This window comes from Buteo buteo, chromosome 17 (assembly GCF_964188355.1).
Source record: "Buteo buteo chromosome 17, bButBut1.hap1.1, whole genome shotgun sequence".
NCBI lineage: Eukaryota > Metazoa > Chordata > Aves > Accipitriformes > Accipitridae > Buteo > Buteo buteo.
In genome coordinates, this window is record NC_134187.1 from 6,950,755 (window position 1) to 7,094,933 (window position 144,179).

Below are 144,179 nucleotides of genomic sequence, written 5' to 3' on the forward strand. Positions count from 1 at the left end.
TTGGCATCAAGTTTTAAGAACTATTAAGAGTTACTCCAGGGAAGTGCCACTGCTGGGAAGCCCCTGAGACCAACTTCAGGAGCTTTCACAGAGCACAGAGGAAAAGCTGCTGTAAGGTGTGATACAGGGCTGATTGCAAGAAGCAACGACTGCGTTGTGAGACTGAGCTCCTCCGCTTGCTCCTTCAGCTCAAGGGGTCTGAAGACTTTCCACACCACATCAGTGATTAAGATCCTAAAATGCCATTGTTTTGGAAATGGAGGAGAAATGATGCGAAGAATATGTGGCCTTGGCTCCTTCCTTCCAGCCCCTCAGTACTCTGGTATCCAGTTCTCCAGTATCCAGTTCTCCCAAATCACACAAAGCAAGATCATTTATAGGATGAAGGTAAAGGGCTTGTGCCCTGGATCTTGAACTCAGTGTTTTTGTGTTCCTCTGTCAGGAATCAGATGGGTTTCCAATCTCTTCAGCTGAAGAGTAGAAGAGATTGCAATGGTTCTGAATGAAAATGTAGCAGATGCCCAATATCAGCACAAACTTACAGAGTTGATAACATCCAGAATAGAGATGACCTCCTTATCTGTCATAGTTCAAGAAGCGTCATGGGATTCCAATTTAATGTGATAAAATGTCATCCCAAACATGAAATTCTAAAGCCATCACTCAATGATTATAATTAGCCCATGGCAAACCGCTCTGAATACTAAAGCAACTATAAAAGGTGAAATTTCTCTTAATCAGCAAAGATGCAGAAAATGTGTGAGACTGACTCAGGGCTGGAAAGGCTCCAATTAACCTGGCCCAGATTGAGATGATTAGGAGGGCAGCTCCAATTGTGTAAAGGATGTAAAAACTGCTAGTGTGGTATTAGGTCTTGTAGTTTTCCATCCCTGGGACTGTTCTTCAGTGCTACCTTCAGGCACATCATCTGTTAACATAAAATAATTTCCTGAACTGGCTGCTGAAAACCAGACCTAAATCCATCAGACCCTGATGATACTCTGCAAACCTTTTTGGATATCAACTCTTTCAGTGAGTATGATCTGTACAGCAGTTTTTCTGCCTGGATATCACACGGTCCTGTTCAAGCTCTTGTTCAATACTATTGCAGGCAAGTCTAGACCAAAAAGATTGGTAAAATTACCACCACAGACTAATAAAAAGCAAGAAACCATTTCTTTCCATATAGTGGCACCTTGTGGACACACCACCTCACACTGGGTCTCTGATCATTGCGTTGTAGTTGCAAAGCTGCTTAGCCTGGACTGATCTTACCCCTAACAAATTCAGTGGCTGCTTCTCATTGACTTCAGCAAGGGAAGATCATGCCACCTCCTTCAGATTCACACCACAGGACTACTGACCTGTCCTGTCCTGCCAATCTCTATACAAAACCAGAGTGCTGCAATGTGTGTGAGAGCCACAGTTTAATTTAGTTTTAACAGCAATAGCATAGTTACTACTGATAACCGGGGCAACGGGGATTTCTGCACAAGCCAGTCACGCAGGCACTTACTCAGCTTCTCAGAAATGTTTTGTTTGTGTCCCATACTCTAAAACTCAGGAACGTCTGTATGAGCTGAAGTCATATCTCTGAAATGCATCTGAGGAAAGAGCAGTAAGTAGTTGAATTCCTTTAGAGCAGAAATGGAGAAATATCCATCAGCACAATTGCAGCATTCCCAAGTAAAATGTACATAACAGCTAAAAATCCAAAAGTGATCATGAATGAGATGGGCAGAGTAAAATATGCTAAGTTTTTTTCTAATCTCTAATGCTTCTACATGCACCCACAAACAGCCGGGATATAGGTCTGCTCATTGCAGATGATGGGTTCTTGTAGCAGCACCACCAATAATGGTTCTGAAACATTTCATTTGCTGTAAGAAACTATGCCAAACCTTTGAGTTTCAGGACCATATACATGTTTTTGTTGCATAATGTGATGAGCTCATAGAAACTTCAAATGCTAACAACCACTGCATGATTTCTCTGTATGCTGCCATGAAGATCCCACCTGTCTTTCACACTACAGACTGATTGCTGAGGTGTGTGGGAGAGAACCAACTTCTCATGTCAAATCTAAGGTCCATCAATCAACACACCACCAAAATCCATACGGATCCAATGTTGAGAGTACAGGGGAGTTATTTTTGGGAATAACAACAATGAAAATGGACATTTTTTTGGCAGAACTAAACCTAAAAAGTCAATCTGAATAAAAAAAAGGAATTAATTGAAAATCTCATTAATTGGTGATAGTTTAACTTCAGCAGGTCCAAAATTATGTATTTATGTTTTTTTCATATTCATATCTGTGTTTCATTTTATTTCTCACAGTAAATTGATCTGCACTTACTTTTAGTTTTTCAAAAATTACAAATAAAAATAACTGGAACTATATTATAATTATTATTTTTAGACAAGAACTGGCTAAAATTCTGGAATGAGAACTGTAGTTTTCAGTACAAATTGAGCAAAGACTAGAAACAAGCTGCTACAAATGACTAGAATACAGATTGGAACAACTGTGTTTATCACTGGAGGGCAGTATAAGTACCAATATAAGCTAAAATAGCAAAACCCCAGTATCCTCAACTAAATGACTTTATCTACCAGAACAGTAATTGCTGCTTCTTTATAGTGGCCAGCTACAAACAAGAGATCCTGCAGACAGCAGGTCAGACCTGCCACTGAAAGACAGAAAGACAGTTTTCTTGTCATCAATTTTTCTTTATCATTAAAATTTCCCAGACCAAACCTGGGTTGAGAGGGAGAAAAACTTTCCATGGCCAGACAGCTTCTGGAAGTGAAATTTGTTTGCAAAATTCATATTGAGCTTTTCTCTAATTTTAATAGCAAATTTAGAAGCCCTCATCATGTTATGGCTACTACCAAATCTGAATGCAGTCCCAAGCTTTTGGGGTATCTCTCTTGTAGCCAGGCATACATCACCCTTGTTTCTTGGAGCTCAGCAGAGTTTAAAGGCTCAGTGGTTGAAATGAGACTCTAATTGTTTCGTCTGCAACATGCACAGAAAGCTTTGTCAAACTTTTCTATTCTTGGCAATGAAGAGGAGAATTTCATGCCACAGTTCTGGGTTATCTTTTCTTAATCATAGCAATCTATGAAGTTTCTGGACTAGGCTTTCCTTAGAAAAGAGTGAAAAAAGCACTTTAATTTTCTGGGGTACCTCTGCTTGGGTCAAATTTGCATCCTTCCTCATGAAAGCGAAACTAGCACAGAATCAACACAAGTAGAAATGGCAGCACCTAGTTCAGGCCAGGAGAAATAAGGTTGACTTCCTCTGGTATCATGCAAAGCCAGAGCCTCTGAGGCAACAGTAGCTCTCTGTTTAATTCATCTTGGCTGATGTGAATGTCTAGTCCCAGGTAAGACTGTATAAGTAGATATGATATAATCAAGGAAAATTCTTTTCTGTTTCCCCTTCAAATAAATCTGTCAGAAGAAGAAGATTGTGTACTTTACACCTAATCAATTAAATCAAATGAAAAGAGAAAATGGAAGAAAAAGAAAGAAACTCTTATGGCAATATTAGTAAATTGGTTGGTTAAACATTTCTGGTACGACAGCCTTAAATCAGACACAGAAACTTGAGGACATAGTCCTCGGTAGGTAAGGAAGTGTGCTTCACTTGCAGCTATACGATTCAGGCTGACATACCAGCTGAGATTCTTGGCTGTATGTGCAGGAACCGTTCTGATAAGATAATTATCCTGATTTCCAGAAGAGCCTGTGCAATGGATTGACAAGAGGGTATCTGAGATGGGATCAGCACAGATACACTGCTACAGCTGTCTATTGTGTAGGTTGCAGTATTTGGTAGTCCTGAATTTCTAGGCAGTAACTTGGTAAATTGCTGTAGTATGACTAGTGATTTGCAACATGAGCTGTCCAATTTTGATGACAAATAATATTTCAACTGAAGTAATTTCGTGACTCTTGCAGTTCAGCTGAACATCCTCAATATTATTCCACTACCATGTTTTTTGCAGCTGATATTACTCATGTTTGGCAGTGGAGATATTTTGCAGCTCAAAGACACAATAGAGTCACCACTTCACCACGTGTGATGACAACTAGCCACTTTCTTTTCACCAAGAAAAGTTTCTCCAGCAACTAGCAGAGGCAGTTTTCTAGCAGCGTCCTTTTTCAGTGCCTTTTGGGGCCACTGGCTGGAAAACTCACCTGGGGAAATGGTGATTGTTTTAGAAACGGAAAATAAGTGTATCGGTGGGATATAGGCTGACAAAGATGGACAAGTCTAGATCCTGGGTCAGGTGCCCTCTCCAATATGACCGACAAGGTCATGTCCTCTGATCCTGCACCATCCCCTCCTTTTCATCTGAAGCAAAAACAACTCCATGGGTAAGGACAGAGGCTTAGTCCAGTAGGTTCCCTCTAGACAGGGTACCAAGGACCAGGACTTCAGGCTACAGCCAGGAATTTCAAGGCAAAACCCAAAGGTTACCACTTCCGCTTGATGGGGGAAATGTGAACGAATGTGCAATATATTATTAAATGTGTCCTTCTAAGCTCAGTCGTTACTGAGAGATGCTCATGCTGGTACCTCCGTTATCAAGAGCAAGAGAAGCGATAGGACGGAGGCAGCGGCAGATCTCGTAGCCGTGGGGCAGCACTGAGCACAGTGTGGGCAGGTTCCCTCAGGCTTCCCAGAGATGGTCCCACAAAACTGGAGAAAACCGTGCCCCATGCCTTCGCGCTGGGAGGGCTTGAACTCCCAACTTCAGCTGCGGGAAGAGGAGCTGAGAGCTACGAGGGTTGCGGAGGAGAGGGGAGAAACCTGAATGCGAAAAGGCGAGAGGACTTGGTGAGAAAGGAGCTGTTGGCATGAGCAGCTGGTGAAGAAAGGAACTGCATTACGTCCTGTAAAGACCATTATCTAGTCAGCTCTGTCTGGGAAACTGAAACATTTGGTTGCATTCAGCATAGCTTCAGGGCAACTGTAAATTGTCTAGCTGAGGATAATCTGTGAGGGACCATATGCCAGCACAGGGTTGCCAGTTGCCTGACTCTGACCCACTCTTCCCAAGCCCTGGAATGCCCTGTACCTCTTGTGAGGACAAGGGACCAGTTCCCGGTGCTGCCCAAGGTCTTAGCTCCACGTTTGCTCTTAAAAATAAACCTGTTCCTTTCCTCTAAAAAGAAATGTAAAGGAACAGGCACCTGACAAAATAGTCCTGTAATATGCATTAATACTGAATATCTTTCTACTAAAGAAAGGGAAAATTCTAATATTTAACAGTAATATATTTTATTGAAGATTTCAGTCTTTCAAAGACATAAGTATTTGGTATAGAATTTCAAGCTCAGTAAAAGGATGTTATACAAATACGGTCATGGTATAATCTTGAAAATTATTAACAGTTTTCAGCAACAGGGGAGGTTTACGAGGGAGGAAAATCAATATTGACTTATCGTGTTTATTCGTAGCATAGTAAAGTTGCCTACACCTGAGAAATTCCAGTAATTAAACACCTAATGCTAAATTAATACAAAAAAAGGTTAAGCAAATTCTGCAGCTTAAAGGGAGATAGAAAAGCTGACCATTACGAGCTAAAAAAAAAAAAAAAAAAAGAGGCATTACATTAAAATAGGGTGCAAATGAACATAAATAACAGTTAGAAAAAATGACCTTCATCTTCCCTACAGTACTTGCTTAATTCAGGCCTTTTTATAGTGACTCTTGGCTGTTCACAACTGCGTTGTTTGTAACGCTTCAGTCACTCAGCTGCCATCCTGGAGCCCTAATCACTCACCTTAACCCCCCAACAAACAAAGTGAACAAACTGATTATTGCCTATCACCTGAAAATTATATCTCAACGTTTTCATTGCCATTACAATGAACAGAGATGCGTCAGAGGGATTAGTGTGACCCCACTTTAGACACGTGCTTTCAAGAATATGAGCTAGTTATTTATTCTAGGCTGTTCACCAGCTCTGGTAGCTGCCGTCAGATGGTGCAAGGGCCCTCATCCTAAAGTAGCTGTCTATCCCAGCTAGATGAATTGCGGTACCCATTTCTCTCCTTTGACTATAGCCTAGGAGGGGACGTCTTTGATATCTGATTTTTACATGGCCCTTTCCATCTGGTCATGTGCTTCTGTAAAGTATTGGCTACAGACGTTACAGGGGAAGACTTATTTAATGAAAAACACTGTTTGTCATTTGACTCTTAAGTGCTCATAGTGCCTGTGTTTCTACCGAGCTTATGTTTTAGGGCAAAGTTTTTAAAAAAGCATTGTTCTTGTAACAGAGATCAGTTACACCAAACCTTTTTAAGGGTGTTGAGGAAATGTCTGATTTAACACCCTCTGTCTCCTTTTCAGATTAGAATATCTGCTTATCCCAGTCCTCAGACTGGCAAAGACTTATGGACGTATCTTTATATACATCCTGATGGCTCCACTGAAGCCAGAGGGATTATTCACAATGTTTACAGCTTGGCAGTTCCATCTCTTTTTTTGCAGGAGTGGGGACTTGATTTCTTTTCCTGGTGTACATCAGTGTTCCTCACCATATGCAGCCCAAGGACATGTATAGCATGATTCTCCACTTCTGCCCCGTTCATGTCACCATTCACATTTAATTTAATTAAAAAGCAATAGATGATGCCATGTCAAGTTTTACACTAGGCCCAAAGCCAGCTTTTCTTTTCTTTTCTTTTTTAATTGGCAAAGCTGAATTTAACTTCATCAAGCAATTCCTCTTTTATCCATAATAGAAGCATATCGAGAACTTCAGAGTATCACTTGAAAGAAATAATGAATTATGTTAAATAAAAAGTTTCTTTTTTTCTTTTAGAAATGAGCTTTAACATCATAAAATACTGTATTCTCATTTTGAGTCAAATATCTTGTTATTTTTCCAGGAAAAGTGCTCAGCAAGGCTTTGTTCTTGCCTGAGTGTTGCATGATAGTAACAAATCACTAAAATGTCCCTGAGATGTCTCACATCAGGGAAACTGAAACCCTGAAAAATATATGTGCTTGGCACGGTCTTTCTACATATTGTGAAATTGCTACTATAATTGTAGGATTTAGTATGTTATGGGGAAAAGGCCCTTTCTTTTAAGGCCTCTTTTTCTGCAAAGCTCATATTTAACTTATAGCACAGAGATAAGTACATCCTTATTTAGCTCAGTACTTAAACACATGCTTAAATTTAAAGATGTCCCAGTCCATGAGACTTAAGAATTTGATTAAAGTAAATCATTTACTTGAATGCTTTGCCAGATTAAGATCTTCAGAAGCAAAATACCAAGTATGAAAATAGGCTGCATTGTTGTTTGAAGTTATAACTTTGCTAGTAAACCAAGCAATGTCAGGAGTTGCTCTGTGGCTCCGAAGGAGGCTGGCATGGCCCGTCAATGTCCGTACTATTAAACGTTCCTGTAGACTAAAAAAACGGGTAACTGTAAAGAAGCCATCTGGTGGGAATGGTCCCTGGGCCGTGCCAGCACCCAGACTGTGCCCAGGAATTGCTGGGGATAGAGTTGGTTTTCTGGACCAAAGCTGTGCCAGGGACTTCCCTAGATATTTAATAGTTTTGAAGATTAAATTCCAGTACCTGTGTCATTACAAAACCTGGAATCACCTCTAAAAGTAACTGCCTTGGTCTTAAGAGGTTGCACCCGAAGTTCTGTGCTTCAACTGACTTTATCATGCCCAGGACTTAGATCAGGTTTCATGGTGCTGTTTATTTTTACACGCGTGGCTCTCTGAGGTAGTGAGAAGAGAACAAATTCTTGTTCAGGGCTAGATACTGTCACTGTTTAGGCTTTCACAGCTAGATGAGCCCTCCCTGAAGTTCTCACACAGGTACAATAACTGCAGCTCGGCTGGCACCTTGGTCACTCTTTTCTTTTCCACCTCACGGTGGAAAGCTGACCTGGCTGCAGAACTGAATTTTGCGACTACCTCTTCTTTTTCTGGAGAGGCAAAATCACATATGCCATAAATCCTACATATTTAGTATTTGGGTCTACACACTGGGAATCAGGGCCTATGTCTGAATAGGTACATACTAACACTTCTGCTGTGACAGATGCTGCAAAATCTCCCTTGACATGGAGTTTAAACCAATGGGGTTTCCTCCAAAAGAAAGTCTGCTTCTGGCAGACAGGATGTTTTTGTAGGTCAGGGATTATCTTTGGTGTGATAAGTGTGAAAAAATTCAGTCCTTATTGATGAAAGGAAATAAGATCAGAGAAGCATCATAGCAGAATTGCAAGAGAAATAGAAAAAAAAAATGTTTTGGACCAAGATTTCTCTATTCATGTCGACTTTTACTCTCTATTCAATTGACATGTCTATTCAAATTCCCATGTAAAAAATTTCTATCCGTGACTAAATCTACAATATTTCATATCCTATTCTCAAGCGGCTTATTGAAAGAAAAGTGATGCTTTTTGTCCTTTACGGAGGAACTCAGTGCAACATCCAACATACAGCTGGGAAGCAGTCTTACAGCAGAGGGCTGCCACACTGCCTTACCTTGGGATATATCCCTTCTCCAGCAAAAGTTGTGCTAATCTGTTCATGATTTTAGCACATAAGCAGGGTAGACCCTGATGTGTGCTCAGGAGAACTCTGCAGCTGATATTGCCACAATAGTGGTGTTGCAAGGAATGGGGAGACCATTATCAATCTGTGTTCGAACTACTGCCCGGAGTATCCAGCAGGCTGAGGCAGAGGGGTTGAAGTTAAGCAGGACACTGTCGAGGTACCACTAATTTTTCTCTAGTTAAGGCTGTATCAGCATTTCTACTAGAATACTTGTTTCCAGAGGCTTGTATAATTCAGCCTGGAAAATGTGCTCTGAACAGAAACTTGGCACAAAATGTTCTAAGCAGGGGCAATATTTTCTTTTTGAGGGCATGAAGTAATGCCCATATTTTTTTGTTGCTGAGACAGAAGAGCGGCAAAAAAGTAGGCATTTCTATGATAAAAGCTGAAAAAAGAAATGCCTACAGTAAAAAGAACCAGAAAGAGTAGAAGTTTATGAGATAAAAAGTGCAGAAATATGGAAGCTCAAGCTTAATTATTTTCTGAGTTTTCCTACAGACACTTCTCTGCCTGAATAAAGTTTTTAGCTATTTGGGTGCTGTTATAAATTAGCTCGTTCTGTACCGGAGTCTGTACTTTGATGCATCCAAGCATCTTCCATTTATTTCAACAGGGTTATGCTTTCAGACTTTTCAAAAATAAATAGGAAAATTTTGAAGAGGTTGAGAGCACACAAAGAAGATTAAAGTACAAAGTAAGTTGAGCTGCAAAGGAAAGATAGCCTCAGGGAGCAGGAAAGAGAAACTTTATTTTCTTTAATGAGGAAGCAGGAAGAAAATGAGAATAGTGTTGTGGGCACATTGGTACGTCAGAGAGGAAACAAAGAAAGCGAGGAAAGATGAAGATCAGAACTGCTTCACATTTACTTGTTTTCAGCAGGATTTTGATTGTCTGTCTGGCCAAGAAGGCCAGATCCCTGTGTTTGGCCTGAAAACCCACAATCCACCTCAACCTTGTGGTTAAGCAATGACGTTTCACACCACTATGGGTAGGATGAACATCCAAATTTCTCATTGGATCCTTTAATTTTTAAGCCATGAAGGAGGTAGAAACAGTTGGGGAAAATAAAGCCTTGAGGATTAAAAGGAAAGGCTTCCAGAAAAATTTCTTCTGCCTGACAGACATGTCAGAAGAAGACGTTGCACCTCTCCAGTGTTTGGGAGATGAGGTGATGTGTGGGGCTCTGTAGTGAGAAATGGGGATCTCTCAAAGAACACCTCTAGAAAAGCTCCTAAAATCTTCTTGGTCAGAAGCATATGCCTGTGAGCTGCTGTGATCACAAATTCCAGATTACTCCTGGAGAAATGATGAATGCCAGCACTCCGTGCCAGGCAGGTACCTCTGCGTATCTCCAGGAGATTGTGGTGTTGCTGCTCATAAGAAGGCAGAGAGCAAACAACGGGGGCGTGAAACACCTGGGTGTGCAGCATGGTGTGCACCTTTCAGCTTTCATTCAGAGCTTCATCAGGTAAGGAAGCGGCTCTAAATTTCCTCCCCAAGGGTGTGAAACCCAAGATGGGATCCCTTCCTTGCTGTACATGGAGAACAGGTCATGGAGAGGCCCATGCTGAGGTGGGACAATCTGCACTCACTTGGTCTGTGACATTGCTTTATTGAAGACTATGGTGAAAAGAAGCATTTTAGATGATGGATGAGCTGCCTTCCACATTCAGTTTCCTTCCCTTTTCAAATTCATGATTCTTTGTGCAAGATGGTATGGAAGAAGAATCGAAGTTTTGACTGTCTAGAATTTGATTATGCTACCCTCCAGACAATGTTTCACTTGGTTTCCACTTGACCTGAATCTTCTCTGATAGCCTTAACATAGTTTTTTATTTAAAGCCTTGTTGGAGGATACGCTGCCTCTTTGTGAAGTATCCCTTTTCCCCAATGCTACAACATGTCTCTTGCTCACTAACTGCCTAACTTTGCTTCCTTTCAGTGTTTCCTAAGACATCAAATGAGAGCTTGAGGTACTCAAAAACCTAGTGTTGCAATGAAAAAGAACTTATTAAAGTTTATAATTACAGAAAAATTAATCAAAGAGACTTAGCATGGTACTTGCATAAAGACAATAAGCCAAGCTCTTGTCACAGTGAAATATGGAATAACTCCATTGAAATAAATCTTAATTATGCTAGAGTCACTACTCAGTGTGACTTAATTAAGAGTAGAGCAGTGAAAGCCTTTTGGGAAAAAAGAACACTGATTACACAACTACTTTACTTCATATTTCTTCCTTCCCCTCTGGTTCTTTTCCTTCCCACTGGAGAAAATTTCAAAACTAGACTTGTTCAAGTGAACTCGAATAAATATTAGCATGTGGCAGGTTACATCCTAAATAGGAATTGTTTGAAGTAAAAGGTTGAGAACAATAACCCTGAAGATAATCTCTTTAAATTATACATGCAAGGTGCCATGCATCCATACCTATCTTGGCCATAAAAAGTATGTTGCTTTGTTAGGCAATAAATTTATGAAACACCAAGTACTGGACTACAGAGGTGAAGTCTTAACTCTAATAAAAAAGACAGAAGAATAGATTAATTAAGGTTAAAGTAGCCTGCATGGGAAAGTGTAAAGAAAAAATTACAGAAAGAAAATATACCTTCACTGCAGCCTCCTGAATGCAGCATGCAACAATGGCTATAGAGTATAGACAGATATATTGTTCAACAAGCATATCAACAATGTAAGAGGTTCATTTGTCATGATTTCACTTTTTACCAAATAGAAAGCATGCAAAGCCAGATATATCACGGCAATAAATCTGTTGACTTCAAGAGAGTTATCTCAGCAATGAATTTAAACCAATAGACTTTGAGGGAATGAAACCAAAACAAGTAGGAAATGCACACAGGGTTCTTGGCAGCTTATGTAGACCATATATAAAACCAGACATTAAATGAATATGCACAATATCCCAGGGGACTTATGGTAACTGGGAAAAAAGTGTATAATGAAGATCCAATATGCGGCGTGTATCAGAGCGCCAAATTGTTTTGCATGTGTTATGTTCTTTCTTCACAGGTGCTTATGTAGCTCCAGTTGAGCTGAACAGGTGCTGCAGAAAAGGGCAGAATTTATTGAAAAGGACTGAAAGCAAAATAAGCAAAAAAAGGAGAAGAATTTAAAAAATATGGACTCTCCATCCCCAAATGATCCCAGTGTGAACTGGAAGGATCCACCTTTCTTGGTGGATCTGGAAAATGGTTGATGAATAAAGTAATAAAATGACATCCATGGAAGATCTCATTTTTTTTCTGCTCCACTCCTGCACTGACATAGAAATAAAAAACTTCTAGTCGCAGAGTGTAATCTATATATCTTGTGTCTGGTATACACAAGTGCTACTGCGCATGCATGATATTGAGAGAGAAGCTGGTTTGACATCTCATCAAACTCCGGCTCATTTGCGTGAGCCCACCTTCAATATTGACATCTTCTGATTTCTTAGCTCACCATTATCTGCTAGGGGAATTCCAGTGGCAATTTTTAAACTATCTGTTCTGCATAAAAACCTCATAAGCCAAACATAAAATTTCAGCTGAGTTACTCCTGGGATGTATCCCTAAATTAGGTGCTTGGGAGGCAAGTTGAAGGTTTTTTTCTTTTCTCTTTCACTTGATATTTGGTCATTTTAAGTGAGGTTAATCTTACCAAATCTGGATGAGTCTGCATTGCCAATGTCCGTGTCTGAACTAATTGTGCTGAGCTTCCTTTATCACCAATGGACAGAAATATGCATTTTTTTAAGGTGTGATTCATTTACACCTAATGCACAACTGTAAAATAGGTCAGAAGTGTCCGTCACTCTCCTATGGCCATAAAGGAAACTCAGGTATAAATATCTACATTGTCAACATCCAAAGTCAGCTGAGATGAATCTTGGCTTTGATGGCTTTGGAAAATGCTACTTTCTTCAACACAACGCATGACAGAGAGATCCCTGGGATACAACAGGGCAGCACAAGAAAAGACCAGCAACTTCTCCTGTGACACTTCCAGAAGTGATACCCAAGGGTCACAGTTGTGCTGCAACAATCCAGGTTTTGTATGGGCGGTGGAAGAAATGTAAGAAGAGGTATGGAAAACATTGACATTCATAACTGACTGTTCTAAAAAGGATGGATATTGCACAATGCCTTCAAGATGCAAATCAAGGTCAGTGAATACTTCCCAACTACAGACACATCTGAGCCATAACCCAACATTAAAGCATCCCCTGCTCCTAAACCTTACTAAAGTATTTAGATCTCAGTTTTGCAGCTGGCCCTTGGGTCAAACCAGTAACCTTGATCTAGCTACACCTGAAGTTTCGATCTGGATTCAAACTTTGGAAGCTTTGCCTATCTAGAAAGTTTATCTTTCTCTAAAACCTGTTGTACACTAAAGGTTCCTTGAACAATCAAGAGCTTTGACCACTCCTAAAACACAGAGGTCATTTTTGGCAAATGGTAATGGCAATGTACAGAAAGTATAGAGAAGAGGCAAAACTGCATTCCTTGGAAACAGAAGCAGCTAATGAACATTAGAACTGGCATTCAAATGGCTTTTTGTGCTGCAGGTGAATTTTCTCTGGCTTTCCTTAACCATGAAACAGTAGAAGGAGGTGAGACGTCACATAACAAAGAATCAACTTCTTGCAGAGAGGTTTTTAGTAAAACGTATGTACACACCCTCATCAGCAAACTCTGCAGGTTTGAGACTGAGTTAACCAGCCACAAATAGACATGTATACAGATTTTGGAAGGCAAACAGCTTCCAGACATCTTTTAAAGGTACCCACAAGTAAAACAAAGTAGACATAAACACTCCATATAGTGATATCTTTACATAGTGTCCTCATGGATACTATATATTCAGGAAGACATTGCTCATGTAGGTGATGCTATACAATATTCCAGAGAGTAGAAAGCAAGCCCTTTTAAAATACTGAAAGGGGAGATGGACATGGCAAGCTCCAGTGCAGAACTGGGCCAAGAGCAAACTGAAATGGCTAGATCTGTTTTCATCCCTTCTCTTGGGCTACTAAGCTGTATAGTTTACAAAGCAGAGAAAGTCATTCATAGTTCTTTACAGTACAATTTCTAGTGTCACATAGTAACTGCGGATTTACTGCACTCTCCTGTGAAATTTCAACTGCCATAACAAAGCTTTATGTTGCAGACATCAACACTCAAATATTTAGGAATAATAATAATAATAAAGACATTTCACCCTCCCCTCCCCTTCCCACAGGGGACCGATCTGTCTTCTTACAACTAGGGGTTAATTCAGCCCCGTGCAAACCTTAACAAGGTCTTTTTTGTGTGTGTGGCAAGTATTTGACTGACATTTTGCTTAAAGAAGGGGAAAATCCCACTTCCTGCAGCATATTGCAGGGACCAGCAAACCTATCCCTTCGCCCGTTGGACCAGATATATAATGATAATACTGTGCAGGTGCTCCAGAGCTGACTCAGCTGTTACACGATCCCATTATGCCCGTGATATGCAATCCATCATTACGTTTAAAGCGCCTGCTTGATTAATATTCAGTATTTAATGTCAACACAGAATTTAGAATTCAGAAGTGTTACACTGCAGGAACTGCAAATACTGCTGCAGTGGCAATGGCCTGGGTTAGTTTTGTGAGATCTGTTCGTTCAAGGGGAATTTCACAACTCAGAAATACCGAAATGTGTGTACGGTATTAACTACCAGCTGTGACCTCTTGGGATAAAGGTCATGTGTCACATTTAAAGAAACTAAATGTTAAATTTCCAAATGGCTATGATTATTTCTTCTCCTATATGAACAGTACATCTATCCCTTAGCCCCGTATAGCTTTGCCATCCATATTCACAATAAAACTCTAATTGTGGTGTTACAGATACACATGGTACACTAGAACTGGGAAGTACTTTGGCTTAGATTGTTTTTAACATCTACTTCCCAAGTGCATAAGTTTCATCTTAACCAACTTGCTCAAGAAAATGAGAAAAAAATACCATGGCATTTTTTTATCTCTCTTGGTCTTGTTCCCTTTTCTCATTTGAAATGCTGTTGTTCTTTTTCTTTTCCATGGACGATTTTACCAAACAAATCTGCCTTTTCCCCTACTGTTTACTTAATGGTAACTCTTTTTTTCACCTGGCTTCAGTCCTACATATGTCAGATCAGGCAATTCCCATCAGAGCTACAGTTTGAGATTCAGGAACACTTAATGGCCAACAGACTCTTCCCTGGTGGAGAATGAGGATTCAAAGGAAACATTTGAGGTTATTTTTACTTTCATTATTTTTGTTAAAAAAAGTTTGCACCTTGATGTGTCATGAATACCCCTTCTTGATCTTCCTTTGCCTTGTCAGACCTGGCCAGCACAAGCAGCTGAGATCTTTGCTCTATTTTCCCTGCATCTCTGTGCAACGCTTTTTTAAAAAGAGAATATACTATTTTTTCTAAGCCTTTCAGACTGCTGTAACATGATCAGGATTCTCCTGAATCTCTATGCATTCAATCTCTTCTCGTTCCTTCCTTTTGGCCCGTTTCTTTTTCTTGTGGTGCTTTTTGGAAGGTGGGAAAAAGGTTAGAAAGACAGGCAAAATAACAAAACAGTGCAGAAGTGTGCAACTGCCGGCAAGCAGCAAGCATTTGAACAGTGTGAAGGTCAAGTTTGAAGGCACAAAGAGAAGGGGGACCAACCCAATAAGAAAAGAAGAAACGTTCTGCAAAATGGCTGTCCCATGCTCTTGGAGGGAGTTCTTTATACACTGAGTTCGGGTGTGCTCTGTAGCTAGTACAAATGTATAAAGCAGGGGTGCACAGTGATCTATGGCAAAATTCAAAGTGTAGATAAGGCACAGTATAGAAATGCAATCCATGTCTACATTCCATAAGGTCATCAAGCCAAGGACACCCAGCTCTATTGAGGTGACACTGAGAATTAACCAGAAATTTCCCAGAGGATGAATAACCAGGAAAAAGGTCAGTATTAACACCAGCAGGATGCCAAAACCAGAAATCAGGACAGGCATAGTTACTGATAAACCATAGTGGTCCATGAAGACAAATGTAGGATTGAACACAATGAACTTGATGCTCTGTATAAGAGAGAGTGGCCTCAGCTTCTCCAACAATTCCACCGCCTCCCTCTGTGTGTTTTCACTAGTCCTGGCCACCAGGTACAAACGAGAAGCAATTATGTTGTTCTCATCTCCAGCTTTGGAGAAAATGATGTCATTTTTGAAGTGCTGGAATTCTGGCTTTTTTAAAAAGGAGCTCTGGAGGATGCTGATAAAGTCACTTTTGTTGGTTGCACTGATGTTACCCACTCGAAGGTACTGGTAATATTGTTCAATCCAGGAAACCGTATTGAACCCCTGGCTTAGTGTTTTTAGGTCTTCTTGCACAGTACCATTCCAGTACTCCAGAGGCTCGTAAATGTAGAAGCCTATCACTGGGCTGTAGTTGCTGAAATACTTTTGCTGTATGAGGGCATAGGAGACGCTTGGAGACTCGCTGGCAAGAAGGTTGATAATGTTGGCTCCGTCATTAATCTGTAAGCACCCCATAAAGGAGAAAGAGGCATAGATGAGATAGAGTATCACCACAAATGGCTTGACATAGATGTTGGTAATCCACTCATTGTAATGCTCTCGGAGGAAATGCTGGATAAAGTGATGCTGGTACGGGTTGGTCTCATGATGAGAAGTATGCTGATGGCCATCGTTCATCATGGTCTGGAACCACACAGGTTTCCGGTCCAGGTACTCGGCTGAAGGGATTTTACAGCAGAAGATGCTGTGATAACGGTTCTGCTCCAACTGGCCAGCAAAGACCAGGCAGGAGCCAAAGAAGGAGAAGATATAGAAGTAGTTCAACAGGATGGAGACACACATGTTCTGGCAAAAGACTTTTACAGCTTCGATGTTGGTGAAAGGGCTTGCACCCATGCCGAAGGCTATGAAATACAAGGAGCTTGTCATTGTGTAGGAGACCATGACATCTGAATAGGCATCTGCTACTCTGTCCTTGAATGGCAGATTCTCTCTGGTTCGACGCCATCCTGAAAGAAGTTCAAACACTCCTTTGGTTCCATGACCTGAAATGAGAAAACAAAGTGTATACATGTGCATAAATAAAGGGGGTCCCATCATCCTCCGGGTTTTTCATCCTCCAGTAGTCAAAAATTTTGCCAGCTAAGTTTTGTTATGATTTTTTCACCAGTTGAGCAAATGTAAAATTGCGAAGTATCTGCCTAAAGCTAGATACCAGAATTCATATGCAGGTGCTTAAATTAACAGCCTGATATTCTGAGACTCTCCATGTTCAGAAGTGAAATGATGAAATACTCTTTAAAAGACACTCATTGAATTTAATGGGCATTGAATTAGTTCCCAAATGGACTGCAGATGTAGAGCAAAGGAGATCATGAAGTTTAGTTCAAGTCTGGGGTTCATTCTTGAAGTTCTTTGTGGCATCCTACTACATCTTTCAGGGTGTAAGGGATTCAGTTTGAAACACTTAAAAATGCAAGTAACAACATTTTCTTCCACAGAGTATAAATTAAAGGCTTTATTTGAGAAATGGGTGTGACCAAGAAAGGGACATCTTGGTTCTTCATGCTGAACAAAGGAAAAAATACGCTGCTATTAAGTACAAATAACCAGAATAATTTGTATGATGGTTCTCTACTTACTGAGTGAAACTGGAACCTCTCAGTGATAGTACATGAATTTCCACACTATGTGAAATTTGACATGCTGGTGCTAATGATGGAGAGTACAGTAATGGCTAAATCATTGGTCCACATTAATTGTCTAGAAAATGTATGGGTTTTTTTTTCATGATTATGTCTCCCTATGTCCCTCTTTCTCTCTCTCAGCTATCCAGAGTTCCTCCTGGTGAGAAGGAACTCCCTCAGCTCATCTGAGAGGACATTCAGAAAAGAGTCAGACGTGGTCAGTGCTCCATGACAGGTTCTTACTTTGTATTCCGTCCTGAGAAGTATTTTAGGGGTATAATTTTTTAAGAAATTTAAGCTTGATACAGACTTACTTTCATTTTACTCATCACAGTCACAGTCCAGGAGGTCTCCAGCTATTAAACTTTGGGACAAAATGGTAAAGTTGAAGCTAATCTTACTGGAGAAGGTTTAACTAGTAAAAGTTATTCCTTACATATACATTTTCATATAATTTATATGTTGAATATGTATCTGTATATACACCCCATATTCTTTTATTTCCCATTAGAGAATTTCAGTTTGGGGGGAAATATAAAAACTAACATTAAAAAAACACAGCCAAAAGGGTTTGGCTTTCAAATAAAAATTTTGGTCAAAAATTAAAACCACATATTTAGGTTTGGATGAGAAAGTGGAAAGTTCTGTGCACTTTATATCAAGCCCTGACAAAATTCTGAACAGTGTAAGGAAACACACTGCTGAGCAGAGAAAGAAGTAGAAGCAGATTGCAGATGCTTCTGCCTCTGTTTGTGTGCCTTCACTCTCTGCAGCAGCAGAATTGCATGCAACAAAGCATACACAAAGGTAATTTTCTTGTAACAAAACCAGAAATATGACAACAGGACATTTGCAAATAATCAAGTGTGTAATAGGGAACAAAAAGTCTGTTGAGTTTGTCTTTTGATTTAAATTGTTTAGGTTCATATGTTGCCCAAAGCAGACTCCTGACAACCATTCTAGAGAGGGAAAATTACAGCATAAACTGTCAAATTCTGTGAATGTTACCTGTTTTAGTGCAAATCTGCGTCCCCAGTGAAAGATAAATACACAGTATTACAGAAGTCTTGCAGTGAGCAAAAAGCCTGTATGGAAATGCTGCTCTCTTGTGAATCAGCATCTTGGTTCAGGAGGGACCTTGAATTCCCTGGTAAGTTTAGGGTGAGTCTGTTCAAATTCTCAAGGCTCAGCTGTCTTGCAGACTGTCACTTTTGGACCATCAAGCAGAAAGAATTGGCTCCTTGGGCTCAGTAGAGCTGCAGAATCCCATGACTCAGATGAAATTTTATATTATGCTTGAAACAAGCGTGTAAAGTACCCTGCAGGGTGTGGACCAGGCTGGCTGGTTACCACTTCCAGTGCCCGTGTCCTGGCATGGCTTAATTTAATGTTATGGGAATCATAGAAACGTTTAGGTTGGAAAAGACCCTTAAGATCATCAAGTCCAACCGTTAACCTAGCACTGCCAAGGCCACCACTAAACCATGGCCCTAAGCACCACATCTACGTGTCTTTTAAATACCTCTAGGGATGGTGACTCCACCACTTCCCTGGGCAGCCTGTTCCAGTGCTTGACAACCCTTTTCGGTGAAGAAAGTTTTCCTAATGTCTAGTCTAAACCTTCCCTGGTGCAACTTGAGGCCATTTCCTCTTGTCCTATTGCTTGTTACTTGGGAGAAGGGACCGATCCCCACCTCACTACACCCTCCTTTCAGGCAGTTGTAGAGAGCGATCAGGTCTCCCCTCAGCCTCCTTTTCTCCAGGCTGAACAACCCCAGTTCCCTCAGCCACTCCTCATACGACTTGTGCTCTGGACCCTTCACCAGCTTCGTTGACCTTCTCTGGACACTCTCCAGCACCTCAGTGAGTGGGTTTCATTCTCTCTGGGGAGAGTAGAGCACAATGATCTCCCTCAGATATCTGTGCTCACCCCTTCCCCATCTACCGACTGATTTTGGATGGTTCTTTTCCAGACATTTCTGACAAAAGTCTCTTTAATGTATGACTTTACCACTTAAAACTTGTTCATATCCCATATGTCCATAACACGTCTCTTTCTAAACCAGCTCCTCACCTCATTCTTGCCCCTTCTCTTCCAGCTTTAGGCACCCCTCTTCTTTCTCTCTCTCTCTTTTTGTTTTCTTCTCTTATGGGAAGGCTGAAGGGATAAGTAATAGCACAGGATTTCTGCTCCTATTGCTGGTGTCATTCCTTCCATCTCCCCATCCCACCAAGACTCTTCCACTGAGGACAGAGTGATCACACTGAGTGGAGATGCTGTTTTCTACCTCAGTTTCCTCTCTTCCCCCCACTCTCCCAGGTACCCTCCTGTGATCTAAGACAAAGGGAATCCTTGGTCTACAGACCTCACATTGGAAACACTAATTTAGAGTCTAGATGGGACTTCGAGAACATCTTTCCTCTCTAACTTCTCTCTTCTGCCTTTAACAACATGACAGTAGCCACATTGGGTCAAACCAAGGATTGCTCTATCTCTAGTTGACTGGACAAAGTGCAGGGATAGATTTTCAAGAAAAGGATGTTGGAAACAGGACACACAGGGTAATTCTTTCCTATTTCAGCCTCTGAGATTCTTGCATTCAGCCAAGAGGCCTGCCAAAACGAGAGGCTACATTTGCAACGTCATGTTTGGAGGCATTGAGGGACCTTTATTCATTTGTCTAATCCATTTCTAAATGGATGCATCCTTTTGGCCACCACAGCCTCCTGCTACCAGAATCTTTATAACTTCATACTTGCTGAAAGAAGGAAGGACTTGCCTTTGTTTGTTTCAAACTCTCAGCCAGTAAAACTTTATGGCTGAACTAAGCAAAATGTAAACCTGTTGGTCCATGAACAGCATCTTTAATAAAACTTTTTCTATGCATGTGTCCTTTGTTCCTGGGATCTCCCATCTGAATACTCCCAGCATCCCTCACCCTTCTAACACATCTCATCGACCACATGTCCACAGCTGGGTCTGTGCTCCTTGCTGGCTGTCCAAGATGAATGTGCTAATTTGCCATCTGGATGTTACCAATAAAATATAAAATAGCTGAATTCTGCCTTCTACCTCCTCTAGGAAGTACTAATCTGGGATTTTTTCCTCTTTCTAGACATCAATTTTCACAAAGCTTCTAGGATTCCAGTAGTCTCTGAGATCTCTATCCCTCTTCTAGATGTGACTGAAATGGGCCCATTATTTGCAGTGTGTTATACATGCAAATGTATGGAAAGAATAAATGTGGGACTCTCTTGTTAGGATCAGAGCTAAATGTGATTGGCAAAATCAAACAAAAAATAAAAGATTTTGAAAATGTTAAAACAATAGTCCGGATCATTGTAATGTAGTTAAATTGGAAATTTATTAAAGAAGTCCTTTCACAGAAACGGTTTAAGTTGTGATGGATTATCACTTTCCAAAGAAGCCTTAGGTGAAGCAATGCTCTACCAGCTCTATCAACAATTTACAGTAATATTGACTTTTCTCTACTTATTCCAAAATGTCACTTATCTGCCCACCTGCAATGTTATGTTCACAGTTGCATATTTGCCATGTTTTTTTGTTATTAATTTATAAATTTTAGTGTATCACATTCTCAGTGACGAGTACCTGGGTGCATCTAATCTTAGGGTAGGTAGGTAATGACTAATAGAAAGGGGGTTTATTGTGAAACATATGTGTATGCAAAGACTACCCAAGAGTATAAACTAATATGTATGCACAAACTTGTGTTAATACTGAAAATTAAAATACTGTAATTAAGGTCTAGGCTTTTTTTTTTTTTTGTAATAGAACAAGTAGCATCTTAAGGTAATAAAATACTGACATTTGTAACTTCTTTGAGGATGAAAATTGGCACTGATTTTCTTAAGTTGATTATTATTACACAAAGGTAAAATTTCCATTTATCCCCCTTTTACAGATAACTTCAGCTCTATCACATAAATACAGGAACCGGGGAATACAGTGCAGTAATTCCCTTGCTGCCACAAGAATAAATCTTTGCCTGACTGGTTTTCCCACATCATTACTCTGATAACAAGTTTTCCAGTCAGCCTCTGTTGTTGTCCCCAAATAAGCAGGTCTATTCCCCTTTCCCAAGAAGGATACAAATCCATTTTTTTTTCTGTACGTTTTCTGACATTTCTGATGATTCAGGCACCACAGTCATTCTGTAAAATTCTGTTCCTTCAGCTTCATCGCTAATGTCACTGACAACGTTGAGCGTGGAGTTGAGTTCACTGAGCAGTTCTAGGAAGGTTCACAGGGTCTTTAGCTCTGGGTCAAAACTGCCAAGTTTCTCAGGTACTAACATGACATGAATGAAGTACAGCAACTTTTTATTTGCCAGACAGGCAATGTCCTATGACTACTTAAGCAGAAAGGAGACAACAGAAATTTTTATTCCATTACATGTTAGGTCAGGAGAGCAAATAAGGGAGGCTGCAGAGAAGGTGGAAATATATAATGCTTTTTCTTCCTCAAATTTCAAAATAATAGTTTAATTATGAGAAGATATTTAAAATAAGTTAGAAGAGGGTAGGGATAGAAATGAGAATAGTGAAATAACAGATTAAAGACCACTTGATTCAGTTAAATTTATTCAAGCTGGAAGAGCCTGGAGAAATGAATCAATTAAAAGCTAAGCCAAAGCAATTTCTGAACTATTAGCAGTCACCTTAGAGAATGAATGTAGATGGAATGGTCCAAGAAGAACAGAGAGAACAAGCATAGTATCTATCTTCAAAAAGGAGAAGGAAGATGACCTGCAGAACTTAACGCCCATCAGCTTAGTTCATATCTCAAAAGATCATAGAATAAGCAATTGCAAACCAATTTACCATCACTGAGAGGATAGGAAGGTGATCAGAAAAACCTGATACAGATTTATCAAAACCAAATAATCTCAAGTCAACCTAATTTCTTGCTTTGAAAAGTAACTAGCCTAATGGAAAGAAGGAGAAGGAGACAGGCTGTCTTTCTCAGTAAGGCTTTTAACATCTTTCTACTGGACTTAGCAAGTTTTTAAATACTATTGTATCTAGTATTCTGACAAGCAATTTAAGGGAATACTGTCTAGAGGAAAACAATGGGAAATATGTATGCAACTGATTGAAAGTGTGCACATATAGAGTTGTTTCCAATTGCATCAGAGGGATTGCATCGAAGATCCATCTTGGGCCTGGTTCTTTCTGATTTTTTCCATTAATGATATGGACGCTTATGGAATTTGTGTGTGAGGCTAAACTATGGAGGAGTTCAAACCCTTTGTAGAGCAAGACTTTAAACTTGGAGAAGTGGTAAGAAATCAGTAAGATGAAATTTAATGAAGATAGATGCAAGGCACTTTGTGTTAGGAAATCAAATGAAAGAAATGCCTAATAAGGAATAACAGGTGAAGGAGAAGTGAGACAGAAGATTGTTTAGAAGATATGGGGAATTTCAAAGAGAAAAAGTAAAAAATATTATGTTACAACACATAAAAATCTGAATTAACAGTAATAATAAACATTTGGAGGCAATAATTTTGCTTACTCTAGTATGATGGAGTCATAAACTGGACCACTGTTTTGAAATGGGGCATGATATTTTCAGAGAGTCATAGAATGGTTGGGGTTGGAAGGGACTTTTAAGATCATCTAGTTCTAGCCCCTCTGCAGGCAAGGACATTTAAATAAAATTTGGAAAAATTAAGGTGAATGCCTTGGGGAGTAAAACTAGCAAAGAATAACCTGTTTGTGAAATATGAAGAGCACAAAGAGAAACTCAATCTGTTGGCTTTTTTGCTCCTATAGACTGGAATGTCAATGGGGACCCAATAACATTCAACATGAAAAAAGTTATTATGAAGAGGACAGCAATCAATTCTTTCTTATTTCTACTGGCGGGTCCAAGGAATCATTGGTTTCATTTGCAGAAAAAAACATTTATGTTACAAAAAACAAAGCTTTCTTCCTCTAAGGTTCATTAAACACTGGAACACACTATCTAAGGAGGTCATAAAGTCTTCTTCATTGCAAGTCTAAAGGTTAGATTAATAAAAGTTAATGGAGGTGCTAGGTACATCCTGCCTTAGTGCTGTGAGGTGGATTCTATACAGATTCCTGAGGTAGCTTACTTTTGTACCATCATACCTAACTTTGACTTAAGATGCTTAGGAATACTTAAGCATGGCAACCAGTCTGCCTTCTGTGTTGTCTTAACCAACGCATGCCTCTTCAGCATTTATCTGTTGCTTCTGCCACGACCCATCAACTTCTTGGGATAGGAATTTGAGCTGCATTTGTCACTCAGCATAATATCCACTGAGACCCCAGTCTGAAATCACTAGGCACTGCTGGAGGGAGGGGCTGGGTACCGCCAGGGTACTTTCTAAGAAGACCAACATGACTGTACTTTTTGGGGTCAAGATATAAAGAAGAGGGTTTGCTGCTATAGGTGATAGCAGTCAATGTGGTGCTATCGATTTTGTCTATGCTATATTTCAAATAAAAAAAAGTCTTAGAAGTAAGTGCCATAGCACAGCTTTACCCACCGTTTCTGCACTAAGAAACCCAAGTATTATATTCAATTTTCATTAACAGCCACACCTGTAATCTTGCCATGTATACGCTGGATGCAAGGACAGCTTTGTTTTAAATCATAGTGGTGGACACTAAGTATATTTTTACATTAAAATACCTTGCTGTGAGTCTACGGGAAATAACCTTTCCATTATTTTATCTAGAAAAACAACCTATAACTTCTTGAGGGGGGAATCACAGTTTTTTCCCCTGGGAATAGACAAAAAGGGCACATAGAGGTTTTTTTTTCTTCTTTAGCACTAGAGAGGCTAATTCATCTCCTGGAAAAACTGGGGTTTTTTTAATCTGATCAATGTCCCATGATAGCAGGGGCCATGGCTATTAGTAGCATATTGACATGACCTATTCTCTGTGTAATTAAATATTTTAAGACAGTATAGTTTATTTAGGTGAAACTTAACAGTGTGTGGTACTCAGAAAGTGAGGCTGTGATCTAATATTCTCTTCTGACCTTAAAATTTATGAAACTATGAACTTATCCGGGTCTATTGGTTTGAAAATACACCCCCATTTTAGATAGTTTAGGCTCACACAATCGTTTTTTTACAGAGGAAGAAATTTGCATCTCAACACAGTGCAATGTAGGATGCATTTGTTCTTCTGCTTAATCACTAATATTAGTATCCCCACTTACATTTAGAAAACTAAAGCACAGAGATTAAGCAAATTAATCACAGTCACTAAGGACCATCCCCATTTCAGAAGGGAAGAAGGAATAGAAAGAATGATTAAACTACTTCTTTATGAAGAGTCAGTAAATCCTTGGGGTCCTTAATGCAGAAGGCAAAGAGGATTTGAAGCTTGGTGATACCTTAGGTAGCATTAGGATATACGAGGAAATGTGTACCTTAATGGAGATCCTGTTCCAAAAAGCTAAATCTCAGCACAATGCGTCCGGGCAAGAGGTGGACCTTGACCACAAGGCTGAGCATACAACTTCCCAGCTTGATTAAGGATAAAGAGAAGATAGAGTATTTTTTTTAAAACTAATCTAAAATATAGGTAGGAAAAGAATGGTTTTAATTTTATATCTCTCTAGGTACCTTTAAAATGATTGTAGTTGAATTGTTCATATAGTTGGATTGTGGACCTTTTCTTCTTTATTTAGTTTTCCCTTAGCTATTGTGCTGTTTTAGTGGTAGCTAGAGTAACCAAGGCAGTCTGAAGAGGCAGATGAGGGACTAAATCACTCTCAATGTGGTTAGTGGTTTACTCTTTCTCCAGAACCAGTACAAGAAGTGAAGAAGGACCTCATCCTGCCAGTAGGATGCCTGGGACGGTTCAGATTTTGGGGACAGAGGGTCTACGGTGGAAGCGATACGCTGCTGACTAGCATTATCCAAAGGGAGGAATTTCCTTGAGCTATAGGGATTATCAGTGATATTACAGTATTTACATCTTCTGAATGTCACTGAGCTTACAGCAACAAATACATAAAGTCCGGCCAAGATCTGCTGGTGAATCACCTGCAGAATTTTTGTTTTCACAGAACTTATGATTCTTTATCTCATTTGATACATGGCATTTTGTGATATTAAAAAGCATCTAAACAGAGAAATTAAATCATTTCTAGGTGCATTCTCCTTGTGATGCCATGGCATACACATTTTTTCCTCTAATCGGATTTATGCAGACATGCTGACAGAGAGGTTTACATCCTGCTGTGCCTTTCCATCTTGAAAAGTATGCAGGGCAGAATTGTTCTTTTAAGTAACAGGTCCCTCTCATAATAAATTGGCTAATATACAGAGGTAGGTTTTATAGCAGGTGTGTTTAACCAAGTGCAATGAAACCTCAGCCAGTTGAACCATGTACCTTTAGCGACAAGGACCTCAGGGAAATCTCGAGTACTACACAAGGGACTTCGGTATTGCCAGATTTTAGCACTTTCCACAAACACAGCAAATACACTTGAAGCTATCACAAATATCATAAATGAAGTCAGTTATGCTTAATAGCTATTTCAATTTCCTTAAAAATCTTTCTGCCAGCCTATGACCAATTTGCAGGCCTGAACACATCAGTGACTTCCAGCTCCCAAGTTTTGGTGTATCCCCATTACAATGTGAACCCCATTAAAAAAGTAACAGTGCATCATGGGGCACTTCTGTTAAACATACGGACTATGACTGATGCCTTCATGTGTGCTCCAAGTGATTGCATTTATTTCTGCTCACATAAGCACTTCTGAAAGCCTTTTAAATAATTCTGAGAATTGCTGATGAGACCAAAATATAAAAGAGTTAGTCTCCTCATGGGTATTTCAGTGAAGCCTGGCAGATAGCAACCCTGCGAGTGTCTGAGGCTGAAAAGCAGTGAGGAGAGAGGCAAACATTTGATTCTGTCTGTTGTTTGCTGTATAATGGCATTTCAGAAGAGCTCAGAATAGCCTAACACTGCTCCCATAAAATATTGCCAACTTCTCAACCACAGCCATAGCTGATCTCCCTGCAGTGACTGCAGCAGGAGATATTGACTGTTTTAGCCTAAGGTTACCTGTCTGCACGACTCTCCCGATGAAATGTCACTCTCTTTTCACCTGTTAGAAAGGGAGCTGAGACTTTTAGCCTAGGAGCCTGACTTTTAAAATGCTAAAATTACATGAGAATAATCATATCTTCTGTCTCCATCCTGTTTTCTTAAATCTTTCAGTTGCAGAAGGAATTCTATATAGAAACATATGCCTGGAGAGGAAGAAAATGATGTAATGATGTAGTGGTCATAGCAGAGTCCCTCTGTTAAATTGCCTTCCCAGATCCTAAGGAACATCAATCTGTAAATTACATTAATGCAAATCTGTTGGAAAGACAGATGAAAAGTGATGGTTCACTTGCTCTTTTGGTCTCCTTTCTTTTACGTACTCTCTTCAGCTAATCAGCTCCACAGACCTTGACAGCCCCCCTCACTCTCTCTACCCTTTCCCATCCACCTCAAAACAAATGTTGTCTCAGACAACATCAAGAAGCCCAGACATGAGCAAGCAACTATGGGAACTGGCCTAAATCACATGGTGATCATTTACTTACATGTCACATCCCTTCGGCACATCCTCAATTTTTCATCGGTTTCTGTTTCTCATTTCGCAGACTCTCCAAGGCAAACACTGTTATCCCTGTTTGCACAGAGACCAGCATAATGGGACCTTGATCTTGATTTGAATTAAGAATAATTAATGCTAACATGAATTTGGCAGCCCTGATTTTGAATCTTATCCAGTTTTGGATCTTTCCTATTGACAAGGCTTTTCCAGAGCTTCACCATAAGCATCCCTGGGTAGCAGCCCAGGGCTGAGCGCTGGAGATGAGCCAAAGACCTGCTAGTCCAGATGCAAACATGTTTCTAACTGAACTGTAGTGACACCACTTTGTATTCAAGGTTTGTTTGCTACAGTTCATTTTAAGGTCAAATTTTACAGTTTTTCATGCCTAGAAGCTCCTCTTCTTCTTGTTAAGAAGGAACTGAAATATTAAATAACAACCTCCCCCCGCCCCCCATGCATTGAAACAGAGCTGAACAAGGAGAATGTTCCAATGGATGTGATTAGTCATCAGGCTGCACACCTCATTATGTGAGATTTACATTTCAGCTAATGTATACGGCTTGCAATTTGTATATAAAGTTGGAATCCTGCTTAGTTTTCTGCTGTGCTTAGCAATGAATTAAAATGCTTTTTGCTGTTTCTCATCTAAGCCTTTTAATGAACATTGTAAACAAGGACTGCACATATGGAAATTGCTATTCATTGATAAGAATTTAAGTGACATAGAAGACAAGGGAATGAATTTAGATCAAGCTATTAATGAATTTATTATATAGACATTTATGCTAAAAGTATAGGATGGATTTGGGACACTGATCAGAATGCTTTGTTTGTCACCTGAATTTGATAAGCCAGTAACGTCCAAAAGAAAATCAGATGAATAAGGTACTAGTAAGTCTCAAGAAATGAAAATGCTTTGATCGAGTGTGGATTCTGGCATCCAGAAAAAATAATATATACTTGAGTCATTATAGAAACAATGAGTTTGGTCATTTGCTACTTTCTGGCAGAAAGCGAGCAATTGTGGATTCTTCAAAGAAAAGCAACAAAATGGTGAAATAGTTGGAGAAGCAAATAAAAGATGTGAAAGAATATGTGTCTGAAAAATGACTGGTGCATTTGTAAGTTTGAGCCAATGAAGGGAATGCACGAGTGTTTGAGGAGAGTGGGACAAGTTTCTGGAGTTATCCATGAGGGAAGTGTATAATGTTTTCAGTGGTGGGACCCAGTTATGAAAGGCGAAAACTTTTACCTTTTGGTGACAGGACGCATTTGTCTGCACAATCTGAATTTCTGAACTGCAGGATGCCAGAGTATAACAAGCAATAAGCAGGAAAAAGTGCACCCTTCACTTTCCCCAGTGAAATTAGTCATCTGACCGAGTGACATCCCCTTGCTTGAACAGTTGGAAACCCTCCTGGACAAAGCTTTGTGGGGATTTATTTCCCTTTGAAAGGGATATAGTCTGTCTGTTCTCAGACATTTCTCATACATCCCCAAAGCCTAATGGGGCACCATCTTTTCACACTGGCTGAAGATCTGGTTCTGTGGTGAGCTTGTGTCTTTGGTTTCAGCTGGGATAGAGTCAGTTTTCTTTCTAGTAGCTGGCATAGTGTTATGGTTTGGATTCGGTATGAGAAGAATGTTGATAACACACTGATGTTTTAGCTGTTGCTGAGCAGTGTTTATACCAAGTCAAGGACTTTTCAGCTTCTCATGCCCAGCCAGCAAGAAGGCTTGGGGTACACAAGAAGCTGGGAGGGGACACAGCTGGAACAGCTGACCCAAACTGGCAAAAGGATATTCCATACTGTATGATGTCATGCCCAGTATATAAACTGGGGGAAGTTGGCCGGGGCAGGGATCGCTGTTCAGGAACTAACTGGGCATTGATTGGCAAGTGGTGAGCAATTGCATTGTGAATCATTTGTTTTGTATGTTCCAATTATTTCGTCATTGTTATTATTATCATTATTATCTTCTTCCTTTCTGTCCTGTTAAACTGTCTTTCTCTCAACCCATGAGTTATACAGCTTTTTTTTATTTTCCCCAATTGTCTCCTCTGTCCCACTGGGTGGGGGGTAGTGAGCAAGCAGCTGTGTGGTGCTTAGTTGCCGCCTGGGGTTAAACCATGACAGCTTGGTTTGTGGGGTTTGTAATATGCTAAAGAGCGTGAGTACTGCATCTTGGCTGAAGTAGCTCATTTTCAATTGTTAGCCCAGGGCCAGGTTCCAGCTGAGAAAATCAGGGCTAACTTCTATCTCGATAGTTAAGGCAGGTCAAATCCATTCCTTCTCTAATAATTTCTATTTGGAAATTACTCCAGCCGGTGACACCGTGGTGCAGAGCATAGCACGCCTGCTTTTTACTCAGCCACTGAGCTTTCCATCTAAACTACTTATCTTGATGTAAACCCACACCTTTTCTGCAATGAAGAGAGAGCTCCAGACCAAAGAGAACGAACCCATCTGCTGACAGGGTGATATTTTTAACAGTGCTGTTAGTGCAGGATTTGCTGACATTTGTTTACTTCAGAAAAGGGATGGGAAGTCAGAGTGGGAGGCAATGTTAGCCTTTCGCTTCTGTTTGCTGGGAATGAAGGAAATACGGGCGACTGACTCAGCAACTTGAAAAAGAGGTATCAAATCTCCCCTTTTCCTTTCCCAAAAGCTCAGGTTCTGCATTGCACAAGAAGATGGAGGAAGGCTGCTCTGCTGCCCTTCCCAAGCCTGAGACGGCGCTCGGGAAGGCGACGTTGGGTGCAGCGCAGATGCCCTGTTACAGCATCCCGGCTCTGGCTCGGGTCGTCCCACCGGTGGGACTGCTCAGGCGGGGAACCATCCTCCCATGAGGCTGCCAGACCCAGGCAGCCGGTGCGGCGATGTGGCTGCTGCCCCAACGTCGAGATACACAAACTGTGCTGCTCACACAGGAACGCCGTGGGGGAGCAACAGCCCTCTCCCATATTCCCAGCTCATCCCTCTAAATGTAGCCTGGGGATCACAGGTTGCAGATCCAGGATGTGTAGGTTGCGTATATACTTATATTTATCGTACATCCATATATTTATCAAACAGCAGTGCCAGGGAATGCTGTAGATGCAAGAATTTATTCAGCTGAGCTGCCAAATGGTTATAACGGTCCTCAGCATGCCTCTGCATAGGCAAAAGCCTATCCTTGGATGTAAGAGTTTCCTCTCATTAGACAAAGAGTGAAAAGCAAAATGAACCAAAGAGAGAAGAAATGACTTATCCAAATGACTGGAATAAAACCCTATTCCTTACGTTTCATTACGAAGCTCTACTGAAAAATTACAACTGCAACATATTGATGCTATGCCTGCCGCTCCACGACTCTCAGCTAGACTGATATCAAAACCGTTCAAAAACCTGTAACACTGATACGGATCATTCAGGAGGTTAAGAGGACTTGCGTATGTTCATGGAGGAAAACCGCATAGAAAGGGTCATTAAAATCAGAGACAACACATTTGGACGTGGAAGCCAGTGAGCCAAGAAGCAGCTGGAGCCTGAGGGAGTGTTTTGGGAAAGTATGACTTTACGTCTGACCTGTTGGAAGTCTCATTTTTAAAGCGCTTGCCATTGGCTGCTATCAGAGATAGGATGCTGAGCTGGATGGACCCTTTGGCCTGAATCAGTCTGAATGCTTTTATGTCCCTCTGTATTCATGGGGCTGACTGCATTAAAATCCATATGCACGTGAAGAATGAATGAACGCAGTGCAACTCCTTAAGCCCTTTATTCTGGCATTTAATTTTTTGACTTACCAATTTTAGCCTTATAATAATACCATTTAGAAACCTGTCTTTGAATTGATAAAATACTTGCCTTATTCACTGCATGGTCTCAGGTCCTATTTAACCTCACCATTTGTACACAGTACTGATTACAAATTGATTATTTTGCCATAGGTTGATATGGCAGTGCACGCATCAATTCCCACATGCACTACATACATTAATGAATATCATGACCTCTGTGAGATTGTTATGGATATTACACCAGTTTTATGGCAGGGAAATTGAGGAAAAAAGAAATCTAGTTTTAAAATATCACCAGGTTCCATCAATGAGCACTTGGCATTGACTAGGCCTTGCTGTTCTCGTATAACACAGGAATTTTATTGCAATTTAGATGCTTAAAACCTGATATCAGCCAATACACGCATGTCATACTTTGGAGATTCGTACCTTGGGTGTTAGACCAAGATACAGAAAAGCAAAGCGTGCAAACTAATAGGGATCTGTTAAAATATGTTGCTTTCCCAATTTTGAAGATAGCACATGACTGCTGCTTTTTCTGCAAGCCCTAGACTCCTGCCCTTGTTGCTTTTCAGCCTTTTCAAGAGGCAGGGCTGCCACCGGCAAAGGCGTCCTTCCCTGCATGGCTCTGATTCACCCCGCGAATCACTGGCCAGAGGACCCTGCGAAGAGCTGGAATTAGACCAACAAGCTCTTTCCCAGTTTTGTGGTGCATGGCCTCATCTTCAAGCTGCTTCTCATAAAACCCGGTGAAATGGTTGTAAATAAAGCACAAGATGAGCTTTTTTTCTCATGGCAAAACTCCCACAGACATCTGATATGCCCAGTGTTGGCATTAAAAATATGAGTGGGCTGGCTTGTGCGGGACTTAAAAAAAAGCCTTTCCCAGCAGCATTTAGCAGCTCATTAATGTATCTGAAATCTGACCTTTAGCAGTCTGTCTCAGGGGGGTATAATTAAACTTTCACTTAATTATTATGCTGCCTAAACTCACTGTAGCCTTAAAAGAATATATGAGAAACACTTCTGGTTTGGGGGGGGTCCTTTTTGCTAGGAATACCGGGAGGAGTAAGCCAGCTGGCTGCCCACCTTTTTCCCAGTATTATTTTGAATATCCATAATTTCAGATGTGAATAATTTTGAACATGAGATTAGTTTGAATGTGTACTTTCTTAATACCTCCAGGAGGAAGAGACTAGGAAGAGAACTGGAGAGGGAGTGCTTTCTCTGATTAATCTTTTGTTGTGCATAGGTCCCTACAGAGGTCATTGGAAATTCCTAACTCACATCCATTCTAATGAATTAAATTATTTCTAGGGTTAATGTTCTGCCATGGAGGCCAGTTAGTGCATTCTAAGCATCACTACGCTATTTTACTTCTTTATCCTCCAAAATAGAATGGCCACATCCAAACCCTAATTTGTACCTGGGAATTATTTGGGAAAGTCCCGTGAGAAGGGCAATATCATACCAGGGAGAGTGCAAACAATTTTATACTGTATGGACAGTCACAGCCCTGGCCCTGTTCTATTTTCTAGAAAAAGCTTTAGCCAAAGGGTGATGCAGCTCTGCGACTGTGCATATGCAAGAACCAAATAGATGCTTAATTTTCTGGTTCTAGTGAGGTACCTGACTTTCATGTTTATATCTATAAACATGGGTGGGGAGTCTTAATTTCTTTGTGGACATGGGAGAAAGCACAATATGTTAATTCAGTTTATCATTCTTTTATAGAGATGGCTACACTGGTTGAAAGTACTTAGAGCTGTAGTGGTGGGAGGAAGGGGGACTGCTTTACTTCATAGGGTAACTGACACAACAGTATATCACAAGTACCAGCTTTAGGACCAAACCTTCGGCTGTTCTGAGCTCATCACTCCCATCTGACTTTACTGTGTGCATTCATTAATTTCTCCAACCATTAAGAAACAGCAGAGTTTTTCATGGTAATAGGAATTGGGGAGGTGATCTCTGCCTCTCTTTTTATCTGATGTGCCGATTCAGCTATCTTTCTTCTCTAAAAAGCCTAATAAATAGGAGATTAGCCCTTATAAGAAGCCCAGTGCTGTGAAAGAAAAAGGAGGAATGAGGAAACTGCTAGATCCAACTCCTCCAAACCCTCTGGTTTTAGTGCTTTTCATACACTTTAAAATGTTGCATTGTCAGTCATTGCAATGGGCGTAAGGCAGAGAGAACGTGACCCCACACTGCAGACCACATTTGATTGCTTGGTAGATGTAACTGAGACATGTAAAAAGTCTGGAAAGAAGCAGCCTGTTAGTCTCTTACCAAAGGAGGGTTTTGCTTGCTAAGCTCAGGAGAAAGAAAATTACAATCTACACCAGAAGCAAGGTGCTGACTGTTCTCAATGAATCACTGATCTCACGGCATACTTCTTTTTATTACTTCTATGTCAGCAAAGCTTTGTGAGTAGCACTTCACAATGTGCTCTCAGTACATTGAATTTACTCAGAAAGGCAGATAACAATAAACATAAAATGAACAAACTATATATATAAATCACTGCAATTTAAATGTGGGACAGAATGCAAAGTTATGCTTTGTTTTAGAAAGAGATTTTAAGATTGTTTGCCTCCTACAGGAACCAATATATCAGATTATTTTAGATGATTGCTTCTGAGAACGTTGCTCATTCATCCAAACTATGACATTGCAAATTGCTCTTTCCTTTCAGTTTTAAAGAACAAAAAGTGATTTTAGATATTGTCATGAGTTATCATTGTAAGACTGAACCAGAAATTTGTACAGTTTCAGCCTATATCTCTCAAGCTGATAAATGATTGTTGTAATGGTGTTTTCATTCATAAGGCTCCAACTGCACTGTACAAACTTAAAAGATTGCTAAATACAAACCAGAGCACTAGGGGAAAAGTTAAAAATGTAACAGCAAGGAGTATTAAAATTCATTTTCTTACAACAACATTATCCGGGGTCTGTAAGATGTACCCTGTGTCTTCCAAAGTGTATTTTTCAAGAGAAGCAGTAAGTTACTGAAACAATTGTTTACCCATAAAAAAATTACTACATAATCTGCATTTTGGAACCCCTTTTTAGATATAATCTTATGTTTACATATGTAATATTAATATTAAATATCTTTTCCTTTTAAATGGGAAGGTGAAAGCTTCACGTAGCCGTGCTCTCACTATACACGGAGATCTGCCACTCTAGCACCAGATTATTGCAGCCCCATACTGTTTTCTTAGGATTTGCAGTGGCACCCAGGATTCCTCTAACAGCTCCAGTTTCTGGTGTGCAAGAATCCTGACGCTCAGCTGAGCAAAATGAAGTTTTCTACACTCTTAGTTTGCAAAGAAAGCCCCCAAATTCTGACACCAGACTACCAGGAGAGCAGATGTTGAAGTCCAACTACGCCTGGGCAGTTCCCCAGCAGGACAAGAACCAAAGAGTACGATGGGTCTTGTAGCTGGAGTAAGAAGACTTCATCAATAGGCTCCCCTTGATCAGGCAGCCTGTAGTAGATGCCAACCACAAGGTTCCCTTTGTTGCCTCAGTCTATAATTCTTATGCATAAGCTTTCGTCCTGCTCGTGGCTATTCTTCAGAGACAGCTCTTCACGATCTACCCATTTCTTGACATAGAGGGCAACCCCTCCACCCCTCCTTCCTCACCTGTCCCTTCCGAAGAGCCTGCAGCCATCGATAGCTGCACTCCAGTCATGGGATTTGTCCTATCAAGTTTCAGTAGTGGCAACTAGGTCGTAGCTTTCTATCAGCATGGTGGCTTCCAGCTGCTCCTGTTTGTTGCCCATGCTGTGTGCATCGGTGTAGAGGCACTTCAGCTGGGCTGTCAGCCGTGTCACCTTCTCAGAGGAACACACCTTAATTCCTTTGGGGTATTTCACCAGTGTTTCTCTGTTGGCTCCTGTTACCTCAGGAGCCCTTGGCTCATCTCCATAAGACTTCAAGTGTGCTGCACTGTACCCAGCATGTCTCAGAGCAACGAGCTGAGTGCCCTCACTAGCACCCCGTCCCTCCAGCCTTGGCTTGTCATCCCACAGCTTGTCACGGGCAGGCCTGATATTATCCCCCTCCTCCTTCAAGTCTAGGACAACATAGCATGTCTATCTGGAGGCAGGTGTCTGTCTCCTTCCTTTGACTTAGAGGGAGCTCAAGACAGAGCTTCAGATGTAGACAACTCAGTTATGTCAGCTGGGATGAGTCCAGGTGTGTGTAAATAAAGACTAAGATTATCTCTTATGAATTGGCTCATTTGGCGAGGTAGGGATTTGTAGTGAAGCTATGGAGGTGGCTGGCAAAGCTGGATTTCCACACCATGAAGTGATCAGGTAGATTGTCACAGTTTGGTTGTTATGTGTTGGGGTTGTTTCCGTGGAGTATTCTGAGACTTTATAAAAATATGTGCCTGTATGAACTGAAAGTTGTTGTGGACTTGAGTTATTACTGCTAGGAGGTCTGCCTTCTCCATGCCAACAATAGCGAGAAGAGATGCCCTTGCACAGTAAAGAGAGCAATATCTGATTAGCAGGGAATAAAACCATGGCATCAGCAGATCATACAAATGTTATGGTTGCAAACTGCCAAGAAGCCTGTCATCAATTAATTTTCTCACAAACCATTCTGCAGAAAACTCTTCTTTGCCTTTGGCACTAACAGAACGATGATGGCAGATTTTATTGCTTCTGGAACAGCAGAATGGGAGGTGGTGTGTCCAAGCAGATTTGCCAGCAGCCCAGATGAAGGCAGGGTGTGCTCATATATCTCCTCTCTGTCTGCTCCCTGGGCTTTCAGGTATGAACTAAGTAGAACAGAAAACAAAATGTTCATTCTCATATTGGCCCTTTTATCTCTTTTTCTTTTTCTCTTTCTTTTAGCATAGGCAATTGAGAGACCTTTCCCAATTGCTTTTCACACATTTGTTTGTTCAGGTGTAGCTTTCTTCTTCTCCAGTGTCTACTCGCTGGTAGTAGGGTGCTCAGTGTCCCCTGGCACTTGGTGACTCCCACTGCAGTGATTCTTGCAGCTTGGCAGGAAACCCAGTCCCAGCCTTGCCGTGAATGATTGCGCTTCCTCCGTGACACCCATTTTTGTCCGCAAATGCAAAAAGCTTAATGCTAGTCAGTTAGACCTGAGCTTGCCTTAAACAGAAGACAAACTTCTGATGGAAATCACAGGTTTTTGTTCAAAGGAAGTAACGATTTTAAGTTCTTATGCTACAAGGCTGAAGAACCTAAATTAAAAATACAAGTATAGAAGTTACTTAAGGCAAGGGTCCTGTTTTGACTATTATTTCAGGTGTGTTAGCTAGGAAACACAGTAATTTACCCCACAAACACTATCCCTTGAAGGAGGACCTTGGAGACATATTCTAACCTGCACAGGCATAGATGGACTTGAACATCTACTCAAAGATGCAGCTAATCAAAATGAGCTAGCTGCAAACCTTTTTACTGTGGTTATACTTAACAATTTTTATCACTGCTGTTGAAGTACCCCATCATGTCTCAATAATCCTTCCCATCCACCTCTTATTTTCAACTAAAGAAGAGGAATTACTTTAGCCTTATTGGCAAGTATTCAGCATCCATAGGAGTGTTTTAGGCTTATTTGAGAGTAGATTTAGAACAATGAGGAAACTTGGTGGGAAGTTTTTTCTATCCTTATTCTTTCAGGACTGAATTGTTGCCATTATATCTCACTCTATTTGCTGTCTTGTACCATAAAGTTTGGCTTTGGTTTGCTATAAATTTACAGAGTACAAATGTAACCAGCTAATTTTTTTTTGTAAAAACACATAATTCTTTCCTCTCCTGTTCTTAGGAGTTGGCTTTAAAAGTGTCTTTTAAATGCATAAACCAAGTGAGATGAGACAAAGTGAGAGAACAGAGAATGACTGTCCTGTTTGTCACTCATCTGGGACTGAATCCAGTGACATCTCAATTCAATCACTGATTCAACAAATATTGTCAAGGCAGACTAATGGTGCCTAGATGGGCACTGTCTCACCCCCAGTGCTCCCATTGCGTGGTGATGCAGAGACTGTGCCGGACGGTGAACCAAGTGGGCGCTGATGCTCTCAGGCAGACATGGGAATTAACCCTGGATCTGGATCTAAGCAAGTGTAGGCAGTCTTTCCATTGATCTACTGACAGGACAGGGATACTTTTCATCATTTGTTAATACAGAGGTTTTTTTGCCTTTGCTTTGCTTTATTTCCCAAGGGTCTAAAAAAGTGCTTTGATTCAGGCCAAATTGAACATTTTATGTCAAAGTAATTTTTTTCGAGCATTTTGGCAAGAAAAGGATGGGGAGTTAGATGCAAGTTTTTCAGACTGAGACTCTCCCCCTTGAACCTGAATTTTACAAATCCATGAAGAAGTTGTCCTATAGAAAATCCTTAGGTGCTTAAATGTAAGTTGATAGACTTCAAAGAAACTTTGAAAAGAACTTCAAAGAAATATTTAGAGGACTGTAAGAAGAACGTAGACATTTCTCTGTCAGAGAACAGCCTCAGTAAACACTAACTTTCACATGAATTTTAGATGCTTTAATACATGCAGTCCTACTTTAGCATCTTACATGCTCATTTTGTTCACGTTAATTTTTCAGTCCATAATTAAGTAAAACAGGAAACCACCAGCCCAATGCTCTCTCAGTTCCCACCCCCAGCTGTTTTCTCTGCAAGATTGTACATCATGTGCCCTGATATTTCTTCTTTACTTTTCAAAGACACCAAGCCAAAGATAGGCACCTGAGCTTCCTCTGTAGACAAAAAAAAATGATTAATTGGATCTTAAAATAAGTGGGATGGATTGTCATCTGGGAATGCCTGCTTCACATCACTGACTATTGAGGGAGTCTAGAAATCTAATTTTCAGACTGCTAACTGTAGGTGAGATAACATCGAGATTTTAGGCACTCATAACATTAAAAAGGCAATTAAAAATGTATGTAGACATCTAAACTGGTTGATAGACATCTAAGTCATTTCTCCATCTACCTCAAAGGCATTTTTTAAAATCCTGCTTGTATACATGTGTAGACATATTAACATTTGTCAGTTTTCCCCTAGACACTTTTGAAATTTGAATTATGCTCAACTTCACAATTGTCACCCTACCAATTTTCCTGAGAACTATTTTAATCTAAAAAACCAGAAAGTATTGACAATCTATATACAGAGAAGATGAGTGCATCAAGCTTATTTAGTATTTTTATATCCTTCTAGCTGCTGAAATCTTTACTGGAAGCCAACTCATAATTCAGTGCAGGTTTCATGTAATGAAATGTTATTAGAAGTCCATATTGAAAAGTCCACCATGATAGTACTGGGGGAAAAAAAACCAAAAAAGTTGAACACTTGTCATTTACCTTATAACACTTTTAGCAGAAAAGCATTAAGAGTGAAGCCTTGGGCTTTCAAAAATACTAGTCCATAATTTTCATATTAAATCCTAATTTTCATATTTAATCCTTGGATTTTCATAAGTCATTTTACTGAAAGCTTCCTTTTGCTCTAAAAGGGCTTTTGAATTTAGTGTTGTTTCTGTAAATCAAGAGCCTGATCCATAACTCTTTTACATCAGTGTAGTTTAATCATCACAGCATTCTGAGTACCACTGGAAGTGTTGGGGAAATCAGGTTGATAGCATCATTGCAGAATGGGATTAACTGAGAAATTCTGACCATGATAGAAACAGATGTAAAACTGTGATTCAAGAAGGGGAATCCCTCAAGGATGTGAGTAATTTCTCATGGTGGCAATACTTCCATCACAAATTCTGGTACATATGCCTCATCTTATTCTTGCCAAAGTATGGCAGTTACTGCAGAGTGTCAATTAACAATATGACATTTTCCTAGGAATGTACCACGCATTAAACAGAGGCATTTGCCACATGCAAGATATAAAAAGCATTTGAAGAGAGACTAATGATCTGGCTTCCTTTCTTTATGGGAAAATGAAAATAAATATGAAAATCACTAAAATAAATTGCTTTATATATCTTTACATTAAACTTTATGCTTCTACTCCATCATGGAAGGGCATCAGGTTGGTTGTATGTGACCTGTTCTTCACAAATACATGTTAGCTGTTTCTTATCACCTTATCATTCTGCCAGTGGTTGCAAAGTGGTTGTTCAACAATATTCTTCTCTATCTTTGTGACTTTCACAGTTATGTTGCCTGGTCTATAAGTTTCTGGATCCTTCCTTTTTTTGCTGCTATTTAAAGATGAGTGTCATGTTTGCCCTACTCCCATCCTCTGGGGCCTGTCCTGGCTTCCACAAGTTTTAAGGGAGTGATTGCTAAAGTTTACAAGATTATTTCAGATAGTCTCTTGAATGTTTGGAAATTAAATTTCATCAGACTCTGCTGGCTTGGAGACATTTATCTTACCTGACAATATATGGTTACTCAAAATCACTAGAGACTCCATTCAGATGCCTAAACATAGGTGTCCAGGACTTGAGTATTCAAGATATCCAGAAATGACTGACAGGATCCATACTCTTAGAAAATTGAACTAAGTCCTGAAAGTGGAAATTATTTGTTGATTCAGACACCCACAGAAAGGGGAAGGATTCAGCTGCACATTCAAGTATGTAAATTCAGTATCTGCAGTGTAGGTATGCACCTGGGAGGTAAGTATTCATGATCTCATCATAGTCAGTGGAAGCCCTTTCGATAGTCAGTGTACTCTATAAAAGTATTCAGCACATCCTGAAGCAGACAAATATATTTGATCAACTGAAAAGCTCTCTTGACTATATTTGTTTACTAGTGATGAAATCCACTTGTGGAAATGTAGACATCCACCGACATTTCAGATACTTTTGAGCATCTGACACACAGACAAAGGTAGGACAGAATGACACAGGGTCTCTTCATGTCCTTTTGATTTGGCAGCTGGAGGCCAGACAGAATACATCCCAGGGCTTCTTAAACAGCACAAGATGCCTGCATTTACGCAGCTGAATCCCACCATTGACCTCTGTTGATACAATGGGAACCAAAAAAGCCTTATCTTGATTCAGGTGCCCCTGGATAGGCATCTCATGCCATTAAAGATGTCCTAGAGTAGACAGCCTGGTGGGTTTCTACCTGTGATTCAAGAAAAACATGAGTTTCCCATAGGTCTCTAAAGTAATGTCCTTTAGCATGATTCAAGCAGCAGCAGAGCTCGTTGTTTAAGTAACTGAATCAACTTCTGTTGCACAAGACATGTAAATATCTACTACTCCTAATTAAAATTCTTTTCTCCTTTTTTTTTTCATTTTCAAATATCATTTCTACTGTAATACTATTCCTCCATAGAGAAAGTTTATCTTTTGCAATACTACTGTACCTCTTACTTAAAATAACGGTGATGCTAGGGAAAGCCTGGTAGTAACCATCCAGATCCTGTCTGTTGTTCCCCAAGAGCCCAAGCTGGCTTTTAATCATCTTGGCACTCTCTTTGAAAGTCTGTATTTTCAGATTGTTCTTGATATTTCTTTTAGTGTTATGGTTGGTGACATTCTTATTCCTACTGAGATCAAGTGTGAGTTGTCAGGACAGCCCCATTGTTAGACTGGACCACTCACTACTTATTTACTGATATGCAGTATTGTGGAACTCCAGATTTATCCTCTTCTTGACTTCAAAGATAAGCTGGATGCTTAATTCTATGTTGTTGTGATTGTTTCTTGTCACTATATAGTGATCAGAAATAAACCATGTAGTCATTTTCTGTTCTTTTGGTCTGCTTTGCCTTCAGTTATTTGCCAGTGATCACTTTAATGCCTGTTTTCCTTTGATTGTATCTCCTATATTCATATATACTTAGGTTACCCAGCATATATTCCCCTTTATCAGCACCAGCTGTCATTCATTCTTGCTATATTATCACCTTCTTTTGTAGCTTCCAAATCTCTTTTTTATATTTTATTGAAAAGGGAGACAAGATAACTCGAGCTGAATCCAACATGCTCTGAGGTGGTTTTTTGCCACTGTCTCTACTGAAGTGTGCTACAGGTTATTGAAGCTCAAATTCTTAAAGCTGTGCTATAAAGTAATTTTCAGTGGGTACCTCCATATCAGTAAGTTAAATAACACCCTAGAATGGGCACTGCAAATGTATTTGCTATATTTCTGATTGTCAGAGAGGTCCCTGGCCCAGGTTTGTTCTGGGCCAAGTAGCATTCTCACAAATAGTTCCCAGGCACAGTTTTGGATGTATTATAGGCCAGGAACCATTCCCAGTAAGAAAGTTGTATATGGCTCCTCTCTTTTGAAGGCTAGGAGAATTGGAACATATGGATGTTGTCAGAAAATGCCAGCTGGCCCTCAGGATAAAGATAAACAGTGGCACAGTCTTGGTAACTGGTATGGATACAGCCATTGCTTCCAGTGGCTATTAGATGCATAAATACTTAAGAGAATGGGAATCCAAGCTACAAATTATTACTTTTTTTTTCTTCCTTGCTATATATAGATTCTACTTAGAATCAAATAGATTCTATTTTCTTCCTTGGAATTTCACGCATTTATAAAACATCTGGAGTGGGGTTCATGTGAACACGTTAACTCTGAGCCAGATGTTCAGACACTCTTTTTAGTCCATGAAAGGGGAATGTTTTTAGGGGACAATTCACTCCAGTCTGAGAGGGCTTCTAAATCAGGACAGGTGAATTATGACCCAACAGTGCATATTTCATCCCATTGATTACAAAGGAAACATACGATGACTCGCTCAGAGAACCAGCTCAGACAGCTATACTGTGCATAGCTCATCCTTTATTGTTTCTGGCTTCTGTGAGTTTCAGGATTTCAATTTTGCCTTCTAATTTGGTTTATACAAAGCTTTTACTGCTCGATAAGAGTTAGTTGGCATCATAATACTGAAACCAAGAAACTTAAACCAAATAAAACAAGCTCAAGATCAGTCTGTTGTCTTTCTGGTTTTCTGTGATATTAAATGTTCTATGCTGTGTAATTCCTTTTTAGTCCTCATTTAAAAAAAAAAAAAAGTCCTTCCTCTAGTTACCTTATTTCTTTCCTGTTTGTCTAGTTTACACTTTGCATAGGAATGATGATCGATGTACATCTCATTTGTTCTCCTTCAGGATTTTCCCTCTAACTTTTTACTGTCTTAATGATTTTATGTTTCAGAGTCTGCCTAACAATTCTAAAGCCTTTCCAAATTATTCTTTTCTGTAGATGAAGACCAAAGAGCTATAACATACTAATAAACTTCTCCTTGGAGTAGTAAATTCAATCATGTGTATTAATAAACACTCACTCTCAATTCACTTCTTGCCTTTAAGCTGTTGAATATTTCTCCCCTATTAGTCAACAGAGACTCCCAAACTGTCTCAATTCAATTGCTTGTTCAGACTGTCAGAATAAATAATTAACACAGTTCAGTACTTCTATGCTTTTTCTCCCCGTAACTGATTGGTAGAGGTGTCTTATGAATAAAAAAGCCTCTGATCTTTCCTAAATCTTCTAAGCTGCACAGGAACATAACCGTCACCTTATCAGTGGGATAAGATATCCAAACAGTTTTGAGGTTCTGGGGTTTTGTCATATTCAATTATCTTTCCTGGGTTGAGTGACATTTTCTCTCTGACTTGAAGGCCTAGAGAAGATGTTTCTTTTATTCATGTGTTTTGCTTGCACGTTGCCGGATGGGCAAACAGTAAACACCTTTGCAAGCTTAGACACGGCCTCTTGGCAGAATTTAAAAAACAAGTGAACTTTTCCTCAAAGAGGCTGCAGTTTTCTGCAATGGATAAAGTTGTCAGTTATCCTTTAAAGTAGAGGGGGGAGATGCAAATCTCATCTAATAGCTGACTTTGCTTCCTCTGGTTAATTTTCCCCATTTTTTCACCACTTTCTCCTCCCTTGTTGGCCATGATTCTCCTTCAATGTCAAGAAATGGTCTTTGAGATTGCTCTCATACAGATACCATGGTCTGGCAATGAAATTCTATGTAACTCCCACACGGGGTGCCAGACAACACCACAGACCCTCTTCAGTTCTCCACCATCAGGCACTCCTCTATAGCAGAAACCCCGTATAAAGTTCTCTCCCTGTCAGATGAAACTTTCCAACTTACACATCGTGTATTCCAACATTTATCGGATTGACATTAAGAGTCCTGGAATGTTTTCAGTCCCAGACCTGGAACCAGACTGAATTGTTTCAACGATTGTTGAATTGTTGGGATTGTTTGGCCATCGGGAAGCATTCACAGAAATAAAAGCCTTCTTCCTGGAAGATCCCACTTGGAGTATGAGCTTCCTTATCAGGGCTGCCATGACAGACTTGACATTGGAGAGGGACTTACGGAATCTCCATGTGCAAATTTCATACTTAGGAAGAGAAAAATATGTAAGGTGAATATATGACTGTTGTGGTTTAACCCCAGCCAGCAACTAAGGACCAAGCAGCCGCTCACTCACTGGGAAGACAATTAACTCTACCCCAGCTGAAACCAGGACAGTGACAAAGACTAGAGAAAGTGCCAAGAGCAGAGGTTAGATAAAGTAGATAAGAAGTTAATATTGACAGCAGTAGTTGTCAAATAGGAAATACAGGTAAGTGTGGTTGTTTTTGTTAGCTTGTCATGCTCTGGTTTATGCCGTATTAAACAGCCGTGGAGGTAAGAACTAGATCTTTTGTTTTCAGAAGACTGGAACAATCCAAAGGCTCACTGGTTTATGGGGACTATCTGAACACGTTTGGAAGTCACTGTGAACAGCACTAGCAGGTACCAAGTTTCATAAGTGATTTTTCTTTAGCCTATCCACTCATAGGTAATGTTCCCCACTGCTACCTGCTTTTCTCTGCCACTGCAGCTCAGGGAAAATTAATACATTTGGCCTATTTTTTTCCTCAAAAGCTAAGAAAGAATGTCTTCCTCCACTTTTTTTCCCCTGGATCTTGCCCTTCAAATGCATAATTAATTTTCTTACTGCAATAGCTTTTTAGAGAAAATAGAATAAGGATAAGCTGTCAGGACAAGAATAAGTTCTTAGTGCAATATGACAATCTCCCTGCTAACTTTTTAAAAAAGTATTGTATACCTTATAATAAAACCAACATCCATCTTAACTAAGATGTCTGGAAGTCAAGTTTTTCAATCAGTGTTCAGCAAGCATTTTCTGTGAGGTCAGCAAACATTGGCAGAGTCTTGCACGCATCAAGAAGAACAAAAAGAGTAAATATAAATGGAAAAGTTTAATTCAGAAAACTCAGGCTTTGCTTGATTTGTAACTGTGGAAAAGAAGACATCAAAGAATGTTATTTTTCTCCTTCCTATCTTTCCAAAGATGAGGTGGAGATATGAAGGATATAATTTTTCACATCTTCTGCAAGCATTTACTTTGATCTAAACCTGTAGTTCAGCTTGGGGATAAATTTACAGCATCTTATAGTGGTTGTGTGCTTTAACAGGAGTTCAAATCACAAAAGGTCACAAATTTACTAGAGGGGTTGTTGTCTGAGAGAAGGAGGTGACAAAGGATGTCCTACCCGTACCATGGTACAGCCCACTGTATACGTTGTGTCACATGAGGCAGGCAAATCTTTGCAGCCTCTCTTGTGCTTTTCCCTTTTCCCACTTTATTGGATTAGATTGACAACATTTTTTTGAAAGAGGGGATAAGGAAGCCCCGAAGCATTTCTCTTTCAGATATAATGCCAGCTAAACATATTGCAAGCTTTAATAAAAATGGGTTTGGAGAACACAGTTTCTGGATTTAAACATCTTTTTATTTCACTGTGTGTTTCTCCTGCAAAACAGATCTAGTTGTACTGGGCAAGAAGATATAAATTGGAAACTAAAGCAGGATATCACTCATATAAATTCATTTTTCTTTCTGATGAGGTTACATTCTTGCATAGTGAAGTGCCCTAAATTCAGAAAGAACTCAAATTACCATGAGATACCATTTTTAACAATGGACCATTAACTTTGAAAAGCCATTTGGCAGTAAATACATTTTACTAAAATATTGTCCGGAGACATCTGTCAGGATTAGAAATGTATTCACATAGGTTCTTTATAGCTCAAAGGCTATAATATATGTTATTTGAAGACATTCAAGTGCGGGGGAAGGAAGAAGTTATCTTCTATGACATTAATCTAAACAAAAATCTAATTGCAAAAATAGCCAAGAGTATTCAGCTGCAGTGTTGTGGTAGTGGCACCAGTAATGCTATCAGTTCAGAAATGTGAGGGCGTACAGAACACGAAGAGCCTGAAGCGTGAAGAAATATCAGCCCACTTTCTTTTCTTATGCAAGATATCTAAACAGATGTAGGTGAACACGGTAGATATGTTTCCACAAAATTAGCTGCACACCCACAGCAAATCTCATTCAGAATAAGATTGCACACTATTTCAAGAAGCTGTGCTTATAAAGAACAGTTCAGAATATCAGTGAGAAAAAACAAGTTATTTCCTATCAGAAAGCTCATTTTTTTGTTACATTTTTCAAGGAATGTCTCAACTTTTTCACTGTTTTGAGTTTTAGGTAGCTGGAACTTTTAACCAGTTCCAGATAACTAGAAACCACCAGATGCCTAGCAGTCAAAATGTGTTGCTTTTTGCCTAAAAACAAGTGTTTGTTGAAAAGCAGAGACAATGTTTTTCTTTTGTTTTTGTCAAACAAGCATTACCCCAGGGGAAAAGCATGTGCTTTCATGTAGAAATTCAATGAGAATGCTTTCAACAAATTATTTTCTGATCAGCTATGCTTTAGAAAGAAAAAGTGAGGAAACAAATGCAAATCCCCAAACTGGCTTGCATAAATACCATAATGAAGCATGCCTTCATCTCACACTTCCTCAGCTACTGCCTTGTGGCCTCAGAGAACCTAGAAGTGTCTGGAAATAGAGATGCCTCTACTGCAGTGATGGATAAGTCCATAGCGAAGATGATAACGTTATGGACACCAAGGATGGTTGGGAGTCATCTTCCCTACCTTCAGCCAAGGGGAAGGGGGTCTAGTCCGAGATGATCACCTCTGCTCCCTTTTTGGTCACTGGAGAGAGAAAGGAGACCCTCCAGGTACCTGAGATAAGTACCTCTTTCTACTGAGAAATATTAAGAAGTGATTTGATGATAATAATTATGGCTTATTTATTTAAAAATAATATCCAAAGACTTAATCATGCTAGACAATACACAGGATATAAAGAGATTTTTTTTTTTCTCAAGCTCCCCATCCTTTTGCCTGTAATGCCTGATCTTCTTAAAGAGATCAATCTCTCAAAAGGATCTTTATGAAGATTGATGTGTGGGCAAGATCTGAAATTTTTAAGTATCACAAATCTTGCAGTTCAGAGTCTGAAAAAAATAAATAGATATGTGTTTCAAGAGAGGGCTTTGTAAATGGTTGGATGTGAAACAAAAGTGGTTAACTCAATAGTTAAAATCTTTGACTTCTCAAAGTATTCCAACAGAACTTTGAAATTCCATGTACGTTGTTGACCATGTAGCATATTAACACCTCATTTTCCTTACCATCTTTCATGGGGTTGTTCAGACCTACTGACTAAGAGTTCAAAACATAATGGTGAAGTAACTGAAGCTCTCTGGAAAAAAAATAAGGAATTTAAATAATTTTTTAGTAGAAAGAAGAAGTCAAAACGGCCTTAAACACAGCGCCACGAGCCAAGTCTGCATAATAAACGGTAAGGTTGTTCTAAAGCATCACTACCACTTTAAGTTTCCCATTCTGAGTGCCTGTGAAGTGTGACATTACCTAAATATACTGCACATCATAAAATGTGAACATCACTCTAGACTCTAGGCTGTGATTCAGGAAAGCATCCCATTCAGGAAAATACTTAAGCATGTACTTAAGTGATTGGATTTAAATGCATGAACAGAGATGGAGTTATGTCTGTGCTTAAATACTTTTCTGAATTGCCATCTCAATTATACTGTCTTAAACCCAAGTACATCTGCTAAAATTTCTTAAATTACTTTGGATTCACTCCTCTATAAATGAGCTCCATTGGTTCAGCTTCATTTTATTCAAAGCAGATCTCTAGTCATCTAAGATGTTATACCAAGGATGAGGCTGCCTTGATGGAAATTAGGGAAGGGGTGATTTTTTTTCTGTCACAGCCCTTAGGAAATAAAAATACACTGTCACTTTTAGTAATTTTCTACAGAATTCTTCAAGCACACTTATGATGGAAACCAGAAGTAAAACATTCATCAGAAACATCCTAGAGGAAACGAAAATGATTTTCAGCCACATTTAAAATGGTTGGCGTTTGTTTTGTTTTAAAGACCCCTGAGAATAAAAACATCCAGTATATAGTTTGGCTACTGGAAAAAACCTCTCCTTTTGTTTTTTTAAATATATTGGATTTAGCTTCCTTATAAAATGTTTGTTATATTCCCTGTTCTTCTTTTAGGCCCATAGGGATTTTTCAACCTCGTTAAAATGTGCCATCTGCTAGAGACATCCTTTATAAAATTACAACAACATAAATTTATGTGCCTGCTTTATTCTTAGGAGAAATACCAACACCTTGAAGTTTAAAGAAAGTAACATGCTTTTACAGACTGGCCTTCTTAAATTTTCTTTCCTCCATTAACACAATATACAAATAAGACAAGTTCTCGCTAGTAACTAGAGAGAAAATAATTTCCCTTGTGAGGCCAGCTAAGATTATATGATTATTCCCATCCCACTTTCTAGTCCAGAAAAAGTGAAATTTTTGCTTGGCCCCTCAAATTATCCAGTATGACATTAAAAAAAAAAAAAAAAGCAGGTATAAATATTCTCAGCTGCATAAAAGTTTGTACCTTTCCTAATACTGTTATTTGATTACATGATAGTCAAAGGCTTGAGCTATTTTGCACTAAGACATATTGCAGTAGCATGGTTCTTGCAAGACCACAGATGTGTCAAGGTATATTTTATTCCATTGCATTTATACATTCTTCCATGACAGATAAATAGCGCCGGAACCACCACAGGATGTTAGAGAACATAAGTCTACAGAGTTAACTGGAAGTATTCCTATTCACGTCTGTCAAATAGCTAATCCATAGATTTTTTTCCTTTTGGCAAAAACTGGCAACAAAGAAATAGATTAAAGTGATAAATCATGGAATATTCCTTGGTGGTGGTGAATGATGCTGGATGCAATTATCACAGAAGTCTACTGCAAAGCTTAGATGAGATTTTGCTGTCATATTTTAGCCTCCCAGGCTCCAGTTTTATTGTTCATAGTTGTACACATGATTCAGTAATTCAAAAATAGAGCGACTAAAATTCCGGAGAGACTGAAGAATAAGAGATCACCTTCAGTTTACCAGGAGTGGTGGGAGCTTGGTCTCTTTGTAAAGGAGATCATCTCTTTTCAGCCTGTTTTCTCTTAGCTTGAGCCGACTGCCTCTCAAAAATGCCATCAGCAGAACTCAGCAGAATTATTTTCATGGACAGAAGTTGTCACAGTGAAAACTGTTATGAAAATACCGATCTAATAACAAAAAGGAAGACAAGATCCAGAAACTCGTGTGAGTAGCGATGGAGTAACTAGTGATGGGTAATGCTGAAAAAGACCAGATCAAGCAGGTGGTTTTTGCATTGCGTGGTTTCAAAGAAAGGATCATCCCGTTTAGGTCAGCAATAGCCTAAGAGATGGGGAGGGTACAATGTCTGTGTGGCTTTTACATGGAATATAGCATTCAGTCTTACATGCTAGTTCCTGGCTTCATCCCACCTAGGTTTAGGCAATTAAGAGGTACCTGCACTAGTAGTTAGTTTCACCAGTCTTCTTCATGATCCCGGGGAAGAGCTAAGTTACTGAGACCAGAACCACCTGCTGGAGATCCCTCTTTCCATTTGGCTATAGAAAGCACCTTGGGGAAGCAGGCATCTCACATGAGTGTCTGAAGTCAGAAGAGAGCAGGGGGGGCCTCAGGGTGCGTCAGAGAAAGGTGTCGAATAGATGATATGACGCATTTCTAGGAAACTAACCATGAGTTGAAGAAAGGGGTCTAATTCAGAGGCAGTTCCTGACAAGTTTCTGTCTTCAAAACCCAGTCAAGGAGGAAGTTTCTATGTCATGCTTTGAGGAAAATAAAAAATGAGGCAAAAAGAACACAATAATAAATATCAGAAGAGTATGTACATCAGGGAAGGAACAATATCTGGTCATACCAACCTCACCTTGGAGAATAACCTCACATTTTTTTCCCTTTGCTATGATGGACTATTTTTTTTAAGCTGTGCTTTTCTGAGTAAGGGCTGTGTAATCATTAGAGTAGCAAGGTGTAATACTGTGCAAGTAGGAATGAATGAGAAATGCACTCACAACAGCAAAAAATGCACTTCCCAGCAATGACTAGGATGTCATGCAGCATCAGCCGTGCTCTCTACAGCCCAAGGACTGCAGAGGAGATGCTTGTACCAACAGGTGCTGGAAGTGAGGAAACATTCAAACAGTGATGACAACGGTGGTTGTTTTTTTTCAACATGTGGCTGTTGATTGTCAGTTTTACAGGCTATGAGGTGGCTGAGGAGCCTGGAACATGTATTCCCAGTTGTCATCACCTCCATCTCACTAAAAACTGTTTCCACCTCTATCTGTTCGAGCATCATGGCCAGCCCTTAAACAAACTCACTTTTCCTTTCCCTTTGGCCTAGTCCTTTTCCTCTTTATGCAAGTTCCTTCTCTATTTTGGTTTGGTTTGGGTTTTTTTCCCCTTTGCAAGAGGCAGGTTTCCTTTGGGCTGTCACTACTGACAAACTCACGGGAACTATACCTGCTGCCAAGGGCTTTTCCCTGCTCTTATACCCTCCTCATGAGTGTTTTTATTCCCCATGGTCATATTCCTTCCCAGCTACTCTCTGCCTATTGCCTGTTTTCTTTCTGTCTGACCCAGTGCAGTGGACTTGGGGAATAATAGGATTGCATCCTACATTTTCAGAAATGTTCACTCACCATCTTGAAAAAAATCTCCATCTGTGCTTTTCACAAGGGCCATGAATGTAGGGCTCACACCAAATTTGGTGGAGTTAAGGTAAGTAACAGCACAAGGAGGATGAAAGCTTCTTATCTTTCATTCTTTTCTTGCTTTATTCACTTGCTTCAGAAATGCAAGAATTTCTATTGTCAGTCCTGGAAGGGAGGTCACATCAGAAAATCTCAATGGTCTCTTGTTATTCTGTCCTACAAAGAATTTTACTTGAAAACTGCCACTGTCAGCTGCTTTTCCTCATGGAGGAAGGATCTTTTAGCACAGACCAATGCAATGTGGCAATAAACCCTTCATAAAATGCCCAGCCCTCAGCAGACCTGAAATAATACTCTCCCACCTCTTGGGAGTGGAGGATGCACCATTACTGTATCAGGAGACTTTCAACCCTCATCTGCAGAGGCTGTGAAATTCCCTTGGTTTAATCAGCCCAGAGAGCATGTTCCTACTTCGTCAGACCTCACATTCAGCTGCAGAAAAAAATTGCAAGACTCTCACAAATGAAACAAGACACTTTAATTCTATCCTCAGAAATACGAACATGTATTTATATACTTACTTGTATTTTAAGATAATTTTCCCATCTCATTGGATAGGGTAAGTAAATGCCAGCCTGATTAGGGAATTTAAAACTTTGACATCTAGTTGGACTGTGTGCTAAGTTTATGGCAATTAGAGAGGAATTACATTACTTTGCCCTCAAGCAGAGCTTAAGCTCAGGGATGCCTGGACTATTATTCCCAGAGGTGACTTTTACAGTGATTTTAAGATGCCAGAGGAAGATGTTCTTCTGAAAAAAAAAGAGAGAGGAGAGGAGAGGAGAGGAGAGGAGAGGAGAGGAGAGGAGAGGAGAGGAGAGGAGAGGAGAGGAGAGGAGAGGAGAGGAGAGGAGAGAGGAGAGGGGAGAGATGAATTTCTGTTCTTTTTTTGTTTTCATATATCTGTTTCATGAAAGTAAGTTTCTTTAGTCACCAGCTGATTCCTTATTAAATTCTGGAACCGACAGTTCTTCTGCTACCTGTTTTTTCTGTGTAATTTTCCAGCATTGTGGTTAGAAAACAGAGCCCAACAATACTTGGTAGTGATGCCATGCTGATACAAATGTGGACACAGTGCTGATTTACGTGCTTGTGTCTGTAAGCCTGTGCTGTGTGAAGCAATGTGCTCCATTGGTGCATCACCCAGGGCTGAAAATAACGCTCAGGGAAAAATGCTTGGGTAATGCAGCAGAGCTCAAGTCATTGTAAGCTTCACTGGACTGAGACTGATTTATGCTAGCTCTACCATGCATTTGTGTGCTACTTTGAGCTGGAAATTTTAGCCTAATCAAACTGGATTTTTTTTTATTGTTCCTCAAGAGCATCAGAATTTAAAATAGGAAGGAGAGTATGGAAACATTGCTGCAGAATTTCAGGTCCCAATGTTGTATTATGTTTTCTATGTTATGATAATAGTAGTTAGGTTGACACAAGCCCATTAGGTTACATTTTCCTTTTTGTCATGATCTAGTCCTATTTCATTGTCTCTCTGGTAACTAGGCAGTTCAGATCAAAATCTCAAAAGTGCCCACAGGCAATTATTGGACTAAGCTGAGGGAGGCATTTAGAAAACAGAGAAAGTTGGTGATTACCCTTAGAATTGAGCTGAGACTTTTATCATCTTGTTTTCTTTTTGTGTTATCAGATGGCATTTGTCCTCCCTTGCACAATGCAAGGGAAACCGAGGCTGCCAGGACATCTTTCAGTGAAGCCAAGTACTTTTCAAAGCCTGTATTTGGAAGTCTTTTCATTTCTTATGAATTACATGCCATCAGGTTTACATGGCATGCCATGAGAGGATTATCTCATGAGCATGAGATCTACATAGATCTTGCATTATTCTCAGTGAAGTTGCAGATGAACAATGACCAGGTACACACCAGGTTATTTAGCCCACACTCTGCCACAGTTAAACTCAGAAAAGATGGCCGGGCACAAATATTGAGGGAGGATATCTCCATCCAAACAGGAAAGCATGGTCACATGTTTATGATAGGGATGTTATCACAAGCACTTGGCACTGGAGGTGGCAGCCCTCTGCCCTCACAGATAACCCTGGGTGAGATGTCTAAGCTGAGGACAGTCGTCTTTGCAGCAAAGGATCAGCAGATGCTCTGTATCGTCTTGAGACCATATGAGGGATGATTGCCCTTTGTAGCTGCCTCTTTCTCTGTAAAAGCAAGTCTGCGTGAGCAGGAGCTCAGGCATATCCTTGGTACACTAGAACAGCTTTTCATGAGAATGATCATTTCATGGTTCTCTCCTCTGGTGTCATCCAAAATGCCTTAATTCAGCACAGCCATTAAGTATGTGTTGAATACATCTTCTTCAGGAGCGTTTAATTTTTGTCATACTTAACGTCAGTATTAAACACTTTCATAATCAGAGATGTTTCCTTGAATTATGGCTATCTTAATGCAAATATTAATTGAAGTTAATAGGATTTCTACTGGCTTCCATTGGTATTAAACTATATTTTTTGCAAGTTCTTTCAGGCAGGTATAAACTTTTAATGACATTTATGTTTAATGTCCAACAAGCTAGAAATTTCAATGTCTTGACAGTGATTTCATAACTGCCCCTTAATAATAGATCAAAAAAATCACAGCCCTCCACTTCACCCCCGAGGAGTGCTGTAGAATATCAGGGTAAAAATATATCCTTTGCCTGCTCTAAATGCAGTGCAGTTTTGAATTTAGGAGCACATGGAAGATCATCTGCTGCACAGATGGGATTCATCTCACTAATTTTAGAGGTCCAAAAGTTATGCATCTAGTCTAAACTAGCTGTCAGAGTCCATCTACAGTCAGTGGAGAGAGACAAGCACCTCACCATACGACTAAGTAGGTAAAATATGTAGGATTGATCACTTTCTAAGGTACCTGCTTGACATCAGCAATTATGAAAATTAGTCAAGATAACTAATTAGGATATAAGCCTAAGTTTTAAATAGCTAAGATACACAAGATGAGTTTTTATATAGGCTTCTATCTCTCTCCATTGGGTCCAGAGATAGTCACATTCTTTTTGCCCTGAATAATAAGGAGCTCAAATTGCCCTTTGAGCTTCAATATCATGTTAGTTGTTAAAATTCAACTTAGACACAAAGGTAAATCATCTGAATAAAAGTCCAAATGTATTAAAAAACCAGTGAATTAAAATCAAGCACAACTGCATTGATTAGATCAAAAGCCCATGTGGTTTTATTTATCTTATTCCCAATGATGGCTTTAAAACCAGAAAACACAGACTTCCCCAATTTTGTTTTATAGCAGAAACTTTTTCCTCAGCACTGTTGGTGACTCAGCACTCAAATTACCATATTTCAATATATGACCCAGTGTAATGAGGACAATATTTTTTTTTAGCTGGTTGTTACTTTTATACTGTTGCTGAGTCTCCAGACCTAGTAATTTATCTCCAGTGATGAGACTCTGCCCTCTTTTCAGTATTAAATGGCTCATACATTGTAGCTGTTACTTGAAGCAGCAGAGATTGGAAGACTATGGACTGTTCTTTGGAAAGCTCTTTCCTGCCAAATCCCTTCATTTCTGCAATGGCAGATGTTTGTATTTTAAGACCTAGTTTGTTTCGTGAGTTTTCATATTTAATGGCACTTTTCCTGTGCTTGCAGAGAGCGTACAGGAGTTTTTCAGAAGACCCTAAGGATTAAATTAATCTCTCCTAAATTTAGCCATGTAGAGTTTTGTGTATAATCTAAATTTGTTGTCCTTGGCTCCCTCTCTTATCAGCACAGAGAGAGGACAACTTCAACGGGGATTCAGACTTATTTCCAGCTCCCACTTCGGGATGGGAAGAAGCATTCCCTGGACGTACTGGTCTGTCTGGCCACCGCAGGCTCAGCCTGGACAACTAACTGGCTTAGACTGGATGCCTTGGTTTTAAATAGCTAATGTTAGGGAAGATGCATTCTTGTACAAATCATCTTTACATGGCAAATCAGACCCTCTACTGCACAGGGCTTGGGACGACCTCAGGGAAAATTGTATAAGTTTTTTTTCTTGAGGCAGTATCTCCTGACAGATAGATGGGGTGCAGAAACATCCAGCACACACTGACAGGAGGATAGGTAGGTTGAAAAAAAACATCCCGACACGAGGGGACAAAGGAGTGATAGACAAAAAGTGGGAAGAAACACCATGGAGCACAGAAGGTGTGTTGTAAAAAGGAGGCAAAAGCAGCAGTAGACCTACCACTTTCTGCCTTGATATTACTGACCTAGCTCTGGCTGGCAGCTTTCAAGGTTATATCCTGCCTCGGAGCGTTGGTGCAGTGGAGCAGGCAGGGAAGAAGGGAAGAGGTAGGAGGCTACAAGCTACAATATCGTCCACACTGCCTCCACTCAAGGTCACGGAACCACAACGTGGGACCTCCAGCAGGTTACTGATTTGCAGCTCCAGTACAGTAACAGGACCTTGGCAGTGGAGAAGGAAAGGTGTTGCCTTCTCCAGGTCACAAGCTTGTTTGATCTGTACCTTGATTTACAAGTTCTCAGTCCAACAGGAGAAAAGCATCCAGTGATTTGATCTGCAGATTCAGCCCAGCCAACTTCATTACCTTATTAAAAATGGATTGATGCAAAACCTCTCCCCAGTGCTCATCCCAGCATCTATGTGGATGCAAAATATTATGTAAATGAGGTAATTAACTAGGTTTTGCTTCATTAATAGATAAATCAGAGCAATAAGAGTCTTTCTAAATACGAGCTATGCATTTCTCTAAAAATAGGACATCTAATGCAATTATTTTTATTAGATCTTTTGTATTTGATCACAGAGCATAAAAAGGAATTAGAGTTCCATGTTTATTGTTATTAAAGAATCCCCCTAGCCTCTTTATTTCATTTGACTCAAAATAGAGAGCAATGTTACTATTGTAATTCATTAATTATCAGACTCACATTTTAATTCATAAGTCAAAGATTCCTACTTTCAGCTTGTTCCTAGTTATACTAGAGTTAAGGATGTGTTGGAAGGACAGAAAGATAAAGCTGAAATCGTATTAAAATACTCAGATGAGCTTAGAGGCCATATACTTATACTAAGCTGTATTTTTTAATATTCTATTTAAAACAAATAAGGATGAGTGAACAGCAGCTTTTGAGCATAGACCCTTCCATGGAGCTGATACACCAGCTGAAGGAAGACCCATGAATATATTTTAAAAGACATCTGACTTCGTTTTCCTACCAGATCTACCAGTATAGCATCTAATCACTTCAAAAGTTTTCAGTTATACATTCATGGTTGTACACTTCATTACATAAAACTGCTTGTAGAGGGTAATAGCATTTCAATTATGCTGTAATTTTGAAGTTGTTTCTGTATAATTATATTTTAGGTTAAAATACTTTTGACGTTACTACTTCTATGCCACAAACTATGCTTATTAAGCATAAAAGAAATAGAGAAAAAAATCAATAACTCCATCACGTAGATGAACTGTCAGTTATGTAAAAAATGGGCACAAAAACTGTCTCAAAGTTAACTGCAATGTAACTATGTTATCGTCTCATCATAACTACAGTGTAATTATAGTAGCTGTTCCTGAGGATATATCACTTATGCCTTTTCTTCTGTCAGAGTAGAAGTTTATTTTTATAGAAAGATATTAAAAATATTTTAACTAACACAAAGAAGAAACTTAAGTCATTAAAACTTCATCAGAACAGATAAAAGATTCAGGATGTGTGGTTGTTTCTTTTGGGGTGGTTTTTCCTTTCTTCTTCATTTTTTTTTTTTCTTCTCTCCTGAGCCTCATCTTGAATCTCATCACCCATCCAAGGACACCCTTTCATCTAATTTATTTCTCCCCACATTTTCTCCATATTAGATAGATGTTCCGTTTTTGTCCAAGAAGGTGTTACTGGTGGAAGAGCATAAAGGTGCTTATGGGTGCTTGTTCTGTTCCAGGCCCGGTTCTCAGACCAAAAACCTAGTCAGTAATTTGCCAAGTTTTAGCCTTCTTATCTACTCAATAAAACATGTGTAAAGGAGAAAATCTGGCTTTAATCCATATTTAAGTGGTAACTTTGGGGCTTTTGCTTACCTAAATACATTGCAACGCTGGAGGATGAAACAGGATAAAGCCTTATCAACAGCTTTGCAATGATTGTTGCTGTTTGCCTGTCCCAGATGGGCTGGCAGCCACTAAGACAAAAAATGAGTCTCCTTATAAAATCGCTACACAAGGCAGGAACAGCTGTGCAAAACTGCCTGCTGGTCTTTTCTGGGGAGGTAGTGTCTCCTCTGGTGTGAAAGCACATGACAACTGAACTGTGTACTAAGGAAGAATACACCAAATCAACAGTACTTTGATAACCACATTTAGTTATACAGTACACTAGTATTTTGGTAATAATGAAAGTATGGACCTGAGCCTCATCACGCTTGTGACTCTGGATGCACTTACTTCTGGGATGCAAAAAAAATTTCTCTTAAAAAGATTCAGACCTTATATCTCACCTTTAACATATTTCATTCCAATAAATGCTCCTATTTAGCTGTGAAATGCCATATACAAAATTTCTGGCAAGATTTTTTTATGATTTTCCTACTCACATATGTGACAGTATATATTCTTTCAGTGCAAGTCTCTTCAGGACATTGCTGATCTTATAGCCCAGCCAAGGTTAATTATGCTGTGACTTCAGCTAGATACTTGAACAGAAGGATGCTGATATCAGCAGGGATTATTAAAATTATTTGCCATTGCTGTTGCTGCTTCTCCGGTAAAGCTGGCACCTGTAGCAATTCTGCTGGCACCATGACTGATACTCTTGTTCATTTATCTTTTCATTGAGCAAGAGTTTTCCTCTTTTCTCCTTTATCAGCCAATGTCTAGTATCTCTGAGGTATTTCCAGCAAGGCTCTGACCTTCCCAATATCATTATGGGTCTCCTAAGAGGATATGGTTATCCTTACTTGCTTGTAGCTCTTCAGGTGGGTATGTCTGGGTGCAGACCAGCAGATAAGCAAGCTGCTTCCCTTCTTTACCCTCTTTCACCTTAAATGCTAATCTGCACTTACATGGAGGTCCCACAGTGCATAGCATAGGCATATATAGCATTAGAGCAGCTGTCTCAGTCCTTTTGACAGAGTTTTGGTGGTGGCTCATGGCCAAACATGAAGCAAACAGCTATACCCCAGTGGTGCAATGCACCTCCACCTCTGCAGCAATACCCTCCTTAGCCAAGCAACTGATGGCCTGATTCCAGCCCAGTTCAGTTGCATCCATCATGAATAAATGCTTTGCAGCGAGAGAAAACATTTCAATCACGAGTATCAAATTAGAAAGTAGTTTGAGTGGCTTGTTCTCCTCTCTTTTCATGCGGTGGTGGCAAGCCCTGGATACCTTCCCGAGCAGACATCTGGCCTCCTCCATGGCTACTCCCACCCTTGTTTTATAGCAGTTGGGTGGCACGGTCCAAAATCAGACCGTGACATTACATTTCTAAAGCCAGGTCTCCTCTGTGACATTGGTCAAATCTTTCTGGTTTCCCTTCTCTCATTTTCCGGAGTGAGTTTGTGTTGCGGGGTCCTCAGGGCTTGGAACGGATCTCACTTAACAGGGCCATGCTACAAGCACAGAAATAATAAAAGCAGAAGCCAACAGCACATCTGTTGCAAGCTATCCCAGACAAATTAATTTCTGAGGCAATTCCATTGACTTTGATGGACTCATCCTGTGAATTCAGCCATGACAATGAGAAGCCAGGGAGAGAAGGGCATGATTTCTGCCATTTCCACACTGATTTTTGAGAAGAGTTTTGGGAAGGGGGGAGATCAATGGAGGGTGAGGTAGAGAAGCCCCTTCCCTGACACACCACAGACATATTTTATCTCGCTACAAAGCCAACAATATTTGTTTTTTCTAACAGAAAAATATAGATACATCTTAGTCAAGCATTCTGAAGCATCTGGTACAAGGAGCTCTCCTGTCTCACGATGCTCCTGTTTCTCTGCTCATACCAGGACCAAACCAGCAAGTCCTTCCTGACACAGGCATTGCAGGGCTCTTCAGAGCTCCCTCTGTCCTTACTGTAGGCACCTGACTGCCTGTGATCAGATAAGATGGGGGTCTCTGAGACAAGTAAAACCTAAGAGCTGGACTTTGCCTGAAGGACCATGAACAGACCCCACTCAGGCAATTAGCAACACAACTCCTGCAGCCCATGGCAGATTTTCACCCATCAAAATCCCCAAAGTAAAGTGCAGATGAACAATGGAACTTAACTCATTCTACCAATACGTTTTCTGAAGAGCAACGAGATAATTTCAAAAGATGTAGGAAAAGGTGCCAGGATGCTGAGAGCCGAGTACCTTCTAGTCAGTCAGGTCCTCCAGTGCTCCTCACCGTGGTCCCAGTCCCAGCCCCCACAAGAAGCTGTGTTTTCCCAGATCCTGGGACCTGGTGTGGGGAGACACTACAAACCAGCACCTGGGTGAACAGGCAGCACATATTGCAAGGTTGCTGGGATGGGGCTGGAAGCAAATTCCCCTTCTAGCCTTACTTGCTGCTTGGATCCTCTGCCGCTCCATGCAGATAAGCTGAGGCCTTAGTTGTCACTTGGAAGATTATTGTGTTTGACTATTAAAGGAAGGGAGTTAACAAATATGAAGAGGCAACAAGGAGGCTATGGATTATGGTTCGACAATGTCACCTCATCTAGGGATTATCAGCACATACAGCATGCAGCTGGCACAGAGGGATTTATGAGGATGCTGCCTCTAAGAAGAAGATGTAGAGGGGAAACATTGTTATCCTGAATTCTTTAGGAACCAAAGAAGAGATTTGCAAAGTGGTTAGAGGAGGCTTATGGTCACATGTCATACATTTAATGCAAATAGGAATCATATGCTATAACTGGATACAGAGAAACAAGAAAGACCACAGTTTGATGCTGAAGAGCCAAGGGCATATAAGGTTGTGGAAAGAAAGGGTGAAGAAAGAACATTTGATGAACCGCATGGACCACAGGAAGCCTGGAGTACAGGAGGCATAGAGTGGAAGAAAAATGTCTGATTAGATGAATCTGTGGAAGCAGGGAAATGATATGGCAATACCTCTAGGAGACAGTCAGCAGCAAGTAAACCTGCCATAATGGGGTTAAAAAGGAAAAAGCAATAGAACTGCTTTATTTCCATTTCCCTTAAAAATTGCTCCCTTCTGCTAGTAATTTTAAACATAGATTGCATAAGGCAGCGGTTTCTGATTTCCAGAAAGTGCTAGGTTCCCAAATGATTTGGATATTGCCTTAATCTGTCATACTGGAAATTCAGCATCCAGCAGTGATCTGAGGAATGCAAGCAACGAAAAGAAAGTCATGAAAGGATAGCTGTGATGAAAGAAAACTTGAAGTAGTCTATTTCTGCCCTCTGTTACAATCTGAGACACTGCGTATGGGCTTTACGCTGTGAAATCCAGATTGTGATTATCACATAACTAGCGAGTGTGTTAAGAAGCAAGTGCTACAATTTGGAGCAAGAAGACCTTGAATTTCAGGTCTTACTGAGACTTCCTCCATCACTGCATTTCATAAAGCCAAAATACTCAGCCTTCTCATCTACTGTACCAGGGTGAAGGGAATGATGGTTGTGACCAGCTTCACAGAGTTGCTGCCAGTTTGTGTTGGAAAGACATAAAAAGGGGGTGTCAAAGGACTGAAGACGTGAAGAACTAATAATGATGTTGATCTTAAGAGAGTGCAGCAATTGCTAACCACTGAAACTAGCTTTCATGTCTAGGCAAAAGGAAAGGTAAATATTAAAGAGGAATACTGTTAACAAGGTACCAGATAAGAGAACTAGGGGAAATTAATCTCTGTGCTGAGAGGCAACACACAATTTAATAGATATATGAGCATTTCACTGGGTCTCTTCTGGGACTCTGCACTAGCCACAAGGTAGAAAGACTGGATGGGTTTATGGAAACACAATGTTGTTAAGACTAATGTGTAGCTGGAAGTAGTATGAAAACAGAAGCTAATGAAGGAATGCAGTATGTCTTTTAGAGAAAATCCTTGTGATGCAACATCTCACGCAGTCCTACTATTATATGAGTTCAAACAAAATGTAATCAAAAGCCAGGGAGCCATACAAACAATAATAGCTTTCCAGTATTTTTTTACATGCATTGGATTTATATGAGTAAAAAGACATGTAGGCCTGGAAGAGTTTGCCAGATGAGTCACGGCTGCTCTGAAGAGCCTAAAAGATAGATAATGTTCTAGAACAAATGAAGCAAAACAGCAAAACCTTTGTGTATTTTGGTTAGTGGAGCTTGGGCACTTATCAAAATGTACTAAGAAGAAAGTTTTTGGAAGTGATTTTGGATTTTTGATATGTTGGTTGTAACCTGACAGTCTTACAGAATACCATTAATTAATGGAGTGGTTTTTATTATCAAAGTCTTGCAAAATAAAAGATATGTAACATAGAGATATGAGCGTAAGATTATTCTGTAGGAATATCTGTAGGAGTCTGGTGAGTAAAGACAATTATCTGAAGTTCCCTAAAGGTGGGCATGAAATAGGAATAGTGGGATAAAGTTGAGAAGAAGAAAATTTAGGATGAGCAAGACAAAGCCTATTTGTCACACAGACAGAAGACAAAATTTCTGTTCTTCCATAACACAAACTTCATAGGTTTTTAGACTAGGGAAAACTATTAAGATCACATGCCAAAACCATTGTAACCTATCGTTTCTGCATAAAAATCACAGTTTTTGATGTATAGCCTGTATGCTATATAAATGCAGTCTTAGTCTGAAAGTTTTTAGTCATACAGAGTCCATCAAGCCCTGAAAAATTGTCCCAGTGGTTAATTGCTTTCAGTGTAAAAGAATTGCACCTTTATTCTGGTATGAAGTGGTTTAACTGTCATCTCCACCTGCCCTATACAACTGCCTGCTGTTAAAAACAAGAACATCGTATTCCTCCCAGTGAAGGACTCCAGTTTCGTAGTCTATTTTGAAACAAACTCTAGGAAAGGCTCAACAGTGCCCTAGAGATACTGCATACATGATAGACGTCTACATTTTGTCAGGTGAATCCCACTCAAAATGCTAATTAGCATCTTCCTAAAGTCATTCACCTAACTGATGTCACCTTCCTGTTCTTTCTCTAACACACATTTGCAATTTCATCCTCCCATGTTAACAACAGCAGTACACTAGGAATTCATATTCAATGCATTATCTACTGTGATCTCAACGTTTTTGCTTTCGGGGGATGTAATTGCTCATCTTGCAAATGTGAATACATTCTTTGTTTCTAGATGCATAATCTAGCACTTAACTGTGATGAAGCACATGTTGACAAAATGAGCCTGCCTGATGATGTGCTTGGGCTGCATTTTCATTATTTTTATCTGCCAAACCTTGCATTATCTGAGAATTTTACTACTATTGATTTCTTTTTCACTCCAGAACATGGGGAAAGGTGTTGAATAGCATAGAAGAAATTTTTTTGGCCTGATTATTTATATCTTCCCAGAAGGAAGAGTGCACATTTACAAATTAATATTTCATCATTACATTTAATATAAGCTACAGTGATTTAATGTAGTACAAATACATGCATGTACCAAAATGTTGTGCAGGTATAAATCAAATTACCATTACCTGATTATACTACACCAACATGGTTTCTTTTCTTGTGTAAACTTGGAGATTAATTTCAAAAAATCAGGTTTATCTAATAAGACCTATTTCCCATTATATAATGGGAATAATTATTGTACCATTTAAAAAGTTGTTTTATAGGATAATATTTACTGATATTTTTCCAGATAAATATTTGTTGTAGGGTGTTAAAACATCTGTTACCATCACATAAAACATTAAGCTTTTAGAAGATAAGGTTGTTGGAACTTTTGTACTTAAAGCTTCTATCTACTAAAATGTGTCCTTTTCTTTCCTGTGTGTTTACAATGTAAAAAGCAAAAGGAACTTCTGGATGTTTTCCTTTCTTTATTTCCTCACACCCTGATTTTTTTCTTCCCCTTTTTCTCTATTTCCCCTTTTCTCAGAAGAAAAATAAAAGGAGGTCTTAGAGTGGAAAATAAAGCACTTGAATGTTATAAATACTAGAAACAGTTATCACTTCTTTTTCCCAGGAAATAAAAGTTTCCTACATGACATTTCCTACAATGACAATTTTTTACAATTTCTTTCAAAAGGAATTTATGAGAAATAACTGTCTAACTCTGCTGACTTTTGGTGAAACTTGAATTGAAAACTTGAAGGTCCTTGAATGCGTTCAGAGGAAGGCAACAAAGCTGGTGAAAGGGCTGGGAGGAATGTCCTCTGAGAAGCAGCTAAGGACTTTGGGCTAGTCTAGTTTGGAGAAAAAGCGGCTGAGGGACAACTTCATTGCTCTCTGCAGCTTCCTGAGGAGGGGACGTGGAGACGGAGGTGCTGAGCTCTTCTCCCTGTGATCCAGTGATAGGACTGGTGGGAATGGTTCGAAGCTGCTCTAGGGGAGGTTTAGACTTGACATTAGGAATCATTTCTTTACTGAGAGGGTGGTCAAACACTGCAACAGGCTTCCTAGAGAGGTGGTCAATGCCCCAAGCCTGTCAGTGTTTAAGAGGCATTTGGACAATGCCCTTAATAACATGCTTTAACTTTTGGTCAGCCCTGATGTGGTCAGGCACTAGGACTCAATGATCATTGTAGGTCCCTTCCAACCAGTATTATTCTATTCTATTCTATTCTATTCTATTCTATTCTATTCTATTCTATTCTAATCTAATTCTCTGAGGACTCTTTGAAATGTAAACTCCAAATTCTTGGGAGAGTCACAAAATGATAGAAGAATATTTTTAATTGTTAGTTGTCTCCCCCCATCGATCTAGATGAGTGGGTAAAGTTCATGTAACCCTCAGTAACTTTGTATTAATCCAGATACTGACAAGGGTCAGATTGGGTTTTCTGACTACAGAAGTTAATCAGGGGCTACAAAATCTAACTAAGGTCTTTGAGATACTTGAGCAATTTCCTTTCATGATGCTCCATGATGCTTTTGGCTACCTAGATATTGGCAACCAAGTTTTAACTTGGCTATAAGAATTTAGTTCCAGCTACATTTCTAGATTACAGTGACCATTTAGCTCTTGTCCTGTGAACTTCCTTTACTTTTTAAGGAACTCTGAGAGAGAAATTGGTATTTCTCTGTACATTGTTGGATATCAAAACTTGCACATGAGCTGGGTGTTATGGCTTTGAGCAGATTTACCTTTCCCTAAACTATAAAGCCTGCAGGGTAGTAGTTTCTTTATGAACTTGATATTCTTGCAAGAATTTGGGTTTGGCTTTTCAAAGAGTTTTCAGAGAAATTGGGTTCCAGGTGTCATTAAAAGGGAATCTAGCATGGCCAAACCCATATAGAGTTGCTTCATATGACAGAAGCTTAAACAGATAGCACCTCATCAGCCTTATGGAGGAGGCAATTATAAAATCATGAATGATACGAGGAAGATCTCTGAGGAAGACACGTTCACTCTCTCTTCCTACACAAGAACTAAGGTCATCAGTGAAACTAATTAGTGATACAGTTATGACAGATCTCAGAGACGTAACTCTACACAACATGGAGTTAAGCTGCACTTGTGGATGCTACAAGTTCATATGGCAAAAAAGCAACTCAGCGAAATCCTAGAAGAGCTGCTAAGTGCAGAGAAATTATCCGTGACTCCCTGAACCAGAGGGATAGTTCAGGAACTGTGCACTTGCCGTGTCCTGCTGTTCTTTCCAGGTTGTCTGTTACCAGGCATTGCCAGAGATAGGGCATTCAGTTAGGTGAAACCTTGGCCTGATCTGGCAGAGTCATTCTCAGATTGTTTGTCCTAATGATACGGGAAATCACCCTAAAGTTTCAAACAGATGCCCAAATTGTAGAAGGTTAACGTTAGCTGAGATGATACTCATCTACTGAGCTTTAAAATTAAGGCATGCTAAGATGAAGATTTTGCAGTCACAAGGAGTTGGATTCAATGACCTAAAGCTTCCTTTTAATTTCACCCATTAGTCAATATACCAAAATCAGTAGAGGGGTACTAGGCTAAAATTTATCATCCTGAAACATGTCATTTTTGTTTTGTCATGTCAAGTTAAACCAATCCTCTCTATGAGAAAACAAAAATCATTCCTAATAACTTTGTTTTAAGTTTATTATTAAGGGACCTCCAATATGACCAGTGTACTCCATTTGCCTATTAAAGTTATCAGTGGATCAGTGACCCAGTTACACGCACGGTTAAGGGAAAATTCATGGAGGAACCTGATCTGTAGGTAAAAGAATTTCTCTATTTTTCAACAATTTCTGTGATGCTTTCACTTTTCCTTACTAATATCAGGTCAAACAATCCCCTCTAAGAGTTAGAAACCTTGCAAATGTTCCAGTAAAAGACATTAAAGGGGATATTTGTGTTACTGAATAATGAAACTAAAGATCTCCTCATCTTTTCTAATAAACATTGAATAAACTCCAAGGAAAATTATCAAAGCTAAAATAAAAAAAAAAATCATAAGGAATGCATTGTCTGATGTGTGTTTTGCAATACAGTGTCAGGTCCTAGGGAAGTGGTATGCAAACATGACAGGGTCGGGTAAAAGAGGTCACAAAAGACAAGCAAAGGTCTCCTGGAGCACTGACAATATTTTTGCAATTTAAAAGCTGACAAAGTATCTTTTCCAACTTGTGAGAAAAAACTCCCGAGTGGATGAGGTTTAATGATTTCATTGCTGTAAAAGCCAAGTCATGACTGTTTACCACATACACAGTTTTTTACTTTTTTTTTTTCCACACTATACCTAAGGAAAATGGATTGACATTTTTGTCTTGTTTTGCCCAGTGTTCTATGTTTGTGTATGCATTTGGGTTTTGTTTGTCTGTCCTTGACCACCAACTACTTTCATACCTCCTGACCAATTTCAAAAATTGCAGCAGAGCAGAGGAGGTTTCAATCATAATAAATTTCTGAACTTTTTTTTTGGAAATAGTCCGCAAAGAGATTCTATTACTTTCCCCTCAGGGAAATAATAAGTATATTAGAGGTCAAAATCCACGTAAGAGAGATCTTTTGAGACTTGCTTCATTAACTGCGTTGTTCAGAGCCTGACTTCAAATAACCTAAGAGAGTGGTAGAACATCTGTATCTATGATTAGCAAAGCCTTTTCTCCCTCAACATCCTACCAAGGTTATTCATTTAAAAGCAGGCTAACTGCATGATAAAGTCCTCCCTGTTTCTTAGCTCTGATGGGAGAGACATTGAAAGCCCACACAAGGGATTACAAAAGGCACTGAGCTGTACTTTTGCAGCGAGCCAAAGACTCGGCGAATCCAGCGGCTCTCACTCCTAAAAGTGGTGCCTTGAAGTTGACTGGAAGTGTGATGGGAGGGATATTTGCACTGTTTTTTTGCCTAATGTATTCAGCTCTTGTACAGCCCCAACATTGCACTTTCTGGTAATGCTTTCAATAGCGTAGTTAGCATCTCTCCTGTGGGGCTGTCTTCTCTTTCAGCTGCTCCCATGAGAAGATTGTGCATTAGAAGGGGTTTGGGTTTGCTCTTTGCACAGTTTCTTTTTGCTGTGGTATCTACTCTAAGCACAAACAGGCTTTTTGTTCCCAGGGCTCCCAGTCTAGTTTCAGAAGGTTTAAATTGCCTTAACTGAAAACTTCGTCCTAAACTGTTTTAAGTTACTGTGGGACAAAAGGTTTCATTGCTCTGCACTCAGTATGCAGAGCACCTCTCTGCCTTCAACTTCCACAACTGCGTCTCCCTGGAGGATAGTAATTTCTCAACAGTAATAGTGAAAATATCAACTAGAAACTTAAAGAAACACAGAAAATTTCACCCACTAGGGTCTCACCGGATGTGCAGTAATCTGCCATTTGTCCTCTTTATAAAGCAATGCAAGTGCTCCCTCTAGTAGATTATACCTGCAGTTTCTGAATTTATGTAAAGTTTGCAAAATGATATAGTGCTAATTGGTTTCATGGCTATGCTAGCAGAATAGTTTTCTTTATATGCAGGATATCAACAGCAATGGAGTTCATAACACCAGGAAAAGCTACAGCATTTAAAATTTCTGTGGCAAATTTGCATTTGAATATGGGTTAGGATGTATGGGTTGGGCAGGTCAAAGTGTCATATCAGGCTGCGAAGAAATGTTTTTCTTCCTTGGGCTTTAAGAATATAGAGTATGAGCAAAAAATTCTCTACTGCTGAAGTGCCAGATAATCGCAGGAAATTGCAATGACAACATGCCAAGACACAGCTACGTATTCTTAGGGAACGCAGAATGATTTTAGAGACTGCTGAGCCACATAATGTGGCCATTGCATTCACCAGTGAAATATAGCCTTGTCTGGGTAAAAACTAGCATCTGCTTAACAGAGCACCACCTGCACGTTGCTCTCAGCCAGGCGGTACTCACCAATGCTGTATCTAACCTGCACAGCAGGAGGAAGTTGAAGAAGATGGAAATGCAATTATCCACACTGAAATCCAGCCAAGACAGTGAGGACAGTATACCCAATCTTGCAGAACAAAAATTAAAGAGTATCTTTAGTGATCCGAAGCTGCAAAGGCCTGAGGTTTTCATCTCATTCGGTTGGTGGTACCACTTGCAGCCCCGTGCCTACGCCTCTTGCTGCTGCAGCTCTCGCGACCGCTTTGAGCATCCAAAAGAGCGAGCCCTTCTTCATCTCGCAGTCAGACAAGCGTGGATGAAACATGACCTGCTTCATCTCATCCAGCAGGACTAACACATGGAAAGTCATAGCTGTAATACCCGAGTATGCCTTTGTCTGAAGGCCAGTAACACAGGTGTATGCCAATGGCACGGAAGATACTTCTTGAATAATGTAGGTTGCTGCTATCATTTATTACCACTTGTGGAGCAACGAACCCTGAGCCAGTGCAGCTTCGGCGTGCTGTATGTTACTGCAGGCAGTTATCCTACCAGAGAGGAGAAGCCACTTCATGGAAAAGAAATGGAGTAAAAAAAAAAAAGGATCAGAAATGGAAGGATAAAACTGAATTATTAAAAGCTCAACCGGCTAGTGATTGCTCAAAAGAGGACATATAAATGATACAATATCCAGTAAGGCCTTTTTAGTTGGGTTTGTATTTGCAATAGACTCTTTAAGCCTTTAATTCTATGCAAAGTTTTTGACATTGCAGATGAATCTAGCAGATAAATATTGATTTAGAACATTTGGTAAATGGTCTATTGAGTTCTATATCTTTTTCCTAACTCTTTGGGGAAAACTATCACACTGAAAGAGGGCAGCTATGGGAAAATTTCTTCACAAGTCAAATGTCTTTGTACCTTTTTTTTGAACTGGGCTTTTGAACATGGTCATTAATTTTTGTATTTCTTCCTTACTATTATGTTTTAGTGTTGCAATGTTATTCAAAATAATGAAGATATTTTAGCTAGCTGTGTAAAAATCCAACCCTTTCTGAACCAGGCTGAATTTTGAGCCACAACCATAGCTCACAACAGTGAGTTCCAGGGGCTATTTGCACACAAAAGGTATTCCAGGAGAAAGCCAATGCCTTTTCTGCCTTTCATTTTTGCTTAAAAACCAGCGGCACAACTTTGGATTTCCCTACAGAGGAACACAGTACCTAAGGCAAGCAGACAGCATGCTTGACAGCGCATAGGATCATTCACTCTGTGCTCCCTCTGGTAGCAGAGCCCACCTCTCCTGCTCAGCAGAAAAGAAAGGACACTGCAAGATTGCGTTTTCCCACCACACAGCAAAGAGCACAGGACACATCCTCAGCCTATCCCACATCTGTGCTTTCCTGCAGATCCACAGGGCTCCAGCAGAGACCAGAAACCCCCATCAATCTTCCTCTATGGATGGAGCTCACAGAAAAATGTGAACTACAGTAAAATATCGGGGGAGAAAAGATCTGGTAGGAAATTATATCCAAGCTGAAGTAAGCACAGCCCTATGTATAAAATATCCTAAAAGTATTTGCAAGTACATAGATACTGTGAAAAATTACACTCCACAGTCAGGCCAGACAGACTCTGAAGTTATAGGCATAAGCTGTAGCAGTGAAAATATTAAGAAATACCTTTATAAATGTATGACTGTTTAAGCACTGGAACAAGCTGTCGAGGCAGGTTATGGAATTGCTAGCAATGGTGCTATTCAAGGCTGGATTTGTCATTGCCCTATTAGGGATGATATACATGGAGCTAAATCATTTCTGCCACGAGGCAGCTCCTTTCCAGCCCAAATGAGCCAAATGTAAATGTGATGTGCATCGATACATACTAAGTACAAGGAACGAAACTCCTGCTAAACGAGATCAACACGCAGAAAAGGTGCATCCAATAAAGAACCTTAAATAACCCAGTCATAGGAATGAGCATTGCCATGAAAGGGTAGAAAAATGAAAGCAAGTGGTGTTCAGACAAATGCGTGAGACATCTGGAAAGGAAATACCCTTTACTATCTGAACAGAATTTGTGTATTGATTAAGAGTACTAAACATACATTTTTAAGTGCAAAAGAAAACCATTCCCTTTAGCTTTTGACTTTTTAGCTCAAAACATGCTCTCTTCTCTTATCAAACCACTTTTTTTCAAAGGATGGTAGAAATGCTTGCAGCAAATTAGAAGCAGCTCAAATAACAGTTACCAGTCTGTTAGTTGCAGATGGAGACCAGAGGAAGCCGTTTTAATAATAATAATAAAAATAAAAGACAACAGTATTTGGAGACTTTACTATGGACAAATGGGTTAATTGGGTTCCCACTAGAGTCAGAAGGAGGAGGAAAAGTTTAGCTGACTGTTCTCAAGCAACAAACCTGGCCAATGTCTTTTGTATTTGCTCTGTCATTATGGAGGATCTGGTAGTGCTGGTCTGTCCTCGGGCAATGGTCCAAGGATGAACGCTACAACCTGAGACAAGCCTCAGAATCACTGACCAGCCACCTCCTGGCGTGGGGCAACTGCTCTAAGAGATGGTGACATTTGAGGTGATAAGAGACTTTCTGGTAAGTCTCTACAGAAAAAGAAGAGCTAGAATTCAATCTGTAAGGGATTCAAGTCAGTTTATGCATATGTGCACACATGTATATGTATCTTGGAGCTTATGTATAGACCTTAGGTGTTGAAGTCCAAGCAGTCACCCTAGCTTTTTCAGAGATGGATAGGACCCTCTACAGATTAGTGCCACTTATCCCACCCACATATGTACTAAGTGATCGTCCAAATGACTTTGGAATTACCTATTTCTCTCTATCAACTGCAAAGGAAATTTAGATTGTGTCATTTCAGCTAAGGGAGGAACATTTGGGACACCTGAAATTAGGTGCTAAAACCCCTGTTAGGACTGAAGCTGGCTGTGTTTCTTTTTGCATCCCTTTCTGCGGGGCATGAGAAGGCCCAAAGGACCCGGACAGAAATATCCTCATGTCGCTTGTGTTTGAGGAGAGAAGGACAGCCCCAGTCCTGTTGCCTCCCCCTAACCATGACAGCTCCAGGGCATAGCTGCAGGGCCAGACTGCGTGGTGCAAGTGTAGCAGATTATCCCAGAAAGGCTTTGGTCTTCTGCTCAAAATCCAGGAAAGACTGTTCTGGGGAGGTTAACCTTTCCTATAGAAATGAAAAAGACCCAACCCTCTGCAGTCAGGAATAGACTTGGTAGGGACTACACCAGGTTATGGGGAAATCAGCCTTACAAATACGGAGAATGTCTAAACCCATTCATATGAATTATTTATGTTATCTGCTCATCCAAATAGGTCATTTTAAACATTTTTATATATTTCCATTTTTTTTCTCCTGCTGCCCCATGGTTTTTTTTGTTATTCCCATTTCCCACAGTAGAAGTCAAGAGCCGACATTTTCTAATTAAGGACAAAGTATTTCCACGTCCTTAATGATCTGCTGAGTGGGTGGGGACATGAACTGCTGTAACAACTAAAATGACAGATTCACTGTATTTCTAAGGCATGGAGTGGTGGAGGTTTATGTCAGTAGGTCTCTTTGCTCTAAAGGGTCATTCTCTTGCTCCTCATACAGATAGGAGATGATCATATAACATGAGGTTCATATGGGATTTGCTTTACTGCTGCTTCAAAAGGACAAAACCAAAGTCAGGGTCACTCTTGAAATATTTCTAAGTTGCAGTTGTAATCAGAAAGTCCATTGCTTGAAGCAAAGGTTAGAAATAGTGTGATACTTCATGTACAGGTAAACTAGTGATAATGTGCACTCACATTTGTCTTCTGAGGTTTAAAAAAATAATTTCCTCACCTGCACTGGGACTTTTTTTTGTAATTTACCACAACTCTACCACTAATGGTAATACTGTGACATTTCAAATTTACTTAAAGGTGATCACCAGCCATTACTTTAACAATTGTCATCCAAAGAAGGTTAGATGGCTTCTGTCTGAAATGCTAATAACTGCCTGGAGTCTCGTCTGCTTTTACCTTGCTTCTTCCTTCCATTTGAACAGCTCAGGGGAAGGAATAACTGGGAATTTTAACAGAAAAGTCTTCACTGTAAGTACAATCTCTGCCATCTATCTTGCATTCTTACATAAGGTATGGAGTTACTGCTGGAAACAGGTAGCCTATTGCTTCCTAAAGTTTTTGTATCTCTTTACTACACCACTACTAACAGTGTTGTTATTGGTAGTGGTAGTAGTAATAATATTGCAATGTGTTGTAGGGCATTCACTGAGCTTAGTGGTCTCTAAAGACTCAACAAGAACTAGCCGTTCCCATGAAGATCCTAGGGTATTCATGGTCTGGACTTACAAAGGGCAAGAAATATTTCTTACATCCACTGTGAATAAGCCTCCTAAGAAACATATACTTTATAATCCAAAAAGCATAATTATACTATAATTATACTGTAGTTACCTTTTTAACATAAGATTTCCACTATTCCAAATAACGAGGTACTTCATGGACTGGCCAAAAATAATTACAGTGTAAAATGACATAATTAATATACCTGCATTTAAAAATATACAGTCGGATCCTCAGCTGAGTTAAATCATTATCTCTCTGATGATATCAGTCTGTTTCCTGTGCATTAAAAAGCAAATCATGGGAGCAATAATATCTCAATTATGTAGTTAACCTTCTGGTTATATTAATTAGTGATGATTAGGCATGGGAAACCATAATTATGTCACGTACATAACATCCCTTTGAAATTGCATCATGAATTCAAACACAAAAGGCAGATGTGAACACCTAACCAGGTCCATTTCTGACATCTAGAACAAATCTGAAACTCAGTGATTTGACCCTCTATCTCCTATCTGAAACACATCCAGTGGTGATAGCTCTGCTGGTGTCAAACTTGCAGAAGAAACTTCAGTTTGCATGTGTCCCAGAAGAGAAATGCAAGGTAGAACTGTCCCATATTCTGATTTCACATGGTGGTTACTAAAACCCAACTTTAAAAAAAAAAAAAAGAGACAAACAAAACACCTAGGTCCCCTTCAGTTCCTAAAGGAGGAAGCCCTGAAACTAAAGAAGCACCTCTTCTCTACCTCATCACATTTACCCATTTGTCTGGGGTATGAACAGCTAAGAATCAGCACCTCTTGCTCCTGTTTGCAGGAGATCCTGGCAGTCAGAGCATTATTTGCACAGGACCTTTCTGAAGACTTGCTCCTCACAGACTCAGAAACCACAGTGGTAGACACTGTACTGGGGAAACTGGTTTTCCTGAGGCAGCTGCGAAGGCCATGGTATTGTGGAGTCAGAGCAAGCAGGATTTTCCACCACTGTCGTCATGCCTAACTTAAGACTGAAGCTTTTCACCTTCAAGGATAAAGAGAAAAGCCAATTTGAGCTAACACACTTCCCCCAGTATATCAGAGAGATGCTTAATCCCAGCAGACCATTCCCTCACAGCAGGACTACAGCAAATAATTAATGTGTAGGTCATTCAGTCCAAATTTAGAAAAATATTAAACATTTTACTTTCATATAGGCTTCTACCATATATTGAAACCCACAGAAGCTCTGCACTGCAATAGGAATTATGGACCTAAACATTTGTACAAGTCCAGGGTTATTCCTGTCATTCAGATGGCTGAATCCTGCCATTTCTGCAGGCAAAAGGACAAGTGCAGAAGAACATCACCAAAGTTCCATTAAAATTAATCCTTTGAAAAGTGAATGTCAGAAGAAACTGTGTATTTTTGACCAAACAAATATACTTTAAATGGACAGTTTGCAAATGTCAGGTTGAAGCGTTCCAAAGTTAGGAACCGCCAAAATTAAGGTTGCCTGTGTGTTCTGTGTAGCATTGCACTTGCAGGCACTTTGTGGCTGTTATTACCTGTTTTGCCATTTATTTTTTTAATCTAAGTAACTTGACTTTGAAAGGCTGACTTGCAAATCTGGCATTTGTAATTCTGGGAAACCCCGCTTTACACACTGTTTCATCTATATTTACTCAATTATTACCTGATGTATTGTTTGCTTTCTGCTGTGCTAGCAGCAAAAGACACTGGTACAACATGGGCCAGAGTTATGTATTGACCCACAGAATCAAAAGTCTTGGGGTCTCCAGTGGATCTACTCTAAGGTGTCAGATCAGTTCACGGTAAACCAGGTTCAGTAGAAAACGCTGCCCTGTGAGGAGCCCAGGTCTGAGAGGTCCTGGGTATATCACAGGCAGAGCAAGGTCTCATTAGCTGGCACTGTCACTTAAGGGACTTTGCAGGATATAACCCAGTATGACTTTGGTAAGACATACTTCCTGCGGTTTACTTTACCAAACTGTAAAACTGTTGCCTAATATTTACCAGCAGCAGTTCCCAGGCATTGCAAGCTGTTCTCTAACGATATTTCCAATTCAGTCTGAGATTCCTGAATGAAATATCTGTAGAAGGATTACTTAATTGTTTTCTTTTTCAGCCTGAAGTTTGTTCAATATAATGTTATAGAAGCAATCCTTGCAAATATCTCACTTCAAGAGAGGTGGGTTTTTTTCTTTTCTTTTGCTCTTGGCAGTGGCTGTGGCAAGAATGACAGCGCAAAACACAACAGAAAGTTATAAACATTACTTTTCCTCAGATAGCAAACAAAATCCTGGATTACCAGCATCCTAGATGGGAAACTGAGCCACTCTGCTTTCAGAAACTCCCACCCTTGTCTCATCCTGGGGCTGCAGGGTCTGTATAAATTGAGCGCAATATTAATGCCATGTCAGTTGATTCTCTTGGCCTGTATGGATGCTGATGCTTTTGAGGTCAGCCCAAAGATGAGCTTCACCTACAGCCACTCTTTGGGGCTCCTTGGGAGTGACAAACTGGGGACCTGCCAATCAAAGAGTATGGGCCCATATCTACAGCTGCCTAAAAATGGACACTAGCAGAGGAATAAACAATTGAGGCCATTTGGCCCCACTCTTTCATATGCACCTCCTGACACCCAGCAAAAAGGTTGCCATAATCTGGTAACAGGCATGAGCCTCCTCTTCCCCACTGTCATCCTTTTCTCCATTCTGCCATGCAGATTTCTTTTTCTTAACCCCACACCACTCGCTTACATCAGGATCCATCCCTGTCACAACTGGGCACGTTCTCTGCTCCTCCTGCCAGTGTTCTTCCCTTCCCCCTCTCAGCACTTTCTTTCCACCAAGTCCTCTTACACTGCAGAGCTTTGCACAGCATCTTAAGAGCTGGCACAGGGCAGACCATGCCAGGGGCCATTGTCACGATTTAACAGCGCAGACGATTGAATTAGGCTTTGGCATGGCTTTTTTTATCACTATTAATGAGGTCGAGCCAATCATGCAATTCCTTGGGGTCTTTTGCCTCAGTCCTCCCTTTCCCTTCTGCAATCTTGACCATCCACTCCATCCCACTCCATCCCACCTCAGCCAGCTGCTCCAGAGATGCTGGGTGCAGGACTGAGGAGACCACGGCTCGTCCCCCTTGGTTAGAGACACAGATTCATTATCAGGGGACAGACAAAAATAGGAGGCAGGGGGTTGGGGGATGTACACCTACAAGACTCTTCTTGAGGGGAAGAGCAAGAAAATGTAGAGGTTTGGGAGCTGGAAGTTTTTAAGAAAAATATAAGACCCTTCTTCGAATCTTGACTCTAGCTTGTGGCTTTGCTTATTTAGTTATCTCTCACCATAGCATAGGACTTGGGCTTGAGTACTTGAAGCATGAATGGAATTTAAGAAATTAACTGTAAAGATACAGAGTTCTGTCCACACGTAAAGTTTCCTGCTATCAAAAAGCAAGCATGAAGGTTTTTGGGTCTGGGCTGCCACTGCTGAGATTTTGCATAGAGTCATTGCTGGGGTTCAGGCTCGTGATACGGTGAAACTCTGACAAACTTGGATGCGATTGCACCAAACAACGCTGCCTCAGCAAGCCGTTTTGGGCATGTTTCCCTCTTCCTTTCCAACGTACCTTTCCAGCAAACTCATTAACCACACAGATGCACTAAAAGTGCTTGGAACAGAAATGAGAACAGAAGGAACAAAAACAATACTTCTGCTAAAAGAGCTGGGTTTTACGTTTGTTCTTCGTCTGCACCTTCCCCTGCCTGGGTGCGACACAAAGGAAATCTCTGCAGCTGATCTGGGACTTTACAAACCGAGGGATTATGCGCTACAGATACTGACAGACCCCTTTGCTTACAGCCTGGCAAACACCACAACAGTAATCTCCTCTCTGAGATAAAGCCCGTCAATCTTATTCTTACACCAACCCGTTCCCCTCTGCCCCTCAGACAGAGCTGGAAGAGAAGCCCTTCTCGGGAAGGATGCTGAAATCTTCCCTTCCTCGGTGCCCTCCTATTTTAACTTACTCTTTCAGCTGGCCTCCCATCAAAGTCAGGTCAACACACATCCATTTTCTGTGCTGAGCTGACTAGTTTTCAATAACAATTTCTCCTTCGTTTTGTAACAGAGATCAATAAAACTGCCCCTTTCTCATATTGGCCGAGATTCCAGCAACGTCATTTGCTCTTTATTGTTGCTACTGCTTTGTTTTGTTTCCTTTTTCTTTTCTTTTCTTTTTTTTTTCTTTTTTTTTTGGCAAGGCACAGATCAATTTAACACGATGAAAATGACTTAGACTTTCACTCAAGGTAAAATCTGCACTTTATAACCCAGGATGTAATTTACAATCCTGTCATTAAGCTCTGTTAATCCTATTATTATGAAGATAAATAATTACCCATAGCGAAGAAAGGGATTCCCAACAGAGTAGAATTATATTTTCCATCAGTAATGAAAAATATCCCTGCCGCAGTGACACTGGAAATACAGATAGTGAGTACTCCCAAGAGTCCCAGGAAAGGTTTGCTACGCAGGCAGTCCTTCATGGAGCTCGAGAGGGTAGCAGTCAGGAGAATCAGCATCAGGCTCACCAAAATTTTGCCCCTGGCCAAGAGACTGGTCTGGTGGAAGTCCTTCCAGAGGCTAAAGGACGCTAGTGAGTAGAGCTGCAGATCTTGGTGATCCAGCTGCATCTTGTGCATCAGTTTACAGAATTCACTCTCCCACTTCTCCCCAATGAGGTCCTGGGTGACAGAGCCATACGTTTGGAGGTAGTAAGTGATTTGGATGGCTCTGGCTGATTTGACTCTCTGGTCCTTGCTGTTTGGCACTTCCATGACCCCTCCGAGCTGGTGGCCAATAAAACTGTTCCTTCCATCCTGGGAGAGAAAGTAAAAAAGATGAGCATGTGGTTATCCTGCGTAAGATGTGATACAGTGATACCGTTTGGCTCTACCTTCCTCTCACAGACATGCCGAGAGCTCCACTCAAAGGCCACTGCAGCCAACAGGAGTCGTGCCGTTCGCTTCAGTGGGCTTTGGGACGCATCCCTGTTCCCTGCCGCCACTCTGTTTCTTACTCATTTTAGGCTCATTTGCAATTCTGTGCTGCAGTTCAGGGACTGCTCTGACACTCATTGCGGTCCCAGATGTTCGGGGACTGAAACGTAGCATGCAAGCTCCTCACCCCGTGGGAGAGGATCGCTTTCCCACATTTTAACTCCGACAGACAACAAATCTCCAGTTACTGAAGTATGAAAGTTTGAGATGAAGATCAATTTCTGGAAGATTTGTGATTTCCTGACACTTTGGAAATGCTTTTAAAAAGTTGTAAATGTACAGAAAATGAGGCCTGGTTCCTCAGTATACAGATGTAAATCTAGACGTATCCACAAAGTTTAATAGCTACTCTGGCTCTAGAAAAATATAAGTAAAATCAGACTTCTTGGATTGTTTATTTGAGATTTCATGTATTTCTGTCAGTGGCACAGAGAAAAGAATCTACCTTACACCTCAATTTAGCCAGGATTTGGTGGCTTTGTATTTCAAGAATATGAACCTTACTCTGTTCTCACTTATTTCAGTATATGCTAGGACATAAAATGCTCCATGACACTCAGTAAAGGACACATCACATGCACTCAGGATCAGCCCCTGCCTATTTACAAGACCAGACCATTTTTTTGGTAGAGTTACCTGGTCACATTTAGATGATTTTTTTTTCTTTTTTGTAAGAAAGTTCCTGTGAGGAAAGTCCTTGCTTTTAAGCCCCTGGTTATTCTAGTTCTCTAGATTAACTGTGATGTGCCCCTTTCAAAACAGGGGAAGCTTGCGTGGATTTAGAAGATCAAACGCAGTTGCAAACTGAGGAAGAAGACTCAGTAGATATTGGATAAAAATGTCCTAGCACAAGTAATCTCTTTGATCAAAAAACTCTAAACCCAGGGATTAATGTCTGTTGCACACCGAATAACAACATTTTGTGCTTTTTTCCCTGTAAATGGAATGATAAGTTTTCAGATTTCTTTCCTCTTGTATTTAATAAAAACATAAAATTTTCAAACCAGTCAACGTATAAAACATCCTGCAGCAGCAAGTTCACATGAGATAATACTTTTTACCTAGATGGGCTATGGGAATGAGCTGACTGACAGCTTGAATTTGGGAGATGCTCTGCTCTACACACGCACATGGAAGCAGTCATCTGCAAAAGGCCAGAAGCATTTGGGGGAGACACATTTAACATCTATTACATCCAACATTAGCCATTTCTAGAAACACCTGTGCTGCACGCAGGTCATTATCTGAAATTGCCAGACCTGCTCGTCGTAATGATTCCCATCCTAAGGAAAAATCAATGAAGCAAGGTACCAGGCTTTATGGAACATAGATGTCTTCCGGCATGTCTGCTCATAGAGCAAATAAATATCAGAAATTGAGAGACAGTGTTGAAAATATTTTATATACTCACCTTGTCCTGTCTCTGGTACGTAAAGGAGGTAATCCTCCCACTGAGAAATTTTTGCCTATGCCTGCTTTCATGGCAGGAGCTCACACTGTTTTCAGCATTTGCCTGCCACAGCCCAGGGAACGTGACAAAGTGCTTTTCAGAAGTTCATTTTTTCCCTATTCCCAGTTGTTATTTCCCACAGAAATAACGGCTTCTGGCGAGGTATCCTGGCACGAGCTGACATAAAAGGTGATTTGCAGTCTAATGCCAGTTTCTCAAATCACCTGAAGCCTCATTGCAAATGTCAAATAAGCAGAGACAGCTAGCACAGAGGGGCAGCTGGTCCTGTTTGGACTCCAAAAAATCCTCTTCTCTGGCATTTTATGTTAGAATCCTGTTTTGATTCATTATTTCTATTTTTTTTTTTTCTAAGGAGGGGTCACACCTAACACTCACACACCCACAAAAGGTACATTTCCAAGCTGGTAATTAAGGTTTGAGCAATGCAGTCCCTGCTCACATCAGACGCAACTTCACAGTTAAAAATCCCCTTTGGCACTGCTTTGAAATTTTAGGGAGAAATGTCATATTTCCTCAGTATATATGCAGTGTTGACATTCAAATGTTTTCAGCCACTGCAGGATACTTTAGCAGCACAGCTCCAAACTCAGACAATGGACTGTAATTCAGGTTTCATTGATTCACTATGCAGCACGCACGGCAAGGTTACGGGAAACTTTGCGATGACCATCTGCCTTCCGCTGCGAAAGGTGCACCGAACGACAGCAACATTTCAAAAGAAGCAACAGAGCAGGCACAAATAAATCATGTTCTGCCATATCTTCCACGAAACAGAAGATAACGGCTATTTGTTACACTGATGTACAATAGGGCACTCAGCTCATATGTCAGCAAAATAGAGAGCGAGCTTTCAGATGGAATCCAGGAAATCACAGATGCTGAATTGCTTTGAGGTCATTTTGTCCGTCCCTTTCCTTCCAAAGGCAGATTGCTTCCTATCTATGCAAGGGTTTTTCCTCTGCTGCTTTTATAGCATGCAAACACGAACCTGCCACCATGGCATTTGGGAAAACGGGACCCTTTTCTAATACAGCTCATATGTTGTCTTTGCCAAATGCTCTAAGAGAAATAAAGGTCCTGTTGTGCTAGGCAGGGCTGTCACTGCAATGGTTACAATCTCAGCAAGGAAGACAGAAGAAAATGGGGAACAGCATCATCTCTCATCCCATTTTACAGATGGAGACTGAAGTGTGGGAAAATGAAGACCCAGTGCTGCCAACATGACCTTCAGCATTTCCCAGAGGCCTCCAAGCCAGGGACCTAACTACCTCTTGGTGTCTCACAGGCACTTCAGAGGAGTTATTCACCATCCCAAGTTCTCTGTTGTCCTCCAGGACCACGCTGGTGAAAGAAGGAGACATGAACGCCTAAGCTCCTGGGCTAAGCCTAAGTTCTGGGAAACAAAATGAGGTCACAGTGACTTGTATAAATGAGGCCTGAAGACCAGGCAGGTTTTGAACAAGATCCCTCATTCCACCTAGTTCCTCAGTGAAAAAAAAAGCACTTTCTGTTGTCAGCAAGTCCTTCCTGGTATATGCCTACATGATGCTCTTTTTAATTTCATAACAACAGTTGTATGTTTCAGACTACAGCTCTCTTACACATTTTACCTACATATGTTGCTACTCTCTGATCTTATATACAGAAAAGCAAACTCAAAAAATAGAGTAATAATAATTCTTATTGATGGTACCCCATTTTATACCCATGTATCTCCAGATGATAACTGTCTTTAGCAAGGTCACTAGCATGGCTGGAGCCTGAATTTCAGATTCCCAGGTATCCCAGTCCCAAATTCTATGTGTCTTTCTCTTTCTTTCTTTTTTTTTTTTTTTTTTTCATGTCTAACAAAAACTTCACAATGTATGTTCTCCCAAAGGACAAAAAGGGCCATCATCCATTCGGATTGCAGCTAATTCTCTCCAGATCTGAGCATCTTTAAAAATGGCATGAAACACAGATCACTTGCTGGGGCACGTAATATGTGATCTTAAACAGGAGGCAAGCAAAAATCTTTGCTTTGATGGATATTAGTAAATTGTTTTTTTGTGTACTCCCTTCTCTTTTTCTAGATGGCCCAAAGCCATTTGGTAAATTTAGATTGTAAAAGGGAGGAGGATGAGAACTAAGGACTCTCAGAGGAGTGACAGTTGCTAGACGTGGACAGCATCATCCTCCTTTTCCCCCAGCATGATGGACTTGGCCGCCTGCATATATGCAGACCTGGTCTTGCACGTTGCTGAAAATCCAAACTCCTTGTCCGTTCAGCAGTAAAAATCACTAATGGTGAATGGATGGATGCAGGATAAACCCCTACCATATTTAAGGCTAGAAACTTGTCTGTAAGGGATGCTTGGACCTTTAATATCCTAAAAAGATGTGTAAATGGCATGGGGATGTTTGGCTTGCTCCAGAGTTGTGCGCAGGACCTCTCAGGTTAAACAAAACCAGCTGCTCCTACTGAGCTAAATCTCTTTTGCTGGTGTTAACGGAGGCACAGATCCTCTCTGCGTGCAGCCCCGAGGGATACTGGCAATTCTCCCTTACTACAAAATAACCTGGGACCTTTTTTGTTTCCTTAATAATGTCAGTGCAGCTGCTGCAGCCCCAACTCCCATCCCCAGGTTTCTGTGTGGTCACCAGCCCTGGGCAGGTTGCCTTCTCCTCCCTGCTTTGAACGGCACCAACCTAGCAGTTTTCCTGCCCTCAGAGCTGTGTGGGTGCTCTCCCACACCCACCAGACTGCTTGTTGTACTTGTCCCTGAGCAGCTATTCTCAGCAATGGAGAGAGAGTCCGGGACAAGTGAGCCCCGAGGGCAACGCATTTGAGGGAAAACTGCACCTCGGCTGGCTGGGAACAGGGACACAGCAATGGCCATGTGGTCTGTTCACTCAGCAAATAAAAAAACGTATGAAAGTGGCCATGAGAAGCTGTCCAGGAAATAATGCTCTAGGTCTCTGCCGCAATAAAGAACAACTCGGTTATTTCCAGCTATCTGGCAATGATGAGGTTCAGCTCACCAGCTAGTCAAGCAAATTTGTTTTGTAGTCACTGGGAAGAGTCAGGCACATCCAAAGGATGATCCACCCCATCCTAAGGTACAGGTCAAAACCAGACTTGCCTTCTGCAGTTGCCTGTCTGTCTCCATTTACAGCAGAGGCACAAGATTACTTAAGATCCTAGCTTTTATCAGGCTAAAAAGCTAGGAGATATTAACCCACAGATGCAAACACAAAACTAGCTGACCTGCCTTGCCATTCCTGGCTCACACGGGCCCCTTCACAGGCAAGGTCAGCAAACATACAAACCTTGAGCCACCTCCCTGGGAAATCAAGGATTACTACTGTGATTTTTTAAGGGCAGGAGGTGTGTATACAGAACACCGAAAAGGCAACCAGAACCATCTGACACCTCTTTCTGATGAGTCTGGGCTCATGATAAAGCCCAGACCCTCACTGGTTTGGGTTTCTCGTTTTAGATCAGGTAATTTGAAAAAAGACAAGAGCAGAAGAAAAGTATTTCAAGACATTTATATACTCTAGGATCAATAACAGGGAATAAGAGAAGTATTCCTAACACAGATCTATTCCTTCCAAGTAAATCAAATTATGGAGGAATTCATAAGGGTGCAATAGCAAAGTGTGATTGCTATTAGAGAACTCTTCTCTGTGGAGGAGTTTCTGGTGCTGGATTTCTGAGCGGTCCTCCCCACTTTGTTCCTTCTGTATCACCCTGTCAGGTTTTCAGCTGTCAAGAGAGGGAAAGGCCAGAGGGAAAGCAGAAAAGGCTGTCCCCTCCACCTACTGCTTCCCCTGCACATCCCTCAGGAATAAAAATACAAGATAAGCCCTCTCACTCCCAGGCCGGCTCCATTCCACACCAAACCTTCCCTCCTAGACTGTATTTCACTTTTACATTCTTCTTAAGCCTCCTGTATTTTTTGCCCTGCTGTCAAGTTCCTCATCATTCAAGTAACTCCTTCACTCCCAAGGTCAGGCTCCTGTTTGGTCCAGCTCAGGTCCCATTCCAGTTCTTCTGGGGAAAAAAGGGATGGATTTACTGCCCAGTTCACTCCCAGCCCAACTTTGGCCCTGGTTGTCCTAAACTGCGCCCATGCAGTCAAGGACACAGTGGTGTCCTTGAAGCTGCTAAAGTAATACCCACGTTGGCTGTGATTACACACAGTGTAATTATTACACACAGTGTAATTATTACACAGTGCTTTGGCACTGACAGTTCAGGCAGCGGCAGGTGAATGGGTGGCTGCACCCCAGACCTGTGAGACGGATCCAGGGGTGAAGGGTGCGGATGGCTCTGGGTGCCCAGTGCCCTAGGGACCGGTGAGACGGCAGGATAGGAAGCCCTGCAAGGGGGTGGCTCAGCACAACTTGGTGTGGGTGCCACCAGTTCTCTTTCTACAGGAGATTCATGTCGGCAGGACCTCTCAAGTCATCGGTAAGCCTGGGTGTGTAAATCTACCAGGTCAGATCTTAAAATACTGCTGTCCTCTTGTTTCCAGCAAGCACAGAGCCACAGCTCCCTCCCTGCTTCATATTGCCCTTTGATTTTCTGCTCTGTCCTGGCCGGGATCAAAAGCCCTCGAGGCAGTCACCTTGGGCTCAGCCCCTCTGCTTTTCACAGCCTGTTCCTGCCAGTGGAGCTCCCCTGGTGTCACGGAGCAAAAAGTCAGGTTGCGTCCTGGCACTGCGGCCCCTAAATCCCCCAGGATGAAGGATGGCTGCAAAAAGCATCGCTGCACACCAGCACCGAGTTTTCCCTGCCCATCCACGAATGGGTTCCTGTCCGAGGGGTGGCAGTGGGCAGACGAACCAAGTGGGTTGTATGCTTTGTGGGGGGATTTGTGTAGCAAGAAAGTGGTCAGTGATGCAAAAGAAGCGGAGCTGGTAGTGGTTGTGAAATAGAAGTGGGACTACGGAGCTGGGTGTCCTAAAGACAGTGGAGGTATGAAAAAGGAAGCCAGGAGAGGGCAAAATACAGGGTGAGGGGTAACAAAAGCAGCAGTTCTCACTGCACCCTGACCACCCGGGAAGAGGGCAGGAGAAGGCAGGCGGGAGCAAAGCAGCTTTGACACCCTCCTGCAAACAGCAGAGCTGCGTCTCCCGTGCCCTGTGCCACGGTGCCGGTGGCAGCGGGCGAGCACAGCCCTGCACTGCAGTCCCTGCTTCGGCACTCCCTGCCTCCCCATCCCTCTCCAGCCTCCCTCCTTCCCACTTTCCTGCAGGACCCCGGGCTACACTACACGGTAGCACCGAGCAGAGCGGCAATAACGCGGGGCTGGGTTTAGCTCCGCCAAACTGACGTCCCCCTCAACAGAAAAGAGGAAATTTCAAGTATAGGTAGCACATGTGGTTTTTTTCTTCCTGCTGATGTCTACGTGCGCCGGGACGTCTGGTTCAGCAGCCCTGTGCTGCCCTAGATCTGTGCACGGGGACCCACACAGCGTGGGAGGTTTCAAAGCCCGTCCCCAGCTCGGAAGATCACCCCAATGGCCGGTAACAGGTCGACACGCAAAGGGTGAGCAGTGGGCGAAGAGGGAGAGGGTTGTATGAGGAACTCCATCTCTGTCTCTGGTCTGGAAAGGATCAGGGACTTGGGGTTTGGGTCAGTGGTTTCCTCTCACCCTCCGCGGGACCATGTCCTGATTACTGGAGATTTTTGAACGGAGCCTGCACTGTTTGCAGGCAAGCTCCAGATCATGGCGAGCTGATTCAGCTAACCAGAGCTTCGCACCGAGGTGTGGGAATTTCCTCAGAAACTGTTTTTCTACCCCAGGACCTCCATGCTTCACACCACCAAGCAGGACAGCATTCGTATTTTTCATATATTCAAATCCTGCTTTATGACAGACTTTTGCAAGGAGTTGCCACATGGCTTTAGGAGGGGAAATCCAAGCTCCTGCATTGCATGGAACAGTTGTGGCCCTCCACCTGTGCAAACTGGGACAACATCTAGGCCTTTGCCAGGTACTAAGCCGTGAAGAATACCCAGCTCCAATTAAAAAAAAGCTGTGCCTCTCTCCGTGGTCTTGTGCACAGCTACTGTTCATCCCAAAGGATTTTGTTTGTGCCAGGGAAAAACGTAGGAATGAATCACTAAGGAGAGAGCAGTCCTCAAGGGAGATGCACAAAACACTAATATTTGGATATATACAGTTAAACACTTACACTCATGTATGCAGGCATGTGTATGAAGAACACATTTACCATCTCTCGTATTTGGCAAACTCTAAGAATCTGTAGCACGAGTACTTTATATTAGTGAATTCTCCATATTAATTCTGATTTCGTCCATAGCTCAAACTCAAGGTTAAAAAATGTTCAAAGGAAAGGAAGAAAATTACAAAGAGCATAGAAAGACAAGAAATGCATTTTCAGTGCAGGCCAGTGGTCCGTCTAGCCCAATTTTCGGTCTCTGTGCATTTCTAAAGCACAACACACCAAGACAGTGTCTTCCATAACATGGCTGGAAGACACCTTTGGGAGTCTCATAGTTATTGTGGATTTTCCAGCTCTTCAACAAACAGAAAAGTGAAATGAGCTGCTGGGAAGGGGGAGAAATAATGCAATTGTTTATTTTTTAACCAAGAAATCCTTCTCCCAAATGCAGGGATTTGAATGAAATTGGCAACAAAAAGTGAGCGAGATTAATGAACTAAAGATATCTTGTGCCTCAGTGAAATCCAAGAGAGTTTTGTTATCTGAAGGTGGTCATTGCTTTCTCCAAATGGGAGAAAGCGGCACAATATTCCACCAGAATACTTTCTGTCTCTTGTGAAGGTCTAATCTTAAAGCTTTCTTAAAGTCTATGGAATTATAGGCTAAACAAGAACCTAATCCCTAAAGTAAAAAAAAAAAAAAAAAAAAAGACAGCAGAAAACACTAAAAATCAAGAAAACCTCCTTTCTTGTAGTCTTTCCTTAACAACAAAAGCAAAAAGGCACAAAACTGTTTGCAAAATTTCACCACGCGCTTCATATGCCCAAGCTGAAGGGTTTTGGGGGGATAAGAATGGGATCCAACACTAGTCCCTAAAAGGAGATCCTAAAGAGGGGTCACACGTTTTCACTGCTAGGTTTGTAGGTCCTCTTGCTTTGCATGCACCCCACTGTGTAACTCTTCTAATTGTTTTTCCTACACTGCTTGAAGTCCAATACACACAAGAAATAGGAAGAAAACCTGCCAGGAAGCAAAAGGAATTGGATTTGCCTGGTTTTATTACTCCATCTAAAGGAAATATTAAAAAATAAACAGCAGAGAATAAAAAGTGAAGAGTAAAGCAGATCCACGGGAATCATTTAAGCTTTTACAATCTGAAGTTTCAATAATGACACAGTAAAGGGTGCTTTTTTCTTTTTAAATTATGTTTTATGTTGGCAAACATCTCTTTAATTTTCTCTTGTCTCTGCTCTTCATGGTTTCTCTGGGGACCAGAAGCCAAAGTACTGAAACACTGTGATAATGTTTTATCAAAGGCAAGAAGAAAAGAAATAACTGAGAATCAGACAAAGCCAAGTGTGATGTGGCAAGATTTTGGGGCTAGCGTGGTTTTGAGGTTAACTTCCAGCTAAGCAGTTTGCAGGCTTAACTAAGCCCAGCCTTTGAAAGCAAGGTGCTGCTCTGCTCTTACCCAAGTCCTATCAGGAGCTTCCACTCGCGCAGTGTTCAATAAGATATAACAAAGCACTGCGCAAAGCAGATACAGTTAAGGACACTTAACACTTCCAGTTGAAAATTCCTCCTTTTTAAGAGATAATTAATCAGTTTTCTCTCTCTCTCTCTCTTTTTTTTTTAATCTCAAATTTGGCATTGTGAAGCAATTTCTCTACCCTGAAGCATCCTTCCCTTCCCTCCAGCATGCACTGGTTTTTAATGAGTTTGGACATTTGTTAGCTGGAGAGAGCCAAAAAAATGTCTAATTTCAGATGTTTTTCCTTTTTTTTTTTCATAATGTTGGACCAGAATCTGGAAAGGGGGAGTAGGAATGAGGCATTTAAGTAGGCCTGTATTTATGCATTAAAATATAACTGAAGCTGGGGTTCTGGAGCTGCATATGAGATAGCTGACTCCCACCCAAGGTACTTTTGAATTCAGTATGTTCAAAGAGATTTTTCACCCCCACTTATGAACATCAGCAGGTAGATTTTATATTTGTAATATCTGTCTCAAGATCGCCTTGTAACGTGTGCCCTTCATGATAAAATCTTATGTTCTTAGTAGCTCATAGAGATTAAGGTCCTGTCATGTGTGATTCTCTAACATGTTTTCTTTAATTTTTATTCCAGTCAAAAAAGTAAAGCTCATGTCATTATCTCCACTTTGGTCTTCTCATTGCCTCCCATCACTGGAGAGCTCTCCCACTGCAAGTTTGCTGACGTTACGAGGGCCAGCTTCTCTTTATTTTTTTCACCATACTCTGTGAGAGAGGGTGTCTCGTGCTGTCTCAGACGGCACAGAGCACATTTGCAATGAGAAACAGGTGTTAAACAACAGCGTGCGACAACCTGAAAATTTTGCATCAGCCCAAAACCTTCATCTAGAGATTGCGGGAGCTGCTACCAACTGCTGCCGATCAAGCTCCACGTGCTGGGAGCAATTCATCTTGATGCAGCCCTTGTGCTGCGGTGGCCCGGGAGGACCCACACAAGGTACAGCAGATGCTGAGGTCTTGGTCCAGACCATAATCCCTGGTCACCAGTGAGGTTCTGGAATGGTCCAGGACTCCACTGGGCTAGGTGCCATGCAAACGCACGACTGGAGAATCTGCCCATGCTCCAAAGATCTTCCCATCGGATGCTGGAGTTTCTTTAGTTGCTGTATTTCACAGTATGAACTGGTGATGCCGGCAAAGGAGAGGTCCCTTCCCTCCCCTTTCTGAGCCTGCACCTCCTCCCTGCCAAGCTCGGGAGCAGCAGTTCAGGTGGCATGTGGTAAAATGGATTGGAGAAATAATCCAGGTTTATGCAAACTCAATGGGAAGGAAAAAAGAAAAAAAAAAAGAAAAAAAAAGAAAGATTTAATTCTTTCCTTGCTGCCAGCTGGCAGGGGATTTCTTTAATTCCTGTGCTCAAACCCCATAGTCCGGTGGTGGTGTCAGCTATGCAACACCTGAATAGCTTCATCCTCAAGGTGGCTGTATTTCACGGCTGAGTATTTGTCCTTTCGTGCGAGTACACAGTAGCTATTAACTTCAAGCAGAGTTTCTGATTTGGATGTGCCTCTTCAGCCAGAACAAGACTCAAAACATGAAAAGTCAGAATTTGGGCTCTGCGGTCCTGAGTCAGGCTGCCTACCCAAACCTGCCAGGCTAGAAATGCCAGGACTGCCAGGCTGCCTGCTCAAGAAGAAGAGAAAAACAGGGCATCTCCAGAGGGCAAGCTTGATCTTCAATGGACTGAATCTCATTCTTAGGGTTTGTAGTTCTCCTAATGCCTACAATGTCCCAAACTCTATTTTAAATACCTTCATTAAATGCTTAAAGTTAGGTTATATGCGTCCCTAGATTTGTATGTTAATGTAGTGCTATTGTTAAGAATGAGTTCAAGATACGAAGTAAGATGAGTATTTAGTTACTGTGTATAAGCACTTCTGAAGAAATGTAGTATATTCATTGTAAAAAAAAAAACAATAACAACAACAACAACAATAATAATAATAGCAACAACCACCTTTTCAGCTTATCTGAGATGTTTCCCTGCAAGACATCAAAACTTTTTTTTCCCCAAATAGACATTTTATAGTTACTTTAATGTAACACGTGTTTAAAAAAAAAAAAAGGCTTTTCAAAGTCCCCTGGAGTGCAAAGTGATTTTTCAATTTACATTAGTATAATCTATTTGGAAAGGTTTTGATTCTGGCAGAACAGGAAGGATTGGACTTTTAATTTTTAAAAAAAGTGCTGCAGATGGTGGGACCTCATGGTATCTAGCCACTTTTGGATTTCAAACAAATAAATATTTAGGGCAAAATTCTGATAAAATAAGCCAGAGTAATCAGATGGTAAAGCACTTCCAGATGACAGAACCTCAGCATTTGTCTTCCGAGTACTCTGCAAAATCTCAGTCTCCCTGCTGCAATAAAATGCCAATATCTAGCAATCTATTTTGCAGGAGGATGGCATTTAATTCTGGTTCCTTCAGTGGAAGTTAATTCCTTATTCAGATTAATGTATTTTAGTTCTTTTGCAACTGTCTAATAATAATTCCCAAAAAGAGTGTTTCAAAACCCTGTCAGAGATTTGGTGTGAGACAAAGCTGCAACTTGAGAAGAAGCCTTGATTTTCCCCATTAAATTATTCTGGGAAGTTTTTTCTCATTTCAGTACAAACGCAGATTATTCCCTAGGTCATTCGGAAACGCTTCACCTGACATAAGTCTTTTCTATAAAGATCCTCAAATTTAGCATATTCCCATGCTTATGGAACTTTCATGGAACTTTTTTGTTTTTGTGGTTTCAAATAAATGTATGGTGGGATTCAGCTCACCTAATTTTAACCATATGAAGGGTAAATGCATAATATGAACACTCTTTCTCTGGTCCATGATGCCTCTGAAGGGTGAGTTCATCCCCTCCTAATGTAGTTTAGAAAAAGTTAAATGCATTGCTTCTGGAGGTTCACCCTTCTCTCCTCTGATTGCACATTGGGCTCAGTTTAGATTAGATGCTGAACATAAAAGGGCTGAAACTAGAAGAAATATAGCCCATCTTTGGGATGAACATTCCGATCGTGACTCTCTGTATGAGTTTCCACAAACTGCCACACCACGGACCCTCAGTAGCAGGGCAGGGTCACAGCCTAACTCTGCAGACCAGACCAGGGACCATCTGCTGCAGCAAATGCCCTGACGTTGTGGACGTTTGTCAAGAAGAGGAGTAGAAGTGGCCTGATTCCACAATCCACTTCACAAACATCACCAACCTGTTCCTAGAGACTTGGTCTGCAATCACACTCAAGCTGGACGGAAACCAGTAGAAATGATCCAGCTGAATATTTTGTAACTATGCTGCTCAACTGAGTTTTAAGACTGTCTGCTACGAGAATTTTTCCCTGGCACAACCAGAATATAATTAATGAATGACAAAATCCAACAGGGACAAAATGGAGCCAATTTGTGACATTAGGCATTAGACATTGTGAAAATATTTGAATCTGAAGTGCTGAGGAACAATCAGATGATGCACAACATGGCAAAAAAAATTCAAGGTTAGCCCATCCCAAATCCGCACAGTCGGCACAAAACTCCAAGACCCATTTCATTCTAGAAAGATAACAAAAGGACTAAGGCAAAGCAATAATCTATCAAGGCTTCACTGATCATTTAACACATCATCTACAGCCTCCAAAGCACCGTTCAAACTCAACATACGGAGCTGTCTTTGTCCTGCAGAACTTGATCTGCAAGAAGGTGAAGGATGAAGGACAACACCGAGTGGTGAAATGTCCATACTTGCAAAGCAGAGTCAGAGGCAGAAGTAAAACTAAGTGCCCTTTCTGTGGGGATTGTAAAATCCCAACTTTAACATCAACTTTGTCTTTGACCTTGGTCATATCATTTAAGCACTGCATCTTCAATTCGAAGTTTGCAAAACTCAGCTAACAGGAATCTGTTCCAAGGGAGAACCCTAGACTGCCCTTTGGGGACCAGAATGCAACCAAAACTCTTCAGAAAATTGTTTTATTTTCTGTTCGGGTTTCTAACTGCTCCGGTTCTGTCTGTGTAAATTCTCTGACTCAGCTGCTGCTGACATGTCCTCCTTGTTTAATATTATCTGTGAATTTCATTCCTGTGCAATTCAATTCCACTTCCCGATAATTAATAGAGATGTTAGATGAGACCAGGCCTAACACAAATTCTCCAGATACCCTGCAAGATACCTTCCATAAACTTGTTACATTATCATTTATCATGATTCTTCTTCGTTTACAATCTTTCAGCCAGTTTCCAACCCACATGACTGATTTCCCATCCAAGCCAATTTGAATTAATTTTTCTATTAGGATTTCCCCATAATCCTGCACAGGCTGGGGAATGGGCTAGACTGACCTTATAAACTTTTTACGTCTTTGACCTCTTGATGTTACATGGAAGAGGCTATAGTTCAGCTCAGAGACCCAGTTCAAATGGTTTAGGGGTGCACTTGAATTTCTTTGAGTTTCATTCTGGGCTATTCTCTATCCTGGTTACCTTTTATTAAGCTGCTCCAAAGGAAGTGGAAAAATGTCCTGTTCTGCCTTATTTTTCCTTGTCATTTTTGCTACTTCTAAGAATAATTGGGTTTTCCACAAGAAAAGTATCATAATCATTCCTAAAGGAGCATTGTTCAGATCTGTTAAGTAGTGACAAATGACATGTTTTAACCTTCCTTTTGAGGTAAATATTCTTATGAAAAGACCACTGAACATATGCAATGACAGTATTTGGCATTTATGTAACACAAATTTCCCTTCAAGGATGTCCTCCTCTTTCTCCCACCTCCAAAATCTTACACTAGATGCAAGAAGCTGGTAAACGTTGTAAGCATACTAGCTTTATTCTTTTAGGAGAACAAAATACTTTTTCTTTAAAAGTAATTTCTTCTCAAAAACAAAACATCAAATACTTTATGACAGCAGGGGAGCTTTTAAGCTTGTCAAGCTTGTGAAATTTATTTTGGGCTATATACCTAAAGCCTAATACTTGTGCTAATCTTGAAGCCTGGGGAAAAAAGGGATTGGAGAGACATTTGTAAATATTCAGAAATGTTCATGTTTCTTTGCTGGTGTCCCAACTTTCTATGCAATTTACAATGATAAATCTGTTGTGCATCAACTGAGTGGCCAGTGTTTTTTATGTGCAGATGGAAAAGTCCCTTCTGGACAGGAAAATTAATGTTAGTTAACAAAGAAACACCGCTGGTAGAGCATTTATTACCACAATTTCCAGCCAATCCTGGAGAGAAGCAGGTTTGTCATCTGGATCCAAAAGTTTATGTGGTGTAATATCTTTTGGAGGATGTTTTGTACTTATCTGTATATAAATCTTCACTCAGTGGGACAGGAGTTAAGAACATGAGCAAACTGAAGTGTGGATTTTAAGGAGAAAAATGCACATGAATATTTCCATGTTGCATCTGCTCAGCACTGAATTTGTTAATGTATTTTGTTAATGAATCAAAATCTACTCTAAGAAACCATCCTGGAAAATGGTTAGGAAAAGGGTGATTTATGGTTAAGTCACAGGTCCCATCAAACAAGAGATTGCATTGCATAATGAAGTACTGCTAACAGCATCTTTCTTCTTAATGAACTGCAAACTGTTTCACAAACTAAACCTGCTCGGAAAACTGGAAGTGAGGATCAGTTGGCCCATCAATACAGTGCCTTGGTCTCCAGAGAAAAATGGCATTAACAAGAGCCAGAGCGGCCTGTCAGGGGATACACTCGTGTCCACGGGGACTGGGCTGTGTCCTCAGCCATGCAGGGATCCTGCCAGGCAGCGCTGGTGGGGTCACTTCGTTTCTCTGCGATTTTCAAACCAGAGCAACTTCTCCTTCCCCAAAGTCTGAACATGGGAAAATATTTCCTTCTAAAGTAACATATTTTTTTTTCTCCTTTATTTTCTAATCTAAAGTATAATGTAAGAGCAAAATATTTTGGAAAGAATTTTGAAAGAATACTTTGAAAGAACCATTTCAACACAAAAAAATGGAAGTGTTTTGTTGGGAGCATGTCAAAATGAAACTATGGGAATGTGCCCTTCTCTTCTTTACCTCCAAGACTTAATTAAGGGCAAGGTAGACATTGTTTCACAGATGCTTTTGATTTCAAGACTACTGTAACTTCTGATAGAAAAAAAATCAGCTGAAATTTTATGGGCCGGCCCTATATGCAGCACAGGTAACGTGATTTAGCACAAGGAATGCATGATTTAGCACAGGTAATACATGATTTAGGTCAGAAGCAGGAAAATGCTCCATGACAACTTCTGAATCGTACCACCCTTTACGAAGCTGTTGACACATGTGCAAAACCACACCATGTGAGTGGTAAGAATAACACCTCCCCGTCAGACTGACAACACTTGTGTAACCCTGGTGGAAGCAGTTATGCAAGGTGTAAGAAAAGCAAGACCCTGTCTTACACAAGGGCAACTTTTCTGTCTTGCTTAGGTACCTAACTTGGGCACAAGATTTGGGCGCCCACTGAACCGGTCCTATAGGTGATGTTTATGTTCCCTATATGTTGCAAGAGGATACACAGTAGGTGTTTGGGCTTCCCTGTGGAGGTATTCAGTGGCACCTCCAGGGCTTCCCACCGACTGCACAAGGAAACTAATTATGGCAGACTGGCCCATTAGGAGCTTGACCTTTAATCTCAATTTGCATACCCTAGGTAGGTGGGCTGCATTAAACTTAAAGTCTTTGCAAGGTGCATTGCCTTCAACAGCAAGGGACAGGCAGGCAGCACTGCCCTTTGCCTTCTCAGATGCCCTCAGAGCAGACAAGCGGGCTTTAGGGCTTGTGCAATTGCAAATTTTCAAAGAATAATTATTCGGGGAGAGGCCGAAACATTTGCCATCATATGTATTCAGGAAACATTATACACCTGTGGTGCTGACTGACTTTCTCCATCTTAGTTATAGCCCATTATTAGACCAAAACCTTTCTGCAATATTAACCAGGTAGTGACATACTGGTCTCACAACCTGCGATCCCCCCAGCAGCTCCCTGGCCGTGGTACCAGTTTGCTAGTGAGAGTGGACTGGAGCAGGGCATGTTTGGTGCCAAAACACAAAACCAGGGAGAAAAGCTGATCTGGCAGACTCAGAGCTGTGGGAGGACAGTCCGACATCTCACAGAGCCGCTGCTGGGCATGCAGAACTGGCATCGTGCAGGAATTACCCACCAACGTGTGAGCAGGGTTAAGGAGAAAAAAAAGCTTCAGCAAAATTTTAGTGCCATACCAGAGCTGCCCACCAACAAATTATTCCCAGTTTGCCCTTGAGCTGGTTCCACGGTAATTTTTTTCAGCTGGAAATCGTCCCGCTGCCACCAGATCGCACTTGCTAGCGTCATCAAAGATCTCCAAGCACTTCACCCAAAGCTCCTGCTCCTAAATGGCCTGACCAGTGTAAAAGTGAGGGTAATTCACGCCCAGTGAATCCAGGGCTAGGGCAATGACATGTGCCACTGCATGTGATCATCTCTGCGATGCTCAGGAGCTCTGTCACTGATCTCCCCCTTTGTAGCATGCTTCACTGCCCCACTACCAAGAAGTTCCATTGCTATCTATTCTCCACTTCAGCATCTTGCGCCTTGGTAGGTAGGAAAACAGAGAACAGGACTAATATAGTAAGCAACAGAGGTACAAAAGACTATAGCTTGCCCTTTCTGCCTCCCGTTGTCTTCCCCTCTCTTTTCCATCACGCACAGCACCTGCTTTCCTATGTTGTTGAAGACTTCTTTTCATCTATATTTAAAGCTGCTTTTCAGCTCAAGTCCCAGCCATGCACAGCATGTCTCACTGTTTGCACTAGGAGTGTGCAATGGATGTGGGGTCTGCATAAATTAAAATTTTTCTGTAGAAATGCAAGATCTTTATTTTAATAACTCAATTCACTCCTCTTGGAAAAACAGTCAGCAGGTTTTTTCACCATGATTTCTGTAATAACAACTGTGCAGAGCTCTGCATAGGGGTCTTTTATCTCTTAATGGATAGAAAGGTTTAATACAGGTTTTGTTCTTAGTTTATTATTTTCAAAATGTCTAGCACAACCTTATCTACATCGTTGTTTACTGACTAAGACAGACCTGTATGTAAAATACATACCTACATATACATAAAGGTCATTAAATAATTTAAGAACTTTTCTCAACAAATTTATTAATCTAATTTTCACCTTGCAAAGTTCCTCCCACTTCTCCCACAGAACATATATTTAATGAGTTAATGTTAGTTTAAGGACCTCCTCTCCTCTCCTCTCCTCTCCTCTCCTCTCCTCTCCTCTCCTCTCCTCTCCTCTCCTCTCCTCTCCTCTCCTCTCCTCTCCTCTCCTCTCCTCTCCACAAAAACATCTTTCTCTGGCTGGGAAGATCCCACATCTTCTTTACTAAGGCTTGTCAATTGTATTTTCTCGCCTTGCTAGCATGGCAGTACCTGAATTTGTTTTAATTCTTATTACAGATAGCAAGAATACCCATCTGCTGTATATCCAGAGGGAGAAGTTCAGAGCCCTCCAACAGCTCACACAGTCACTACAGTAAGGGGCTCCAAAGACGTTTTGGAAAGGCATAGGGATGGCTGAGATTAGAAGATGTTATGTCAGTGTAGAAACACTGCCAAGCATTAACGAATATTTAGTAAAGGAAATAACTTTTTTTCCTGTCCACAGCAGAGTAGCTACTGTAGGAAGATGGCAAAGTGCTACTGGACTTTCTACCTTTGGCAAGTGGTTGACATCTATCCCAAATCCACAGCGATGAGCAGTCGTTACTCACTGAAGGTGCTTGCAATTGCATCTTCCTTTTCTCTTTACCCAAACAACCTTCCAATTGCTTCTTTATTATTATTCACATCATGGCAAGGTCTCCAGAAGGCCTGGCACTGCATAAAAGGCCATGTGCCCCAGCACGTGCTGACAGAACTAAAAAGTGGAATAGCTGGGAGGGAAAGGCAAGAAGCAGCTGGACAAGGTCGTCTGAGAGGTCAACAGAGAATATTTTCTTTGCTGTCTTCGACATGGCCACTGCTCTCAGCCACTAGCTGGGAATGAGTGAGCCCCAATCCCAAGGAACCTTCTGTCTGCAGCCCCGGTGGGGTGAAGGTGGAATTTACCCCAGGGACTGGTACGGAAAGTTAAGTTCATAACTGAAGAACGGCAATGCAAAAAGAGAACCCTAAACCCCATCCTTACTTTGATAGGTTTCTGCTGTCTTTCTGCTATTTGTTCATGTTGGGATAGCTTGTCCTCGTACAGGGTAACCTGGTTTCATATCCCTGGTGCAGTCAGGGCTCATAGTTTGTCCTGCCTTTTAGGCAAGAGGGTTGTCTTAACACTTGGTCTATCAGAGCTAAGAAAGAGACCTTTCCTAATGTACTAAATAGAGGAAGGAGTGGAGAATTTTCCTAAAACATGCAAGGAAACACTTCATTTCTTGCCCACACGGAGCAGGCAGGCTGTCTGATCATGTCGTCAGGAGCCGATAGCTGCAGGGACATCTCTCAGCAAGAGCACAGCTGACACGGCACAGACACCAGCTCCGCCGGTCCCTCCAGGCGAGGAGGGTGAGGAGCCCTTCCTAGTCCTGCCGGACAGTACGGAAACACAGCTGGAAGAGCAAGAGGCTCTTTTTTTTTTTTTTTCTTTTTCTCCAAATAAGTTTCCTAACCTGTGAGCCAGAAGAGGCAACTTGCCTTCAAATATTTTCCACTTGCTTTCATGCTACTGAGTAGCTACTCCGAGCTCAGCCTGCCCAATCCTCTCTTGATCCGAGAGGCTGAGATGAAAACTATCTGCAGCCTCCAGCCTTCCTCTCCTGGTCTTCTCCCTGCTCGTGTTTCATTACTTTGCTTTGACTTAGCAGCTTTTGCCAGCCACAGAGCACTTCACAGGATCCTGAGCCGTAGGCTTGGATTGGGACGGGTGGTATCACAAATGGGTACAGAGCCACACTGCCTCCAAGGAAGCATATGGTCCTAGGAGTCAGAGTAATCTTATACTCAGACCCACTTTATTGGAGGAATAATCAGTTTGTGGATATTATTGATACACATATGCCTACTCTGATGTAGGTGGGCTCTGGTTTTATATCCTCTCTGTCCCATGGAGGTGGTCGGTGCCTGGGGGTCCTCTAAGGAGGGGTTAATCTTAGAGCAGTGGGAAAGACTCCATGAAGGCAAACGGAGCAAGAGTCATTTAAAAGTACAGCTGTTAGTGTAAGAAAAATTGAGAATCTGGGCAGCTGCAAATCTGCAGTTACAGGTTTCAAGATGCTACGTGAATGCAAGTAACTTTTCTACTTACACAATAAAGGATTCAATATCCAGTTGATGTGTTTATCACAAATGTGGTAATGGAGATGTCTGCTTTATTGGCTGCTGTTTAGCCTAGTGTTCATAAATGGCTGATACTTAATTAATTGGAGGCGGTATTACAAAAACCAATCTGCTTACAAAGGCTGCTTTTAACCAGCAGTTGTCATATTCATTCTGATCTCAGAGAGAGATAAGTTCTAAGTTATTATCTTTTCTCAGACAAACTAGCAAATAAACATGAAAAGAAACAGTAAAGGTGAAATACCTGAAAAAATGCTTTCATGCCTTTTTTTTTCCTCTGGGTAAGGACTGTGTTCAGAAATAATTTTCATTCTTTGTAGTGATTTTTGTTTTTTCTTTTTTCCTGATAAGGACAGCAAATTTGCTAGGATTATTGGCAAATCAGGGTCAAAACACAATCTCCTTCTTCATATCTGGTAGTACACAAGAAGTAATCCCCAGGTAATCAATAATTCTGTCTATACCAATAAATATAATGTGCCTCAGACCATACTCTGGCCCTGGGGACAGGGGTACAACATATCCAAGCAGATACACACGGTTATCCCTAGAACAGAGTAAATACACTAACAAGGAACGGACCCTTTCCCATGTTACCTCCCAAGTCATGTCCAGGCACTGTCCTGGAAGTCTTAATTGACAAAAATTATGCCGCGATTTGTCAAAACTTGTGATTTAACAATTTAATGACTGATGGTCAGTGCTCAGTGTAGACTGGTCCAGTCCATGTGGCTAGGGCACAATCCAGACCCCAAGCACAGGAACGTTGTTTTTTCGTCCTGGCCTGGGGAAAGCATGAGAAATCTTGCTCCAGGACATATCTCACAAGTCTTCATCAAGACTTTATACATCCAGCTTTGTTTTCCTGCTCCGCCGCGGTCTGTCTGCATGACCTTGGGCAAGTCACTCTTCTGGCTGGGCTGCAGACTGCAGCGTAGCGTAGCAGTAACGGTGAACAGGCTAGACAGTGTCCCCAAAGCAATGGGAGCAGGCGTTTTCCTACAGCCCGATTCACCTGGCCTTTCAGAAGAGTAAACTAGCCTACAATGAGCGCTGTGTTGCCAGAGTGGATTTTAATCCCTTCTCAGGCATTTGAAACCACACTGCAGTCTGCACTCTGGATGTAAGTGCCATCTCTCTGCTCTTTATCTGGCGAGTGGAGAGACCAAGACTTCCCAACTTAGAGGGGCAGTGAAGATAGATGTATTCAAGGCTATAAGCTCTTCCAACACTACAGCAAGTAACGATTAAACAATCATTACCCTTCACAGCCAGATTTTCTTAGGAAAAGCCAAGCAGTTTCATTAGATTTTGCAGCCCAGTAGCAGCTGTTTCAAAACCGGAGCAGTTTGCTGAAACCTGGTCGTACGGCTCCCACAAAGCTCCCCTCAAAGACCTGGCAAGAGCTCACCCACAGCCAGCCTTCAGCCAGCCTCACCTGGGAGAATCAAACCAATCTGGCCTCCGGCAGGAGACGAGAAGAGGGACAAAGTGAGTGGTGCTCACAAGATTGAGGGAAAAAACCTACAAGATGATTTTGCAGCTCCCAGATGGGGCAGGAGAGGGGTTGGAACAGCTCAACGTTGTCATTGTGGTTTCCAAACCAGTACAGGCTGACACTTGACCCGTGTCGGCTGCAGACTAAACACATCTGGGACACCTTCACAGTTTGTAAACCCACTGTATTGTTCTTAGAAGAATTTTATTCAATCTGAGGCCATTACTCAAAGAACAAGACAGAGCAAAATCTCCCAGCATTAAGCAAGCAGTGTGTCCTTTGAGAAACTGAGGCAACCTAGAAGATCCTGGCGGGTCTTTATGGTGCAGGGAAGTTTGGCTGAGAAAGCTCCCAAGGACACGGACTGGTGAGTGTGGTGAACACTGGTCCATACTGAATAAGGGCAGGCAGATTTGGCCCTCTCGTTTACATTCCCATGAGGTCTAGCCACAACCGCTCCTTCATGTCACGACTCAAGTAAAAAGAAATAAAAAACCTCATAGCTACAGCCATAGGGGTTGTTTCCCATTGCAGAACATCCAGAGGCTGATCTCCCCTAGTGGGTGCAGCATCCAAGATGTTTCTGGTTAAACACATCTAGACACCCCAAAACAGGCAGCACAGTCCTGCGTTTCTACAGCCTTTGCTCAGAGGTGCAGAGAGGAGGAGGTCAGTAAATAGCCTCAGAGCCTGGACTAAACCAAGATTTTGGCCATGGCTTGAAGGAGAGCAAGAGACATTTGCCCACAGCTTCCTAACCCTTGGTAGATGGGGCAACAGAGATGACAGAGATGACCTAGTGAATTAATCTATACAAAGTAGTAATTTATTCCCAGAAGAGACCGGAGGAGGTGAGTCTCTGAGGATACACCACAGCTGAAGGGCAGTCTGGGTTCGGGGCTGACCACAGTCCCACAACAGAGTACTTATCGTACCAGAAAAAAGAAAAATTGTGGCAAAGTGTGTTTCTCTGTCTTAGTAACACCAGGGACTCTGCCTGTCTGCAGAAATGGGTTGTAATTGTTAGCTTTTCTCGAAGGTGCAGTCACAGATTTTGGTGGCTTTACCTCCCTTCACGGAGAAGTGGGTAGAAGGCTGCCTGCTCTGTCCAACTTTAAACCTAGATACTTAAGGGCATTTATTCCTTCGTCTAGAAGATGATACACAACAGCTACTTGGGGGACTGGAGGTGCTGGGCTGGTATTCGGCAGTGCTCAGAGTCAGACATCAACACTTTGGGAAAACCTTTCTCTGTGTGAATTATCTACTGATCACTTTTATTCCAATAAATCATGAATCCAGACCACATTATTTTTTCCTTTGCTTTTATCTTTAAAAAAAGGAGGAGATGTAGGCACTCTCCTAGTAAAAAACTACATTGCAAGTGACCCCATCCTAGTTTTGCCAAGCTCAGTTAGGGTTTCTCTACACAAGAAAATTAATCTGGATTGTGGGAGTAGAATGACTATTTCTGTGTAAAGCTGCTTTATAATGATGTTAGTCTAGATTATCAGTGTTCTCCATGGAATTAACTTAATCTTGACTTTAAAAATAAACCAAATGGAAAGCAAGCACTTTAATTCTGCAATAGGAGGGTTGTCTTCCCAGCAAACTGAAAGATAAAATTTGTTCAGGGATATTTAGTCCAGAACAATTTGTGTTTCTGAGCACTCCTTGCACTCAGGACTTTCCAGCAGCAGCAAGGACACCTTTTTGTTTCCACACTCTCAACTCAAACAGCCACAACTCTGCACAAAGCAATTACTGTGACATCCAGAGCGACGGGACCAAATCCCAACTGTCCCACCCGGCCCTTTTACTGAAGCAAAAAGACCAATAAAGTCAATCGATGTCTCTGCTTCAGTTTTGGGGGCTGGGACTAGCTTTACTTTTTTCATGGTAAATGAACAGTAAGAAACAAAAGATAACTTCAGGATCTGGCCGGTACTTGTAAGAGCACTACCCCCCTCATCCCTGAGGAGCTCTTTGAAAAAAGGGGGACAGGTAACCCCAAGAGCCTCTCTGGTTTACGAGAAGGACCGTATCCTCTTCCCTATGACCTGAGCCATGAGTAACTAGTGTGCTAGGGAGTTTGTTACACTCTGTTCAATAAATCCTGCCTCTGGCGCAATGTCTGGGGGAGCATGCAGATACACAGTAACTCACAGAAACTTCTTTTGGCAGCCACCTGCAAACTTTGCACCTTATTTGCTCACGGCAGGTTAGTCCTGGTGAACTGGATTGGTCCAGATGAAAGGGAAAGCAGGTGGGTGCTTGTGTGCCAGGGAAATATTCCTGAGATCATTTGTGCCGAATTGTTTATTCTTTTAATTGGAAGGACTGAAACTTCTTTCACCTTTTACCTTGTTTCGCCTTTGCTGGAAGCCTCTAGCTGATGGGAGCCGTCCCAAAACTCCAGCCCATCCATCAGCGGCAGAGTTAATTATTTTCACACCAAGAGAAAAAAATTCCACCTCCCATCCCCTTCTTTGCATGCAGGTAAAGAAAAAGAAGGCAGGACACCTGAAATCGCTTCTGGCCCAAACCTCCTGCTGCTCCTACGGCACTCGCAGGGGCAGGGAGATAGAGGAGCTCACTGTGCATTTGAGGAAAGCCTTTTCTGGCCATATTAAAGATAAATTATCCCACCACGGCAGTGGTGGTGGTGGGGGAAGGTGATAGTGACCCCCCACACACACTCTCACACACACACCCCCGACCTCCTGCCCCTTTTCCCCGATGTATTAACCCTTCAAGGCAATGCAAGGTCTCCCGGTCCCGAGGCTGTTCTCCGGTCCCTGCTTCTCCTGGTTAGCGTACGGTCCCCCCACCCTCCCTCCTCGTACAGAACAATAGCAAGGCACCGGTTTCAGCTGCTTCCCGAGGAAAGCCCAGCTCACACACATTTAGATAGAGAGAGATATGATTATATTCCTCTTTGCTGCTTAGGACAAGAAATGAAGTGCTGCCTCTTTAATTGGCAAAAGCATGCAGTAAGAGCATACCTTTAATTTAGTGTTGGGATAGCTCACTTGCACCCTGGCTGTTGTCTTATTGGAGAGGGCAGCCTGCCTCAGATCCTCTAGCACTGAAATAATATCATCCAGCACGCATTTCTTATCCTGATTTCTCAACACACACAGATGGGAAAAAGTATAATTATAGCCTTTGTAGTTCACCTTCATTTCCAGCACGGCTCGGTGGATCTGCAGGATCACATCAGCCTGATGCAAAATATTGCCTCCGGGTTTGGAGAGGAGAATCACCCTGCCATACCTCCCCGGGGTGTGCAAGTCCGAATACAGCTGGCTTTTGGATTGATCGAGGGAGAAAAGGCTGCTGGCTAAGCTCCTCTCGATCTTGGCCAGGCTGTGGCTGGGGGCTACCAGGCTCTCCAGGTCAGTGTCAGGCTGGAAGCGGTTGAGCAGGCTGAAGCCGAAGATGATGGTCAGGACTGCGGGCACAGTGAGGAAAAACACCGGATGCCTGCTCACGAATAAGCCCAGCTTGTAGAAAAACGACTGGAGCCCTCTGTGTATCACCTGCCGCAGCATCCTCCACCAGATCCAGCCTGCAGATGCTCCTGGCCGTCTTAGAAAGCACATGTGACATGTGTAGCTCCTTACCCCTTCCTGTCAGTTCCCCTTTCTCGCTCCCTCTCTCTCTACTACTCCTTTAAAAGACTGCAGCAAGTTGCAGCAAGACAGCCAAATATTGATCAATGGGCTGTGTGTGTGTGTGTGTGTGTGCGCGCGTGTGTGTGTGTGTGTCGCGGGTGGAAGGGACCGGGCAGAGGAGGGAGGGAGGGGGGGTCCTTGCTTTTTTTTTTTTTCTCTTTTTTCCCCCCCTCTTTTTTTCTCTTTTTTTTTCCTCTTTTTTTTTTTTCCCCTCTCTCCTCCCTCCCCCCCAGCCAACTAGCATCACCCCCCCCCCCTTTTTCCCCGCCCGGGTTGCCCCCCTTTCACCGGCGTCGCACCGGGAGCTCTGCCGGCTCTGCAGTGCCCGCTCCGCGCCCGCGGCCGCTCCGCGCAGCCCCGCGGTGCGCACCGCTTCTCCGCCCCCCACTTTTTCCCCCGGCTCCCCCCTCTACAAAGCACCACTGCTCGCCTTTCTCCCCCCCCCCCCCCCCGGGGAATTTGCCGGGGGTGGGAGGATGATGCTGCATTTTAAGGTCCCCCGACCCCCCCGTGTCCCTCCCTCGCCGCCCCCCCCCCCCGCCCTGCCCGGCCACCCCTGCTCCCCTCCGGTTGCCGGAGGAGGGAGAGCTTTGCCCGGAGACTTTGCAAAACCGCTTTCCCCACGGTAGAAGCAGCCGAGCTTCGTTCTCCGTCCCCCGGTCCCACGGCTGCTGCATCCCCCCCCCCCCCCATCCACGCCGCACCCAGCCCCCCCGTGGTCCCTGGGACACCCACCCACCCACCCACAGCTCCCAGCCCAAAGTGCCACCTCTCTCTTTTCCCCCATTTGCAGCCCCAGGTCACCCAGGCAGAGCTGCCCCGTACTCCCACGGGTGGGGAGAGTGACTCCGGGACGAGATTTGGGGCAAGGGGAGGAAGGGGCAGTGAGCTGCTCCCTTCTGCTGCCCGACACCCCCGTACCTTCTCCCCCCCCAAAAAAAAATCCCCGGCCAGCATCTCCCCGAGCAGTGACCCCAGAGAGGTAGGACGGGGCTCCTGACAACCCTCCAGCTGAGAAAGAGGTTTTTCCGAGCAAAGACATCAGCAGACCATTACATAAGAGGAGAAAAAATTCTGCAGCTCCCCAGACCAAAGGAGAGCAGCAGAGAAATGCATGCATTTGCGGTAGGAGAGCTGCCCACCAACTCTCCAGGCAGCGAGCTCTGCTCCTCCAGCAGCTTCAGCCCGGACTGCTCGGGACAGCAGGTCCAGCCCTCGCAGACCTAAGAGCCCCTTGCAGGCAAGGCAGGAGAAAAGGCAGGCTTGCTTTGCAGGAGCTTTCTACTTAACGCTTAAGTCTAAATTGCAGAAATGTAATTAAAAAAAAACAAAACCCGAAAAATGCAGATCTCTGCTCCGTGTCTCCCCCTCCACCAGATTCCTGCTGTATTTCAGCTAGTTTTCAAACAGAAACGGATTTATTTGGGGATGGGACCAAGGACGTTGTGCAAAGCCTGAGAGAGCAAGGTTCTTCCATAATAAACCCTTCCCGAAACAGAAGGAGAGTGAAAACCGGGGAGCTCAAGACCGTCAGTTAGCAGACTCTGCCCGATCCAGGACTAGGCAAACAGCTGGCTATGCTCAGCTTGAAGTAATTATCAGTGTTTTGGAGAAAAAAAGGCATATTCAGCAATCTCTTTCATGCTGACACACCTACACACACACTTCTGCGGGGATGAAGAGGACATACAAAGGAGCCCATCTTTCAGGGCTTTGGAGGGCTTGTGTTAGGTCCCAGACAGCGATTCCGATTGGGAGCTCGAGGTCCTGCAGAAGTGCAAAAATGTGAAATTCTTCCAAGGGATGCAACAGAGAGGCTGGGAGCATTGGATTGGAAACCTACCTGTCTGGAATCAGGGGCTAAGATGCACAACTGCTTCAGTAAAACTGGCTTCATTTTTAGACATTTGAATGGGTGCTGCAAGCGCATCACACCTTTCAAATACAGGCTGGTTTTATTTAGTGGCCTAGATACTGCTCGTCTGGAGGTCCTTGTAAATGTGGGCTGGAGTTCTTGCAGGTAACAAGAAGGAGAGGTCGAAGGTGGGAAATTCTGCAGAAAAGACCCCATCAGCCTCCTCTTTGCTCATCTTAAAGCATTGCCCGTGATGGAAATCTGCCTCAACAACCCCAGGAAATGCTAAGCTCCATTGGTACAAATTACAGCTCTTTGTCTATTTTATGATGCACTTATGCCAATGGTTGAGTGCTCCCAGTGAATAAAGTCTAGATGCAAAGGCTTTATTGAGCCTTTGTACTTACACACAGAAGTGAGACCTTGAGTGGGAAGTCAGAACCTGATTCCTCATTTCTATACGTGCAGGCTTATAACAACCTTTGACAGAGTATGTCGCTATATCTAAGCTATGGGTGCCCCTGGCAGACGTACCTTAGCCCTGTGGGCTTCAGCACAAGCTGCAGAAGCTCTGGGTCCTTGGAACTCATCACTTCTGGGACTTACACGGTGTTGGTACGTAGTCTGGCAGGGAGAAAGCTGCAATCAGTGCTCTTGGTTGCCATGGCCTTGCCCATTAAGCCCTGAGCTGGTCATTGCTCAGGAGGTTGGCCAGATCATCCTGTTGACCACAGGGAGAGTTCAGGAACACAGTCCAGGCAATCCGGACCGCCCTAGAAGAAGCAGGTCCCTCTAGTGCCTAAATAAGGTATGGCAATGGATGGGGTTTTATGCAGCTTCTCCCAGTTTTGGACAACTTCTGTCTGCCAGGATGCTGCAGTGGAGCATTCAGGCACAGCATTGCTGAAGCACAGACCATGCACAGAATGGGCAAAGAAATACGTGCAATGAAAGGTGCGCCTGAGCACACGCTGCTTCCTTCCCGAGCAAGAAAATAAAGCAATATTGCCAAAGGGCACTGGCAGTTCGTCTTGCCCGTCTCTTGGAATACACAATAAGAAAGTGTGATCCGGCATAAGAGCCCCAGCAGGTAACATGGATGATCAAGTGACCAATGCATTGCATTGGTCATCTCAGATGGCAAAATCCATGAAGGATGTAAAAAGTCAGTTTGAAGTACATCTCAGAAACAAGCAGGGCATCAGCACCAGCGTTGGTGTCATCCAACAGACCTTCTTTAAAGGGGAATAACCGATATGTCAGGGATGCTAGCTGGGGGAACTGAATGATGGTTCACAGAGTCTGGAGCCCAGAGAAATAACAAACCACAGAGAGATTTGAAACACTCAGAAACAAGATTCAGCTTGGAAAAAATGCAACTGTGTCTGGGGAAAATAATTGGGGTTGCCTACTCCCAGAAGGAGACAACTTTGGGAACAAATCATTTGGCACAAAAAAAAAACGGGATTACAGCATAGGGCAAGGTAGACATGGTTTCAGAAAAAACATTACATAGCAGAAAGTCAAAGCAACACAAATGTACTTGCAGAGATATCCTAAAGCAGGGAAGGAACAGCCCCTCTGTGTTACTCTGATGTGGCTGCACTGGGAGACCGTGTTCAGCTCGGAGGGTTACTAAAATGAGGGTTACTAAAACACAGTAAACTTGTCGATAGTTTAAACAAGAATTATTAACGGGCTTGAGGGGTTGGCATAGGTGCACTGCTTAGGTACTGAAGAAGGTAGAGTTGGGTGCCTGGGAGCCAGATTGCCATACATTGATTCACAAGCAAGTAAAGCTACAAACAGTCCTATTGACATAGTGATTTTAAGTTGTTATGGTTTAATAGCTGGGTGGATATAATAAAAATTAATTGTACAAAAAGACATTAAATAGTGAAAAAACAGAGGAATAATTTAGAATAGCCACAGAGGCTGTGTACATAAGAGTAAATAAAACAAACTTCAGACCAACTAGCAGTTCATGTTCATACACTTATATGATTTTCTACCTCGAACAGGAAAGAAAAACTCCAGTGTGATATAGAGTTTAGTTTTAGAAATGTGGATTTTAAGAGAAAAATCCCTTAGCAATTCTTATTTAAGGTCTGAACTTCCTCGAACTGCAGGGCCAGCACTACACAGGTGCCAGGCAGGGAGGGCAGGGGTGGAAAGAGGGAGACAGAGGGGTCTCTGCTTAGTACTGGGGGGATGAGGACACTGGAAAAAGAATGTAAGACCTGGGGTGACCCTTCAGGGGCAAAAGAAATGAACTCTGCTTACTGTGGTTGAATTTGCTTGTTTGTTTTTGCATTATGTTGTGATTTTGAAAATAGTTGAGAAAACTGTGCCAGCTGCAGGAATGGAAGGCATAAACACTGAGGTGCCTCGTGCCTTTTAGGAAGGATGTCAGGCCCTGTAGGACCAGAAACGTGCACCCATTGACTTTGGAGATTTTAAACAGAAACCCCTGAGACTGATGAAAAGCAAGGACAGTCAGGCTGTTAGTGAGGACACAGGAGGCTGTAGGGGTAATAACAAAAGAAGAAGATGTTAGAGAGCTTTTGAAACTCTTGTATAGGAGGAAGCAAGTATCAGATCCTTTATGTATTGATATATTTTCAAATGTTCAGCTTTATTATTGTCTTGGTTTTGGCTGGGCTAGTGTTATTTTCTTCCTAGTAGATGGTATAGTGTTGTGTTTTGGATCTAGTATGAGAAGAATGTTGATAACACACTGATGTTTTCAGCTGTTGCTGAGTAGTGTTTATACCAAGTCAAGGATTTTTCAGCTACTGATGCCCAGCCAGCAAGAAGGCTGGAGGGGCACAAGAAGTTGGGAGAGGACACAGCCAGGGCAGCTGACCCAAACTGGCCAAAGGGGTATTCCAGACCATGGGACGTCATGCCCGGTATATAAACTGGAGGGAAATCTGGCCAGGGGCTGCTGCTTGGGAACTAACTGGGCATTGGTCAGTGAGTGATGAGCAATTGCATTGTGCATCACTTGTTTTGTACATTCTAATTCTTTTATTATTATTAATATTATTATTATTATTATTATTGCCATTATTACTATTTTCTTCCTTTTCTGTCCTATTAAACTGTCTTTTTCTCAATGCAAAAGTTTCACTTTTTTCCCAGTTGTCTCCCACATCCTGCTGTGGGGAGGGAAGTGAGTGGTTGTGTGGTGCTTAGCTGCTGGCTGGGGTTAAAACATGAAAATTATAGAAGTTTTATTCCCTAATTAGGTGTTATTTCCTCAAGTAGCTGCAGGGCAGTTAGTGAAGTTGCTAAAATACTACTCACATAAGTAAAGATTGCCAAGCCAGTGTTTTCAAAGGGTTAATATTTGTTGAATAAAATTGGCCAATACTTTCACATATGAAAAAAAGATTTTGAAAAATATTGGGCATAAACCCACTGTTTTATTCTACATGTAGTGGATTGTTCTGTCTCTCCTACAACAAACAAGTTTTTTAGTTTTGAAAAGCAAAATCTGTCAATTCAAAAATCAAGCTTTTGGGAACTGATTTGAAATACATTGTTTTTCTGATTAATTCTGCAACTCTTTCAAAATTCCAGTTTTTCACCAAAAATTGTAAGCTTTCTTGGAAATTTATTAGAAAGAAAAAAACAGGTTTTGCTCCTGTTTAAGTTTTTTTGTTTATTTGCAAAAGTATACTTGCCATTTTCTAAGCAACTATAGCTAATTCACACTGTTACCTGATAAAAGCCTCCGGTGTCAGCAAAGAGCTGTGAGATCTGTGACAAGTAAGATCATCATCAAATGCATAATGCTAATGTTTTAAATTTCTGGAGAGGACTGAAAAATCAAAATGCTGAAAGAAGACAACTTGCAAAGATAGCTGGGAGCAGCAGGCAGTTAAGTAATATGTTTTGTGTGGGTGGGGAGGTTAAGTTGTGGTTTTGTTTTCTTTTGTGAGAGAGAAAATATTGATTCAGCTGGAGAAAATGGAAATGACTGAGGAAGCTACCTCAGATGAGTGAAAAAATCGAACAAATATGCTCCCACATGTGTTTCTCCTTATCGCTTCTGCAAAAATTAAGCCCCATCTTTTCAGCTCTTGTTACTGTGCTTCCTACTATCATAAAAGACTAACAATGAATATTCATTTCTGCCATTACCATATGTCTTTATTTTCATGTCCCTGCCTATTTGGAAAAGTACTTTGAAAACAAAGGTGTCTGCTACAACCCATCTCTAGATGGAGATCTGTGGAACTGTAAATTGTACCTGCTACCCTCATCCTCCTTAAGAGCTTTATACAGAGACAATGTCTACCCTGTGGGTTTTCAAGCTGACGGGGGAAGCTCCTGTAATGTATTTTTAATGCTACAGATCCAAAGGAAGCTGGAAAAGAGAGTCCTAAGCACAGGAATCCGAGTAAGAAAATAGATGATAATAATCCTTGGCCTGACAACATCTTGGATACTTGCCTTGCATTATTTCACCTCCTTACTGAGAATAGAGGGTAGTGTTGGTTTTTAGCCCAAATCAGAGGGTGGTGCCATACGGCAGTGTTATTTTCTGTTTAGAGTGGTGGGTTCAGACTGGAAAGGCGATGCTATAGGTCTCGTAGAAGAGACCACCTTCAAAAAACTCCTCCTAAGAGGTTTCCTCCTTCTCCTTTACTGCAGGCTACTTCTGCTAATTTTGTCAGCCTGAGATGGCCTTGGACGGCCTTTGCTCTGAGTCCTGTGAGGACAGGGCTGAACGCCGTAAGAGAAGCTGCTACAGAAACCAATGGGAAAGGGCAAAGTGCAGTCAACTTCAGAACTCCACTTCTTTAGACTGACATGAAATCAAGAGATATGCAATAAATCTCACCTGGTGGTGGTGTTGGCTGTTGAATGACATGAAGGGCATGATGGTTTCAACAAGAGGTAGAAAGGAGCATAAAAACTAATTAATTTATTACCTAGGAAAGGAGTCTCAAGTTAAAGTACTTTATTATTCCTAAAAGCTGCGTTGCCTTAAGATATTTATAATAGAGAGCCAGAGAACATGTTTCGTGAAGAGCAAACCTACATGGTCATGAGTCCATGCAAAGTGTCTCAGCCCAACTTCTTTCTGTCTTTTAAAGAGTAATGCAGAATTAAAAACCAAAACAAACCAAAACAAACACCCTTGCCCCCCCAAAAAAACCCCAACCAAAACCAAACTGAAACCAGTGGGACAGTGGCTGCAGGAGTGTGAAATATTTGAATGCTGCCTGGAGGGGATCTGGTCCTGTTCCTGCCTCTGCCCCATTGTTCCAATGGGATCCTACTCAACAGCTTGGATCCAGCAGGGCTTTAAGTCCTGTCAACTTGGGATCACCAGGTCTATTTGGGTGAACCACTGCAGTTGTGATGGGTGTTGAGCTGTGGATGTGACTATCCTTGTAAACTAGGCAGTGCCAGGGCCCATTTTCTAGCTCTGGGGCCAGCTGGCACAGCCTGGCTGTGTCTACAGCATTAAAGCATCGCAGTCTCCGGAATAGGGTGGCTGCATCCAAATCGCCAGCTCAGAACAGTCCCTGGCTGGTGCTGGATCCTGACCTCCACTCAGGAAAGTGCTGGTTGTTTGGGGCTAAAATCATTCCAGGCAGTATTCTAAAAATTGAAGAGTATAGATGATTGAATTCCAGGGCTTGGGAATGTTCCCTGGCACCATTCAATCTACTGACAGAGGTAATTATAGGATGGGATTTGCCTAATCAAATGTAGATGCCTACATCTGAGACAGTTGTCTGGGTCTACCCCAGACAATGTATAGTCAATGAAGAGAAACACTTGGGCATAATTTCACTCATCATATGAGATCCATTTATCATTAAGTGGATGTCTAATAACAGTCACATGGATTGCACCATAAAAGCTGTATTAGATAACACTGACTGTAAGAGGAGCCCAGAAAGAGTAGGTCACTACATTATGAACAACATAGACCGATACAGACAACACAGGGTAATTATACTCCAAATGTAGGTATTGTAGACAGTGCTAGAAGCAAAACTGGGCAAAAATCTGTGGCAGAACAAAGACTTAGTCTTAACAATCCCTGAACCATCTTTTCCTATATTTTATTAAACCTCTATCTTCCTGTGCTTCCTAAGGTTTTATCTTCTGGCTGCTTTCACAAGATGTGACTAAGTCTGTGTATATCTGAATATATGAGGGCCTGATTCTGTTTGCAGGTCCCTTGGTAGCAATGTAAGAGCAATCGTAACAATTTGCATTTATACACTTCCTTCCACCTGATAGCCTCAGAGTGCTTTACAAATACTGATTGATTATGTTTCACATTACTCCTGTGGGATGGCTATAAAATAGAAAAATAGAAGAGTGGATTATGAATGACTGGAACTGAGAGATAGGCAAAGAGAAAAGAAAAGCATACCGTTAGAAAAAGGAGGGACCATTATTTCTCCATAAAACCAGGAACTCAGTGATTTTGTCCCCATTTACACCAGTTGGAAATTCAATTTTCATGCCCTAAATTCCTGGCAAAGCATGAGTTTAATTCAGGACATATCTTGGCTTTGATGAAAACTCTGGATGCTCTTAACTTTTGACACAGTGTATGCACTATATAGAGTAAAGGTGTGGTATGTTCTCATACATGTTCTCATGTTCTCATGTGTGGTATCAGGTTTTTGTGGCACTGGACTGATTTAGTGAACTTAATAGCAAGAAAGGCTGCTTAGCCAATACCTGTGAGTGCACAATACAGATTCCCCTATCAGTAGAGACTCTAGATTTATATAGGCCAAGTGGCTTCACAGGGAATGTGATCCAGTTTATCTGACTCGGTGTCAAGTTCCTCCCAAAAGAAGAGCTGAAATTCCCAACATGGTCAGCGGAGATAGGCAGGGTGCTCTGGAGGCCTCCAAGGAGAGATCTTGCCTGCCTAAATTGAATCACCTAAATTAGATAAAGTGGATCTTCCTTTCAAGGCCTTCAGGGCATCTGTCATCACTGCTTGCCTGGGAACTTAGGTACTTACTGTAGGACTGCTCCGATAGGACCCAAAAATACAGGTGTTGCCTAGAGAGTCAACCCAGGCAAAGGGGATCCCTCCTCAGGAAAAGATATATTAGAAAAATCCCCTGCAAGTGTCGGGGTGGCAATGAAAGGAAAAAAAGTGTGTCCTCTGACAAAGACTCACCTCTCTGCCCTACTTGATAGCTTGCTCTCTGCAGAGGTTGCAGTCCCTTTCCTGACACGCGGCGGCTCGTGTTGAGTGATTCGCATGCTAAGCCCTGACAATCCTCCTCCCCGCTCCTCCTTGTCATTGGCTCCATAACCTTGTCTGGGATCAACTTGCTGAGTGATGTCTATTGCTGTGCACTGTTGCTCCGTTCTCTGCATTATTTAGCATGCTGACAGCCTTTGTGCTATTTGCAAATATTACCAATGGTGATTGCAAACTGCCTTCCAGAAATACGGGATAGCAACAGACCTAGCAACAGTCTATGCAGAACCCCACTAAGAGCATCCTCTCGCCATCAGGGTTTCCCATTGATAAACCCTTTTGCAGGTTTGTGAATTACCCTGTTCTTATTCTCCTTAGCGTGTGCTGTATTGATATTACGTGGAGCTAATTTTTTAATCAAAATGTTTGCAGCAAAAAGTCAAACATCATACAGAAGTCTAAACAGATTATATCTTTGTTGTTACCTTAATTAGCCAGCCTTGGAAAATCATCAAATATTTAAATTGCATTTGTTTTAAGAGGCATGTTTTCTGTAAAATTTTGGTGACTAGTATTAATTAGTTATATTCCTTATTGCTTATTTATTCTTTATTAATTTTGTATTGATTTTGCCTTTTTTTTTTTTACCCTGTATCAGTTCTCTTATTGATGTTACACTGGCTTTCCCAGGAGATCTCATTCATCATTTGTTATTATAGACACACATCAATCAATCAATTTCCACCCTTTGGAACATCCCCTGGATTCTGCTCTTTTGGAAAATGCTTTTCTAGAAACTCTTGGGCATGAAGGTTGCCTCAGCCTGCAATTTTCCTGTGTTTCAATACATAGTCTCTCTAATTTTTTGGGATTGCGTGGAGTAGCAGTGTCAAAACCAGGGGTGTCATTTCAGAAAACTTCTATGGGAGATGAGGAATACAGAGGAAAGGGGAGAGGTAGCAACTGCAGAAAAAATGCTCCAGTCCCTAATGAGCCAGTTAGTTTTGACATGTGAGAATTAGTACAGAGAGCTAGAATAGTGAGAAGGTCAATAGGCAATTATGACCTGACATGAACTGCACCTATCCACAGAAAATTTAACTCTGTCACTTCAGTCTCAGACCATCCCACTACACAAATGCTTCCCCCCTCTCCTTCTTCCCCTCTGTTCTGCTTGTGCGTTTAGAGGTTCTCTAAAACCGTCTACTTTAACCAGCTGCTTCTGCCTTTGGTGGATCCTAGCCCTCGCCAAAGACCTCAGGTTTCTAAGAGCTGTTGTATACGAGGAGAGAGTCCTTCCTCTCAGCCCACATCCACTGCTGCAAGAATCTGGTACTATTCTTGGCCAGGAGAAGGGAAATCTCTGATGGTTTAGTTCATCCCAGGAGAGAAAGGACACTGCTGTACATCAAACCCATTAACATTTTCTTAGATTGGATCGTCTTGATCCTTCAGCAAGATGGGTATTTTAATAAACTGCTTTTCTCCCTTATGTGTTAGAAGCCTTAAGAAGGTTTAAATATTTGATAGCATTTGTCTTCCATTTTCAGCAAGAGGGTCAGGTGTAATCAAATCAGAGAGCTAAAAAAGTGAATGCCAGAAACAAAGGAATAAAAATCAAAGTAGAACAAAAATAGTAGAGATTGTACACTTAGATGAATTTAAATTGGATTCTCAGACAATTTATGGAAAAATAGCTTGGTGTTATTGTTGGGTGCCTGTGAACTCCTAGAAGTCAGATGAGGTCCCATAGGATAGGAAACAGCAAATAAAGTGAACATTTTTAAAAAGGAAGAGGAGGCATAGAAGGCCAAAGGATACTGACCCGCCAGCCAACCAGGCATAATGGAACAATAACTATCTGAAAGCTCCCACAGAGAAATGAGCAGTAATGTGGGTTTGTTAAGAAAAAAAAAGTGTCAATTCCTTCTACAGCAGGCTTCAGGATAGGTAAGAAGCAGTAGTTAAATACTTAACTTTAGGATGTCTACTGACATTGTTTCATATTATTTTCTCACAAACAAACTGGAGAAAGATTTTCCTGATAAGACTAAAGTAAGGTGGGTGAAAAACTGGTTCGAAAATGACTGCCTGAAAGTAATTATAATTGGTTCATTTTCCAAATAGATGTACTGTGACAGATTTCTCAAGACTCTTTCTTTGGACTGGTATTACCAAATATATTGAGTTATGCTGATGATCAAACAGGGAGTATGAGTATTACACCTGCAAATGGGATTGAATAGGGCGAGGGCTGAAAGGACTGGAAAATGGAATAGAAATCAGAACAGGGTGGAAGAAATGCATGTGATTCAACTAAATGCACATTTGTACACTCAGATAATAATCGCCTTAAGACAGGATATGGAACGTCTGGATTAATAGTGTTTTTTTAATAAAAGGGTGTTTTTACTGCATCACAATCTTGGCATGTTTCAACAAAATCAGGGATTTTCCAAAATAGCCAAACATCATATGGGACATGTCTCTAAGACGTGTCACATAATCCTGCTTACACTTTAAGGCCTGATATGGTTTAGCCTCAGTGTTGCTGCAAGTTATAAAGATATGAACCAGAAACACACTTGATTTGGCCAGTGTAAAGTGCAGTCTGGACTTGAAGTTTTAATTCTGAGGACACAGCTCAAGGACCAGACGCTGTTTGAAAGATCCTATCTCAGTGCTGTTTCATGATAGCCAGTCTACTCTGAGCTTTAATTTCTAGCAAAAAAAGGTCACCCCTGTTTCATTTGTTGAAGGCCTTTTTCCATTGCCTATACATTAGAAACTATGAGGAGACAAGGTAAGTCGGGTGTTCATGCAATGTGACTGTCACTCTTCTCCCATCCCAAAGGGGACATGAATCATCACTGCCTCTGTACTTTCCTCAAGTTGTAGAATTCTCTATCATTACAATAGTGCCCTCTTCCTCTCTGCCTTGAAAATTCACAGCTGTATGATAGCAAGTTTCAGGAATCAGTGCTCACCTCTGTCATACCATTTACCCAAGAAACAGCTGCAAGATGCATCAGACTGACTTCACGACACGCAGGTTCCACTGCAAGGCATGCGATATCGTACCTCAACAAACCATGAATTGATGCTTCAGTCAATATTTTTCCTCTGATGTTCTTTGCTGAATTTAATTATTGGGTTTGACTTCAAGATTCTGTCACCATCAGCATGAAAATGATTGCTTGAGCAACTTACTGCAGCAGAAACCTCATCATTTGATATCAATGGCTTTTAATTAAATTGCAATAAAAGATAAACAAAACTTTCCAAAAGCAAATTTATCTCTGTTTAAATATTTCTGGTTCTATCTCCTGTGAAGTCAAGTTGCCCAGCTGAAATGTCAGTGGCTATGAAACTCATTAGGTGCCTTGTTCACCTTTGCTGAACTGATTCCAGTTGCACATTGTCCTATGGTGAGGGACTATGAAGTAGAATTTCAGTAAACTAATTGCACAGGGCTCTGCTATAAGCTGACCTGATTGCCCTCTCTCTGCTGCGAATGGCTCCATCTTGCCAAAAGGAGAAAATCTGGTTCTCTTTTAGGAATGCCATGCCAAGTTCATGAAGTACTTTGCATATTAGGACCAACTTAGCAAATATGATATGATACTCTGACAATATCACACTCCTTCCCCTTCCCAAGTATTTATGAGATTTCTTCCTAATCCTAAACCTTCTTCCCTCTGCAAACTTGTCCATTCTTTATGCTTTACCTATTTACTTTCCTCTTGAGACAGCACTGTTCCCTTTAAGAAAAATATTCCTTGCAGTATGCATATGCAAAGGCAAGAACAAAGGGGACATTGGTCTTTTTCAAATATATGGAAAGCAGATATAAAAGAAGAACTAATGTGTTTTGCATGGCCTTGGTAACTAGGATAACATGTAATAAATTTCAGCAAGCAGGTTGTTGGATATTGCACCAAAACCTTCTAACACAGAGAAAAGGTAAAGTGCACTAGCACGGGCTGCCTAGAGAAATAGTCCCATCTCCAGCACTGGAAGTTTTATGAGTCTGCTATGAGTTTCCTAGTAGTCCCTGGCTTGAAGTTCCTCCTACTGGAGGAGTATGTGTGCAAAACTCATCAGCTGTGGAGCAGATCATATTTCTCCAATCTCACCTTCCTCAAGGATGAAAAACGTTAAAACCTGGATGTTACTTTTTTTCCTAAAACTAGCAGAGAAAGAAAAAAACATTTGTAATATATATATGTTTTTATGTTCATCTTCAGTGGTCGGCAGAATCTGGGACACACTTTTGCAAATATTGGATATTCTCTATCTATCTGCATTTACATAAGAAAATACACAGAATAACCCAGAATAACCTCATTTAGGTTCTTTATTTTTTCATTTCTCTTTTGCTGAAAAAGTGTGAATGACAAATTTCTTATTTTCTAAAGATGTAATTAACTTCCCCTCCCCCCACATAGTAAGTGCCAAAGAGCTTTCACAAGGATCCAGGAATTTAATTAAAGTACAGAAACCAAAGTTTTTAAAAATCATTCTTATTAGTTAAATAAAATTATCTTAAATGTCCTAGATGCATAAGCAGGGTTGGAGAGCTTTTAACAACATGTTTTGCATCTAGGATGAAATTAAACTATAATCTGTACGAATAAATTGAACAGATTGCTTCAGAACTCCACAAGATTTTACCATAACATTACAGTAGCAGATCTCATCCTTCCAGATGGGAATAAAGAATTTTCCTCCTTCTTTGATTCCCAGTTGATTTCTTTACTTTGAACATGCTAGAACCTAAACTAGTTGACTCTATCAGTGGTATAAACAGAAAATACTCTGCACTGAGACAGAGCTTAGTGACATTGGCATTAATTTAGCTCTTCAAAAAATTCCACCTCCTGCTACTCATTCAGTGCTTTTCACAGGTTAAATAATTTCACATTTTCATAACTTTGGTAAGAACCCTGAACTGCTTGAAGTTGTTTTAATTTAAATGATTTATATAAATGGCAGTAACTATATATCTCAGTTCTAGCTTATTCTAAGTAGATTAACAGAAGTGTCAGAATTTAAAATTAAATATTAAGGACACTTATTATTGAAATAAAAACATAATTGAAAATCCCATCATTTCTTCTGATAAAATTGGTTTTTAGCATTTTATTATCTACCCATTTTTACTGTGATTTCAGTTTACACAGTGTATTTTGTATTGCAATATTGAAATAATATGCAATAAGAAGTCATGAAATTAATTTATGGGATGGGTTACAACTCACCTAACGTTAGCTGTTTAAAAATTATGTGCCTAGTCTCATCTAGTTAGGTAGGTCCCTTAATAATCATCAAAAAGACATCTTCACCAGGAGATTCATCTTAGATTTATCTTAGAACATTTTGTTAGATGGGGATGAAATAGCGTTTGGACGTGACTGTCTGCCTCCAGGGACTATTGATGGCTCCTTGATGGTTAGTTCAGAGCAGATACCTAACCTTCAGGCGGCTGAAGTCGGGTAAGATGAACGTACTCTTACAGATTATGAGGGTCACTCGTGTTGTCAGCTACCATCGTTCATCCAGGTGGTCTACCAAAGACATCATTCCTTGCAATGGGGCTGAAAAGCCTGGCCAGGAAGGGCACGGAAAATTCCCTCTGGGCAGAAATTTTGGCATGTTTCAGTAAGTCTGTCCTCCTTCTGTATTGATGTTAATTAACATGGCTCTGTGGACGAATGCAATTACAGTTCACAGCAATCACAAAGGACTGCACCTATCTACCATGAGAGAATCCTGAAACAGCCTCCCCGTGACAGGCTGGCACTTCCCCTGCGTGCCCAGATCGATCTTCCCCCTGGAAATGCATTTTTCACACGCCGACCGTTGGATGTTCAGGCATTCCGAGGCAGTACATGAGTTAAAGTCCAGGCTGCTGTCCAGGGAATATTAGGGCTCATCTCCAGGTGAGCACTCCTCTGTGGAAGGTTTTTATCGTAGGTGTTTTTCTTTCAGTCATAAAGAAAGAGGGAGAGTAAAAAAATGTTAATGCAATGCCGTTCCCCCAAGAGAAGGCGGAGCAGCCTCAGGAGAACCAGCAAAGGAGGAGAAAGGGACCAGTGGGATGTCTGAAGGTTAATACCTCCCCTTGGCATTCTCTGCATAGGAAAGCTGCCAAGAATTTCCTTTGTCACGCTGCTTTTTCTAGAGGCCTTTTGACTTCACTTAGTTGGTGAATGGAAAGCTGCAGACGAAATAAATAATGTTTTTGAGACCAAATGTCACCACAGCATTCTTCTTGCGTGATGGTCTTTACTTAGTGTATTTTCCTTTAGAAACACCCTTTTCACCCCATTTCAGATACTCTTCCTTGCTTCCCTTTAGATCCATTCTCCAGACCCATGCCAGCATGGCCTGTTCATGATATCTTAAACATTCAGCAGCTCTGAACTTTATTTGTTATATGCAGCAGCAAATAAAAGCACAACCAGCTCATTTTCCACTTCCCTTTTTTGTTCAGCCACATAAAAGATTTTTTTTCACTTCCAGACTGTGCCATCTTTTGAGGCAGAGATTATTTTTACCCGTCCGTTCCATAAAACACATACTTATTGTTAAACAACAACAACAACAAAAGATGAGTAAACAATGACAAATGCTCAGCTGAGGAAACACATGTCAAGGTAAAAGATTAGATTGGATTTACTCAACCCACATCTATTAGCAATGTGAACATAAATGAAGACACCCATTCTCCCCTTCTAGAAACTCGTGGCCTTTGTACCTACACAAATATATACCTGTTTGACTGCCCACAACCCTCATCTACCCCCTCGAAAGACCCATTTAATGCTTATCTCTGCCAAGCTGATACAGACACCAGTAGTGTAACGCAGGGACAAGTGTTTTCTCCTTATTTCCTCTACATGTGCCCCCATTCACCGAAGTGAAGATGGTTTAATAGCAACAGGTACTTTATGGTTGGCAGGTAAACACCTCCTGGAAGAGACGGAGGGACTTCTGTTCATCTGAAGCTCACGTGTCAGTGATTGAGAGCAATGCAGCTCCTCAATAAAGACATACATTGACATGAACGAACGTCTTGCTGGAGCCGTCAGGCTGAACGGGCTTGTGATTGGCCTGTGGGATATCTCCTTCCTTACTGTTCTTTATTCATTTAGTATAATGGAAATAAAGAAATCGAAACAGGAGGGTCTGACAGGATAATAGGCTTGTGATGCTCTGAAAATAAACATCTACCTCTGTCTTGACATTTATTATCTATAAACTGCTTGGCTTCTTTTTGGCAGTTTTATTGTGTCAGGAGACCATTATCCTGTCACAGCACTGCATTGCACTGACATTATCTCTTAAGCAAATTTGGTATTGAATTTACAGTTCTGTGGGTATTTCCAACCTCACGCTGCTGAAGGCTCAAAGCAAGGTAGAGCAGGTCTTTGAACACACAGGTGATGGGAATGCACCAAGGTTCATGGGATGGACCAGCTCATGTACCTGGTAAAGAAGAATGGGTGCTGGTGGGAAAAGTCCTGGAAATTGGGTAGACAGCAGGACTATTTCCTTCCTTGCCCTGGAGCAGGGCTTGCTACATGCACGAACAGCGTGGGACAAACTGTGACGGCTGAATCACAGCCTCTCAGTGGATGCTAACAGTCCTTTTGCTGTGCCTGGAAACAAAGTAAGAGAATAACCTGGTAATACCATGCATATTATGGGGCACTATCACCCTAAGCATGTGCCCAGTAATGAAATTTTAAAATAGAATGCAAACAAAACCCGGCATTAATTTGCATCAATTTACTTCTGTATGAAGATAAAAGATTCTAAGACTGGCCAGATATGGTTACTGACAAAACCCATCCAATACAACATGAAAATGATGTTCATTCTCTATAGTGTTTTGTAGCGTTTCAAATGCCAAACAAACAAAAAAAAATTGAAGGCACTTATTAAATTGTGAATTCAGTGAAAAGCTACTGTTTATAGCCTGCTAACACCTCAAGAAATATGTGCTTCCTGGAAGAAACTACAGAGACAGTTTCTTAATATCTCAAAGATGTATTGTGTTAGGGGAATTGATAACTCCTCTATCCAGAGACCCATAAGAACCATCCCTCTTGTTAGCCTAACTAATGATTTCTCATGTTGTAATAAAAAGAAATCCATGAAAAGCAGTGACCGTAGCCCTCTGCAGCCAATTAATAAAATCCACAGACTTAGTTCCCAGGATAGATTGCTGATCAAAATCTTCTAACACTGAGAGTCTGTAGCAGCATTTTGACCATCTAGTTCAATTTAATTTATAAAATGCACCATAGCTCCTATACAGCAACTCCTACCTCCTTAGTAATCTGACAGCTAGCTTTGCAAGGCTGTTCCCTCTCCAGTTTGACCACTTTTATTTATGCTTTACCTGCAGCCTAAGTTTCCTGCTTCTGTTACCCTTCATAATCCAAGCATAGAGGTTTCCTGCGAGCCTTCACCCAGAGAACATAGACCTACCTTTGGGATTTTGATGTTTCTTAAAATCAGAGGCAATATTTTTAGTTTTATCAAGAAGGCTTCACTTCTTACCGAGGGACTGAATTTCTAGTGTGTGATGTGCAGCCATGGTAAGGAAGCTATAGGTATTAATCTGGCAGCTTTACAGTCTCTTCTCTTTAGAGTTTCATGCTATTTCCAACTTGCAAAGACGACGATCTTGTCATGCTTGCCTCCATCCTTTCTAGTTTCCAGTACCTCAGGTTTTGTTTGACCACCTCCAAATTGCTTATCTGTAGCTCCAGAAGGGGAAGGTTCATCGCTAAGGGCTCTGTGGTACTGCCTTGCTTTGACAAATATGCACAGTTCTTGATGGATTTCAGATAACACGTATAGCCACCATACCAGACATGTCCTGGTTTTCAATGACAAAGTAAGTATTATCTAATTTCCATTTTTTCCTTATCTCCAATTCTAAGTGCATAACCTTTCTACACTACATCCCTGTAATTTCCTAAATTTGGGATTGGAAGAGCTTGTGAATGTTAGACTCATGGAATTGCTTTTTTAAAAATAGCCTTTACTTACCAAAACATTCCTTTTTTCAAGCTGTACCGTCCTATTTTTAATAGCTTTCCTATTTTTAAGACAGTATTCCTTCTATTTTCAGCCATCTTCCCTTCTGAAGCACACTAAGGAGTCATTCTTAGGTAGGAGTCAGATGTCAAAAAAAAAGAAGTCCCATGTCAAGGGAGTAAAATGCTCCAAAACATATTTCCATGGAGAAGGTATAATGCTGCATGACCACGGTGCTCAAGGCTGATATACACATTCACATATATTACACCCACAGAAATCTCAAGCACCTTAGTGATCTCAAAGTTTCAATGCCGGTGGTTTTCTGACAATTTTTTTTTTTTCCTGTCCAGAAATTTTACCCCAGGCAATTATCCTAGCACCATCCTCTATCTGCCACAAAGCTACTGGAGTCAAGTAGCACATCTGTAATGATTAGGAATCAATTTGATTGACGTGTTAGCCTGCCACAAACATTTGCAAAAGCCCTCTTGTCACGAGATGCTTTTATTTTGCACAACAGTTCAGAGGTCTAATCTCTGTTGTTTTTTTCTGGGCTCTCTCTGTGGTCAGTGGGGATGCAAATGGCCCATGGGGGGAGCACAGTCCATCTTGTGTCAAAATTAGTGGGATAAATTGCCCTTCAGAGATACCGTTTTCCTCCCTGTGACTGGAAACAGCATCATGGCATTGAGTGTAGCATGAGTCAAATCGCTTTGCAGGTTGCTTGACAGTATCGACTAGGTTCCCACTGAGCATAATGGCAATTCAAACACTTTTATGAATCCACCTAGATGTGGATGCCAACACGTAGATGTCTGAAGCTGGAGTTGAATCCCAGCCTCTGTGACAAGCTCAGAGCAGATTCCTGATTTTTAAAGAGATTGGGTGAGGCTAATCCTGCTCTGTACAACAAACCCTACCTGACTCGGTATTTGGTCTTTTTCAGGCTAAGACTTTTTTCTTCAGTGGGCTGCTGAACATTATGCAGTTCCTCATCATTTAATTGATTGTTCTTTGTCCAGATTAACAAATCATCTGCAATTACTTCCATCAGCCAAACTCCTCCAAGATCAGAGATTTTACAACAAATACCTTTGCCTCATTGAAACAGGTTGGTGTTTTGCCAGGGATTTCAATGGAGTCAGGATGTAACTTCTAAAATTTTTGGTGTTTTTGAATATGCTGAGGCCATCTGATTTTTATTTTTTTTCTTGGTAAACTTCTATCTTCAAAAGAGAATTCTGAAAACTTCACTCTTGCTTTCTTAACTTAGACCTGCCAAAAAAACTTTGGCTGCCATCCAACACTGAAACACATTCCCTTTTCTTCCTCCCTAACTTTCCAGTGACATTAAAGATTATGTGCATTAAAAAAAAAAAAGCCTAATACATAATGCAAAACACAGCTGGTGGAGGAGGGTGTGGAAGAAATCAATTTAGCTTTAGGCCACTAATCTCTGCTTTATTCTAAATTTTTTGGCATGACAGCCACATTAACACCAAGTCTCACAGATCAATACATGTCAAAAAACATCAGATGCAAAATTATGTGGGTATTTTAGCGAAAAAAGTAAACCATGATATGTTTTCATACCTTGGTGGTGAGCGTAAATGTAACAAATCACGAGTTTGTCTTGTAATGGCAAGTGAAGAGCAGGAAGACGTAAGACAGAAAGAAAACTGAGGGAAGAGAACATCACTGCTTGAAACAACTGTTGGAGAAAGGCACAAAGAGTGTGAAATGTGTTTTTTATTTACCTTTTTCAAAAAATTAGCTTCCTATGCTACTATTCAAGTGAAAGGGAATTAAAGCGAGAGGTAAATAGGTGTGGTGTTGGGTTTTTTTTAAATAATGAAGCAGCTATATATTTTTATATTCTTGGAGGCCACAGCTACTCTTCCTGGATTCAGTGTGTTTGAATGGTGGGAAGAAAGAGCAAGTTAACCTGAAAGCCATCCAGAAATTAAAAGGAAGATAGATTTCTGCAGCTAATATCAAAGTTGGTCAACTTTTTTGACTGGGAACAATTTTTCCTTTGGAATATGTGGCTTTGTTAAAATAACTTATAATCAAATTGAATCAGTGTTAATACAGACTGTCACAGGAATCCATTTCAGTGAAGAAACTAATCCTTCACTGAAAATTGCATTCTCCTGAAGAACTTACATGGCTTCAAAATTGCTGAGGAAAATATGAGTTTCCTCTACAGGAGGAGATTTTATCCAGATAGTCATGTCTGTCTTCCTAAGAAGGAAGGAACCTATAGGGCCCATAAACTCTGCAGCAGCAACTGCAGAAATTAATAGCTCTAATGACAAAGATGGCTGAGCATATAAAGTCTGCACATCTCAGATTAAAGCTGATACGAGTTTCTCAAGTGCAATTGTTTATAGTTTCAATCTCATTGAAAGGCCTCCCTGAAACACCAAAGAAAGCATAGTTTACACGTATTTAATCTTCATGATTAGGATGCTACCAGAAAACTGCATGCCAAGGCTTGATTTTAATGGTCAGAATTAATACCATTACTGATTCACAGAATAAAGTAGGCTCATGGGAGATATACCTTCATCAGGGATATAGGCTGCGTCCAGGGACCATGGACACAGGTTGTTGCAGGAGCAAGAAGCGAGAAATGCTGGGGAACTGGAGATCTGCTGCAGGTATTCGCTGAGCCTGGAGCAAGACCTTTAGCCAAGTGAGAATATTTTCCCTTTTCTCTGATGGAGGACACAGTCTTTGCAAGCATTTGTACATAGCATTTGTGGAGTCTGCAACTGAATAGCAAATGTGAGGTTCTATCCTGAGGGAAATACTGAGATTTACACATTTGGAAACTATTTTCCCAAATGCTTTCATCCTAAACCAGGATGAAAATTTTAAACAAATTATATATCATGTAACTCATAGTTTTTCAATTTGGAATTGTCACTTAATTGAGAAATGTTAAACCTAAATTACTTTCTCTCTCTCTCTTTTTTTTTTTTTTTTTAAATTAAACTTTCCTGAACTACAAATTTCATTTCTGTTTCCATGGCAAGGAACCATGTGCCACTACACTTCTGTCTTAGCTCAGTTTTTTAAAAATTTTATTTTAGCGTTATTAACAACACCTTATGCTGGCAGGAATGAGGGAAAGCTTGAACTCTGTGTGAGTGTATTATACAGGCAAATTTCATCCAGCAGAGACTCAGTTCCCATATATAGCCATCTTAATGTGTTGTCATGATAAAATATTAAGGAATAATGGTAATATATATATGCTAATGAATTCAAATAAAGTTCATGTTAAAACTTGTTTTAATGAGGGGTAAGCAAGGACAGACTTTCTGAACATCTTGAGTCCATCTAATGTGCTGATCCTGATGGGCTATACCTGCATAAGCAACTTCAACAGCAAAGGTTTTGTGCCTCCAAGTATCCAGTCTGTTGTTGCACTGTGCGAATGGCACAAGGTTGTCCTTCCAGAGCCTTTCAAAGGATGAGACTTGAATGGCTGAGGTTGAAACATTTGCTCTTTCTCTGTTGCTAAGGGTCAACACTGTTGGAGGACAACGTGCTGCAGCATCTTCTGTGGGCAGACCTGAGCTCGTTCAGTGTCCACGCTTCAAGCTGACAAGAAGCTGCAGAGTCACGATCAGTGAGAAACGAGGTCTGATGCTATATGGAGAAAAAAGATGCCATAATTCAAAGTCAATGTCATGCCGCCATTATTAATAGCTCCTAGCCATTACAGATTGTGGGTTGAATGAAGCCATACCAATCTGCAAAAGGCCATGAAATCAGCTATGAAACAAGCAGATTGCAAGCAGATTAATCAGGTGTATCTCCAATCCAATGTATTTAAAGTAAAGCTCGTAGTAACTTCAGTGATATTTGGATTAATCCCTAAGGAGTGTATTAGTTTTCTAACGATGGTTACTGAGAATATTTCAGATGAGCAACTTAGAACGTAATATTTGGAATATCATGGACTATTTAAGGTAGATGAGCCCTGACATATTAAGATGTGAGTTCTACTCTGATACAAAGGGTCTCCATAAGCTTGACAAATCCAGACATCATCTTTTAATTGTGCTCTGACTGCTTTTCCCTGAAGCACAGCTCTCTTTTGAGCTGGTGATTTGAACACATTGTCCTGTCCTTCAGAAATGTGCCTGAAAACCAAACTTTGCAGTCAGAACTTAATCCAAAGGCAAATAAAGTCATTAGGAAAGTTTGGATTGTACCCTTTAGACTAAGCAAAGGAGTCAACTAATAAAGTTGCTCTAACTTTTTGAGTTTTCTTTTATTCATCTCCTTTAGACAAACATTGGAGTAAACAAGCTTTGTGGTAGAAATTTTACTTGGAAAAAAATGAGCTTGAGGGAAATAGAAAATATTTGCAAAACCAAAATCACAAACCTGTAAACATGCAAATTCATTTAAGAAATTCTTCTAAGAGACTGTGCGGAGGATCCATCCCACCTAACTGTATCCACCGAAGGAGTATAAAAAGTCCACTCTGTATAACACTGGCATAACTCCTGTCCAGGACAAAAAAAAGTAGAAGGTCACATTCAATTTTGCAAAGCTAAAGTTATACCAAAAAGCCATTTACTTATTGACAGTGATCAGTATAATGTATAATTGAAAAAAATGTATCACAGAAAATAATAATAACAAAATGTTGTCCTACCATTGATTTGTTTAATCAAGCACTACAAATGGGGGGAAACCAACCAATAAACAATGTAACAATGCAGATATCTTCCTGTGAAATTAAGAAACAGGTATTGAGATCAAGCCTGTATTTGAGAAATAACCAACCTGCGAAGAAAATGCAAACTTTGTGAATACCAAAATTCGAAGTGAAGCCACATTGAGGTGTAAGACTTGAGTGTTATAATCCAGAAAAACAAAGGGTATTTCCTGAAGCTCCCAGGAGAAATGACTTCACCAAACTTGCTCTATTTGAGGCCCCTCACAGTAAGGAGACAGAGGGGACCTCCTTCTACCAAGAGCCCTCTGAAACCCTGCCAAGTGGCCTCATCTACATTTCCCCCCACTAGGCACCTTGAAATCTCCCTCCTGGCCCCTTCACCCCCTCCAGGTCTTTGGAACCTCGTAAAGTCTCCTAAAGTCTTCCCAGTCCTTAACCTCAGACTTCACAAACCCTGACTGGCTACTTCCAGTCCACCCTGCTCTCCCTGGGACCACCTTACCACTGCCAAGAAACCCAGAGCCAGCCAGGCATTTGCTTGATTCATTCTCCAAAAAGCCTTGTAACCGCCTCATCCATCCACTCTTTTATGTGTCCTGAAACTGGCTTCATTTGGCCCTGACGCAAGAAATGAGAATTGCCTTTGCTCTGTCAAGAGTGAGGACTGGAGGGTGCTGCAGGGCTGAGGACTGGCTGACAGAATAAGAGAGACAAGAGAAGGACAGAGAGAAGGGCTGGGAAGAAGATTGTTGCAGTGACATTAATGAAGTGAAGACAATTCAGGAATAATACAGGGAATATACAAAAAACCATGAAACTGTTTACTGGGAATTAATTATAGAAAAATGCAAAGCAATAACTGTGTGAATGAATTCTCCAGTAAAATTAATGACACAATGAAGCAGTTGTTATAGCAAGAAAATCTCCAGCTATCAACAAATATGGAGACCCTATGCAAAGAATGGGAGCTTGCAAAAAAATTATTTTCAGTTCAGGCACTGCCCTGTGACTATATCTAAGCTATATTTTCAGTGTAGATGGACTTGACATGAAACTTTTAGGGTTTTTTTCCTTTTCCTTTTCTTCAGATCATGTCATAAGACCAGGGGATGTGGGAACATAGTATTTTGGGGTGGGGGTATGGGATACTTCAGTTTGAAAACAAACAGTTTCAAATAAATGTCAGTATTTATAGTCAACAACTGTCCTTCAAATAGTATGCAAACTTTCAAACACCTCTGGACCCTTTGTTCAAGGAGTCTACCGTTCGAAAAATATCATGCAAATGGTGCGAATGTATGATGCTGAGAGAAGGCAATGAATTATTGGTAACGGGCAAAAGAATAGGAAAACAATGAACAGCAAATCTATGGCTGCATAGGATGGGTGACAGCCACAGCCCAGAAACGGGTGTTATGAAAGATGCAGCCTGAAAGTCTCTTCTGGTCACTGAAATGCTTTGCCACACCACACTTCATAAGGAGAAGAGGGGGAAAGCCCTATTCGCTGCTGGTGTGGTCCAACATCCTTGCACCGAACGCCTCCCACAGCGTCAGATTCAGCTGTTTCGGTGCACCAAGGCTGCCTCTAGATCGTGGTTATCCCTCCCATCCACAAACCTCTCCTGTTGAACAATCTACCCACCACATGGAAGGACCTACTGCCTTGAAGAGATGTGAACTTAATTCTGTTCTGCAGCATCTATGCAATCCCTAATGCTATCAATGGAGTAGAAATAGGGGTAATTGGGAACAGAATGTAGCCAATTATCTCTGCGATTTCGATTCACAATGTGAATAATGGAAAAAAACACCTCTGAGTTTGTCTTCACTGCAGGGTAGTTCTTCAGATTTTATTTGAGATTTATTTTACTGACTTAAGGGAAGAAAAAATACCTAGTGGAAGAATGCATCTTTTACATGGACACCGGCCGAGAAACTGTAACTGCTTCCCTGAAAAAAGATCACTAGCCAGTGAAGAAAATCATCAATATTTAATCTCCTGACTTCCACCTGATACATCGCTCTAACTGGGAAGTTACATTCAAGCTTTTGAATGTGACCTTGTATGTTGATTAGGTTACTCCCCCAGCAGTTGAATCTCATCATTTATCCCAGCCATTGACAGAGAACACGGCATAATGTGGAACATCCAGGTGTTTAAGGGAATGCAGCTGCCTGAGGGGTCACTGGGAAAAATATAGACATTGCAATACTGCTCCATGTACAAGAAGTAGCCAAGGAATCTCAAAGAGGATGTTTTCTGTGTTATCTAGAGGGAAAAATCATAATCAAAATGTGGTCCCTGTGGAAGAGAACTGCTGCACACAGCCATGCATGCCATATATCCTGTGCAAATTATACCCGAACACAAAACAGCTGCCCCTCCAGGAAGAGAGTGTACACCAAGGATGTAGGTAAGTCAACAGAAAAGCTGGTGAAGACACTCTTTGCATCTAACTAGATACATAGCAACACCTGATTTAGCACTTAGCTATGCAAGAAAGAATATAAGCTATGATTTTATATATATGCTCATAGCTTATACTTTTTCTTGCATAGATAAGATCTTATATATAGTATAGCTATATTATAGCTACAATTTTATATTATACTACATTACATTATGTTATTATAATATACATATTTTATATAATGTTATATATATAAAATATAGTTATATTATAGCTGTAATTATATATATAAACTAGGCGCTGTGGCACAGCTGGGTCTGCCACCTTGATTGCTGCTGTTTACATGTATTTCCTTCGCTTCATGGAGGAGGAGATTTGGTAGGTTTTATATGCAGCACAGTGACCATGATAAGCATCGGGGAGTGTTACTCCTGATTTAAACTCAGGGGTGTGATAAACTGTGTAATCAAACATTGGCTCTGTATGTTGAATGTGGTCTCTCAGCTAAAATAACTCAGAACAGATCACTTTGCATGCAAGGAAAATTACAGAGAGCCTGTTGATGGGTCAGTGCTTTTTAGCATCTCCTCTTCTCTCTGAGAATTGTGACAAACCTAGATCCTGCCCCAAACCTATCTCTTGTGTGAACCGAGGCTGGAAACCTAATTGCTCAAAAACTAATAGTTGTGGCAATTTTGTTCATCAATAAGAAGCGACACTGTGAAGTCCATTGATACAGGGAACCATTTGCTAAAACCTTTTTAAGTCCAAGCAGTTCTAGGGAAGAGACTGAGGTTGTGTTCGATGGGACAAGCTCTGACTGGGTGCAAACATCCTCCCAGAGGCCAGCTGAGAACAGCCCAGCATCCGATGTGTCACTGACTTACAGTCAGGATGGGTCCAGTTTGGGCAGGCGTAAGAAATTGCTCTCATGCATCACAACAAGCTGCTCAGATAAGACTGTTTTAAAACACCGCTCCTGTTTTATTAACTACTTGAGCTAATATTAAAAGTAGCTTGGGGTACAGTAGAACTTGGGCAAAGCTCCAACACAATATCCACTCAATTTTTCTTGAGAATCTATGACTATCCTCCCAGTGTTTGGCAACTCAGAATTTAATCAGCAAAAAGTCTTGAAAAATTATTATGTACATTCCCCCCACCCCCGTGATTCTCGCTTCAAATCAATGCCACTCAGTAAGCCAATTTAAGCCTGAGCAATACGGCTGAATGCAGATGTAGTGGTGTTGTACAGGGTGTTGGGAATGGGAAAGGTAACTCAACAGAGGAGCTTCCTCCCATCCTAAGACCGGGATCCTACACCACACCAGGCTGTACAGTTTGGAAATATGCCAAAGGAAATCTTATTACTATGAATCTATCCTTATCTGTCACTTCCTAACTCAAGTTATGCACTTTAAAGCTGAGCTGCAGGCTGTTGTTTAGGTCTACTTCAATTACTGCTAAGACTTTCTGTGTGGAGGGCATGGTTTGTCCAGTTTGACATTGACCATCACACGATGGATGTCTGGTCTGAAACACTCATGGTCAGCAGAGAGAGATGGGCATCTCCTGAAGTGAGTTCATCCCCATCCAAAGGCAGGTGTCAAAACAGGTTTGATAAATCCATCCCCAGAGGTAAGCTGACTGCAGCAGAAATTGAGACAACCACCTTAGATGATCTGGCTAACTGCTGGACAGCAGAAGTTTAGTAAAATGAATTGTGTTCTGAAAGCATATACTCTGGGATCTGGGTGAGGTGCCACCTCTCTTATTCTAGTTACAAAGCACTAAACGAGGAAACTGAAAAGGAACAAACCAAAAACCATGCATAGTTGGCTAGATTTAGTAAGAACTTTTTCCTCTGAAGTGAGTTTTACTGTCTTCCTGGAGGTTGGGTTTGGTTCAGGTGTCAATTCCTGACATCTCTTGCAGGGTTCCCCCCCAGTAGGTTGGTATCACACTCATCCTCAAATTCTGCACATGTAGATTCAGAAATAAGCTCCTTAAGGTTGATTTTTCACCTTTTCAGTCTGTCAGGAATGACTTATGAAGCGATGTGAGGATTTCTTTTCAAGCTCAGTCCCAGTTCATAAACATCTGCAAGTACATGGGAAATATGAAGTGTATACAGGCATATTATGTTGGGCTTCTGCACATGCAGGCATGTTTCTAAAACACAGCCTCCAGGCTATTTAGACTGGCCTGTACTAATCCTTAGGAGCTATTTCTGCAGCTCATCAGATAGGGTCATGTTCTTTCAGTGCTGATGACCCTCACTTCAATCCTTTTTCTGTGTCAGCAGTCAGATTATATTAGATAAAAATCATGAGCTCCATTTCCTTGTTATTTCCTTTTTATGGGCAGGACCAGCAATAATTTCCCCAAGTTTTATATGTCTAACTGTTATGTGGTTACTTTAGGCTGGTCAACTAGATGCAAAAATCTTCAAGGTATGTCCAGAGATCATTTCATTCCCTGTGTCTTAAGAGGAACTGGTTCACTTTCAGGGAATACCCCCGCTCCGCTGTCTGCCTCTCAGTCGGTGTATGGTAACATAGTCTAGACATCTCGAATGGTGTTCCAGTCTAGATTCACACTTAACTGCAGGTGTCTACAGGCATGTTTATGTACGACCCTGGAACTCAGCACAACTGCTCACACATCAGGCTTTAATAACTTTAATGACAGAGCATCTGAAACACCCACCTGGCTCTGGCAGACATGACAGGAATCCTATGGGACAGCTTCATGCACCTCCTTCCAGGAGGGATCCAAAGGGACAGGGTCCTCAGTTTTCCCTGCCTGAGTGGTTCTGGTGCAGGACCACAATGATACAACCCTGAAGAGCAGCAAGGCTGCAGATGTTTTCTACCAATACAACTCTATTTTACCGACAAAGGGATTATAGCTAATACAGCTGGCCACTAGGTTGCAACTGAAGCTAAAATCACAAAAGACGACATTTGCTAGAGCAACCTGTGCAGATTCTCATTGCTAGTAAGTTATGTCCTTTAAACTACGCACTCGCAATTCAGCAAGTAATGATAAATACCGCACTGACAGCCACCATTATTTTACTTACTCATTTATGTAAAATTCATGTAAACATGTCCAAGTAGCACGGCATTCTGTTCCAACCATTATTAGAAGGCATTAGTTTCATTTTGTAAAGTAACCAAGCTGGAATAAAGTAAATGATCAGTTCAGTAAAGATAAGAGGTAAACACTGATCCCATTTAAAATGTGTGCCTTGGAGTCTTATAGAGAAGGATGACTGCAAATGTTTTCAGATTTACCTTTATTTGAAGGTCATTATCTTCAATAAAGATGGGGATGGCTTTCACAAGTTTACTCTGATATATGGCTAGAATTTTCAAAGCATTTTTTTTAAAAGCTGTTCACTTTTAGAAATGTTTTGAGTAACTCGGTTTAAATATAGTAGCTATCTTTTTTTTTTTTAAAATCTTACTGTGGTGCCTACAGCTACTGTACAAATATAAAAGAAAAAGTGATTCCTTTTTCAAAACTCCTTAAGCAGGTAATTTCTAATAGGTGAGCAAAAAAGGCACTTACAAAGAAACTGATGATACAGGCAGTGGTTTGCAGCACCCATCTAATCTGAATGCTATCAAGTTTTTATAGACATCACAGGAGAGAAGAGAGTCAAGAAAAAATATGAAGAAGAAAGAAGACATGACCTTGCAAATCATTGGCATATGATGCTATTTGGCTATTTTAATTTAGCTTCTTTGCTTATTAGCAGATGGTCTGTATAGTGTTATGTTGTAAACACAATTATATTAAGGGATCAGCCAAACTTTTTCTATAGCTTTTTACTACGATGGACCACCTAAGAATTACTGAATAATGCTTTTGGTTGAGTCAGACCTACAGCTTGCATGCCTGTTACCCTAATACGTTTTACTTTTGCTCTTGACTTGGGTGGAGATTGGAACATTCTATTAAACTCAATGCCATCAACAAGGTGAAAAAATATTTCTGTCCAAGAACATCTCTTAAACTGGTCTTCATTTACAGTCACTGAGGCACATACCAGACCAGAATTTGGTAATATCATCTATGTTACTGGTTGGTCACAGTCTTCCTACTATTAATCAGTAACCTCATTGACTTGTACCAAATCAATATTCTAGACTTTTATTCATATTCAGACTATATTAAACCAAAGCTTGTTTTGGGGAACTAACCCCAAGCATCTGGGACAAAACAAGGACAAAACATAAAGCTGTAAGTTGGCATTATGTTTGAAGCAGAGGCTTGAAAGCAGATCTCTCACTGTTAAGATACAGAAAGCTAAGTAAAACCATGAAAAAGAGAACTTTTTTATATTTGGTGCAACAGAAAAGACACAGCATGATTAAAGAAATATACAGAAATAAATTATGTGATCAAAGCAATGCGGTAGAAAAGTTACTTCTGCACCCAAATTCTGGATAGACATCAATAAGACGAAACTATGTTTATTGAGGCTTGAGACATCAGGTAGTTACTCAGAGCCTGGATACAATTTAACTGGGTGGATGGATTAGAAAAACTGCATCTTTTTTCAGGAAATGTCTGTGAGATATAGAAACAGCTTGATGTGATGGAGAGAAATCCATTCGGGTGAATATGATGACCAAATGATAAGCTTGATTGACAAACATGATGGTGTTATTTTTCAGAATGACTGAAAAGGAGAGAAGAATGCAAGTACAGGGAAGGGGTGGAGATTAGGAACATTGTTTTAGCAATGTTGAGTTTGAACTGAGACGTAAGTCAGACGAGATATACTGACATTTTAATTGGGCATGGGAGATGGATTATGGCTCATTTATAGAAGAGTTTGTTTCATTTTGCTTTGCTTTGCATGAATGGAATCTTTTCTTTCTCAAATGCAAAATTATTCCATTTCCAAAGCTGTCTCTGTTTTTCAGGCTTGCAAAAAATGTATCATGACCAAAGGAAGACACATGACTGTGAGGTATCAAGAATGGTTCCAATGGAATTAACTTGTATCTCTGGATACTCAGCTGCTTTGACAATTAGACACCCCAAAGAACTACTAGCCTCCTTTAGAAATGTAGGCCATGATATTCTTCCATTGGGTTGGGTTTTGGCAGAGCTAGTAATAGATACCAGGCATGCTTCACGTATACTTTTTTCCTGTGGTGGTTTTGCAATGGCAGCTTTCATGTGAAAGTCTCCAAAGCCTTCTGAGAAACAGGAAACCAATGCATGCTTTAAAAGCTAGATCTCTTGGGAGAAAAATCTTCACTTCTGGTTTTTGGCTTTAGATTTATCCCTCACAGAACTTCTCTGCTTACACACACACACAAATAGAGCAGCAGAGGAAACAGTCCTCAGACGGTGATCATCTTATAGGATTTTAAGGGTCAATACTAGTCATCAGTTTTAGCTCTTTTATTTAAATGACCCGTTTCAGGGAGTGCAAGAAAAATCCTTCCCCCAGCCTGCTCAAAAGCAGCCATCCACTGCAAAACTTAGATTCACTGTTATAAGTTCCAGCATTCAATAAATAAGATGAAAATCAGGAAAAAAAGAAAAATGTGCCTTTGGCTAAGTCTGTTATATAAAAGGAAAGAATATGAAGCGATCTCAATAGTCAGCAAAGGAAGAAACAAGGTAAACACTAACTTAGAATATTTTATTCATTTACCCCTATCTAAATTCTGACAAAATACAGCACCCATCTTTCCTATCTATCTAATCAGAGAAGAGACAGACTCTATTTTTCGTGTAATGTAATAGAACACACTGCAACTACCAGACAATAAAAGAAGATACTACAATGGCTACGCTTTTAAGAGCACACATTTTTGTTGTTGTCAGACACCAGTCATATGGTAATAAACTGAATATAGCTGAAGGTAATACATAATTCTAAAGAATCACCTAGCAGGCAGCATAAAGGGACACTGGCTTTGGGAGATACTGAAGAATCATCACTGTATTAGCCCTACACATCTAACCCCCTCTAATTCAATGTAAAGCTTTAGTCAAGATCCTCCTTTAGATTAATCCCTAAACCTTTTTTTCTGGGCTTTCCTATAGGTGATATTTAACAGTGAAGTAGGTTTACCACTTCCAAATAATTTGATGCCAGTATTACTGTTTGTATAAACAATTGAACAGCTAGCATGTATGAAATACAGCCAGTTCTTCGATGAAAATTATGGGTATGGGGATAAAAATGTAGGAAACATAGCCTACATGGACTACCCTGATATTTCATTTCATACACAGGACGTAGGAATTTCTCCATCAGATAATATAAGCCTAATTTTCAGAATAGCTGATCACTCAGAAATCTCACTGAAGGTGATGACATCTACAAATGGTCATCACTTTGCAATCAACCACTTATTTGAAACCAGACAGGATTTTCTGGAAGTGTAGGAAAAATCTGGAAATTGCTCCTGATGGATAGATGAATCTCTTTCTAAGACAAAACAGAAATAAATTATTATACAAAATGAATGATATTCTAATCAACCTGTTCTTGGAATAGATGGGATTAAAGCAGACAGAGTCTTGTTCACAAATATAATTTGCTGCCCTATATAGAAACAAGTGGTATGTTCGCTCCAGTTAGAACCAAGTAATCAAAAAGCAGTAAATGACAATGTTTTGGTCTTAAGGAGTCCTCCAACGGACCAGCTCAGCATGCTTCATCTCCTGTCCTGCCTCCACACCTTCAGATCAGCCCACAGGCTCCCTTTGCAACCATGTACAGCAGGACACAACCATGAGGTGGGATTCAGCTGACCAAGGACAATGGTGGGATTCAACTTGAGGCGAGGACAGTTAAATCCAGCAGTTTACATCTAGGCATCTGGTGCATTAGGGGATCAACTCATTTCTCAGCACATAAGTGCCTGGTGGCATATGAGATGCATTAGAACATCTAAGACATTAGCACAGGGCTAAGTGATACCACGTTGGATATATAGGAGACCTGCACCATTTCAGTCAGCAACTATAGACCAGACACAGTATCTTAGGGCATCCCAGGGAGCACTGGACACTTATTTTTAGACAACAGAATTAGATTTGTGTTCGACTGATGCTGTGCATTGCCCAGCCCACGTCTCGTGTCAGACTGTAACCCCAAACACCTTTGCCCTAGGCTCACTGTCCCTTACAGAGCTTTTGACCTTGATTGGGTTTAGGGTATTATTTCCACTCAGAAGAGTGCCTAGCTACATCAGTGGCTCTTTCCACTGGCATGTGAAATACCAACTTGCAGAGCACTCTGCACAGCAGGTGGGGGAGGATGGATCCTGCACTTAATGGTTCATCCTCCCAGATAGCCATGTCAGCACTTTGTAGAAGCGAGGTTTCAATTTTTGCTTAAAATATGGATCCAGTAACGCTGCCAACTTACATTTATCTCTGTCATTGAGCTTGTCAGCCGCAGCAGGTGAGGACACAATTCAACAGCTACTTCTCTTCACTGGTGTTTGAGCCATGGATTCCTTTATTTTAACACAGGATTGCTGTTTATTCCGCCAAATGGCCACAAAGCAATAGTAGCAAAATTTGAGAAAAGGTATTTCACTGAGTGGAGCAGTCCTATGTATTTCCTCCTCAGTGATGTCCACTTTCCTACTTAACAGCTAAGTATTAGTATCCATTGAGAGGGATTTCTTATTAATGGCCCTGCAGAAAGTCCCTGTAAGGCTTTATCTAGAATACTGTCCTGGCCGTGCATCACCAAGGAAGAGAAATTACAGAGGTCTACAAGGAAGATCAGAGAAAAAAGGGTGTCCCTGTCAAGAGAGGACTAGAGGATCTTGGCCTATTCTGTGTAATAAAACAAACTGTGAAGAGAGGGGTGAGAATCCATTGAGGCAAAAAAAATAAAGCAGGGGAGTGAGATGAACTAATTACCCTAAAGGCCCAAATAGTCACCAGAAATGGATTTAAAGTCAGCTGTGGAAAATGTAAGCATCAGAGACACGAGGAGCTGTGATCTTTTCCTTTAGGCAATGCTTCATTGTGGTGGTGCGGGTGCATTACAGCTCAGGCTGCATTCCCTTAGGGCTGGCAGAAGTCACTGCTCTGCCACATATTTTACAGAGTTCCAGTGTCATAGATTGCATGTGGTCCGTGTATGTCAAGGCCAAGCTGGGCATAAAGTTTTCAGGGTCATACACAAGTTGACTGCTACTTCTGACAGCACAGAGGCCAATATCAATCTTACATATCGCATGTTGTATGATCCAACGTAAACCATGTAGCCTTACGTAGGGAGGATAAGAGGAACATATTGGGGAAGGGGAAATAGGGGATGGAGACAAGACATGGGATTCATCTCACCTAATAAAGTGTATTGTTGTAAGAGCTAGCAGTTTTCTTTGCACACAAGAAAGAGAAATAGGCATTTAAGGTTTGATTCGCTTGATCAGTTTTAAACACTAATATTAGGATAAGAAACTGCAAGCTAGACAACTACACAGTGTCAGTGAAATCTTCCTTTGGAAGTTTTGAAGGAATTTAGATACAACATGTTTCTTTATGGAATAGGGAGTGGGAGGTTGCAAGATTTTACTTTATTAATATTAGGCACATGTATATAGATAAGAAAGCCTGGCTGAGATTTAGTCAAGATGATATATATGTAATGAAGCTAGCAGTTTTGGAGAACATTTCTGGAAGATACGAGGTAGCTAGTAAATTTTGCTTTCACTGAGAAATAGTTAGGTTTTTTATATAAATATGGGCTCGTTTCAAGGTTGGTGGGTACAAGTAATTATATTTTATGGAGATAACAGATTAAACTTTCAACACCCATATCCAGTCAGCTGCAATGTAAGAGCTAATAATAACTGTCCTTGGGAAGATTCAAAGTAGCATCCAGAAAAATCAGAAAAGGCCAGCACTGACATTCCTGAAATAGCCAAGAAAAAATAATTGCTATGAATAAACAAACAAAAAGAAAGAATATCTTTGTACACCATAAAGAGACAAAGTGTAAGTCCAATTAAAAAAAAATCATTTGTAGGTCACCTTAGAAAGGAGAAGCTCACAGTCATCAGTAAAATAAAAAATGCAGTAAGGAGGAAAAAAGTTTGAAAGGAAAACTGTATGAACTACAAATAAAAATTGCCAAGTTAGAAAAAGAGCAATAATTGCTCTGCTTGAGCTTCCAGGCTTTAATGTCCAAAAGATGGGAGTGTAATGATGGCAGAAATTGAAAGACAACACAGATCGCTTGACTATGTTTGAAGCTGAAAATCCAAAGTGATAGAGAAGTTTCTGGTATAGCATTTAGACAAAAAAATAAATGACATTGACAATACACTGCTGAAGATGGCACTTAGAGATGAAGATGTTGGCAAGAAAGCACAGAATGTTTTGATCGATTACTTCTTTCATTTTCTTAACCAAAAAAACCTAAATCTGATCAGAAACTAGTGGTAGCTGGTGTCTATGACAGTTCAGGCACTTAACACTCACAAATTCATGGATTCTCCTCTTGGGATGAAAATATAAACTGTAAAACTTCATTCAGCAGACACATATCAAGAAGACTTTCTTGCTTGAAGAAAAACTATCCCTGAATCCAATCAGGTTTGCTGATAACTAAATGCCTCCAGATCATCATACTTTGGTGTCCTTAATGCATGGGATATGAAAATGGGTAAGGAATAGGTATTTGGGGACTAAATAAAAAAGTCTGTGCCTTTTATAGGCAAAGCTACAGAGGACTTTAGGCCTCCTCTGCCAGCATCACTTTAATGACAGAGAGAACACTGATCTCAGAGAGTGGTAGAGTGTAAGCCTACATATGTAGGTAACTTCTTCTAAAAATGTTTCTCTTGCTTTCCTAAGAGTGATTAATAGAAAGACAGAGACATTTCACCGCACTTCTTGGTCTGTGCTGGGAGCTCTGCTGCACATCATGTGTCTCCCTACTGAACCCCTGAACACACCACACAGTACTTGCTGCCAAAGGCAACAAGTCTTCAAGAAACCAGGAGGAGATTCTCCCCACTCGCCTTCAGAAGTTTCCTGTGCAGATATCTGCAACTGTGCTACCAGCACTCTCTTAATTATCAGTGGAGAGAAATAAGCACTTTTAAAATATTAGTCATGGAATGTCTGTCTTAGGATAAAATACATTTCAGTTTACAAGCATCTAATCCTTTCTCCAGTATTATAAAGGGAATCTGGACAGCTGTGTCACATATAAAAATCATCATTACTGTCAACTATATTTGCCTTAATATCCCACCAGGGGCCTGACTGCAAGATTGTACAGATTACCTTGTTTGGGTGCAAGAAGCCACATGTTCTCCCCTGTCATGCTCAAAAGCAAATTAAAAAGCACCATTTCCTTAGCAGCCTGAGATCCATAAGCTTCTAACGTGGAAGGCAGAGAAGGAGTTTGCTGTTGGCTGATACGCTACACCTGGTGCAGCATAGCGCATAAAGGAGAGGATGCTCGAGAGCTAAAGGTACCTGTGAATCTAAGACGCATTCCCTTTTGTAGCCAGTATCACCTCAAGATGTGAAATTAGTACATCACTCCATGCTGACACCTTGTTTGCTCTTTGTATTAATACTCAGACACGTTTCAGGGCTCTGACATGGTGGTCTACCAGTAATTAAGATTAAGGCACATTCTTTGTTGACAATTCACTGATGAATTAACTTGTCTCTGCATTCAGCCCCAGATTTGGAGTTTGCTTCATTCCTTGGCTGGGACAGAATCCTTGTTACGATTTATTGCAATTCTTATTATGATTAATAGACCCTTACATTGTTCATCTCCTGGGCAATGAATGCAGGATGCTTATTCAGCCCAAGGAGGACCACGTGGTCTCACTTTCAGATCAACCAGCCTGGTTGCAGGCTTCCACATAAGGTATTTTTGAAACCCTGTTTCTCACTGAAGGAGATCAGCTGACTAGTTGTTTTGTGCTTTTGTTCTGTGTTCTTTAAATGCTCTTAACTATATGTTACAGGACAACTTCTGTCAATTTTCTGATGCATCTGCAAGGTATGAAGCCTATAATTTAAACTATTCATTTAGTATATTTCAATATTTCAGCAGTATAACATCAGAAATAACAATAGGAAAACTGCTTTATAAGATGTCAATGAAAAGCTGCTACTTATTAGGAAATAAAGAGGATGAGAAAACGTGGCAAGTAAGAATATTAAAAAATAAGTAATGGGTTGGGGCTTTTCTCATGCTGATCAGAAAGCCAGCTTGCATGAGATACACTTGTTTACTATTTTTAGAATACCAATGTCTGCAGTTATTTACTTTATACAGACTAAAATAATTTAATACAAAGAACACCTGACAATTGTACAGGGTCAGATGATTTTATACTAGATGATATGGCATTAAGAGAAGGTTTCTGTGCTGAGATGCCAGTCCCTGGCACTGAACTTGTGATCAGACTGAGGTTCTGACTTCCAGATCCCCTGAAACCTTTGCAAAGTAGTCTCTGAACTCAGGTAAATTAGGTAAGATTTCTTCCCAGTACAGTGACCACCTGCTTGTGTCAACCTGAAATTTTGAATCTAAACTACCAAGTAATTATCCCTGTAATTATTGATTTTATAAATGCCATATGACTGTTCTTCATGCCTACTAATACTGCAATATATCTTATTTAAACACAGGTAATGCACATTTATGTTTCTAACAGCATTTCTTGACTTCCTTGATTTCTAGCTCATGTCTGGAAGTCACTACATATAGCCTAAAAAGCTGCCCTAATCTTGAAGCTACAGTAAATATAAATAATGAATATTTGCTTATGCAATAGCTGACTGCCATGAAACTGCCCTGTAAGGGGTAATTGTTATTTCCCGAGGTACACCTCTCCGGTGGATCTGTATGAACAGTAAATGAGGTGACTAGCACGACTCACCTCTTCAGCCTCAAGAGCTGTTTCCTACCCTGAGCTGAAAAATGGCTCTTAATTGACTGGACTGAGATGTGAACCGAAAAGACTGAGAGGCTTTTCTTTATAAAACCTGTTTCACTTTGCGCTGGCATGGATTTAGGACTGCTCTAATCAGTTATCATTTCTCAGCTAGCATAGGTAGTGGAGAGCTTGAGGGTCAGTGACCTCTTGAACCATTCCCGGATCCACAAAAGAACGCCTGATGTCACACTGAAATCTCCCTTTCAGAGTGGGTATCGGTGGAATGATGTGACCTCGGACCCTGCAGTAGGGTAGCAGGGCGGCTGTGGTGCTGTGGTGGCATGGGCTCTGCACTCCTGCATTCCGATGCCATCAGTGTTTCTTTCAACAATTATTTAGTGAGTCTGCCAGGAGGAGGAAAACCTAATTACAGTGCAGTCCTTCGAACGGGGTTGTGATTCACATTTCTTGATGTGATTCCTTTTTATCTGCACTGCTGGCATCTTTAGAATGCAATATCTAAGTTTAAAAGGGTTAGTTTAAGGAGTATTGTGTTCCTGTTTATTTCACTCCTTCATCACATCAGCTTTTCATGTTCTTTTTATAGTTTTAGTAAATACTGCTACTATCCTAGTATTGTACCCAAAAATGAATGCTAAAGTGTAATTAAAAGGAGTTTTATTTTAAGAATTCAGTGGAAGAAGAGACCTGCGAAAGATGCAGAGAGAGCCATAGGATCAGGATATTTGTGTCTTTTGAGAGACAGGTTCAAATACTCGCAGCACCACCGAGACCTCAAGAAATGGAAGGAACAGAGGGAAAGCTGAGGGAAAGCAATAAAGGTCAGTGTAGACTAATTGAAGAAAGAAAAAAGCTTGCTCTCAAACTCTCAAAGGTATTTGGATGCCTAGGATCCTTTGAAGCTAATAATCCCTCCTGCATTTCACTGGGCACTTACATATCTATCAATGCTAAATACTTTAGACACGTATTGTGGATGTCCAGGCCTGACTATCCAGGGTAAATGGTGGGACGCACAACAACGGCCACCTCCACCAGAGACGGAGTGGAAATATTCAAGGTCAAACCAGAAAATTCATAAACAGGACTGGCAATGGGAACATTGCTTCTGGGGATCCTCTCAGAAGTAGTTGGCAGACACAGCTGCAGTTATTGAAAACCATGTTTCCAGCTGTTTCACCCAAGAACATTTAGGGGGGGTGCTGGAAGTTTGCAAGAGTAGTTCTGGGAAGTTTTAGGCTTCTGGTAAGATGGGGATATGCACTCCTGTGGGTGAGGCTAGTCGTTTTGACTGCATCTGTTTGCTGGTTAATGCTAAAGAAATAGGGTTATTTTACTTACTGTTGAATGGGGATCAGGAGAAAGCCAAGATTCAGCAGGTCACTTGCACAAGCCTGAAGTGAACACAAGGCCCTGCTCACCCCACAAATACAAATCATCTGAAGACTTGAGCATGCAATAAATTTTCTAGCCAATGCATCAATGGCTATAAAACAGTGTGCAGCTTCCAACTCAGAGCACCCTGAAGAACAACACCCTCTTGTTTCATTGAAACGCAGCCCAGGGCTTTTGCCAAAGGTGTTGGTTCAGATCTTCATGATCTTTGCAGAATTGTCTCTTTGGCTCTTTAAAACAGTCCCCAGATCAGCAAAAGCTCTCAAATGAATTTGTATTGAAGGAGAAAAACAGAAACCCATTCCTTCCAAACATCCAATTTTGAGTGTTAGTTTGGCTTGGCCATGCTGTCCAAAGTATAATAGATAATGCATTTTAATGGGACAAATTCTCACCCAAAGAGTTCAATGATATAAATAAATCTTTTTCTGGCTCTACTGTGTTTGACATAGGCTCAATTCTAATCTCATTTACAGAAGTCTGACCACTACTAGCTGTATTGAAATCGACTGCATTTTCCCAGTGTGAAAATAGTGCCAGGCCCCATAGCTACGATTATGAATAAAAATGGTTGTATAAAATAAGGGTTTAGGTTGAAAGGAATCCTACTGACAGACTGAGACACAATGACCCTTTTCTGTGAGGGAAAAAAAAAGGGCACATTTTTTAATATAGAAAAGAAACAAATGTTTAGCAAACAACTTTGCTTGGTCCGTGGCTGTAACCAGAATTAAGCTTCATAACACAGCTGGGAGGTGGGAATTAGATGCCTCTGCAGACCTCTTTATTTTGTTTAATTACTTTCATGCTGCACTGAGAAATTATGACCAAAACATTAAATTGAATTAAAATGTGTTCACTAACAGATCTGTGGGTACAGAAGGATATAGCTATCCTCATCCATGAATGGAATTTATTGGTTTTTTCCTGTTATTCATTTTTTTCATTGTTTTCCTTTTATCTCTGATTAGGGGCCTTGGAGACATGGGTTCATCTGGCTTCAGAAAGTGAAAAAGATGAAACAAAAATCTTTTGCAGTTTGCACTGTGTTCAAGTTATAATGGTTTGATCACAGCTCTTTGCCCCGTATGCTTACTCTTCTGAACCCAGCTCCACCATACGAAATGCTGCCATCATGTGTTTTTTTCCTTCTCCTCCTCTTCCTCCTCTTCCTTCTCCTCCTCCTCCTCCCTTCTTCACCCACTGCCACTGATGCCATCTCATTGATCAATCATACAACCTGGCCAGTAGTAGTGACTCTACCATCCTTCTATCTCATACCACCTATGTTTTGACATTTCTTACTCTACCAGCTTTCTTTTCCAGAAATATTTGAGGAATTTATACTGAACTTTTTTCACAAAGACAAGACTAGATTGCTGATTAAAGCTATTTTTCCCATAAAAGGTTTGTTTTAAAGATAAATTTTCAAAGTACTGTTGAAAAACTGAATGCCCTGAAACTCAGTGATTTTATTCTTGTGGGTGTCCCACGTGTATAATGGGTCAGTAGCCTCATGTCCCTGTTTCCTGAGCTCAGCTACATGGCTGGCTTACAGTTCCTTTGAAGTATAGCTCCTGCAAGTGGGAACATCATGGTATCTCATGGGCATGAAGTCTAACCAAAAGCTCTACCTACAAAGGAGAGGTTTTAATCACTCAACCTATTACTCCTGTGAGGAAGCATAACATTTCTCAGACAGAAGATTCAACTTGGAGGCAAACAGATGGTGGTATTAGAATTTGTGATAAAGCTTAAATTTTGTAGGGAAAATATACAAGGTAGTGTTCTTCCATCAAAACCATTGTAAGAACAAAACCCCCAACCTTTCTAATCTTTTCATTTTGTCTGTCCCCAGTGAACTCGGTGCTAGCCCCCATTTTTGTAGACTGTTGCAGCCTTATGTTAGACTTTTCCCACACCTTCTAGTCTCTTCAGAGCATGATTACTGTGATTTCTTTGTCCGTTTTTCTGAGTAGCCTTTTCACCAAGTACCCATGCAGTCTTCTCTTCCTGCATCAAGCCAGTGTTCAGCTTCTTACCCACCCTCCACATCTCAGCCCTTTCCAATTGTTTATTGTTTTATCCTGTCACGATGACTTGCACATGGCCTTCTTTCCTAGCTAGCTGCCAAATTCAGCTGCTAATTTTCCCACTCTTTTGACATGCCTTTGTAACTTCTTCTATTCAGAGCAGTCACATACATTAAACAATCTCCATAATTCATGGTATTTCATTTTTTCATTGCCAAAATGGTCTCAGTAGCAGAATCGACTCTTCTGATGAATATACTGTCTTTGGCTTTTTCTCTTCTCTTTGGCTGTGAGAATGATCCATTTTATCTCTGTTCCTTCTGTAAGATCATAATTGCCATAATTCATTAACAATTCAAGCAAAGTCCCTTTGGTTGTTTCTCATGCTCTTTGAATCTTGCTGATGCTACAGGATACTACTGTTCTTTCACCACTGACACAAAGCAAGCACAGTCCCTGCTGTTGCTAACTAAGCTATCTTTAAACAGACTAGTCTGTGTGCTGTATTGAACCTAGCTACAGCAGCGGGGTGTACTGGTCTAGGTATCCATCAAGGCTTCTGCGTTTTCATCTTGCTGAGTGCTCTGTGAGACTGCATCACACAGTTATCGACTTCCATGAGTGTTCTGGAGCACTTCCTCAGCTGAGATCAGCTCTGGCCCTAATTAATTTGTGCCTAAAACTTTGTTTTCAAAGTTGTGCAAGCACTCACTGAAATGACTAGGTTGATGTAAATATGGACAAAGATATAGAAGTACCCAAACTTATTTGCAGACTCATCCAAGTGAACATTGTTTTCCAAGTGCTCAGTCAGGTTTGAATCAAAATCACAGGGAGGTGGCAGGAAATCAGGTCATCAGAGCTGTCAAAAATGATGTGTTAAGTGAAAGTTTTAAATCTAAATCTTACAGCTTCCTCGCTCATAAATTTGTACAGCCCAATGACATAGAAGATACCCATTCAGAAGAGCCATTGTCCATAGCAATTCATACTATCAGATTTTTCTATCTATATTTACTAATAAAGGTGAACATGCATTTTTGTGTTTCCACTGACACTGGATGTCAAGTGAAGGAATTGTGACTGACATTGCATCAAACCATTCAGCCCACTCCCAACCTTCTCATTTCATCATGCCTCAGAAGTAAAATCAATACCTCCACCTCAGTAATATTTGACAGATGATTCTGCCTCAGAGAATACAAGCCTGTTCCATGTCATTCACTGCATTATGCAAGAAAGGAAAAAAAAGTGAGCTTTATGCAAACAAGAAAAAAGACTACAGCCTTGTAAGGCATCATAAGCATGTACCACTACCCCTATAATTTATTTTGATCAAACGCCAAATTTCCATGTTATGTCATAGCCATTTGGGCTTTCTCTACTGAAGTATTTGGCAATGCCTTCAAGCATTTTGAGATGACATACCCATGTTTACACTATCAAATAAAATTAGCCAAGGATCTTTTTCTAGCACTGAGGTTGAACAGAGTGAATCACCTCTGCACATCTGCTTCTGTACACCTCTAACTTCCTTCCCCAGTCCAAACTGCTTACTAGGAACAGTCCCTGGCTGATGCTATCCCCTGCTCCAGGCCCGTACAATGACTGGGAGAGTTTTGGTTGGCATGAGCCAGTCTTGGCCTGAGGATTGCACTAACAGCATGGGCACTCATGAGCAATACTTGATCCCATGTCCCAGCCCCATTTTATTTGCTAATATAGGCAAAGTCTGCCAGACCTGTTAGTTATAGCATAACAAAACTTAACAAAATATTTAAAGATATAAAAAATAGCCTAAAAATTCTTTTAAAAAAATGAAAAAATATATATTTATTGTGGACAAAGTGTTCATGATTATTTACAACACAGGCACTAGGTTCTAGCAGTTGTACTCACTTCAAGTAGCATTCATCGGATCAAAACTGGTTGTCTCTAAAAGAACTGCCTACCTTTGACTCGACCACCCTTGTCTCTCAGTGAAGAGAAATGTGGCCTTGGGATCATTTCATCCTAAAATGGAAATCTAAAAGAGGTCAAAGACATTACACCTGAAAGTGTCTGGTTTTAAAGATAGATGCATAGACACCGAAAGGGTATTTCATGTCTAAAATGAATACTTCCAAGGGCAAGGGCAAAATTAACAATGCCCTAAAATATATGTTCTCTTGACTGTTGGAATTGCATTTTCCTCAAAAAATCCAGCCTTTATGTCTTTAGGAAACATCTACAAGGTGTTTAATGGCTGAGCCAATGCCTCATTGGCTTTTGGCTAATAGTCTTTTCTAGAGTATTTTGAAAAGTGTCTATAAGCACAATTTTATTGCATAAATCCCTCTGTTTTTGTATGAATATTAGCTGCATGCTTTGCGGATGAAAAGCATTATGAGCTACAAGAGCTAACCATTATCATTTATCTTCTCTGACTTTCTGAGTCTAGGAAAATGGTGGCAGTCCCAGTGATTTAGCTGATGTTTCAACAAGCTGCAAGATGTTATCTGTGAGGAATTGGGCTGAGAGGAGGGAAGGGGTGAGGCACAGGCAGATACCCAGTTGCTCTCCGCCATCTTACCTTTTTTTAAAAATAAAATCTACAGCCAATCAAGGACTTTAGGATGATGCACATATAATTTAATAGTATCTAGATGGACACAGGTACTTAAGTTCAAAATTGTACTCCAAAAAAAACCTCCCTTCATCAAGAGAGACACTTGAATTTAGAAGGAATCACCCTGTTTGCCATGCAAGTTCTTTAGGTACACACAGTTATGCTTCTTTGCAAAATGGATCTAGTTTCTGCCCTTAGATGTCTGGTTTGGCTAAGCTCAGTGACCATCAGGAATTTGGCACTACTATTTATTGGTTGACTAAAGACCAAAATAAGCCAGCGTACTCTCAGCTCTGTGGTTAGGCTGCTCACAAAACTCAGGCAGTGATTCTTTCTTTTTTTTTTTTTTTTTTTTTTTTTTAATTCTACCTCCTCTATCTTCTACCTGAAAATTAAATAAGAGCTTCCTCCAGAAGTGGAAAACTCAGGTTCAAGCTAACACTTTCTTCATTGGTCCCATCAAGTATGTTGCAAAAGGCCCATGACATCAGAAAATAAGGTAGAACTCCAAATCTATGAGACAGCATTTCCTTCCAGATGGGAAAGGGGGAGTCCTAAATCCTTCAAACGTTTCACAGGAAACAAAAGAAAAGCCATTAAATTAAAAA

At 41.0% G+C, this 144,179-nt stretch overlaps 1 protein-coding gene across 3 annotated transcripts; it reads right to left on the reverse strand.

The window, feature by feature from the left end:
* Positions 1-15,062: 15,062 nt before the first annotated feature.
* PTCHD4 (patched domain containing 4) lies at positions 15,063-100,693 on the reverse strand. 3 transcript variants are annotated; one of them, XM_075049831.1, is made up of 4 exons: positions 100,683-100,693; positions 99,700-100,249; positions 75,013-75,493; positions 15,063-16,696 (listed from the first exon to the last, which is right to left on the reverse strand). In XM_075049831.1, exons 2-4 carry the CDS (start codon positions 100,246-100,248, stop codon positions 15,063-15,065), a joined length of 2,664 nt encoding a protein of 887 aa, XP_074905932.1. In that variant the 5' UTR covers position 100,249; positions 100,683-100,693. The 3 variants fall into 3 exon arrangements, with proteins under 3 accessions (XP_074905932.1, XP_074905931.1, XP_074905930.1); XM_075049830.1 differs by lacking the exon at positions 100,683-100,693 and having other exon boundaries at positions 99,874-100,299; XM_075049829.1 differs by lacking the exon at positions 100,683-100,693 and having other exon boundaries at positions 99,700-100,299.
* Between the last annotated feature and the right edge of the window lie 43,486 nt (positions 100,694-144,179).

What these genes read in the sequence shown, in the direction of transcription:
- PTCHD4 (XM_075049829.1), bottom strand. Translation starts at nt 100,299, where the DNA reads ATGTGCTTTCTAAGACGGCCAGGAGCATCTGCAGGCTGGATCTGGTGG. An exon ending in ATCCCAACACTAAATTAAAG is followed by an intron (nt 75,494 to 99,699) that starts GTATGCTCTTAC and finishes TTTCTCTCCCAG; the next exon opens with GATGGAAGGAACAGTTTTAT. An exon ending in AATCCCTTTCTTCGCTATGG is followed by an intron (nt 16,697 to 75,012) that starts GTAATTATTTAT and finishes TTCTCATTTCAG; the next exon opens with GTCATGGAACCAAAGGAGTG.